General features: G+C 43.5%; 11 protein-coding genes, 1 long non-coding RNA gene and 1 pseudogene across 14 annotated transcripts; 9 read left to right on the top strand and 4 right to left on the bottom strand.

Annotated features, from left to right (window-relative positions):
- Nucleotides 35,960-41,514, top strand: LOC8072713 (boron transporter 4). The gene is made up of 14 exons (XM_021447056.1): nucleotides 35,960-36,123; nucleotides 37,242-37,348; nucleotides 37,437-37,519; nucleotides 37,865-38,057; nucleotides 38,152-38,290; nucleotides 38,367-38,532; nucleotides 38,616-38,782; nucleotides 38,886-39,059; nucleotides 39,316-39,411; nucleotides 39,497-39,613; nucleotides 40,060-40,382; nucleotides 40,532-40,799; nucleotides 40,905-41,036; nucleotides 41,153-41,514. Exons 2-14 carry the CDS (start codon nucleotides 37,242-37,244, stop codon nucleotides 41,249-41,251), a joined length of 2,064 nt encoding a protein of 687 aa, XP_021302731.1. The 5' UTR covers nucleotides 35,960-36,123; the 3' UTR covers nucleotides 41,252-41,514.
- Nucleotides 47,433-48,047, top strand: LOC110430387 (spidroin-1-like). The gene has a single exon (XM_021448047.1). The coding sequence runs from the start codon at nucleotides 47,433-47,435 to the stop codon at nucleotides 48,045-48,047; it is 615 nt and encodes a 204-aa protein (XP_021303722.1).
- LOC8072712 (translation initiation factor IF-2) lies at nucleotides 49,907-50,704 on the top strand. Its single transcript, XM_002440653.2, has one exon. It carries the CDS (start codon nucleotides 50,097-50,099, stop codon nucleotides 50,568-50,570), a length of 474 nt encoding a protein of 157 aa, XP_002440698.2. The 5' UTR covers nucleotides 49,907-50,096; the 3' UTR covers nucleotides 50,571-50,704.
- Nucleotides 53,663-54,528, top strand: LOC8080955. The gene has a single exon (XM_002440652.2). The coding sequence runs from the start codon at nucleotides 53,770-53,772 to the stop codon at nucleotides 54,145-54,147; it is 378 nt and encodes a 125-aa protein (XP_002440697.1). The 5' UTR covers nucleotides 53,663-53,769; the 3' UTR covers nucleotides 54,148-54,528.
- LOC8072711 lies at nucleotides 56,294-62,135 on the bottom strand. Its single transcript, XM_021447970.1, has 4 exons — nucleotides 61,953-62,135; nucleotides 61,752-61,846; nucleotides 61,559-61,649; nucleotides 56,294-56,589 (listed from the first exon to the last, which is right to left on the bottom strand). The coding sequence occupies exons 1-4, from the start codon at nucleotides 61,985-61,987 to the stop codon at nucleotides 56,559-56,561; spliced, it is 252 nt and encodes an 83-aa protein (XP_021303645.1). The 5' UTR covers nucleotides 61,988-62,135; the 3' UTR covers nucleotides 56,294-56,558.
- On the top strand, nucleotides 62,373-65,030 carry LOC8072710. 2 transcript variants are annotated; one of them, XM_002440651.2, is made up of 7 exons: nucleotides 62,373-62,541; nucleotides 62,681-62,733; nucleotides 62,860-62,923; nucleotides 63,021-63,218; nucleotides 63,948-64,019; nucleotides 64,444-64,604; nucleotides 64,698-65,030. In XM_002440651.2, exons 1-7 carry the CDS (start codon nucleotides 62,404-62,406, stop codon nucleotides 64,813-64,815), a joined length of 804 nt encoding a protein of 267 aa, XP_002440696.1. In that variant the 5' UTR covers nucleotides 62,373-62,403; the 3' UTR covers nucleotides 64,816-65,030. The 2 variants fall into 2 exon arrangements, with proteins under 2 accessions (XP_002440696.1, XP_021303644.1); XM_021447969.1 differs by having other exon boundaries at nucleotides 62,382-62,541; nucleotides 62,855-62,923.
- LOC110430386 (uncharacterized mitochondrial protein AtMg00810-like) lies at nucleotides 71,876-72,530 on the top strand. The gene is made up of 2 exons (XM_021448046.1): nucleotides 71,876-72,121; nucleotides 72,201-72,530. Exons 1-2 carry the CDS (start codon nucleotides 71,876-71,878, stop codon nucleotides 72,528-72,530), a joined length of 576 nt encoding a protein of 191 aa, XP_021303721.1.
- On the top strand, nucleotides 75,273-78,212 carry LOC8080954 (zinc finger CCCH domain-containing protein 34). Its single transcript, XM_002440650.2, has 3 exons — nucleotides 75,273-75,440; nucleotides 75,650-75,757; nucleotides 76,536-78,212. The coding sequence occupies exons 1-3, from the start codon at nucleotides 75,342-75,344 to the stop codon at nucleotides 77,850-77,852; spliced, it is 1,524 nt and encodes a 507-aa protein (XP_002440695.1). The 5' UTR covers nucleotides 75,273-75,341; the 3' UTR covers nucleotides 77,853-78,212.
- Nucleotides 84,467-87,913, bottom strand: LOC110430043 (wall-associated receptor kinase 2-like). The gene is made up of 5 exons (XM_021446895.1): nucleotides 87,498-87,913; nucleotides 87,313-87,395; nucleotides 86,122-87,134; nucleotides 85,825-85,977; nucleotides 84,467-85,717 (listed from the first exon to the last, which is right to left on the bottom strand). Exons 3-5 carry the CDS (start codon nucleotides 87,068-87,070, stop codon nucleotides 84,525-84,527), a joined length of 2,295 nt encoding a protein of 764 aa, XP_021302570.1. The 5' UTR covers nucleotides 87,071-87,134; nucleotides 87,313-87,395; nucleotides 87,498-87,913; the 3' UTR covers nucleotides 84,467-84,524.
- On the bottom strand, nucleotides 89,305-90,637 carry LOC8072709 (annotated as a pseudogene).
- LOC110430044 lies at nucleotides 90,692-92,507 on the top strand. 2 transcript variants are annotated; one of them, XR_002447238.1, is made up of 3 exons: nucleotides 90,692-90,963; nucleotides 91,052-91,251; nucleotides 92,194-92,507. It is a non-coding gene; the product is annotated as an uncharacterized LOC110430044 (long non-coding RNA). The 2 variants fall into 2 exon arrangements; XR_002447237.1 differs by having other exon boundaries at nucleotides 90,698-91,251.
- Nucleotides 101,293-107,710, top strand: LOC8080953 (probable cellulose synthase A catalytic subunit 1 [UDP-forming]). Its single transcript, XM_002440649.2, has 14 exons — nucleotides 101,293-101,590; nucleotides 102,281-102,476; nucleotides 102,716-102,888; nucleotides 103,041-103,125; nucleotides 103,215-103,410; nucleotides 103,716-103,982; nucleotides 104,077-104,422; nucleotides 104,511-104,648; nucleotides 104,734-104,859; nucleotides 104,949-105,161; nucleotides 105,241-105,499; nucleotides 105,689-105,885; nucleotides 105,981-106,331; nucleotides 106,688-107,710. The coding sequence occupies exons 1-14, from the start codon at nucleotides 101,504-101,506 to the stop codon at nucleotides 107,273-107,275; spliced, it is 3,222 nt and encodes a 1,073-aa protein (XP_002440694.1). The 5' UTR covers nucleotides 101,293-101,503; the 3' UTR covers nucleotides 107,276-107,710.
- Nucleotides 114,888-119,096, bottom strand: LOC8072708. Its single transcript, XM_002439326.2, has 3 exons — nucleotides 118,576-119,096; nucleotides 118,337-118,442; nucleotides 114,888-115,540 (listed from the first exon to the last, which is right to left on the bottom strand). The coding sequence occupies exons 1-3, from the start codon at nucleotides 118,764-118,766 to the stop codon at nucleotides 115,178-115,180; spliced, it is 660 nt and encodes a 219-aa protein (XP_002439371.1). The 5' UTR covers nucleotides 118,767-119,096; the 3' UTR covers nucleotides 114,888-115,177.

The following is a 134,020-nucleotide window of genomic DNA, read 5'->3' as shown; positions in this document are numbered from 1 at the left end:
ATGCGACACCACAACTCAAAAAGCAATGCGTTGACAAGTGAGACCAATCTCATGATCCATCCCCTATGCGATCGCTCCCCTCCACGATCCCTGTCAATCGTATCCTATTCCTCTCCGCTCGCAATCCCCACGTTGTCACCGCCCTCCATTGCGCCTCGGCTCCGCGCTCGTCGGCGCCGCGACTATCTTCTACATGGACACCACATAGCGACGACCTCCAGGAGCGACAACCCTTCCTCTCCTCCACCGCCTCACCGTCAAGGGTCGCAGCTTGTCGCGCCGGCGGCATGGGGATAGTGGTGTACACTAGATCGGCCGACGTGATCGTTGTCGTTACACTGACAAGGTTTGGTGACTCATAGCATTGTGTTTGCTCATCGTTATAGTTGGCCATGCAGCTCGTGGCCCGTTGGCCCGGCGCGACGGCTACCGGGCCCGTGCCGGCACGGCCCGAGGCACTAGGTCGTGCCTGGGCCACCACTGCCCGTGGCACGGCTCAGGCACGGCCCGACGGCACGATGCTTAATGGGTCAATATAAAATATAGCTTGTTAATTCTAAAAAAAGGAAATGTAGGCCTGCTAGCCCATCCTTTCATCCTGAGTGGCCTGGTAAGAAATGTAGTCTGCTAATTCTAAAAAAGGAAATGTAGGCCTACTAGCCTGCTGTAGCATCAGGCACGACCTTGGTCCGGTGGCCCGCCGTGCCTTCGGGCCAGCCCGACAAACCACGGGCCTTGCCTTGGGCCGTACCCCCGGATGGCATGGCCCGACCGGCACGGCGCGGCACGATGCAGGCACAGCACGGCCCGATGGCCATCCATACTCATCGTGATCTTCTCAGATTTGGGATCCTTAGGTTTGGAGGTGTCATTTGTCTGACGGGCTGCTTGGCTTTTGGGTGTGGGCACAATTTGGGCGGTGAGCAAGCTGAGAGCAGGTGGAAAATGATGTTGCTGGGTGTGGACGGGATGAGGACGTGCATGATGTGCCTGAGAAATCTCTTCGGATCGGGTGATTCTAGCTTGGCTCTGAAGCCGTCTCCCTTCTCTTCTTGAATGTAAGGTCATAAGTTCTCTAATCGTAACTTTTTCTAATATGATTTCATACATAGCATGCATTTCTCTGATCTAAAATAATTTAGCCCATAGTAGGTGTTGCCAGATTGAATTTGAGAGCTCATTACAAAGCATAGGTACAAAAGTGTAGTAGATGATGCAATCTAATACTTATCAATTATCATAACATTTCTCTTATTTCAAACTGAACATTTCTTGCTCAGCAATATGGCATTTGACATATGTATTGCTTACTTTCTCTTTGCAGTAATTATAGAGTTTTCGATCCAAACAACTACAGCTCCTTGTATTCCGTAGGCGATAAGGACACAAAAAAAGGCCGCCTCACACTAATAGTTGACACTTCACATGCGATATGACCACGTCACCAAGCAAGATATCACAAGCTACAAGTCAAGCTACACCCACTCAAGTTTCACCTACACCGACACCAGCCCAAGTCATCGATGGACCGATTACATGTAGTCGTGCAAAGAAGCTACAACAAGAGGTCCAGACGCTACTTTGTGATATTCATTTTAATATTAATGGGAATTATATACTACCTATGTGTTGTACCTTGATTGTACTCAGGTATATAGAAGAAGAGAAGGATGAATCGGACCCTGAAGAACGGACCAGTGCAAGTTCCAGAAGAAGTCAAAAACGGACCAGTGCAAGAAATCTTCATAACTTTTTACTCACAAAAGCTATGAAGGTACATGAGTACTTGTTGGAAAGCTTGACGAGTCTACTTTCCAATGAATCTAGTAGCGACCAGTTTGGATACTCCATATTACCTGCAGACCAGAATTAGTACAGACTACTCAGAAGGTCAACAGTCTGTCGTGACAGAATGTTGGTACAACTTGCCAAGTAAAACTGTACCAATCTACAGAGTTTCGTGGTGCATGGCATACATTGATGGAAAGCTCTTGGAGTCTAGTTTCACACCCAAGAAACGGTTCATCATTTGGACTTCCCAATAAAAAGTTATGGTCAGTTTATTGGAAACTGCTCTGGAGGCCAACAGTCACGCGAAGCCACCTCGGGAATCCATTTCGAGGGGACCTTTCACATTGCCTTCCCTCAGAAACTCTATTTCGTTTTCATACCTATCTAGCTGGGCTGTTGCTAGTATAAATACCCCCTAAGACTCATTGTAATGTCAGACTTTTGATAATTGAAATACAGAACTGTCGACGAAAGCTGGTCGGCAGTCTACCTTGGGGTATACCCACTTTAGTAGTTTATCGGTAGACGGTGCGCAAACTACGAACTCGATGGTGACGCAAGACTCGGGCAAGCTTTTTATCCAGGTTCGGCCGCCGAGTTGGCGTAATACCTACGTCCTACGTCTGGTTGTATTGATTTGTGTTGAGAGAATCGTATGTCCTAAGGGGGTTCCTTGCCTCTCCTTATATAGTCTGAAGGGCAGGGTTACAGATCTGGAAACTAATCCTAGTCGGTTACAATTGTCATAGATAGTTCGATATCAATTCCTATTCTAACCGACTAGAATCCTGCTTGATCTCCACATCTTGCTTCCTTGCGCGAAACTCCAGGCTGTCGGATCAAGTCTTGAACTCGTCTCGTAATGGGCCAAGCCTCCTGGCCCAAGTCTAGCCGTAAGGGTATAGGGGTCTATCCCCCCACAGCTAGTCCCCGAGCACCATGTATTGTGATGTAACACGCCGTCTTGAGCTTCTTCGATCAGTGAGGCTTGACGTCTTCAATAAGCAGAAAAGTCGTCCAAACAGTTGCAACAGTATTTTGACCAACTCAAAAAACAGTTGATCAACATTGACATCGAAGAAGCAGGTTGTTTGAAGAATGCATGGTGCTCTAAATTAAAAAAGATTTCTTTCCTGGTGAAGTGTGCCCACTTTACTTTTCTGAAAAGTATAGTCTTTCAAAAAGCAAGCACATTCACCGCAAGGTCAAGTGTGCCCACTTAGTCCCCGAGCCTGGTAGTAGGTGACGTAGGCACGTGGTGCCAGGGTCAAAAGAAAAGTCCTCAAAGAAATTCTGAAACTGAGATGCATCGTCAGATGCATCGTACCGATGTAGTCCCCGAGCTTGCTGGAAGGCGAAGTATGAGCCTTGTAGCAAGGTCTAAAAAGTTGAATTTACCAGTCCGTCTGCAATTGGATAGACTAATCGACCAGTCCCCGAGCATATAGCGCTCGGCGGTCGGTACAGTCCCCGAATTCTTAAATTGGTGGGCTGGTCGACCAGTCCCCGAGCGTATAGTGCTCGGTGGTCGGTACAGTCCCAAAACTCTCAAATTGGTGAGCTGGTCGAACAGTCCCCGAGCGTATAGTGCTCGGTGGTCGGCACAGTCCCCGAGCACGGCGTAGGGACCGGTGGACAAGTCCCCGAGCGTGGTTGGGAACGTAAACGTGCTCGGTGGTCAGCACAGTCTTCGAGCACAGCATAGAGAGTAGTCGACAAGTCCCCGAGCGTGGTTGGGAACGTAAACGTGCTCGGTGGTCGGAGCAGTCCCCGGGCAAAGCGTAGGGAATAGTCGACGAGTCCTCGAGCGTAGCTTGTTGACTGGGCCAAACCCCTGAAAAATAAATATAAAGAATAGGTAGTACATGATGTATAAATAAACTTTAGATAAAAATCAGTACTGAGATAAGTTTTAAATTTTTTGTTATAAAATTAGCACAAGTAGTTAATTCATCCTAGAGCTTGTACCAGCTCTGGTCTAGCCAACAATCAGCATGAGGTGCGGAACCTAGACACGCGTGGGATTGCCAGCCTCGCCAGAGAGCTACTGCCGACCACCCGGAACGCAGAGGGCGGATCTCGTGCACGTGTAGGGAGGAGTCGGAGACAGTACCGGCTCTGGAAAGCTCGTGTAGGAGAAAAAACTAGTGTGGCTAAACAAAAAGTTGTTTTTGAAGGATAATAAAAAATATTATGCCAAAAATAAATAAGATATTAGAAGTGTACTTATCTTTGGATGAAAGTCTGGTCGGTGACGACAAAATTGTTTGGCCCTCGAGCTTTTGGACTTGTTATCGTGACGGTGGTCGCGGTTGTCGTAGCGCCGTTCTTCGCGGCGATTATTATTGCGACTCGTGGTCAGAGCAAGTAGGCCAAACAACTTGGTTGATAGGCTGAGCAGGTCGGTGTCGTCGATCTGCCTCCCTTTGTAGCAGAGAAGCGGCGATGCGTTGTCGGCGTGGTCGGAGACGCTGCTGGTGTGGTCGAAACCGTAGCCAGCGTGGTTGAAGCCGCCGCCGACGTCGATGAAGAAGTGGTTGGCGCAGATCGGATCAACACCTCCTCCGTGGTCATGGCGGTGAAGTTGTTGAAGCTGACGGTGAACGTGAAGTCGCCCGCCATGGCCGCGAAGTCAGGGATGATGGCCATCTTGTTCGTCGGGTGTCGACGAAAGCTGGTCGGCAGTCTACCTTGGGGTATACCCACGGTAGTAGTTTATCGGTAGACGGTGCGCAAACTACGAACTCGATGGTGACGCAAGACTCGGGCAAGCTTTTTATCCAGGTTCGGCCGCCGAGTTGGCGTAATACCTACGTCCTGCGTCTGGTTGTATTGATTTGTGTTGAGAGAATCGTATGTCCTAGGGGGGTCCCTTGCCTCTCCTTATATAGTCTGAAGGGCAGGGTTACAGATCTGGAAACTAATCCTAGTCGGTTACAATTGTCATAGATAGTTCGATATCAATTCCTATTCTAACCGACTAGAATCCTACTTGATCTCCACATCTTGCTTCCTTGCGCGAAACTCTAGGCTGTCGGATCAAGCCTTGAACTCGTCTCGTAATGGGCCAAGCCTCCTGGCCCAAGTCTAGCCGTAAGGGTATAGGGGTCTATCCCCCCACAAGAACCCCTTTGTTCAGCTGCGTGCTAACAAATTCAGAGAGTGATCTCTACCTCTTTGCTCTTGTGATTTTCTCGCGGGATTACATAGGCGGCGGCTTCATCCGCTCCCAATTGGTGCTGCTAGTCCCTTCAAGGTATTCCTTGATTGATTGTATGTTGTGTTGGTTGGTTCTTTGAGAGTGTGGTTGGGCGAATCCTCGATTCAGGTTGCCGGTTAAAGACGGTGGTTGGCTTCGAGTTTTATTTGCCAGGTTGCACTAGTTATCGCTGCTTGCAGCAAGTTATCCGGCTGTTCTTCAGCTAGTTATCAGTGTTCATCCTACGTCGTGAAGATCGGGACAACGTGTCGCATCATCTGGTATCAAAGCTTTCGTTACCACGGTAGGAATTTTATCCCTAGCTACATATATATTTTTTGCTTCGTTCTATCCACCAAAAATCCAGAAAAATATATTGCTTAGACCTTTCTTTCAATCTGTTATTTTAGTGAGTTCGGTTAAGTCACAGTCCATTAGAGTCTTTGTTTTAGTTGCTGATCATTTATCCTTCGCGTGTTCTTTGTGCCTCTTTTATATCTAAAAATCCCCACAAAAAAAATCTCTATAGCCTATATCATCCTTTGTGTTAACTTTGGTCCTATCTAGCTACTGGTTGTTGTTTTATTTCTGTCTTAGTTGTGCAAATATCATAATCTGATCCCTGTTTTTAGTTCTATATATATATATATAAGTGTGTCAAAAAAAGAAAGAAAAGAAAGTGCAAAAAAAAGTGAAGTGAAAAAAAAAGTTGAGAAAGGTTCAGAGAGAAAGTCTGAAAGATTAGTTGGTTTATGTGCACAAGTGCTGAAAGTTTCATATCAAGTTCTACAACCAGTTTGCTATCTTTGTTTGGTGCAAAACTTTGGTTGAGTCTGATTGCAACACTTGCATTCCAATCATACTCCTTGTTTGCATCAATTCTGAAATTTCTTTGCGTGTGTGTGATCTATTTATACACTTCGAATCTTTTGATCAGCACTAGGCAGAGAACTTCTAGTTTGGATCGTTACTTAACTTTACAACAACTAGAATTCAGATTGCATTCCTTGTGTATTACTCTCCGCCAAGCTCCACATAAAAATCATCGTAATCGGTACTCTATGTTCTTGTATTCGCCTCGCCATCACTTTCAGTTGCCACCAGACATTTGTTTTCCTAGTAATCTGCAGCAGAGGAATTCATAAGAGCCTTGGTGGTTAGAGAGGTGAGTTGTGAGAGTCACCAAATTTTCATATTCCACAAATACAAATTATTTGTATTCAGCTAACCTTACAGGAAGATGGGTCGAGTGGACATCAAAGATCGTGTCACCATAGCACAATTTAATAAACTCTGACAAAGCATGGAAGAAAAATAAGAGAGGTTGACACAAGATCTTCAGAATCTTTTGACTGAAAACAGAAGGCATCGTCCACATGATGGTGCAAGCAACCATAGTGGAGATAGAGAAGATAGTGATGGAAGAGGAGGAGGTCAGAGGAACCAGAGGGCTGCACATGGTAGAGGAAGAAGACATAGTCAAAGAAACGATGATGAATCTGAAGATGAGGCTGATGACAACCGCTTCCAACTCAGTTTTGGTCGCCGATGTCATAGAAGAGGCAACCATGAAGAAAGTTTTGGCAAACTAAAATTTACCATGCCAAAATTTGCTGCTAAACCATCCACGAGGAATTTCTCTAGAGGAAGCAAATCAAAAACAAAGTTTGCTGCTAAATCATCTACGGTGAAAGACTCAAGTGTAGGCTCACGATCTATTTTTCAGGGTACTTTTAGTGGAAAGAACACTGTTGTCTCAAGTTCAAAGCCAGCAGCATCAACCACTACTTCAGTGGGTTCTACTTCCAAAAGTAGTGGAATCAGAGCTTCAAGTGTAGAGGCCATGGGCATATAAGTAAGGAGTGCCCAAATAATCAGGTGACCATTGTGAATGATGATGGAGAATATGAATCAGCTAGTGAAGAGGGAGTTGAGGAGGAAGCCCATGGAGATGAGGACCTTACTAGCTGCAAGTTTGAGCAAGGAGCTGCTCTTGAGGTGACTCAAATATTGAGTGTTCAGTCAAATGAAGCTGAAAATGGGCAGCAACATAAATTATTTCAAACTAGAGCAAAGGTGCATGATAAAGAGGTGAAGGTGATTATTGATGGAGGGAGCTGCCACAATCTTGCTAGTCGTGAGATGGGTGATAAACTTGGCTTGAAGCTGCTACAACACCCTCATCCATCTCATGTACAATGGCTGAATGATTCGGAAGATATCAAGATTGGATATAAAGTGAAAGTTCCATTCAAGATTGGTGAATATGTTGACACAGTGGATAGTGATGTGGCACCTATGTTGGTGTGTCACTTGCTGCTTGGAAGACCATGGCAATATGATCGATATAGCCAACATTGTGGGAGAACAAATCAGTTTACTATCAATCTAACGGGGAGAAAGTTTGTTCTCAAGCCTATGACACCCCAACAAATCATGGCTGAACATTTACAAAAGAAATCTGAAATTGTTGCAGTGAGTAGAGAGGAACGAGAGCAAAAGAAATTAAGTGCCATCCACAATTCGGTGAGTGAGTGCCACAAGCCAAATTTGAGGGAGAAAAAGAAAGGAGAGGGAGAGAATTTAGTCATGCTAGCCACAAAATCTGAAATGAGAGAAGTGAGGAACAACCCCGAACAAGTGCTCTTTGTACTTGTGAACAAAGACATTTTAATTTCAGCTAACGACATGACCTCTCTTCCTAGTGTTGTGTCTCATCTTTTGCAGGACTATGGAGATGTCTTTCCAGAAGAAACACCGGCGGGACTACCTCGAATTCGTGGGATTGAGCATCAAATTGATCTCATTCCAGGGGCTACACTACCTAATCGACCACCATACCGAACCAATCCAGAAGAAACAAAGGAGATACAAAGGCAAGTGCAAGAACTTCTTGATAAAGGTTATGTTCGTGAAAGTTTAAGTCCTTGTGCTGTTCCTCTAATTTTAGTACCTAAGAAAGATGGTTCTTGGAGAATGTGTGTTGATTGTAGAGCTATAAATAACATCACTGTTCGCTATCGCCACCCTATCCCACGTTTAGATGACATGCTTGATAAATTAAGTGGTTCCACCATATTCACTAAAATTGATTTGAGAAGTGGATACCATCAGATAATAATGAAAACAGGGGATGAATGGAAAACTGCATTTAAAACAAAATTTGGGCTGTATGAATGGTTAGTTATGCCTTTTGGTTTGACTAATGCTCATAGTACTTTTATGAGATTAATGAACCATGTCTTGAGAGCTTTCATTGGAAAATTTGTTGTTGTCTACTTCGATGATATCTTAATTTACAACAAGTCTTTTGAGAAATATGTGAATCATATTCGGCAAGTCTTGGAAGAGCTTAGAAAGGAGAAATTATTTGCTAATCTTGAGAAGTGCAGTTTTTGCACAGACCATGTTGTGTTTCTTGGCTTTGTTGTTTCAGGAAAGGGCATAGAAGTGGATGAAAGCAAGGTGAAAGCCATCAAGGATTGGCCAACTCCAACAAATGTAAGTCAAGTAAGAAGTTTTCATGACCTTGCTGGTTTTTATAGGAGGTTTGTGAGAGATTTCAGTACCACCGCTGCTCCTTTGAATGAATTGATAAAGAAAGGTGTTGACTTTAAATGAGAAAAATCACAACAAAATGCATTTCAAGAATTAAAGAAACATTTGACTGAAGCACCTGTACTTGTTCTTCCTGATTTCACTAAAACTTTTGAAATAGAATGTGATGCTAGTGGAATTGGGATAGGAGGAGTTTTAATGCAACAAGGAAAACCTGTAGCATATTTTAGTGAAAAACTAGGAGGTGCTCAACTGAATTATTTTGTGTATGATAAAGAATTATATGCTTTGGTACGTGTGCTTGAAACATGGCAGCACTACTTATGGCCAAAAGAATTTATTATTCACTTTGATCATGAAGCTTTGAAATACTTGAAAGGACAGGCAAAACTGAACCGTCGTCATGCCAAATGGGATGAGTTCATCGAAACATTTTCATACATTGTGAAATCTAAGAAAGTGAATCGCACATTGTCAATGTTGCTACGAACAATGGTGAAAAAGAACCTGAAGGTTTGGGAGGAATGCTTGCCACATGTGGAGTTTGCACATAACAGGGCAGTACACTCTACCACTAATATGTGTCCTTTTGAAATTGTTTATGGGTTCAAACCTATTGCTTCGATAGATTTGTTGCCCCTTCCATTGCAGGAAAGAACCAATATGGAAGCCTCCAAGCGTGCTGCATACATCAAGAAGGTACACGAGAAGACCAAGGAAGCAATTGAACTCAAGGCAGGACGCAAGGCTGCAAGTATGAACAAACATAGGAAGAAGGTGTTATTTGAACCCGGGGACTTGGTGTGGATACACTTGCGCAAGGATCGCTTTCCTCAGCAGCGCAAATCAAAATTGCTGCCACGAGTAGATGGTCCATTTCGTGTTCTTGAGAAGATCAATGACAATGCATACAAGATTGATCTTCCTGCAAGTTATGGCGTGTGCAACTCCTTCAATGTTGCTGATCTCTCACCATTCACAAGTGAAGACACTTTAGAGTCGAGGACGACTCCTTTTCAAGGGGGGGAGGATGATATGACCACGTCACCAAGCAAGATGTCACAAGCTCCAAGTCAAGCTACACCCACTCAAGTTTCACCTACACCGACACCAGCCCAAGTCATCGATGGACCGATTACACGTAGTCGTGCAAAGAAGCTACAACAAGAGGTCCACGCGCTACTTTGTGATATTCATTTTAATATTAATGGGAATTATATACTACCTATGTGTTGTACCTTGATTGTACTCAGGTATATAGAAGAAGAGAAGGATGAATCGGACCCTGAAGAACGGACCAGTGCAAGTTCCAGAAGAAGTCAAAAACGGACCAGTGGAAGTCAAAAACGGACCAGTGCAAGAAATCTTCATAACTTTTTACTCACAAAAGCTATGAAGGTCCATGAGCACTTGTTGGAAAGCTTGACGAGTCTACTTTCCAATGAATCTAGTAGCGACCAGTTTGGATACACCATATTGCCTGCAGACCAGAATTAGTACAGACTGCTCAAAAGGTCAACAGTCTGTCGTGACAAAATGTTGGTACAACTTGCCAAGTAAAACTGTACCAATCTACAGCGTTTCGTGGTGCATGGCATACATTGATGGAAAGCTCTTGGAGTCTAGTTTCACACCCAAGAAACGGTTCATCATTTGGACTTCCCAATAAAAAGTTATGGTCAGTTTATTGGAAACTGCTCTGGAGGCCAACAGTCACGCGAAGCCACCTCGGGAATCCATTTCGAGGGGACCTTTCACATTGCCTTCCCTCAGAAACTCTATTTCGTTTTCATACCTATCTAGCAGAGCTGTTGCTAGTATAAATACCCCCTAAAACTCATTGTAATGTCAGACTTTTGATAATTGAAATACAGAACCCCTTTGTTCAGCTGCGTGCTAACAAATTCAGAGAGTGATCTCTACCCCTTTGCTCTTGTGATTTCCTCGCGGGATTACATAGGCGGCGGCTTCATCCGCTCCCAATTGGTGCTCCTACTCCCTTCAAGGTATTCCTTGATTGATTGTAGGTTGTGTTGGTTGGTTCATTGAGAGTGTGGTTGGGCGAATCCTCCATTCAGGTTGCCGGTTAAAGACGGTGGTTGGCTTCGAGTTTTATTTGCCAGGTTGCACTAGTTATCGCTGCTTGCAACAAGTTATCCGGCTGTTCTTCAGCTAGTTATCAGTGTTCATCCTACGTCGTGAAGATCGGGACAACGTGTCGCATCAACATAGGTTTTTCAGTGATTTGTTGTCAACCACAATCAACAAACCTTCTGCTCCTTTGGGTAGCTTTGGTAAGTACAATCTTTATGCCCAACAATGAAGTGACTTGTCCTGCCCTGGAGCTATTTGATATGATCTTGGCTATTTGTACACATCTTTCAGTTAGTAAGTTGTATGCTATTTATCAGACTAGAATATGCTTTTGTTTCCTTTTCTTTTCCTTTGGGTTCTCTCGCACCTTGCAGTCCACATTACCTTCTAGACATTTGTGCTGCTACAAATCTAGGAATGATTGAGTTTTATTAGCAGCCCTGGAGCAGCACTATATAAATTTATAATGCCTCTAACTTACCCCCATATATTCTTAAAAATATTTTTAATTTGTTTCATTTAAAAGTGTAATGAAGAATTATGTAACAATTATCATATGTCATTGCGATTGCAAGAATACGTTAGAAAGGTGTGCTTCAATATTCTGTTTTGGAAATCAGGAATAACTCCGCATAGAAAAGATCTTGGTTGCCATTTGAATTAATGAATCTGCTAGACTTAACATTACTCTCCCCAGTTGGTTCTGCCTAATGGTCCACTTTGTTTAGTGGATCATTATTAGTAGTTACAATGTCTTAGAACAACTAAAAGAAAAAATTAAAAGGAAAACCTATCCTGTACTTTTACATTCAGGGGAGGGGGGCATAAGCATACTGCCTGCAACAGGTGCTTGGCGTCATAATGTAAAAGTCTATACTCTGCACCCCATCCTTATTGTCATCAAATCCTGATGTGGCAAATGCACGCTTGTGTGTCATAGTGCATGGAGCATCGGCCTACGTGTCCGTCAACCTCGATTTTGGTTGCCACTCCACTTGTGATGATGTGTGGTTGGATATTTTTTTGTTCCCTTTACAATTCACGGGCATGTGTAAGCCAACTATACAGAGATTAAGTTTGCGCTATGATGAATGCTCCAAGTAATTCTTATGAGGTGGCGACCATGGTACTTATCAAGACATGGATAAATCTTTTATACGCCTCACGCAAAAGTATAGAATCTGTTTTTTACAGCAGGAATCTCTTTGACATCTCCAGTAAAAAACGGCCATTTGCATTGTTGGAATGGTTGATTTATCTAACTATCCAAAACTTGCTACAAAAGGTCTAAAAGTTCATAACAACTAGCCTGCAATGAAAATGGTTTCCTTCTCGATTGCTACCTATGGACAAGGACTTCATTGGACACAATCATCTTGTTCTATTCCATTGATGCTTGCAACCTTCTAGCATATAGAAATTTGGGTTCAGGGTTGCAGGGATCAGTCATAGGTTAGGTTTTTGGACGTGGAATACAGCTGAAGGGTCGAGATGACGGACTAGAGGGGGTGAATAGTCCTTTCTAAAACTTATTGCGTCAGCTAACCGAAACAAATGCGGAATTAAAACTATCGGTCTAGCCAAGACTACACCCCTCTATCTAAGTTCTCTAGCACCTTGAAAAGATCCTAAACAAGCAAGCAAGGTGCTACCTTAGCAAGAGCTCACCTAATCAATTCTAGGAGCAAGGTCACACAAACCTATGCAACTAGTACTTTGCAAACCGGAGGAGCTCCTACACAAACTAGTGAGGCAAAGCGCACAAAGCCTAAGCTCACTAGCAAGCTCAATAACAAGGCAACTAATGCCAAATTAGAGAGCGCAACTTACTTAGCTACACAAACTAAGCGGAGTGACTAACAAGGTTACACAAACCAAATTAGTCACGCAAGGGAACTACTTCAAGCTACACAAGCAAGAAGGTAACTAGCAAGCTACACAAGCTAACTAATTACAAGAGCAACTACACAAGCACAAGTATATGAGTGTAAGAACAAGCTTGTGTTAGGGACTTGCAAACCAACGTGAAGAACAATGTTGACACGATGATTTTCTCCCGAGGTTCACTTGGTTGCCACCAAGCTACGTCCCCGTTGAGACAAGCTCCAAGGTTGCCGCCGGTCCTCTTGCTAGTGGTGACCTGCAAGTCACACTCTCCCACGTGGAGTGCTTACCACAAGCTCTAGCACTTGACCCGGCCGGACCACTTGTCGCTCTTCACGTCTCGCTCAACTAGAGTTGCTCTTCGCGATCCCCGCGGGGTGAGCACCGTACCCCTCACAATCTCTTCTCCGGAGCACCGCACAATCTCCATGCGTGCTTCGACGGAGTCACAAGCTACCAAGCCATCTAGGAGGTGGCAACCTCCAAGAGTAACAAGCACCACTGGCTTGCAACACGAACACCTAGTGCCACTCGATGCAATCTCTCAATGCAACGCACTAGAATCACTCACTCGCTATAGATTCGCACTCTTGCAAGCACAAGTGAGTTAGAGGCTTTCCTAGCACTCCCCAAGCATGGACACTAAGTCCCAAGGGTGCACAGCACTAGCCAAGGCCGGCCACCACTTCTACTTATAGCCCCAAGGGCTAAACTAGCCGTTGCCCCTTCACTGGACAGAACACGTGGGCACCGGACGCTCACAGGGAGCCACCGGACGCTCAACACCTAGCGTCCGGTGCTCAGCTGACCGCCACGTGTCACTAGCCATTTGAAGTCGACCGTTGCCGCCAACGGCTACTGCGTACGCGTGCCTGCACAGCACCACCCGACGCTCAACTGCGTCACACCGGACCCGTGCACAGAGGGCTTTGCAAACTCGCACGGTCACCGGACGCGAGCCACCGGACGCACCCTGAGCGTCCGGTGCTCACCGGACTCAAGCGCAGAGAGGGTCGCCAAACCGCCCGCACACCGGACGCTGAGCACCGGACTCACTCCGGTGCGTCCGGTGCACACCTGCGCCACAGACACCACACCGGACACTCTAGACCAGCGTCCGGTGCAGCCAACACCAGCGTTCGGTGAGTGTTTCTCAGCGAGAAACACTTTCGCGACTTCTCCAAATTTCCCACCGGCGCAATAGAAAATATACACTTAATTTTCTCAAAAGCGGCGAATCCCGCTGACACGTATGCAAAGTTAGATCACTCAAGTGGCACTAGATGACCGATATGCAAACAAGTTTGCCCCTCTTGATAGTACGGCCATCTATCCTAAATCTGGTCATAAACTTCTCTACACACCTATGATCGGTGAAATAGAAATGCCCTAGGTTATACCTTTGCCTTGCGCTTTCCATTCCATCTCCCTCCAATGTTGATGCAACACATGCACCAACCAATCACCAAATGATATGATCCACTTCATATGATCACGTGACCGTATTGGTTCATCGATCTTGACCTCACTTGCTCTTCACCGTTGCCTCGGTCCATCGGCGCCAAGTCTTGCTCAAGCTTCACCGTCACATGCGGTCCCTCGCTTCAAAGCCTTCGACTTGCCCTTCACTCTTGCAACCGGTCCTTCAAGCCAAGCCTCATCTTGATCTTCTCCACCTTGGTCACATGACTCCATGTCATGTCTCATATGCAATGAGCTCCTTCATCATCACATCATCACCTGTGGACTAATCTCCTATGTATCTTACATAAACACTATTAGTTCACCTAAGTTGTCAATCAATTACCAAAACCAAACAAGGACCTTTCAATCTCCCCCTTTTTGGTAATTGATGACAACTCTACAAAGATATGGAAATTAAGCTTTTTCAAGCTAGCACTTCACACAAGTGTAAATTGCTAACTTGATTAGGATTTTATGCTACTTATCCAACATTTAAGCTCTATGTAAAGATTTGGATAAGCACCATAAAACCCTACTAAGTGCTAAGGTGTATAGAATAAACCTTTGTAGCTCGATACCAAATTCGATATCATTTGAAGTATTCGATGTACACCATCCTTAGCACCATGTGTAGCTAGACAACAAAAACACTAGAAACCCCGTGAGATCAACATTATAGGCAAGGGTCTAGTCTTTTGAAGAACACAAGTCTAGCTACCAACCTATGCATGCTAGTTATCATATCATCAATCAAGTTCTATAACTAGCATACACCACACAAGCATGCATATTGAATTTAAAACTTATGCAATGCAAGCAAGCACATGAGTATGCACATATCAAATGCAAACAATCAATGAGCTTGCTCCCCCTACTTGTGTGCTTCTCTTTTGTCCAAGAATTTTGATCCATCATCTTTTCTTTTAATGTTGCTCCCTTGTCCATGTCCATCTTTGATCTCTCCCCCTTGACATATATCTTTTGTTGTGCAACTTATCCCATGATCATATTTTTGTTCCAACTTCTCCCCCTATGTCATCAATTTCTATAAAAGGTATGTGATACCAATCACTTCATACCAATTGAAAAAGTGTGAATCTCATTGTGACAAAGGATTGCATTGGGATAGATGGTTGAGGCTTGAATCTTGCATTTTTGATGGACATCACCATATGTGTTGGAATGACATTACTTGAATTGCTCTTGAGATACCACATAGGATCTTCGATCTTGATACCATTTGGTGGGGCACTCCCCCTATGTTATAGCATGCGTCATTCACTAGACAATCTTGTTGGTGAGGGAACTTTCTTTGCTTGAAGATCACTTATAGTTGAGGATCACTTGTGGCACCACCTTCTTGTATGATAGATACCATATGTATAAATGTGATATCATTGAAATATCTTGTCCGATGCCATATGGAAATCTTCTATCAATTAAAGATCTTCTAGTATGGAACCACTTGTTTGCAATCTTGAACATTTGCTATCATGAGTACCAATTGTAGGATATCCAATTGAAGGAACATTTGAGTCTAGATATCCATTTGCATTATTGTCTTGTTCTTGTACTCTAATCATCATGAGCTTCTAAGTGTTGACTTGAACTAAATTGATTTGCCTAAGCTTCCAAGTCCGGTTTGAACCAATGACAAGATTTTTCACACCTCACATTAAGGGTTATCTTACCAATGTTGTACTTGTCACTTGTTAACAATCCAAAATAGAACAAGTACTTGGGTTCACTAGCTCATGAACAAACTCATATACATACCACTAGATCAATTAATCATTCAAGCAATAGTGGTAGGTTATGAATTGAAAACTTTTCATTTGTCATGCATGATCCTATGAAGCATGTACTATATGCACTAACCGCATACTAGTAAAGGATGAAATGATCATGCACATTACAATGATACCTTTGCTATCTTGGAGTAGAGGATAGTCAATAAGATTCCAATTTAGCTCCAAATAGCAATGTGAAGTCCAACTATAAGCTTGGTGAAGACCAATTATAAATGTCAATTGATAGATTAAATCTTCACCCATATGAAATGAAAACCACTTTATGATCAAGTGCACTATCTTGTTGTGGTTGACTTGCTTCTTCTTTTGACCATCGCTTGCATGAGAGAACTACTAAGAATATCACTTGAAATAGCATGACTAGCTCACTTTTGGGTTGTTGCTTGCTTTTTTGATCAATCCTTTTGATTGCTTCAACTAAGCATCTCAAATGTCCTTTAGATCACCACTTCCATGTTAGCCTTCCAAGCACCACACTTGGTTTACCCACTCCTCGGGCGGCACGCCCCTCACATAGGGAGAAGTGACCTCTCTCCAAAGAACTATTTTTGATACTCACTTGAATTAGTTTGATTGATTGATTCAAGTGATGGGCTTAATGTGATGAGTAACCATGAATCCTTCTTTAAGTCCTTTTCTTTCTACTTGTTTAAGTCCTTTTCTTTCTACCAACATCTTGAGTTTGATCTTGATCTTCAATTTGAGTACTAAATGTGTACACAAAGTACATTTCACAATCAAATGACCTTGTACTCATTACTTGTCATGCTTCAAGATCAATTCATAACCAAACTTAGGTGCCTCAAACACTTATGATCATGTTTCCAACTTGAGCACCTTTCAATTGAAGTGACTCTAGATCAATCCAATAATTGTCACTTTTCTGGCAGATTCTGTACTCTCTAAAGAAATATCCATATCTCACAATGTACAGATCCAAATACCACGAAATTTGGTGGAGATATGCTTTACTAAGATATCTAGCAGCTGTAAAAATTTGAGCTTCATTTGACTTATAGATGGCTACCAGATTTCAATTTTTCCACCACTGCTACATGCTGAAATCTGCTGCACTATAGCAGATAAGATCCACTCCAAAACCGAAGTATCCCTTATACAATTCTCATGAAATTTCTACAGCATCTTCTATGATAAGTGTACAACATGCATACCAAATTTCAAGCCATTTCAAATAGATTTGATCACTCAAACTCAGACTTCATCACTGCTAGCTCTGTTTTTCAAAAATGGACAGATTTCAAGCAATTGAGCTATACTTGTTCAAATTGAACCAAACTTGAAATCTGTTGACGGTCCTTAAGTACTAAAATTAATAATCAAATAAACATGAAAAAGGATCAATATGAAACAAACATCTAGAATTAGGGTTTTATCTGACAGAATTCCACGAGCTTTGGTGTTTATCTATTTCTGCAGGGGTTTATCAGAAAATATGGAGAGAAGGCCCACATGTCATGTTTACAATGAGATAATTACGTGCCGCGCAATTTTCCTCAATATAGAAGGATCCAGAAGCCACGGGAACGAACGGGACGCGATTCGGGCTCGGGGGCTGGGCGCCCGCCCACCCCCCTTGGGCGCCCGCCCAGGGTTGGAGGCCAAACAGGACTCTGCTTCGGGACAACGCTCCACCGACCTAAAGGATCAATCTAAACCATACAATGTATGTCGGTTTGATCCAATGGCTCACGTTCACTTGAGGGGACTATAAAACCAGACCCCCTGGCCCCTGGAGGAGGAGAGGAGAAATCATTATTCAGAGGTAGCCATCGGGTTTAGAGCTTCTCTCCCACAGAGAATTAGAATTAGCTACTCCCTAATCCTTCAAGTTTAGAGGTTTGATTAGATAGCAATTAGAGAAGTAGAGCACTACGCTCTAGATTCGGATCTTCGGTAATAAAGATTGGTATTATTCATATCTTTCTCTAATTCTATTGTTCTAATTGCATTATGTCTTTAATTATTATGTTCGTAGTTTGCTCTAGTTCTATATTTGATATAGTTCTAATTGATAATGAGTTTATGTATAAGTTTGCAAAGCGCTTAGCTCTTGACGCGAGGGAGTTAGGTGATAGATCACATGTGAGCGTGGTGCTTAGATGTTATTTATCTGCAAATGTATCCTATTGGCCGAGTCGTGTGGTAGTTCGCGATAGTGACAGCTTCGTTGATTCTTATATAGTCCACCCTCCGTTGATAGGACAGGCAGAACCGGTATTGTGGAGTAAGTCATGCGATGCTCTGATTTACTTTATCAATGTTCCTTATACATGAATGAAGAGTCTTTTATGCTATATATGATCCTGTAGATAACTAGAGTAGATTATGACTTAGTAGTTAGTAGATAACTTAGAATCCATTCTCTAGCTAATCCGACATCACCTACATATATGAGGAGTAGTCTATTTTCTAATTGATGTGTCATCTACCCATGAGCTTATACTTTATTATCATTATCTTTATGGTTTACCCCCTGCTAAAGTATGTGACTGTGTGACGAGTTTCTCATTAGTAATCATGTTCTTGCAAGTTTATCTCTAGTCTATGCCTTGATAGATTTTGTCCCCTTGATTTAATTCCATCTTCTTGAGATCCCTTGAGCAAAATTATAAATAACGATACCTGGAATACTTATCCTGGTGAAATGCTACAATGAGGTGTTTTATCTGTGCGCTTGCGGATAGAATAGATTATTTTCTAGAGAGCCTTTACATTTATAAATACCTTTGTACACTCTGGCGCCATGCTAGGGATGACAACCTAGTATCTAAGTGGTGTTAGCTAGTGTCAACAAAATCAACTTGATTGAATGCATTCACAAGACATATATCAATTCAATACACTTACTAAAAGTCATCTCATGAACTTATCCAACCCAAATCAATCCAAACTTGATTACTAAGCATTTAATCCATTCAAACATCTTATAGCAAGCAACATTGCATATATATCCAATTCAATCAACTCATATTCACCCAAATGAATGTGATCAACAAAGATATACCTTGGTTAGCTCATGATCATCTAATTTGCAAGCTTCAACTCATGTATTTGCAAGCCATCAAATAATCCAATAAATCACCACAACTTGAATATTTGCACTTGTATGTTGTAGCACTTGGACTTCACTAACTTGTCATGGCATTGGATTTGGATGTGCACTAAACTTCAATACTTGACTCAATCATATGATGAACAATATAGACTTAATTGAATCAAGTCTCCAATGCCGATGGTACCTACAAACAATCATCCAATTTTTGATGGTACCCAAACTAGTTTGGGTCCTCTCAAGTTAGGAGCAACATACTTAGGCGATGCCCTAGTATGAATAGCAGGATGTTTTGCAATAGCAACCATAGAGGTACCATTACCATCCTTTCTAAGCATAGTAATATCATCAATTGAAATAGGCTTAGAATTATTACCTAGGGGACATGAATGAGCCATGTGTCCCCTTTCCCGGCACAAGTAGCAACTTCTCTTTGATTGAGCCTTTTCTTCCTTGCTCATGTGTTGCTTCTCATTGCCTTGCCTCTTGAGAGTTGCTTGAGCCTTCTTCTCAAGCTTGGTAGGACACCTCGAGGCAAAGTGTCCATCATCCTTGCACTCAAAGCACTTGATGTGAGCATAAGCTTTCTTCTTGTCTTGATTCTTGCTCATCATCTTGGCATCTTGGATTTGCATTGGATGCCTTGCTCTTCCACCCTTTCTTGTTTTCTTCTTCTTCTTCATCAAGTCACCGTGATGGTTGAACTTGACTTGACCTTGGGGCTTCTTTTCTTGCTCAATTTGTGGCTTAGGTTGAGGCTCTTCTTGTTGCTTCACCAATTGCTTGGTTGGGCACATTGAGGTGAGATGACCCCAAGTGTGGCACTTGAAGCACTTGACATGCTTGACCCCAAGTGTGGGAACTATAGGAATTATACGAGTCTCAGGAATAAGTCATAAAAAGAGAACAAAAGGGTAATATTAAGGAAAGCCAGAAAATCAATCAAGGTTATTCATATAAAATATTAGACTAGACTATAGAGAAATAATTGAATAAAAACAGCTACTAAGTGAGAAATCATAACAAGGCACCTCTGCTTTGGCAGGTTCACCCTGTTGTTTTTCTATGTTTATATTTTTATACAGGGTATAACAGGATTGACTTTGGGCACACTCAACTCTTCATCATCAGAACCAAAGCAATCAAGAGAAGAAGAAGCTAGCTACCAATTGCTGAAGCTATGGCACAAAAGACCTTGCAAGAATTCTCTGCTCCAAGTCTTGACAACATTCCAACTGGTCCAAGATTTGCAGTAGAAGAAGGAATACCCGAGTTTGAGCTCAAGTCAAGCCTCATCAATTTGGTACAAGCTACACAATTCAGTGGAAAGACACATGAAGATGCCAGTGCACACTTGCAGAATTTCTTAGAGATTGGAAGCACAATCCACATCAATGGAGTCGACAAAGACGTCATACTACTTCGCCTTTTTCCATTCTCACTAGAAGGAAAAGCGAGGAAGTGGTTCTACACTCATCAAGATAACATCAACAACTGGACGAACTTGTCAGATGCCTTTCTATCAAAGTTTTTCCCTATAGGCAAAACAACTGCCTTAAGAGGAAATATTGTCAGTTTCCAACAGCAGAAGACAGAAGCCATTTCAGAAGCATGGGAGCATTTTCAAGGATACATATCAGATTGTCCTCACCATGGAATGGCCACATGGTTACTTATGCAGACCTTTTACCATGGATTAACCCAGAAAACTCGTGAGTGCCTAGATGCATCTGCTAAAGAATCATTCTTGGAGCTTACAACTGGAAAAGCAGAGATACTTTTGGATAAGATAGCAGAAAACCAGAGTTGGTTTCAAGATAAAGCTCAACAATGTCATCAAACTGAAGAAATACCAGAAGAAGTAAAAGCATTATCAACTAAGATGGAAAATTTGCTCCATTGGATTGACCAGAGGGCCAAGTTCAAAGAAGATCACAGGGCCATTGAGACAGCATACAAATATCAACCAACTTCGAGTCAACCCAATAGCAAAGGTATGAATTCAGGTAATACTTTCAAGCAACTTTCATTAAAAGAGATAATTGCTCAACAAACCAAAATTAATGATGAAGTTAAACAAAGGCTAGATACAAATGAATCATCTCTAAAAGATATACACAATAAAATGGATTTTCTACTAACTGCCTTTGATGAGCAAAACACTCTTAATAAAAGGGTAGAGCTTACATTAATAAAAATAGCTGCTGCACTGCCTGTTGCTACTAACATTGAGCAGGTAAAGAATATAACTACTAGAGGAGGTAAAGCCACCAGAGATCCACCATACCCAAAAGAGAAACAAAGAACATCAGCACCAGTGCAACCAGCAGTGATAGAAGAAGAAAGCCCAGTTGAAGCAGAAGATCTGCTACAACCACCAAGAACTGGAGAAATGAGGAAAGATTTTTACGACACCAACTATTTGCCATTTCCCAGAAGAAACAGAGGACTGCAGTCGGATGAGCAGTTTGGTAAGTTTGTAGAGGTCATTCAGAAATTATATGTCAACATACCTCTACTTGATGCCATACAGGTACCTACATATGCAAAGTACATCAGAGATATTCTTAACAAGAAGAGACCACTGCCCACCACTGAGGTTATCAAGCTGACAGAAGAATATAGTGCAGCCATCCTCAACAAACCACCAAAGAAGAAGGAAGACCCCGGATGCCCCACTATTGATTGCTCAATTGGAAACCAACACTTCAACAATGCACTTTGTGATCTCGGAGCAAGTGTCAGTGTGATGCCAGCATCAGTCTACAAAAAGCTTGATCATGCAACCTTAGAACCAACATCAATGTGCCTACAACTAGCGGATCAATCGGTTCGACACCCGTTGGGCATCGCCGAAAACATTCCAGTCAAGATCAGAGATTTCCTGGTGCCAGTAGACTTCGTAGTACTGGACATGAGTCCTGACTCGAAAGTGTCCATCATCCTTGGAAGGCCATTTCTGAGCACTGCCAATGCCCACATTGATGTCGGGAAGGGAGAAATCAAGTTCAACATAAACGGTCAAGAAGAACACTTCACATTCAAACCCAGACCAGAGAGAGACTCTATAGTGAAGGAAGTTCATGAAGAACCACTGGAGACACCATCTCCAGAGGAAGGAAACTCAGAAGATTAAAAGATTTGGAGGTCCAGCTTGGGGGACCTAAAAATCTCAAACCCTCACCGGGAGGTAAATCGGTATTTATCCGCGTTATTAATTTTCTTATATTTAAATTCGTGCATAATTAATTCTTGCATTAGTCATACATTCATAGCATAATTATAATAATCAAAAAGCCCCATATAAATAATATTCGTGGTGTGTAACAACCCATACTTATTGTGGAGGCACAAAAATATTTTCCAATATCATTTTCATTAAGTTTCAACTCTCATAGATTTTGCTGCATTATATTTATTTATATTGATCTTCTAGAAGCATGACCCACACTCTTTGGGTCCCACATGTCATACACTTCACCTCACATATATCCCATCACATAATTTCATCCACCAATATGTTTCCACTCACCTGACATCTTTCCACCGTCCAACCACTACCAACACAACATTATTCTGCGTGAGATCAAAGCAAGGAAGCATGTGGAGGAGGCACACCCAGGATGGACACCAGGGGTGGGCACCCGCCCACCTACCTTGGGCGCCCGCCCTGTCCCCTGCTCAGCCTATAAAAGGCCACCTCCAGCTCCCCTTCTCTTCACACAAACACTTCAGAAAACCACACAAATCTCAGTTTCCCGAGAAGGAGCTTTTGTAGTGAAGAGAAGAGAGTAGAGAGAAAGAGGAGAGTGGAAGGGAAGGTTGGAGTTCTTTTGAGAGAGTGATTGTCACCTAGCAAGTAGTGATCCCATTGTCTAAGCGGAAGTAAAAGTTGTTTAGGGGGAGGCTCTACCAAAATAGAAACTTGTCTTGAACGATTAACCCCTGGACTACTGACACTCCGGACAGCTGACCACTAACATTTTATCTCACATTTTCCACCAGTTGTGTTTTTGCCAACTTTTGTTTGCAGGATGTTTAAGAAGGTGAAGAATGCAGGGAAGGCTCTCAAGAACATTGGAACAAGGAGTTCCGCCTGACACTCCTCACAGCCATCAGAGATGAGCGTCGACCCGACACCCACACAAGCTCCATCATCTTCATCAGATCAGCAAGTTAAGGTCCTTCTCAAGATAGGAGACCTAGGACTGAAGACCCGAAGAGAGAAGGACGTCTATCAGCAATTGAAGAACAAAGATTTCATTCACACCCCTACTATCGATCCAATCCTACTACGAGAAACAGGTATGGACACTGAATTTGACTTAATTTTTCAGATGATGGGTTGGACAAATTTTTGGAATATAACTGAGCTGGGTTCTCGTCTTCTCACCCTCGAATTTCTTTGCACCTTACAATACTATGAGGGGAGAATTGTTTTTCGGATGTTCAAACAGGAAATTATGTTGTCTTGGAGAGAGCTGAGCGACCATCTTGGTTTCTCTTCAAGATGCATCCTGAACATTGACTCCGATTTACCCAACTTTGAGAGACACCAGTTTGGGAGAGAAATATCTAGAGATAATTTTTACAGTCAAGCCCGAACCAGTGACATGGAACACCCCACTCTCAGGATGTTCCACAAATGGCTTGGGTACAATCTTTTCTATCGTGACGATATTAGAAAAGTAAGAGTAGGAGATTTACAACTTTTATATGCTGCTATTAGTAAAGTACCCACTTCACCTGTTACACTATTAGTTTCTCATTGGCTTAGTATACCTAGTCTTCAGGGACCAGTAGGATGTACTTCACTTATCACTCGTCTAGCCACTAATCTTCACTTACTAGAAAACTCATCGTTGGACTTCATAGAAGAATTAAGAATTTATCATGGCTATGACACATTTAGACAAGCTCGGATGTTAAAGAAAGAGGGAAATATAATGTGTATGCTATATGATGATAAAGGCAAGATTCGGTTACCTAACCCGAACCTTGGCCTCTACGCTGTGTAAAACTTTTTGATTGAGATTGCAGCAACACCAGTGAACCAGAGAACTCCACAGCGAGTAGCATCTGAAAGGATAACCACTCACCGAGAACGCACTTGGTATGGAGCTGACCCTGGACCAGAAGAAGCAGCGCACCTGCATTATTGCGATTACAACCCTCGAGTCCTTCGAGACCCATGGGCTCGTCATGCGCAACCACAAGAGCCAACAGAGGAGACATGGCCGGAGAGCCAAGATCACCAGTGGACAAACCCGCCTTTTCATACGGGCAGGTACTCCACTGATCCATATGGAGCTTCAGGATCCAGACCTCCGCCCCAATTTGATGCAGGACGATACTGCGACGCCTCCTACGCTTTCACGAATGACTACTATCAAGAGGCCGGTGCTTTCTTCACTCGTACCGACAACACCCTCCTCGACATCCAGAACACGCAAGCAGAACATGGAAGACTCCTGGAAGAACAACAAAAATGGAACCAGGACCATGCCGCTGCAGTAGAAGAGCTAAGACAAGATACAACAACAATGAACGACAACATCACAACCATGATGCGGTTCTGGAACATCGGGTAAGACCAACGTCAACATCCAGCTTGGGGGAGTTCCTCCCTAATTTATCAAGTAAGTTTTTATTTGCTCTTCTTATTTATTCTATTTTGTCTGAGTATTTAATTTATCTTAAAAGGAAAAAACTTAGAAAACCAAATAAATATTTTCTTGCTTTAATTTACTGCACTTTATAAACATGAAAACAAAATAAAAAGAGTGTGTAGATAAGTGTGCTTTATTTATCTGCTAAGTCTTAATCTCTAAAAAAATAAAAGACCAAAAATATGCATGATGGAAATGATGAACAGTTGCTCTGTTTGCTTACTTTCAAGTACCTAGCTTTTATATTAGAGTTCTTCCACGAATTACTAAAACTAAAATTACTATCTTTGGGAAGCATAAAACTAAAGTCTAGGTAAGAGAAAGGCATGATATAAAGTTGAGCTACTGTTTATCTTGTTCCTACTACACTAAGTTCTGGAGATTTATTTTAAAAACTTACAAATCACATGATGAGTTCCTAGCATAACAAAACTACCTACCACAGCCATACTTGCTATAACATCTTTTACTATATTTACATTGAGTTTGATCGAGCTGTGTTGACCCTTAGGAGCTTTTCATGTGGTTAAATTAAGATATTCACTTGCACGCATCTACCACAGCATTCATTATCAATCATTAAAATTGCTAAAAATATTATCACTCACTGTCCTAAGTATTGTTATTCTCTCTCTCTCTAAAAAGATTCAATGCAGAAGAGGCATGGGTTATGCAAAAATATGCGAGGAAATAAAAAGAGGCAAGTGCCCGGAACCTCGGAAAAAGAAAGAAAAAAAAGTGAGATGAGAGGTAAAAATGGACAAGTGTCCGAAGTAGAATTAGGGGTACAAAGATGCCCACTTGAGCGGAAAAAATAGACAAGTGTCCGACAGTAGAATTAGAGGTATCTACTACCTACCTGAAAAAAAGAGAGAGAAAAAGATAGCCCATGTTCTCCCAAAGCAAAGATCAAAGAAGAGGAGAAATAGCAATATAAGGAGCAATGAGAACTAAATTTTATTATTATCACTTATGCATTTTCACCATCACTATCATTTACTCCATCACACATGCACATCTTGATTTAATTATATGCTGAGTTCCTTTGGATCCATGGCTCGATTAGACAACATATGTATGAGCTGTTTTTCACTCCTATGAGCTCCATTTAAATATTCCCTTAGCTATAGGTAAGTGACATTATGGTAAGGATCCACAAATACCACATATAGAGAGACTTGAGAGAATCATCGCTGGGAACTCTGAGTTTTATTTTGAAAACTTATGAAAAACTCTAGAACAAAGGTGAAGTATAGACAGGAGGGATAGTGCTTGACTTAACTATTTTGTCTTTCGATTACTTAAGACTTAAGTGCAGGTACTAAACTTCATAACACTTCACTTTAATCTGGAAGAATTTTTATGTAAAAGCATGTGTGCCTGTCAGGAAAGAAAACATCGAAGTAACTCCTGATCCGTCTGAGTTTAGCTGTTTGCTCAGGGACGAGCAAAGGGTAAGCTTGGGGGAGTTTGTTGACGGTCCTTAAGTACTAAAATTAATAATCAAATAAACATGAAAAAGGATCAATATGAAACAAACATCTAGAATTAGGGTTTTATCTGACAGAATTCCACGAGCTTTGGTGTTTATCTATTTCTGCAGGGGTTTATCAGAAAATATGGAGAGAAGGCCCACATGTCATGTTTACAACGAGATAATTACGTGCCGCGCAATTTTCCTCAATATAGAAGGATCCAGAAGCCACGGGAACGAACGGGACGCGATTCGGGCTCGGGGGCTGGGCGCCCGCCCACCCCCCTTGGGCGCCCGCCCAGGGTTGGAGGCCAAACAGGACTCTGCTTCGGGACAACGCTCCACCGACCTAAAGGATCAATCTAAACCATACAATGTATGTCGGTTTGATCCAATGGCTCACGTTCACTTGAGGGGACTATAAAACCAGACCCCCTGGCCCCTGGAGGAGGAGAGGAGAAATCATTATTCAGAGGTAGCCATCGGGTTTAGAGCTTCTCTCCCACAGAGAATTAGAATTAGCTACTCCCTAATCCTTCAAGTTTAGAGGTTTGATTAGATAGCAATTAGAGAAGTAGAGCACTACGCTCTAGATTCGGATCTTCGGTAATAAAGATTGGTATTATTCATATCTTTCTCTAATTCTATTGTTCTAATTGCATTATGTCTTTAATTATTATGTTCGTAGTTTGCTCTAGTTCTATATTTGATATAGTTCTAATTGATAATGAGTTTATGTATAAGTTTGCAAAGCGCTTAGCTCTTGACGCGAGGGAGTTAGGTGATAGATCACATGTGAGCGTGGTGCTTAGATGTTATTTATCTGCAAATGTATCCTATTGGCCGAGTCGTGTGGTAGTTCGCGATAGTGACAGCTTCGTTGATTCTTATATAGTCCACCCTCCGTTGATAGTGTTATTTATCAGCTTCAACTCATGTATTTGCAAGCCATCAAATAATCCAATAAATCACCACAACTTGAATATTTGCACTTGTATGTTGTAGCACTTGGACTTCACTAACTTGTCATGGCATTGGATTTGGATGTGCACTAAGCTTCAATACTTGACTCAATCATATGATGAACAATATAGACTTAATTGAATCAAGTATCCAATGCCGATGGTACCTACAAACAATCATCCAATTTTTGATGGTACCCAAACTAGTTTGGGTCCTCTCAAGTTAGGAGCAACATACTTAGGCGATGCCCTAGTATGAATAGCGGGATGTTTTGCAATAGCAACCATAGAGGTACCATTACCATCCTTTCTAAACATAGTAATATCATCAATTGAAATAGGCTTAGAATTATTACCTAGGGGACATGAATGAGCCATGTGTCCCCTTTCCCGGCACAAGTAGCAACTTCTCTTTGATTGAGCCTTTTCTTCCTTGCTCATGTGTTGCTTCTCATTGCCTTGCCTCTTGAGAGTTGCTTGAGCCTTCTTCTCAAGCTTGGTAGGACACCTCGAGGCAAAGTGTTCATCATCCTTGCACTCAAAGCACTTGATGTGAGCATAAGCTTTCTTCTTGTCTTGATTCTTGCTCATCATCTTGGCATCTTGGATTTGCATTGGATGCCTTGCTCTTCCACCCCTTCTTGTTTTCTTCTTCTTCTTCATCAAGTCACCGTGATGGTTGAACTTGACTTGACCTTGGGGCTTCTTTTCTTGCTCAATTTGTGGCTTAGGTTGAGGCTCTTCTTGTTGCTTCACCAATTGCTTGGTTGGGCACATTGAGGTGAGATGACCCCAAGTGTGGCACTTGAAGCACTTGACATGCTTGAGCCTCTCTTCTTCTTTCATCTTCTTGAGCTTCTCTTTGTTTGGGCAAGCATTAGCAAGATGTCCCACTTCATGGCACCGATAGCACATAAAATGAGAAAGCTTCCTCTTTTCTTGCTTTCTTTTGCCCTTTGTCATCTTCTTCTTGAAGCCAAGGCCACACTTGTCACCATAGTTTCTTTGAGTTTTCAATATATGCTCAAAGGTGACTTTTGAGTAGTAACACCTCTCTAACTTGTTGCTCAAATTCTTCACTTCATTTTTAAGCTCATTGTTCTCCTTCAAAAGGTTAGTCTCACAAGACATAGAAGTAGAACAAATGTCTAATTGTGAAGAACATGGCATAGATAATAAATCATCACAATAGGTGGATACATGCTTCTTGCCTACATCACAAGGGTTAGTAATATCATATGATTGATCATTTGACCCAAATGATGAGCTATCACTAGTTTTAATTTCTTCATTAGAAATCTTCTTAGTGAGAAAAGCATCATCTTTTACCAAGTTATCATGAGTAACACAAAGTTCCTCATGAACCAATTTTAGCTCCTCATGTGAACAAGTAGTAACATAAAGTAGATGCTTTTGTTGTTCACATGTGGTCTTTAGAAATGAGTTTTCATTTTTCAATTTACTTGTTTTTGCCAACTCATTTCTTAAAGCTTTGGTGAGTCTACATACAAGCTCAAAATTTGGATCATCACAATCAACAATCACACCTCCAATAGATACCTTGCCGTCAGCGTGAGACATGGAGGAATGTGATGAAGTGGATGAGCTTGTAGAAACATCACTCTCATAGCCCTCATCTTCATCCTCACTTGACCATGAGGTGGAGCAATCCTCCACAACCACCTTGTTGTGGTCATGCTCAACATCCTCATGTATCTCCACCTTTGGTTCCTCCTTTTTGAACTTGCCATCATCCCATGTGGAGGAATCACCGAAGGTGTGTTTGATAGACTCCCACATTTCATATGCGGTTCCTTTGGAGTTTATCCTATCAAACAACTCAAAGCTCAAAGATTTCATTAGATAACAATAAGCTTCACAATCAAGTTCAAAGAGAACCTTTTGAGCTTTGGTGAGATTCTTATGGTCCAAGTTGTGTGTGAGACCATTAGTGACAATCCACCAAAATTTAGGTCCCTTTGCACGAAAATGATCAAGCATGTGATTTTTCCAAAGTGCAAAGTTTGTACCATCAAAAATGTGTGTCTCACAATCATCTATCCCACTAGACGCCATCCTCTCGGGTCAGTCAAGACCACAAATGAGAGACCTAGCTCTGATACCACTTGAAGGGTCGAGATGGCGGACTAGAGGGGGGTGAATAGTCCTTTCTAAAACTTATTGCGTCTGCTAACCGAAACAAATGCGGAATTAAAACTATCGGTCTAGCCAAGACTACACCCCTCTATCTAAGTTCTCTAGCACCTTGAAAAGATCCTAAACAAGCAAGCAAGGTGCTACCTTAGCAAGAGCTCACCTAATCAATTCTAGGAGCAAGGTCACACAAACCTATGCAACTAGTACTTTACAAACCGGGGGAGCTCCTACACAAACTAGTGAGGTAAAGCGCACAAAGCCTAAGCTCACTAGCAAGCTCAATAACAAGGCAACTAATGCCAAATTAGAGAGCGCAACTTACTTAGCTACACAAACTAAGCGGAGTGACTAACAAGGTTACACAAACCAAATTAGTCACGTAAGGGAACTACTTCTAGCTACATAAGCAAGAAGGTAACTAGCAAGCTACACAAGCTAACTAATTACAAGAGCAAGTACACAAGCACAAGTATATGAGTGTAAGAACAAGCTTGTGTTAGGGACTTGCAAACCAACGTGAAGAACAATGTTGACACGATGATTTTCTCCCGAGGTTCACTTGGTTGCCACCAAGCTACGTCCCCGTTGAGACAAGCTCCAAGGTTGCCGCCGGTCCTCTTGCTAGTGGTGACCCGCAAGTCACACTCTCCCACGTGGAGTGCTTACCACAAGCTCTAGCACTTGACCTGGCCGGACCAATTGTCGCTCTTCACGTCTCGCTCAACTAGAGTTGCTCTTCGCGATCCCCGTGGGGTGAGCACCGTACCCCTCACAATCTCTTCTCCGGAGCACCGCACAATCTCCTTGCGTGCTTCGATGGAGTCACAAGCCACCAAGCCATCTAGGAGGTGGCAACCTCCAAGAGTAACAAGCACCACTGGCTTGCAACACGAACGCCTAGTGCCACTCGATGCAATCTCTCAATGCAACGCACTAGAATCACTCACTCGCTATAGATTCGCACTCTTGCAAGCACAAGTGAGTTAGAGGCTTTTCTAGCACTCCCCAAGCATGGACACTAAGTCCCAAGGGTGCACAGCACTAGCCAAGGCCGGCCACCACTTCTACTTATAGCCCCAAGGGCTAAACTAGCTGTTGCCCCTTCACTGGGCAGAACACGTGGGCACCGGACGCTCAACACCTAGCGTCCGGTGCTCAGCTTACCGCCACGTGTCACTAGCCATTTGAAGTCGACCGTTGCCGCCAACGGCTACTGCGTACGCGTGCCTGCACAGCACCACCAGACGCTCAACTGCGTCACACCGGACGCGTCCGGTGCACACCGGACCCGTGCGCAGAGGGCTTTGCAAACTCGCACGGTCACCGGACGCGAGCCACCGGATGCACCCTGAGCATCCGGTGTTCACCGGACTCAAGCGCAGAGAGGGTCGCCAAACCGCCCGCACACCGGACGCTGAGCACCGGACTCACTCCGGTGCGTCCGGTGCACACCTGCGCCACAGACACCACACCGGACGCTCTAGACCAGCGTCCGGTGCTGCCAACACCAGCGTCCGGTGAGTGTTTCTCAGCGAGAAACACTTTCGTGACTTCTCCAAATTTCCCACCGGTGCAATAGAAAATATACACTTAATTTTCTCAAAAGCGCCGAATCCCGCCTTGCAAGCTCGGCGGGAGGGAGAGAGAAACCCACACCTCTCTCAACCCTAGGAACTCCACCTCCTTTGTAAATGTGCCAACACCACCAAGTGTACACCACCATGTGCAAGTGTGTTCGCATTTTCACAAACATTTTCCTAAAGGAGTTAGCCTCTCAAACTTGCCACGCCACTCGATCCTAACACGTATGCAAAGTTAGATCACTCATGTGGCACTAGATGACCGATATGCAAACAAGTTTGCCCCTCTTGATAGTACGACCATCTATCCTAAATCCGGTCATAAACTTCTCTACACACCTATGACCAGTGAAATAGAAATGCCCTAGGTTATACCTGTGCCTTGCGCTTTCCATTCCATCTCCCTCCAATGTTGATGCAACACATGCACCAACCAATCACCAAATGATATGATCCACTTCATATCATCACGTGACCGTATTGGTTCATCGATCTTGACCTCACTTGCTCTTCACCGTTGCCTCGGTCCATCGGCGCCAAGTCTTGCTCAAGCTTCACCGTCACATGCGGTCCCTCGCTTCAAAGCCTTCGACTTGCCCTTCACTCTTGCAACCGGTCCATCAAGCCAAGCCTCATCTTGATCTTCTCCACCTTGGTCACATGACTCCATGTCATGTCTCATATGCAATGAGCTCCTTCATCATCACATCATCACCTGTGGACTAATCTTCTGTGTATCTTACATAAACACTATTAGTTCACCTAAGTTGTCAATCAATTACCAAAACCAAACAAGGACCTTCCAACAGCTCTGATCTATTACATGCTTAATGATTCTTGCAGGCCAGATCCTAAGGGTTCTATAGCTGCTTAAAAATCAATGTGTTCTACCATTTGTGGAGTTAGTAAATTTGATTAATATGTACATGCTTTGTTTATGCACTGCAGATTGTAAGAGCTAGAAAACTAATATTGGAGCACTCCAGTACTCAATAAAACAATAAAGGTGAGCAAATCTTCACACATTAATTTATGTGCATTTTGAAAATTCATGGTGAAGCTTTATTTTCAGCTATTTCAGTTAATATTGCATTCAACCTATATTCATGTTTGCAAAAACTGGTTTAATCTAATGATCCATTTAATCTTGAACTCAAATAGCATGGATGACACGTTTATAGCTCACTATAGTTCTGCCATACTACTTAAAATGACTCCCTAGATGATTTGTTTGCTGGAGTAGAGACCCAGTGACCCCCCATTGATAAAGTTGTTTTTTAATAGACAATGACTGAAGTCAAAATTTTCTAAACTTTACTTTCCCTTCAGCTTAATATTAGTAGAGATTTGTCATCGGATGCTTTATTTTGTTTCAAGAGCAAAGTCACATTAGATGGAATATAACTACTCAAGCAAGAAAGGAGCTCAATATCTTTTTCATGTCACTTATGTTACACATCCTGAAGATGTCATTGTGATGGTACTTGTAATAGTCTTTACACACCTATATGTACATATGAGAAAGTAGTAGAAGCATTCTCTACACATGTTTTGCCAAAATCAAGTTTAATGAACATCCTCTTGTAGAGTTGAATGATCATGATCAAAATTTTACTTTGACCACCAAATATTTTGTGAATTTCTTTTGTTGCTCCCGTTGCAACGCATGGATATGTAAATATAGATAGAGACAGACTAGAAAAAAAATATGTTTGTGTTAGAGAATCTGAAACTAAATAGATATGCTTGCAGCCTGCTTCCATTGTGGATTTAAAAAAGCCTGGAGAGAATGGATGTTGGAGCCTGAATCGAAGTGTCATATCCTTGCTGGCCAAGAGAAAAGTTGTGCCAAGATTTTGCGCATGGACTTGCCCAAGCCACGCATACAGTTAAAAATGTATGTATCCTCCATGTCGCTCGCTGATCCACCTTGCTCATTCCCGTCACACCAAGAACATGTGAAAAACCCACTTGACGCAGCTGGACCCAAGAAGCATATGAAGATGAAAGGGATCGATGGAGTCATACAATAGGGTTTGTGAGCCTGCGATGTCGTGCTCTCCGTAACTATTAATTTTACGAACTTTAATTATTGAATTAAATATCCTTTTAACATCATTATTTAATTTCATAGTATTGTTATTTTATCATACGATCTGTGTATTTTTTATTATAAAAATTTAGCTGTCCCGTACAACGCATGGGCATGAACCTAATAAAAAACTAATAAATATGTCTATGTGCGGTGGAATATATAGTTTGTTGCGCCTTTTTTTATATAAAAAATTTATTTGAGTTTATGTCACACGCCTAATACGGGCCGCCACCCCCGACATAGCCAATGGGTCGGCAAGGGTCCGAGGAGGCACGACAGGCAGCCTAGCGCCACGCCCTAATGGGCCGCATGCCAGGGCAGGGAGGCGCGGGCGCTGCAGCGCCGCCATCATCACCGTCGCCAACATCATCAACCGTTATCTAGTTACCTTAATTAAGTCTTAGTAGATTTGAAAAGAGTCGAATCGAGTTTGAGTTTAGAAGGAAAAGAGAATCCAAATTTAAGGATCTTCATTGCTTAGGGACTGTGTAGCAGTTGCAATAAAAATAGAATAGATAAAAGGTCATTATCCCTTCCTCTCTCTTCTTCTTCATGCGCCTATCTCTCTCCTCCCTCCCTAGTGCCACCACCGCCCTCTGCCCTCGCCTGAGCATGCTACCGCCACCACCTCCACCATAGCCGCCGCCCACCTAGGGCACCCCGTGTCCAGTTACAGATTAACTTAACTTTAAATTAAATAAATTTTAAGAGCTACCGTAAATATGCAAAAGCCACCCTGTAGAGTGATGATCGCACCGCATAAGAGCATGCAATCCAAGGCGAAGGATGTTGATTGCTGTTGTACCTAATTACCTATTAATAAATGATTGGATAATTCGAGGACTGCGCAACGGGCTTCAAAGGATTGAGAATCAATTAGTCAGTGTGTTGCATACTCGTACTAGGGAATGTAGCGGATCGACCTTCGTTGTTAGGTTAAACTAGAAACTGATGTATAGAGGATTTGTGAGATCTTTCACTCTTCGACAACAGAAGTCGTGAGGACATCAGTAATGTACAGGGACGTCTCGTGATCTTGCTTTCACTTTGAGGTATCCTTTCGAACTAAAAAAATAACCATATATTCTGCACGGATCATTGGTATATATTTCTATACTTATGGGCTACGTTACACGAGTACGGGTACGAGTATCGGATACAATACGTATCGGATACGCGGATACACACTTTCTAAAAACAAAACCCACTAAAATGGTGTATTCGAGTATCCGTATCCGCGTATCCGACGAGTATCGGATACGGATACGTCACCCCTTTTGGAGTATCCGTGTAACATAGCTTATGGATGGCCATATGGCTCAAGAGCCATGATCACGGTCTATGGCTAGCTATTTTGGCTCAGGGAAGGTCTGGCCGATGACCACTGTGCTTGTATCGTCCCATCCCGATGAGAGCGTGTCTAGGCTGCTTCCACCATCCAACGTGTTGACCCGCGACTTGTCATGATTAGCCTATCCTAAAACTATCGAGATAAAATCTCTTGACCTAATAAGGGCATGTTTGGTACAGCTCACAACAGCTTCATGAGCTGTTGTGAGCTGTTTTTTTTTTGCCAAACACTTATTTTCAAAACAGCTTCATGGGTGAAGCTGTTTTTTCCCTCCTCTCACAGAGACATAAGTTGGATGAAGCTGGAAAAAAGTAGCTTATTGCAGCTTCTCCCTCATTTCTCTCTCTCAACTATGCATGAAGTAGTTGGTAAAGCTATTTTGCCAAACACTTTCTCCAAAACAGCTCAGCTTCATGTAGAAAGTCACTCATGAAGCTATTTTCTAAAAAACGGTTTTACTAGTGAAGTTGAGCTGTGTCAAACAAACCCTAACTAGTCAATACTCCTATCTATCGCCACCCTCACGTGTATGTGGTTTGTGAATTCGCTCCCCTCCTCATGACTTTCTTCTCCTCCTCACAACTTCCCTCCCCAGAGACGGTGCACAAACCTCTGACCTACGCGAGAACAGCTCGTGGGCTAGCACGACATGACATAAAGGGTTGAACATGTCGGGTTGTTTTGTTTGGTTAAAAAGTCATAACTAAAAGTGTTGTTCATTAATTTGTTGTAAGATAAAAATATTGTTAAATGACTAGCAGATTCGACAGATCTATACTATACTCCTATAGCTGGAGATAGCGCCTCCTCTCACATATCACTGTTCATGAACAGTTTCCTCTCACAAAACACTGTTCTGGTAACAGTAAACCCGTTAAAGAACAGTAAAAGTCCGTTAAGAAACATTGAACCTGTTAACAGTAAACCCGTTAAAGAACTGTAAAAGTTCGTTAAGGAACAGTGAACCCGTTAACAGAACCGTACAAATCTATTAAGGAACAATACAACCCGTTAAGGAATAGTACTATCCGATAAAAAACAATAAACCCCGTCTAGAAATAAACAGCTACACCCGTTACTAAATATTTACGGGTTCTGAACATAACAGGTTAAAAAACCCGTTTACTGCTCTGTGCGAAAGCACGGAGGCACCTGCTAGTAAACTTAGGGCCTATATAGATGTCTTCAAAATTCCAAAAATTTACAAGATTTCTAATCGCATCGAATCTTTGGACGCATACATAAAGCATTAAATATAAATAAAAAAATAACTAATTACACAGTTTGCCTGTAAATCGTGAGACGAATCTTTTGAGCCTATTTAGTTTATGATTGAACATTATTTGTCAAATAAAAACGAAAGTGTTATAATATCCAAAATTAAAAATATTTTGGATCTAAACACGTCCTTAATGCCTTCAGCGCACATGGACAATATCAAATATAAACGAAACTACTACATTGTCTATTTTGTAAAAAAAAAAATTGCAACTAAACAAGGCCATAGCCGAAAAGACATGTGCGTCATACCACTGTGCTATATCCTTGGGCACGTTTGAAGGATCAGGATTCTTTGATTTATGTACATACCAAAAAAAAACTTTAAAAAGGCTAAAACCGAATTTTAGCCGGCAGTTGCGCACGTGTGCCCCGCCTTGCCTTTCCTCTTTGCTCGCCTGTCTGTCTGTCCGTCTCTCCCCTCCCGCTCCCGCTCTCTGCCGCCGGCCGATCCCACCAATTTGGACACCACGCCCATCTTTAAATAGCATGAAAATGGAGCGGGGGGGAGCCCTCCCCCGATTCGCCACCCCGGCCGGTGCCCTCCTCGGCTCCGGTCCCCCGCGCCTCCGCCCACCGACGCCTAGGGCTAGCTCCCCGCCTCGCGTGGCGGTGCGCCCGGCCGCTAGGCTTCGGCGCCCCCCTCCACGACGACCAAGGGGGCTCCATTAGGGTGAGAGCAGGTGATTGGTTGTTCACGCGCCCTGCACTTTGCTTTGCTTTGCTGTTGCTGTCTGAGTGCTCAATTGGCCGCCGGCCTATCGATCGGGAGATTTCGATTCTGGGTCGTCTGGATACGTGTTTAGGATCAATTTGCCATCATCGCATTCCTTCTGCTAAAATGGAGGCTTATTCGTTTCCAGGCAGTTATTCCAATTCGGAAGCTCCTGCATAACATTTGGGGGTCGCTTCGCATGTAGATTTCAATTGTATCGTACGGCTAGACCTGAATGAATGAACTTTTATTTAGAAGAATGCGGCAATTTCATGGGTTGATTTTGGCGTGGTGTTGCAACTTAAATTTCCCGTGCTTAATACCTAACGGTGGCACGCATGCATTTGCGTGTAGTTTACTTGGGTTTGCTAGTTTTTTAGCAGAAAGGAGCCATTAGCGCTAGCTGTTCTTGTCTGTGTGTGTATAGCTAACAATGCCTTTTGAATTTCCTTTGACTGGTTGCATACTTCTGTGTAGAGGAGCCCACAGCCACACCTGAATTTTTGTTGGTTGTTCTAATTAAATGATGAAATTCGTTCATTTAGATCGTCTATCAAATTTATATGCGGGTCCTGTTTTGTTTGCGTGAATCCTATATTTTTTTGCGTGAATCCTATATTGGGTCAGTATGCTCATGAAAAATGTGACGATACCAAGCTAAAGATAGCATAAGGTAAAAACTAGAAACTGTTTTGGGGTTTTGTTGTTTTAGTGGTTGTCGGTTGTTCAACCTTCTAAGATCCCGTTGTTCTGTTGTAATATGTTTTTTTCAATATAATCGGTAGCTGTTTTGCCTATGTTATCTCGTTTAAAAATGATAATAACAAAAACTCGATCCTGTGATGATGGTTTCAAGACGAGTCAGTGTGTGATATACACCCAACTTACTAGCCTTCTAATGCTACTTGTTTTTTTTCCCAGAGACAACATCTCATTATAAGCTGTGTATTACGCTGTAATGTTGTGGAACCCCAAACATTTTTCTGTGAATACTGTTTGTGACGCACTTTGACTTATGGCTGGTTTGTAAAACCCATCCATGGCTTTGCAAGCACATTATTTGATTATTTCTTACCTCATGTTCAGATGTCGGGACCTAATAAAGCTCCATTTAGTGGAGTGGCTGAGGATTTGAAAGGAAGAGCAGCTTGCTACAAACAAGACTGGAACCATGGATTTCGTTCTGGTTTAAGGTTTGCGCATCACCATGTTGTAATTGCTTGACATATCATCATAACCTAGCCTGTTGTGTTCACTGTGCTACATGAATTCTGTTGTCAGGATATTGGCACCTACGCTCTACATATTCTTTGCATCCGCAGTTCCTGTTATAGCCTTTGGGGAGCAATTGAGCAAAGATACAGGTTGGTTGTCCTGCTCTCACCATCAGGATGAATATTTGATCTGAGGTTACTGTCATGGCACACTGCACTTTCCTTCTATCCCTCTTTCTCTCTCCTTCTCAATAATAAAAAAGAATAAGGGGGAAATTACCCCTCAAAAAAGAACAAAAAAGGGAAAGGAAAGATCATAGCCATTTTAACATGTCAATTATTGTTTGAAACATGGGAATAAGAAAAAACAGTAATAGTTTGCTCCCTTGGTTGTAATTCACATTGTAGAATAGAAATAGTAGAATGATAAAAAAAGTTAATCCTAAATCTTTTTTCTTAGGCATAGTTGCTGACGATTAAACTGACATGTTTCAGATGGTACACTAACCACAGTTGAGACATTAGCATCAACTGCTATTTGTGGAATCATACAATCAATAATAGGCGGACAGCCACTATTGATCGTGGGAGTTGCAGAACCGACTATTATCATGTACACCTATATCTACAATTTTGCCAAAAACCAACCAAACCTGGGAGAAAAAATGTTTCTTCCATGGGCTGCATGGTAAGGGCTGAAAATTATGATATATCCTGCATTAGTTCACTGGTTACTCAACTAAATGTTATTTGTTTTTTCCTTTTCGTTTGGCCTTTGACAGGGTTTGCATCTGGACGGCTGTGATGCTGTTCCTCATGGCAATGTTTAACGTTGCAGCTATTCTAAACAGATTTACAAGGTTTTCTGGAGAACTTTTTGGAATGTTAATCACAGTTTTGTTCATGCAAGAGGCAATCAAGGCATGAAATTTACATCCATTGAATCTGAATTGTTTACAGATTTAGTTTTACTTGCTGATCACGTAATATGCCGTAGGGGATGTTGGGTGAATTCAGTGCCCCTGAGGGGAATGACCAAAGTCAACCAATATTCCAGTTCCAGTGGCTATATATTAATGGTCTGCTTGGACTAATCTTTTCAATGGGTGTACTATATACTTCATTATCTAGCGGGAGCGCAAGATCATCGCTCTACGGCACTGGTTTGTCATATGGCACATATGCACTTTTGATTCCATGACGATTTCAGCACAATAATTACAAATGCACCAGATAATACCTGCAGGATGGCAAAGGAGCTTAATTGCTGACTATGGTGTTCCACTGATTGTCATACTGTGGACAGCATTGTCATATTCATTGCCAAGCAAGATCCCTTCAGGGGTCCCTAGGAGGCTCTTCACCCCACTTCCTTGGGAACCCAAGTCGCTCCAGCATTGGACAGTGGCAAAAGTAATTAGACAGTTTGTTACAATGATTTCAGGATCGAATTGCAGTTCTGAGAGCATTGAATATTTTTATGGCTATTCCACATTTTTCATTGATGAACTTGCAGGATCTGTTTTCAGTCCCTCCAGCACATATATTCCTGGCTATTGTGCCTGCTGCGATGGTTGCAGGGCTCTATTTCTTTGACCACAGTGTAGCTTCACAGATGGCTCAGCAGAAGGAATTTAATTTGAAGAACCCATCAGCCTACCATTATGACATTTTGGTCCTGAGCTTGACAGTATGTCGTGCTATTTTGTAGTTACTTCTTTAACATAGCAGTATTTTAAATTAGGGATGTCACTTGATAAAAAAAAAGTTCTGGATAGTTTACCAATGAATTCCCACTGCTTGATGGAACTGGAAAAACATAAGAAATTAATGGTGGGACAAGTAGTTAAAAATTGCATATGTGATAGCGTTTTTTATAGACAAACATGATATCAGACGCTTTATTAATATGTTTCTTCTTCTCATATGATGGAAATGTGGTGTAGACCTTGATCTGTGGTCTTCTTGGCATTCCTCCATCTAATGGAGTACTTCCCCAGTCTCCCATGCATACAAGAAGCCTAGCTGTCCTCAAGAGGCAGGTTAGTGTTGACATGCATACCTGTGGTCTCTTATACAGTTAAATTTGCTCATCTGCCCTCTCTGGCTCTCTTTCATTTCAAATAGTTGCTTCGCAAAAAGATGGTCCAAACTGCCAAGGAGGGCATGATGAATAATGCTACCAGTTCTGAAGTTTATGGCAAAATGCAAGATGTTTTCATAAAAATGGACCATGGAGGCGACGTGAGTATTATCCACCAAACATTTTAGACTATCACATGCCATGTTCTTCTCACTGAATTGCTAAGGCTCTGTTAGTTGTCGGGGTGGCTTTTCAAATACACCCAATTATTTCAGATGGTAGATATTAGAGTTAGTTGAAGAATGTTTGTAAACCTATAATGGCGACATCATTCTAGAGTTTGTAAAGGCTAACTGCGTACTGACCCCTAAATTACAATGATGTTCCATTTTGTTTGATGCCTCTATTTCGTTTTGCTTTCTCTTTCAGAGTTTTTTTCACCTTTGTTGCAAATGTTGGAATATTACTGTCTAGATCATTCCCCTACTCATTGTTTCAGAAAATTGCTCCAGAAATAATCTTGATAATACTTTTGTAAGAAACAAAAAAAAGGAAAGTATCATCAACTACCTGAAGACACTAAGAATTCCTCTGTAAAATTGTGCAGACTGTTTCTGCGCACAAAGAACTGAAGGACTTGAAGGATGCAATTATTCCGGAGGGGAACGGAGCAGGGACAGTGCCTGAAGTATTTGATCCTGAAAAGCATGTAGATGCCTACTTGCCTGTCCGGGTGAACGAGCAGAGAGTGAGCAATCTGTTGCAGTCCCTGTTGATTGCTGGTTGTATCGGAATTACGCCTCTCATTCAGAGGATACCGACATCAGTCCTCTGGGGTTACTTCGCCTATATGTCCATCGACAGCCTTCCTGGGAACCAGTTCTGGGAGAGGATAAAACTTCTTTTCATCACGCCTCAAAGGCGCTACAAGTAAGCTCTGTTAGCTGCAGTAAAGTTTTCATTTCTGAAGCCACCAGGACTATGTGTGCTTCAGTTGGGCTCAACTAAACCCAGTTTTGATCTAGGAAGCCACCAGACCTTGCAGTGATTATTTGTTTGTTTTGTTATAACTCTGGCAGGGTTCTTGAAGGAGCACACGCATCCTTCATGGAGTCAGTGCCTTTCAACACAATATGTGCCTTCACAGCCTTCCAGCTAATCTATCTGTTGATCGTCTTTGGGATGACATGGATACCAGTAGCAGGAATCCTCTTCCCGCTGCTCTTCTTCTTCCTCATTGTCATCAGGCAACATTTGATTCCGAAATATTTCGATCCGAGCCACCTGAGGGAATTAGATGCAGCCGAGTACGAAGAACTCGAAGGTTTTACGCCTGATCCGTCAGTGGTACGAAGTCCTGACCTACCTGGTTTTACCAATTGCCCATTCACTTTCCTAGCATTTATAGTATTATGCAACAAAGGCTACTTCATCTCTGCCCTTCTCACGCAGTGTGAGGACGAGTCTGTTCGAAGCCGAGATGCTCAGCCTGGATATGCTTCTGAAATACTGGAGGAATTCACGACTCACCGTGGAGAGCTGAAACGCAGGAACTCTAGCTTCCGTGATGGGAGACTACTCCAGGTAACATTTCACGCAAACAATTTGTAGTTAGTACCACTGGTTTTCGTAAGATTAAAGGTCCGGCCTTGAACCTTGGAGTTGGAACTTGATGTTGCTTTATCATTTTCGTTTGGCAGCTTAACTCTGTCAGGATGACAAGAGAGCTTTCTCGGGCTCCTTCTCGGATAGAGCTTTCTCGGGCTCCTTCTCGGGTTCCAAGAGTCATGGAACAATAAGGGGAGCAACCATTGTTTTCTGAATCGCAACTCCAATTAAGCATGGGGGTGTGAAGTGTCATGGCCTGATTGCTCACGAGATTGCAAGTAACTCATTTTAGGTACTGACTTTGGGGCAAATACACGGGGGTGGGCAGAGGAGTGTAGCGGAACTGGACATGCTCAAGAGCTGGAAATTGTTTGTAAAAAAATGTAAAGGCAAAAAGAAATGCATGTTGAACACATCTAAGCCTCAATTTCAGATTTGAGATTTTGGTGGAGGATACAGTACAAGTGCTTGTAGTTAACGTGTGTTTTGCAGGGGTTATATGTATTGAGTTAGTCACACAGTGGCTACATAGTTTTCTTGCACCTGAGGATATATCGTGAAGACTAAGAGCAGCTCCAGTGTACAGAAAACCGAACCGGGGGACCAGAAAAACAAACACAACACATTATAGCATTTGAAGTTTTGAACCTTGTGTGCTAGAGCTAAAATCTCATTTTGCATAGAAGTCGAACTGAGATGAATAAACAAAGCAACTACCAGCAGGTTCGCACTTTGGTTACAAATGGCTGTTGACTACTGAAGTGTGATATGTGAGATTAGATACCGAAAAGTCTACTTCGTGACACATCGTGTGATGCCGTGACCGCGTGACTCCAACGCCCGCGCTCGACCTTGCGCTCCCTAGCGACCCCTCACCCGCGGCGAGCTCCTCCTTCCCTCCCTCCCCTCCGAGGGTAGCGACGCTAGCAAGGTAGGCCTCCTCCTCCTCCTCCTGAATCTGTGAGTACCGAAGAGGAAGATGACGGCGGCGGTGGCTAGGGTTTTAGCGAGAAAGGAGGTTGCTAGAGAGATAGAAGAAGCCAACTCCAGCGGGCTATAGAAGAGCCTAGCCGGGGGAGGTAGGCCAGCCAGGCTGTAGGGAACGAGGCCGAGCGGTTCAGGGCCCTGGCGACAGTGGAGGCGAGCAGGCTAGGGAAGAGCGTGGGCGCCATGCCCGAAGCTCGGAGCTCCGGCGAGATGTGAGGAGGGGAAGAAGGCAGCCGCTATGGGCATGCTAGAGGGTTCGTCGAAGCTCTGGTGAGCTAGGGCAGCCCTAGCTCATCAGAGCTCCGATGAACCCTAGTGCGCCGCAACGGGGGCGGAGGTGAGTACGGTGAGGAGGGCAGGGTCAAGGTTGATGGCGAGGGAGAAAGAGACGGGGGAGGAGACAGACGCGAGGTAGATGGTGGGGTTGCGCACTACCCATCCTTTGCCTTGCATACCATTTCCCAAGTCTCCAGTTATGACTGAAAGTGCTTCTTAAGTGTACAAGTGCATGTGTGATGAGCGGTACATAGAGGGTGTGTTTGGTTCATTTCCTATATAAGACTGGCTAGTAAAACTAAGTCAGGCTAACACAAGCTTGCCTCTAGCAAACCAAGACCCGTTTGTTTGGTTGTGTGTGTTGCTAAGCCTGACTAGGATAAATTTGTGTTTGGTTGGTTGGTTTGGTTTGTATACAGTCACCTCTTCTTTAAGGTGGTGAGTTTACTCTCTCTGAGGCATTTTGTAGAACAGTTGGTGAGCATGTTCATCTGCTCCCCTTCTTGAGCTCCATGTAGCTGCCATCGTTCCTCCCCTCGCTCCCCCATCCATCGCTGCTGCTTCTGCCTCCCTCTCCACCCTCTGCTGCCGGTGCCACCAACTGCAAACCAGCCGCACGCCCACTACAGACGGTCCGCATCCACCTCTTCTTCCCCACCTCCAAGCTCCTCCTGTACGCCAAGCTCGCAACGCCATGCACCTCTCCGTCCATGACGCCTTCCTCTACGGCTCTGCCTCTGCGTGGAGGAGGACCGGCATGGAGGAGGAGGAGCACCGACGTAGAGGACCACAAGTGGGGAGGAGAATAAGCACCAGTGGGAGAGGAGGAGCACCGCTGGGGGAAAGCACACGCGGTGTGGTGCGGTACATGGATGTCGGAAGGTGTGGAGAACGACACCGAGAGCTAGCTCAAGCCTGACTCGAAGAGTTCAATCGTGGCTAGACCCTAGGAGTAAAGATGGCCACCCCTAGCCAAGACTCATCCCACTACTTGTATACAACCAAACAAGCTAAAATTGATTTCAGAAAGCTAAGGCCAGGATTAATCATCCAACTAAAACACACCCAAAGTGTTTGCGTTGTGCTTCATGCGAGAGCCTCTTTGGGGATACACATACGCTTCAACCCGTGCTTATGTAAAAGGCTAGCATGCATGTCACTGTATGAGCTTGTCGTCTAGGAGTAGGATTTGTTCCTTTTTTTTTAACACCGTGTTTGGATCCAAGGGCAAACGGGTCGCTCCATGTGGCCTTTTAATTTGGGCCTGACATGGATTGCGCCTTTACTTGGGCATCATTTCCTGCATGCCGTTCCTTTTTGTCCAATTTTTTTATTTGAGCACTGTAGTATTTTTATGTATATTTAACAATTATTATTCAATCATAGACTGTCTATGGCTAAAAGATTCGTCTCATAAATTATAGATGAATTATACAATTGATTATTTTTTTTATCTGTATTTAATATTTTATTTATGTACCGCAAGATTTAATATAACAAATAAATCTTAAAAAAATGTTAAATTTTGGGTGGAACTAAAACCAGGCCTTTAGATTCCCTAGCTGACAAAAATAAAACCTGGCTAGGACTAGGAGCAGCTATCATCGGAAGGCAGTTGAGCTTCCCCGTGCAGAATGCAGATGTGTACCGAGGTTGGAGTATCTATCCGGTTGGAGTATCTATTCATTAGAGTCTTGTTTAGTTCACCCAACAACTAAATTTTTTTCAAGATTCTCCGTAAAATCAAATCTTGTGATACATACATAAAGCATTAAGACTTTAGGCCTTGTTTAGTTTTCTAAATTTTTCAAGATTTTCCGTCACATCAAATCTTGCGACATATGTATAAGATATTAAATATAGATAAAAAAATAGCTAATTACACAGTTTACCTGTAATTTACGAGACGAATCTCTTAAGCCTAATTAGTTTACAATTGAATAATAATTGTCAAATAAAGCCGAAAGTGCTACAGTAGCGAAACCCAAAAATTTTCACGAACTAAATAAGGCCTTAGTTCCAAAAAAAAAAACTCAAGATTCATCATCACATAAAATCTTTAGATACATACATGGAGCACTAAATATAGATAAAAATAAAAACTAATTGCACAGCTTATCTGTAATTTGCGAGACCATTTGAGCCTAGTTAGTCAATGATTGGATAATATTTGTCAAATACAAACGAAAGTGCTACAGTAGCCAAAACGAAAAATTTTCACCAACTAAACAAGACCTAAATGTAGATGAAAACAAAAACTAATTGCACAGTTTACCTGTAAATCGCGAGACGAATGTTTTAAACCTAGTTACTATATGATTGGATAATGTTTGTTAAATAAAAACGAAACTGCTATAATGTTAAAATCTAAAAAAATTTTGCATCTAAAATAAAGCCTAGGATTCAGGATAAGAAGACAGGAAATCCAAAAGGCAGCAGATCTACTGGCTGGGCTCCTCGGTGACCCCGTGGTGGTTGGTGCAATGCCATGGACAGACGCGGCCGCGGTGGCCGTGAGTCAGCGTGTCGCGGCAGCTACGCAGAAGCAGCCAGGCCGCACCACGTCGTAAGTAACCTGTCTAGCTGTACGCTCTGGCACACAAAACAGCAGACAGAATCCATCCCCTTCTCCCGCGCCCACGGCAGCTCATGCTCATCCGCACAGCACAGCCACAGACGGACACGACAGACCAGCTGACGAGGAGCAGTGTCGTCGAATCCGATCCGTCCGGCAAGATCAAATATCTTTTTCCTCTGTGAATGCTTTCGGAAGACCGTTTATGCATGTTTGATTTATTTAGGCCTTGTTTAGATCTAAAAATTTTTGGATTCTGAGCACTTTCGTTTTTATTTGACAAATATTGTTCAATCGTAACTAGGCTTAAAAGATTCGTCTAGTGATTTACAGATAAACTGTACAATTATTTTTTGTTTTCATCTATATTTAATGCTCTATACATGTGCCGTAAGATTCGATGTGACGATGAATTTTAAAAAGTTTTTGGTTTTTGGGTGAAGTAAACAAGACCTTATTCATATGATGTCATACTAGTAAAGTAAAATATCGTAGTTAAGAGTGGCTCTTCACTGTCCCTGGAGGCCTGGACTACTTGGTGGCCCTCTCATCCTCACCAAAAGTGCTGCTACTCACGATGTGCAAGTGCAAGTGACCCTTAGTTTGAGTATAAACAACAATGACGCAAACCGAGTCATCCAAGAGAATCTTTAAGATTTTTAAAAACAATTGGTAGATCGATTATTTTTTAAGTGACTAAAAGAATTAAGAGCATTTTTATTAGTTTCCTTCAACTCTTTTCAATAATTGCAGACTATTTTTTAAAACCACCTCGACTATTTTTACATTTTCTTTACATCTTGTAAACTTTGTATTGGGAACCCTGCCCTTGCTATATATTCTTTCTCCATATGCTTCTACCTGCGGATTGACCGATCAATATGTGCACGTATACTTCTGTGTGATTGGATTGGTTTTCTTAAGTACGGAAGGACTAATAGTTGAGATAAGGAGTTGTTAGAGAGCGTTTTCTTTCAATCTTGCCATAAAATCAAGAATGGGAATGGGTTTTGAAAACTCTTGAACATGCTCTAAGTAGAAAATAACAATTAGAGGCATTACAATAGATAACATATAGGTGCTTCACGTTTGTTATGCTATCTTCTCTATCTGGCTTATTAGACTTCACTAGTATATTGCCTGTGCTAACGCTACAGTGACGTTTAGAAAAAAATTACAAAACTAAAATAAATCATAAAACTAAAAAACAAACCTACACCACTAACAAAAAAAGTCTATATAATTTTTTTTTGCGAACGAAAGTCTATATAAAAATTACGGTACTTCATTTGGGAACATATATTTGGTTTTAACAAATGCTACGTAGAAAAGTTGAGAAACACAATTGATCTACAAATGTCCATTATTTGTCTTGTAACCTTGGTAACAAGTCCATAAAAAATGAGATACTTGATTGTAGTTAGTGTAGGCGTATACTTGCCTTACTGGACAAACAAGCAAGAAAAACAAAATTGTAGAGATTGATTAAAGGAATAATAAAACAAAAAATGCCAAACAAAATCAGGCACCTATTTTCAGTCTATCACGCAATGCCAAGAAGACAAGCAAACACTAAATTATACACAAGGCTAAATGGAAATTAAAATACTCCTGTTCAGAAGTTTCAGATGGTCTAGATCATTGTACAAAACTACTCCAGATAGAATTTATTTATTCTCTCATCATGAATTAAGGGTGCATATAAAGTTGGTATTCTAGTATGTAACATTATATTCTCTTCATTTTTGGCTGGTGCTCACGTTGGTAGGACTATCTGCCAAGATCATCAAAGTTCCAAGAAATTTTAAGTCTTGAATACTGAACCAGGAGCAAAACCACAAATTAAGACCTAAATATTGAAGACTAAATTAGCACCAACTTTTGTAATTCAGGAACATATTTATCATGGCAAAACTTAGCAATCACTAGATAGAATATTTTACTATAAGCAATTTGTATAATTGTATTGCACAAATACTCAAACTGAGACCATTCCAAGTCTTGATAAATTGATGTGACAATGTGGTGAATTAGACTGAAAAAAGCTAATGAGCCTCATCTACTCTCTCATCAAGCTGGTTCTGTTATTCAAGTGAAATAACATCTACATGAACAAACTCATGCAAATACTAAAGCTATTGACGGGATATTACTTCTTTACTAATCTGAAGCAGAAACTATGAAAGATAAAATAGATGAAACAATCAAATGTAGCATGAAAAAAAAACAGAAATCTTCTCAAGTTGCCATCATGGTAAAAAAAGCAGCAGCCACCCCCTTTACTGCTATGATATAAAGATTTATTTGACAATCTTTAGTTTTAGCAAGTCGCTATTTTATTTAGCAAGTAAAAAAAAATCTCTCTCCAACAATTTAGTACTCTAACTTGGTAAAATCACCATAAGCGTGGTATTTTTTTTCTGGGGCTATTTGCAAAGTGAACACAAAAATTTATCGTAATTAATCAAACCCAAATCAGAAAATTCTTCTCTTACAGTTTTACAAAGTGAACACGATAAAAAGTTTATATTTGCATGGATGCCTTTCTCTTCGTCTACGGCGACGGACGGACGGAGCACGGCGATGGTCTCGCGGCTCTGGCACCAGCGTCGGGCCTCGCGCCAGGCGGTGGGCGGTGGCCGAGCAGCGGCGGCCGGGTGAGCTGCGGCCGCGCTCGCGGCGGGAGTCACGCTCACGGCGGGAAGCGCGCCGGGGCGGCGGGTGGCGGGCTATGGTCGGGCAGCGCGCTGCGAGGACGGGCGGGCGAGCGGACTGGCGCAGCTTCGGCGGACGCGGTGGGCGGCGCAGCACCGGGGCGGGCAGCGGCGGCCGAGCAGCGGCACCCGGGTGAGCTGTGGCCACGCTCACGGCGGGCGACGAAGCTGCACGCGCGTCGGGCGTCGCGCTCGTGGCCGGCGGTGCGCCGGGCGGCGGGCGGCGGCCGGATGAGCTGCGGCCGCGCCCGCGGCGGGAGGCGCGCCGAGCAGCGGGTGGCGGACGATGGTCGTGCAGCGCGCGGCAAGGACGGGCGGGCGAGCGGACTGACGCAGCTCCGACGGACGCGGCGGGCGACGCAGCACCGGGGCGGGCAGCGGCGGTCGGGTGAGCTGCGGCCACGCTCGCGGCGGACGACGGAGCCGCATGCATAGTGAATTTATGTGATGTGTGATTGACGCGATGCTGAGGACGTGTAAGGTCGTGATCATACTTCTAATCTGGGCCGTTAAATCTGTATAATATGTGTTGTGAGTCGTTGATCTTGCAGGTAAGATTTGTCTGAAGAAGATTTCAATTATAGTAAAGATTCAGATTTTTACTATCATCTCTCACCCCTTCTCTCTTTCGTAACTTCTCGGTTTGACTTTACTGCTTTCAATAAATTTCAGTAGGGGCTTGCCCCCTCCTGTTTCCTTAAAAAAATCAGATGTTTACTCTTACACTGGATTGATTATTTACACTGAGTTTTACCTATTAGCAGACTCGTATGCTGGATTGGAGCAGTATTTAGTTTAACTTCTTCCTTCAACCAATGTGACTTTTGTAGTTCTGGCAACTTCTAGTATTATTCGTTCCAAGTGAAGGTGTAAACATTGTTGCTGTCTTTTTCTGAGAGAGAGAGCATTCGCTTTGTGGCCTCAGTTTTAATTTCTTTGTTGATTCGCTATGAATCTCTACAAATTGCAGATTACTTGCTTCGTTTCAAAGTACATGTCATTTTAGCACTGTTCGCCTAAACGGCCGTTTAGACCGTTTAAACACCGTGTAAACGCTACACAATGATACACCGTTTCCGTTTAATCATCTGTTTAGTCCGTTTAATTGACCGTTTAGCCCGTTTAATGGACTGTAGCCCGAATAATGGCTAAACGGCAGGTGACCGACTGTTTACCGTTTAGCGTTTAGGAAAACATTGCATTTTAGTTTTATTTTAAGTTAAACTTCTCTAGCTCGATCAAGTCTACCGAGAAGTAATATGGAACTAATTTCATTAAACTCTGTCTCTCTAAAATATATATGTTGTGTATGTTAAACACTTTTTAAACAAAACTAATAGAGGACTGACCAATAATAACAAACTAAAATATGTAGTCAATGTTTGATCAAGTCTATAGAGGAATAATATGGAATTCATCTCATTAAACTCTGCCTCTCTAAAATAATAAATGTTATTTATGTTAACATATACTCCTATTTAACAAAACTAAGAGAGGGTTGACCTTTAATAACGAACTACAATATGTAGTCAATATTTGATCAAGTCTATAGAGAAATAATACAGAATTGATTTTATTAAACTCTGCCTCTCTAAAATACATACGTCGTTTGCGTTAGCATATTTTTTGTAACAAAATCAAAGGAGATGATTGACCAATAATAAAGAACTGAAATATGTACTGTAGTCAATGTTTTAAAAACCAGCAGGAGTAGTGGAGGAGTACCAGCAAATACCCAGTAAAAAAAAGGTTCCACGAGCGACGATAGCAAATTAAACTGAACGAGTCACTCAATTCTCTAATTGAAAAGCAAGAGTACGTGTACAACACGTTGTACTGTACACATGCTCACCTTGCTCATTCTAGAACGCCTAAAACCGAGATGCATGGTTACACACTCCCATCGCGTGGGGGCGACACAGCCGTTTAAATTTTATGAAAAATGGACGGCCACACCACGTGAGGCCTGGGCCCACCTGTCTGTCGCCCAGAAAAGTAATAATGAAGCAACGGTAAGCAAGAGGCGCAGTTAGTCCATAATTGGACAATATTTGTCAAATACAAACGAAAGAGCTACAGTGTCAATTTTGCAAAATATTTTGGAACTAAACAAGGCCCAAGGTTTTTAATTTCGTTATCGCAAAAAGTTCGGCAACCACAGAAATTACCGAATTTCACGAAATTCGGCCGAAATTTCACCGAAATTTTTTTAGAGACTAGCACATGAAGTATGCTTTTATTTTTAAAAAAATTAGATCTAAACAAATATCAATATGATTTATGATTACACATCTATTGAATAGAACAATATGCAATATAAACAATAAAAAATATGAGTCTAAAGTTATATAGCACATGTATTAGTATATAATAAAATTTCGGATTTTTCTTTCGGCCACCACCGAAATTACCGAAATTTCGGCAAAATTTCGCCGAAATTTTGAACCCTGTCGTACATATCGGATATTCCGGATCCGCATCCGGATGCGTGCTCCGATCGCTATAAATTCCCCAGCGGCCGCCCACCCGCAAGCGCAAGGCAAACCGCAACGCAATTCAATCAACAAAGCAATCGAAGCAGCAACCCCCGCCGGCGAGGCAAAGTCGAGTGCAATGGCGATGGCACCGTCCGCAGCATGCAGCGCCGTCTCGTTCCCGGCCTCCCCGGCGGCATCGGCGTCCTCGGCCCGGCCCCGCGCCGCCGGGGCGGCGAAGGGCGGCGGCAACGGCAAGTGGTGGGCGCCGCTGCTGGGTTGGTCGGGAAAGGCCGACTACCTGGAGGCCCCGGCACCGGCGCCGGTACCGGTGGCGCAGGACGAGGCGGCGCGGAGGCAGTTCGTGGGGGTGATGACGGAGGAGAAGGCCCGGGAGCTGCGGGTGCGGATGGCGCAGACGGAGTCGTTCCACGACGCCATGTACCACTCCGCCATCGCGTCCCGCCTCGCACGCTCCGCCTAGCGGGTGGTGTGCGCGCAGCGGCGGCGCCGCCGCAGCTCTGTGTGTACATATATAGTTTGTCATTAGCTGCTCTCACTGTTGGTGGAGGAGGGGAGATTGAACGGAAGAGCAAGTGGATCTGGGTTTTTTTTTTAGCGTGTGATCCTTGCTTGTTCTCCTTCCGCCGCATTGCTTGTTCTCCGGCCGGATTATTGTGATTCAACATTGAACTGGCATTGTTATGCTTTGCCCCCAAGAACATGTACTTCGTAATCCATTGTTGTGATCTCGATAAAAAAAGAAAAAGAAAAAAAAAAATCCTTCTTCACTTTAACTGTGGTCTCCAACTGTATGCTCCACTGGTGGTCGATGGAGGCTGTTTAATCGAGATGAGCGTTCTTGTCATTTTGCATCGTCTGATTGCTCATCATGCCATTGCCATGCCAGGCTGAAGCAGAGGCACCAGCTATGGCCTTGTTTACTTTAAAACAAAATTGCAACTATTTTTTATTGTATTTGATAAATATTGTCCAATTATAGATTAACTAGGTTTAAAAGATTCGTCTCGTAAATTATAGGTAAAATGTATAATTACCTTTTTTTTATCTATATTTAATGTTTTATGATGTGCTGCAAGATTTGATGTGCAAAATATTTTAAGAACAAACAAGGCCTAGATCCAAAAAGTTTTTTGACTTTAACACTTTTATCTTTATTTGATAAACATTGTCCACTAGAGTTAAAAGATTCGTCTCGCGGTTTTTATTTTTATCTATATTTAATACTTTATACATGTGTATTCGATGTGACGAAAAATCTTGAAAAAGTTTTTATTGGGTAAAGCCTACGGCGAGACGCATGCTGGTTTGTTCGTCTTTGGATAACCCACGGCCGTCTCTGAGTCTGAGCCCGGAGTTGAGAGATGCAGGGGGTGCAGTGCAACGGACGCGGTCGGTGGCCCGTGACCTTGCCGGCGCGTGGCGTTGGCGGTGACTCATCAGCCTTGTCGCCGCGCGAGCAACCGCACTTGCAGGCGCAGCATGATCCCGTGTTTTAATCAGTACTGATACTAACACGTACCAGTTTGTTATGATTAGCCACACCAAGTCACCAACCACTCCTCAGGTCTAGAGCACCACGCACGCGTGCGCTGACGAGGATCCGAGACGGCTCAACTCTACCCATCGAGACTGCGCGCGAGACCAGCGAGCAGACTATCAGCATGAAAAGATCAACATCAGCATCAGGCGTAAAAAGAAAGATCTACACTGCCACTTTGTGATTTGTGAATCTACACTTTTCCTCTTCCCCACGTAAAATATTGGCAGCTAATAAAACCCAAATGTACTTCCTGAAAGTCATATAGAATCATCCACGACATTTTTGTGAAAAGTACTAAAATATCAGCTTTGTTCTCTACATCATTCTTATTTGAAGTTATATAATTTAGACTAGTCTATTTACCCTCCCATCTAAAATCGTATCCACATTAATTTACGAACTAATCATAGATCAGTTGGTTGGATAGCTTGTGATAGAACCTGTCTATCCAGATTCAAGTCCGTGACTTAACATATGTACTCGTACGTATTTTCTTGGATTTATTTTAGGATTTAACGACACTATACTTTTAGTGGTAGCCGTTGTATCCCTCAATAGTAAAACGTTTGTGGTCACTTCGTCAATCTCAGATTTGTCGATTCAACTCGGTTCTTCGGAGTGCTCATAGGGATAGAATATGTGTGTCTGCGTTCATAGGTGAGATGCACTCATATATATTAGCATATACATCTATAGCTGGTCTTGGAAAAAAAAAACCTAAAATCATATCCACATCTCCTCTTAGCCGCCTAGAAATTCGTGTCAAAATCTTTAACGTTAGCACATGCTTGCTCCAATTTTAAACAGTATATATATACTCCCTCTACTCATATTTATAAAACATTTTAGTTTATCTCAAAATATTATTTTTATTATGCATCTAAACACAATATGGTTTATATCAAAATTTATGTATCTAGAAAAATTTAAAAAAGGTTTTTTTTTTAAATTTAGAATGAAGATAGTAAGTTTTTTTTTTATAATCTTTCTGTGAATTCTTTCTGCCCCATCGTTATCCAAACAACTTTTAGAATAGAGAGGGGCTTGTGAACCCTTTCATCTCATGGGCAAAGGTTGTTCTCGCGGCTAGCGTGAATTTTAGTATGAACATTTTAGTATGCAGAAAATATATAAAAAAAGGTCTAAACGAAAGAGCTGCCGAATATGTAAAAACAAAGAAAGCAACACACTACAACGACAAAGATAAATAGTAAAGGTATATCAGAAGCAACAACAAGCCTAAGATTTCTTTCTTTCTTTTTTTTTTACGATGGCAACTAATAAACGAAGAAAGATATACTTAATCGACAACCGTCAGTTGAATACACATCACACAACATCTAGCTTGTCACGCTCGCCAACTCAACACGATCGTTTGTACCTCTGTATGTACGAGCTCAGCTCCACGGCACCACCCGAATCCAAAATATCTATATAATATACCACGTGACGTTTTACCAACGGTATAAAAAGTTCGGATCAAATTATTCTTTATTCAAAAATAAAAAAAAATAAATTAATCACTAATCTCATGACTGAATATACTATTCACTGATTTTTTTATATAATAAAAAATATTATTAAATAGCTGATAAATTCAATAGCTAAAGACCAAGACTTATATATATATTTACTTGTTTTTGGTGAAAAAGACAAAAAAAAAATCAGATAGGAAGGCCTCTATTCTATTCTAGAAGACCTAATTCGAGAAGGTCATCCCGCGTGCTCCCCCAGCATTAACCGGCATCACCGTCATCACGGCACAAGAGGCAGCGAGAGGGAGCACCGCACGAAGGCCACGGCCCCACAGCCTGGACCCACGCATCAGTGGCCTTCCCAGGGGGGATGGGGCCCGCCAGAAATAAAAGCAACCGTTACGCACCGCGTTTTCACGATGCGGACCACCAACGTGTCCACGCGACGCGGTGGTCTTTCTTATCCATAATCCACCCGTACCCGCACCCGCACCCGCACCCGCTCCGTTCCCGGCTGCTATAAATGCCAGGCCGACCCCGCGGGGAGCCTCCATCAGCAATCACCAATCTCGCCTCTCGCATCGCAATCGCAACACCCAAGCAAAGCAAAGCCTCGCGGAGAAGGAAGCAACCGGCCGATCGGAATGGCGATGGCACCGTGCGCACCGGTCTCCTCCGTTCCCTTGGCCGCCCGCCCGGCGGCGACGGGGTCTCCTTCGTCTGTCCGTCCGCGCGCCGCCGCCGCCGCCGCTGGGGTGGTCCGCGCGGCTGGGGCGACGGAGGGCGGCAGGTGGTGGGCGCCGCTGCTGGGGTGGTCGGGGAAGGCCGACTACCTCGAGGCCCCGGCGCCGGCGCCGGCGGTGGCGCAGGACGACGAGGCGGGCGCGCGCGGCAGGCAGTTCGTGGGTGGCCTGACGGAGGAGAAGGCCCGGCAGCTGCGTGCGCGGATGGCGCAGACCGAGTCCTTCCACGACGCCATGTACCACTCCGCCATCGCCTCCCGCCTCGCCCGCTCCGCCTAAACCGGAAGCCCGCCCGGCCGGGAAGCAAGTCGCCGACGTCGCCGTAGATCTAGAGCTCCACCCATTGTCGTCGTGTGTTGTATATACCTACCAGTCGTTTCCTTTCCGTTTCGGGGGTCGGGGATGTGTTTGTTTCCCCTCCTCTCCCCCCATTATCGTCGTCGTCGTGGAGCAGGAGGGTGAGGGATCTGCCGGTTTTACGAGGCGCCCCCCTCCCCTGCTCTGCTCTGCTCTGCTCCGTGCTCCGATAGGATCCGGAGCCCGCCGTCCTGAAACCATTTCCGATCTGCGCTGGAATGGCGCAGATCCGCGAAGCGTTTATGCATTGTACTACTGCTACTTGATGATGAAATTGGATAATCTATTATTGCTGTTGCTAAATTTTCAATGCTCCCCTGCCAGATCTGGTGGCGTGCATTCCATTTTTGATTCCACCCTTGGCGAAATGGTTGACCCTTTGTTTGATGATGTTGGGATTTTGGCTGATCTTCTTTCAATTATTGGGTTTAGGCGCACGACCTTCCGCCACTCTGCCTAATCCGTGTCTCGCTCAATGATTTCTTCTTCATAAGCTCAGGCCTTCTTTAGTTCTTAAAAAATTTTGTAAATTTTTTCAGATTTTTCTATTACATCGAATCTTGCGGTACATATGTTATTTTATGATGGGATAATATTTATAAAATATAAACAAAAATAATACGGTGTTTATTTTGCTAAAAATTTTGGAACTCAACGAGACCCGAATGCCCTGTTTATAGAACCAATTAAAATCGGATTCTTCGCCGTCCCACCGGGAGTCAAACAGGTAGTTAAACCAAAACCAGATGCAATGCAGCGTCCTCAGAATATCTAATTTTAGGTCGCAAAGCTGCCGAGCGAATCCACTTGCCGGCCGAAACGCGCAACGGCACAAAGCTGCCGAGGGAAATTGGAGCAAAGTGGCCGGCCCGTGCAGGCAGAGCAGATTATTCTAGCCTCGAGCGGGGGTGCCCCAACGTGACGTGCTTAAAGCTGAGGGGAACACGGAATCTTTTCCCGTACAACGATTAACTTGTGTACTATGAGTATTTGCTAACAAATGAACTACTGTATCATTATCAGTTAGCTTATTTCTCATAGAGAAGTTTTTTCTTTTTGCAATTGTTTTTAACCGCAGGAGAAAAGGAATATGGAACACGCAAATTTTTTTGTGTCCCTATATTTTTTTAAAAAAAATGAAATTGAATTGATTCATGTAAAATTCATATGTGCTTAACTTCGTTTTCTGAGAAATAACTTTAACTTAATATTTAAAAAATATTAATATTTTTATATAAAATTAATATCACTAGATATAAATGTTGCACATATTTTTTATAAATCTAGTTAAATTTAGTGTATAAAAAAACCAACAATTATTATAAATCTAGTTAAATTTAGTGTATAAAAAACCGAAAATTATTTAGAGACGGATAGATATATCTAGTATCTAGGTCATGAAACGACCATGTTTCAACGTTGTTCAATCCGTACTAGCGAGGAGAGAAGCTGCCAAAGACAAGACGGGTACGGCAACCATTGACGTTTTCATCCGTCAATAACCAAGTCCATACCAGTTTTTCACAGTTGGAGGCCGTATCCATCGCTAATTCGCTATCAGATCAGCTGTACAATGGACAAAACTCGCCGAACCAGCTAGAGTCTTCGCATTCGCTGTCTCACTGATGCCATGAGTCCATCTGCCCATGACGGTGGTAACGAGACCAGAACAAAAACACTAGTTGCATCATACACAGAGGGGCACACTTTACAATCTCTCTTTGTTTCATATTATTACGCTGTGCATTGATGCCTTAAGAAATGGGGCACATAATCATCGTCCATTTGTCCGGTTCATAGAACAAACTCCAGAAGTCCCCAGGAAACTGATAGGCAGCCTCGTTACCTAGTGGGTTCCGCTCTCTTTTTTTTTGGGGGGCCATCTATAAAAATTTTAAGATTCCCCACCTTAAAGAAACAACAGCTCAAGGCCCCTTTGGAACTTAAGAAACTTTCCTGTTTCTTGTGTTTTTCCTTTGAAATTTATATACGATTCCTTCGTTCCAAAGATCCCCAATCATTCAGCTCTACTACTGATATCTAATATCATCGATATATACAATCCAAATTTGAAAATCAAAATCTCAGTAGCCAACGGGAGCCTGCAAATGGAATACCATCGCTGGAAATATTTCTCGCAGTCTGGAATTATTTTCTGTGCTCAAACATTCCATCCTTTTGGCAATATAATAGCACGAACCAAACAAAATTTAGGTACATAGCACACTAGTAATGTGAATAGCCAAGTCAGTTCTCATCCAATCTGGAATCCCGATGGAATCAAAATTTTTTGCTGCCTGAACTTATCTCTTCATCCTCCGAAGGATGCCCCATCATTTGCTCTCCACGTCATACAATTCCGATCTGAAAGGGCAAGGATAAACCACATTAGTACGTCCAGATCATATCTCTTTGCAAATTACACTAGCACAGATCTTCACTGCCAAATGATAAGTGTTATCCACATGAAGAAAGCACGCCTGTCGTTCTCTAAAAAAAGAAAGCACGCCAGTAACTTTGTGCATGTGGACAAACCATTTGCAGAAAACCGTGGAAGCTGCAAGAATATTTTTAATAGGGAACGGTAGCGTCGCCATCTGGCATGGCAGGTCCATTGAAGATCACAGAAAAATCAAGCAGCGACAGTGATAGACAAAGATTTGGAAACCAGTTTCCACAACAAGAGCAGCATGAAAATATGGGTGCCCTTTTCAGATAGGGACTACATAGTACAAGAATGTCCAGGACCTATCCTTTGTGGGTTACCCTTACATAGCTTTCACAACTAAAATATCAAGGTGTTTAAAGAAACAGCTAAAATAACAAGAATTATCTTCATGAAGCAGGTTTATCTGTAATTTTGGGCATATGGACAAACTAAACAGAGACAACGTGGAAGTTGCAGGAAATGGGTCCAATATGAAAAATGTTTTGCCGAGTCATCAGGCATGACAGGGCAACTGAAAGATACATCCTTATCATTAGCAGACAGGAAGGTGTGTATTCATGCACAATCAGAATTAACTGGTACAGCAAATATATTCACAAACAATGGCAATGCAAACCAGTTTGCACAAGCAAGAACAAGAAAGAAGGGGTGCCTTTCAGACAGGGACTGAACACAGTCTACTTATTTAGGTCGACACTCCCTACTTTCCTACATAATGCATAACCAGGATCCAAGTACCAACATTTACATGTAACAGGAGAACTTCATCGTAGGTGAAACTAAAAGAGCAGTTCCTGTCCCTTGTTCAGCATTCACATTTCACCCATAGGTTTGCATATGTCATATAAGCTATTCATCACATCTACAGTAACAGAAACAGGTAACTCAGTATGAGGAAAATTAGAGTCTGGTTTGGCTACTGTCTTCACATCCTAAGGTTTCCTATTATACAATGCGAAACAAGTTCTTTGCTGACATATATGATTTTTATGACATACAGGATTTGATGTGATATGCCCATACTACAAGTAGTTCAATACTAAAACATGGGTACCGGATATACTCCAGGTTAAATAAGCCTGAAGCATTAAATCTCCACTGAATATATCTGATCTTTATATAGGCAACAGATCTAGTGCAAACTCATCTCCCGTGCAAACTATGAAACTCTAATCTGGACCGCAGGATGTTGATCCAAGGGAGCACATGAGAGAGGTGGAAGGAGGGATTTGTAAAAGTGTGATTAAGAGCAGGCGGTTAAGTGCAAAATTACCCAATCTCTCCACGCCCCTTGGATCAACATCATGTGGTTCAAATTAGAGTTTGCACAGTTTGCACGGGAGATGAGTTTACACTAGATCCGTTGCCCTTTATATAAGCTAGACATTAGCACGACAGTTTATTTCACTTCAAGTGCCATAAGAGTTCAATGTTAAATCAACATAAGATTGTAGGAAAACCAAGCTAATACCTAGATGGATATACTCACAACATAGATTAGTATTGATATCAGGATGGCAAACTTGCACAGAAAATTAGTGTGTTTTCTGTAAGTTTTAGAAAGATGGAATACAATCTGCTGAGCAGTAATCAAGAAAAACTGGCCTGAGGGTATATACCCTGCAAGATGTGTGGTACAAAGGAATCCATATGTTTAGATGTTCTTTGGCGGATCTTTGTGTGGAGTATTTGCTGAGACGTGCTAGATTGGCAGCACATCCTGTAACCTATGAACTAGGAGTTTTCAGGATTTCTTGAATTTAATTTGTAAAAACAAATAAAAACTCTGTTTACTCTTCATATTGGGCTATGTTTGATGGACACTTTGGCTCAGCAGGAATGATTTGTTTTAAGCGATTTAGCAAGAAGGAGAACCAACGATGGCTCACATCTACAGCTGAAGACATGAGGAACCAGCTTGTGACACTTTACACTATTACTGATTTTGTTTGGTAGAGCTTTACTCCTAGTTTCTTCGAGCGGATTCTGTGGTGTCCTACCAAACAGTTGAAATGTAACTGAACTCTGATAGGGAGCTGACAAAAATGACTTCCCCATTTACACTACGAGCTGGGAGCTATAAAAACCCACTCCCCGTTCCATCACCATCAAAATCATTTCTCACCTGCTCCCCACCCTGCTCCCCCACCAGAATCATTCCATCAGAGAATCGAGGAGTAAAGCTCAAAAATCAAGTGGAGCTCTACCAAAGTGGACCTAGGTGCTTTTGCGACTTCGTTAGTTGTGTTCTTTGGTTAGAATTTCCTGCTTTTGCTGTTGGAAGCCTAATCTGAGAGTCATCCTTATCTTAGTGCTTTCCATTGTAAAAGTAGGTTAAAGCTCGTGAATCTGTGACTTGTCATGTAAAGCTAGTAACCCCAGAGGATCTATTTTGCTTTCTATAAAACAGGGAAAGCCTTTGGTTTAGAAAGACAACACAGATTGGTACATAACCTATTCTTCCATAGTTTCTATGTCCCTATAAAATGCATCCGGATATGCACAAAGAAGAGTAACTTTTAGATAAGAACTGAACATAATCTACTTATTTAGGTCCCCTACTTTTCTATGTACGGAGTAATGCATAACCAGGATGCTAACATTTACATGTAAAAAGAGCACTTCATAGTAAGCATGAAAGAACAGAAGTTCCTGTTCCTCGTTCAGCACTCACATTTCACCCATAGGTGCACACATGTTATATAAGCTATTAATCACATCTACAGTAACAGAAACATGTAACTCGGTAAGAGAGGACAATTACACTCTGGTTTGACTACTGTCTTCACATCCTAAGATTTTAAGGAATCCTAAATTATACAATGTGAATGAAGTTCTTTGCTGACACATATGACCTTTTGTCATACAGGATTTGATGTGATATGCCCATACTACAAGCAGTTCAATAAGCCGAAAGCATTAAGTCTCCACTGAATATATCCGAAGGTAGACATTGGCACGAGAGTTCATTTCACTTCAAGTGCCATAAGAGTTTGATGTTAAATCAACATAAGATTGTAGGCATAGTTCTTACGGCGTAAAGGCGAGACACGGCGATGGGGGGGCGCCTGGACGCCTAGGCGCCCGCCTTGCCCGCCTAGGCGCCCATTCTGCAAGGCGATGGGGGGCGCCTGGACGCCTAGGCGACGCCTTGAGAACTATGATTGTAGGAAAACAAACTAATACCTAGATGGATATACTCACAAGTCACAACATGGATCAGTATTGATACCAAGGCGGCGGACTTGTGGAAAGAAAAACCTCCACAGAAAATTGGAGTGTTTTCTGTAAGGTCTAGAATGATACAATACAATCTGCTGAGCAATTAATCAAGAAAAACAGGCCTGATGATATAGCATGCAAGATGTGTGGTAGAGAGGAATCCATATGTTTATAGTTCCCTCTCCATATAAGAGCATCTTTGTAATGTCATTCATGCAGTGATGGAAAGCTTTGAGCAAGTAGGAGGACCAATGATGGGTCACATCTACAGCTGAAGACATGAACCAGCTCATGGCACTTTGCACTAGTACTGATTTTGTTCTGTCGACAGATATGGGATAGGCTTAAGTGCTTTTGCAACTTTGTTAGTTCTTTGGTTAGAGTTTCCTGCTTTTGCTGTTGGAAGCCTAATCTTGGCGGCATTCTTATCTTAGTGCCTTCCTTGTAAAAGTATATCAAAGCTTGTTAAACTGTGACTTGTCATGTAAATCAGGTAGCGTCTGCGGATCTATTTTACTTTCAGGGCCTGTTTGGTACAGCTTATAAGCTGCTTATGGCCAAAATAAGTTGAAATCAACAGCCCAACACTACGCTTTTCCGCATCTTATTCCCAGAGCTCTCATTTGTACTAAAAAGCAGAAGCTGGGTTAAGACCAGCTTATTTTGACCGCCGCTTTTACTCTATCTGTGCAGCTTATCTGGGAAGCGCTTCCCAGATAAGCTGTACCAAACATAAAACAGGGAAAGCCTTTGGTCTAAGAAACAACATAGCTTGGTACATAACCTAGACGTGCTTCTCTTCCATAGTTTCTTTCTTCCTATAAAATGCATCCGGATATGCACAGAACGTTGTGTAAAGTAGACCAACAATATGTACGGGTCAACTTTCAAATTAAGATACATGGATAATTCCTCCTGCTTGTTCCAATTTACCCTGAAATCTTAACTATCGACTATAGATATTGAAAAAATAATGATATCTAGTACCTTATTAATACTGCTCATCACAGCATGCCAAGTCACTAATATTCCTCATGAAGAGAACATAAAAAAATATAATTATAATCACCGTGATGATACTACAAAAAGGTGTCCAGTTCATTAGATCATATTCTGGTAGTGTCTTTTTTCTTTCATTTTCTAAAAGATCTCCTTAATGTGATTGATTGATCTCCTCGCTTGAACGTGATCGTGCAGCATCACGTTTTTTTATTGTACTATCCGGAATCTCACAATGACGAATAATGCTCTTATCACTGCATGCATGTCATACATATGTCATATGATATGACTACTTTTATTGTGGTACAAGAAATGAAACCATTTATGTGCAGTGAACAGAATGTTAGTTTCTTAGTGAGCACCGTCGAGATCATACTAGCTTCGGCTATTTCCTTACTGATGATTTATTGGGCACAACAATATGTAGCAAACTATTCAGCGCATTTATTCGATCTACAATTGCACAACAAATGTTTGAGCATTCCAACACACACCATATCGCAATGTCACGAAATTACAGCCGTTCCAATCAGCATCAACATTACCAGGCAAGCACCACAATTCGTTTTTGGCAATCGACATCTAATAATAACAGGGGGCACATGGAGAAGCAGGGGAGCACGTGGGCGCGCACGCGAGAGAGAGTGTAGGAAAACGTACATGAGGTAGGCGCCGTGGGCGAATGCGCCGGCGAGGACGCCGTAGAAGAGGCGGTCCCTCACCACGGGGTTGTGCCGCAGCCCGATCCTGACTGCCCCGTCGAACCACGCGGTGAAACAACCGAAACACAAGTCAGCAAACGCAGAAACGGAAGGGGGGTAGAATTGGGGGGCGAAGGGCACGGAGAGCGTACTGAGAGGGAGCACGGGGGCGTAGACGAGCGGGAGCAGCAACATATACGGCGGCTTCCGCTCGCGCTGCGGGGGCCGCCTCACCGCCGCCGGATCGCTGACACGAGAGCACGATGCGGGTGGGGGTGAGATCGCTGGGAGCGGAGCAAAATCGGGCGAAAGCGAAGGCGAATTGATTTAATAACTGGAAGTAGATAGCTTACTCGAACCGCGAGGAGGAGGAGGAGGAGGACGCCATGGCCCCGCTGGAGACGGAGGCGAGGAGATCGAAACCAACGGAGGAATCTGAACCAGGAAGAGGAAAGCGGTAGAGGGGCTTGGCTTTGGCGGCTTGGCCGCGTTCCGTCGCGTGCTTCGGTTTTGGTCAGTTCGGGGGCGCTGCTGGTTTTGGAATTCGTATATACAGTGGGTGGGCACCGTGGGGGTTTTTTTTTTTCTACTTGAAATACGCCTCTACTTCGTGGTTACGTAATGTGTAGTGGGCCAAAATGTGGCTTACTGGATCGGGTAGCCAGCCCAACTAACGAGGGACAACTACTGGCCCGGCCCATATTGTCACTACCGCAGCTCCCACAGCCCGCTGAGAGCTCTCGCCGTCTCGCGGCTTCCGAATCCTGACGCGAGTGGATCGGCGGCGGCGGGCGGCGGGCAGCGATGATGCTGAGGGCCCGGGGAGCGGCGGGGGCGCTGCTCCGCCTCGCCGGCGCTGGAGCTGGAACTGGCGTACAGAGGGGCGGGGTCACTCCGCTAGCGCGCGCGGCGTTAGCTCGCGGCTTCCTGGATTTCCGCAAGGTAAGCGGCTGCTTCGTCTCGGTTCCTCCTCCTCGTTTCCTCCGCAACTGCAGTTGCTATTAGTTAGAGTCAAAATGAAGATGGTTGAGAGTGAAAGAGTGACTTTTTGTGTGTGTGTGTGTGTTGCTGGAGTGATTAGACGGGGAACAAGGAGGCCATGGAGCAGGAGAAGGAGAAGAAGAAGGCCAGGCTGTAAGGCTTCCTCCCCTCCCACCTCGTTTACTAGCCATTAGCAGTTACTGATGCTGCACTGCAGCATTGTATTGATGTAACAACATGCTAACATATGATGCTTTGGTTCTGATTGGTCTAGTGCAGTACCGATGAAATGAGTAGAGGCTACTTCGCAGACATTGCTGAGATCCGCAAGAATGCCGGCAAGGTATGTATATCACCTACATATATGTACTAGTATGTACCACATTGTTGTTGATGGGTTTGAGCAACCAGTAACCACACTATGATAAAAAATGGTTCAGATTGCGATGGCGAGTAAGGTCATCATCCCGGAGGCAGATGCTGTGAAGTTTCCTGATCTTGCTGTGGATTCCCCTGCTGGAGGGGCGCTGCATCTGCCTCTTGTTGTGCCTGCTCTGCAAGGCGATGATGGTGAGGCTGGAGACCATGTGATTCCCGGTGCTTCTTTGGTGTGCCTTTCCTTCCGTGCAAGCTCGCTGGTATGAGGAACTGCCCAGCTGCTCTTTGTTAGATATTAGCTGTAGTTTGCAGCCTTGGCAATGTGAATTACAACTGTTTGGTTTTGCATTATGTCCACAAAAAACTAGCGCCACACCTTTTAAGTTACTGTGTACAGATGCATATTTCTAGGATTATATAGACATTGACCAGATGGTCTTCATGGTACTTGTGTCTGATAAAATCAATTTCCACCAACTACCCTGGCAATAGACTAAATGCAGACAATCATTTTCTTTTTCCTAGCCAATTTTCTAGGCAGGACTTGACATCCGGCTGCAACTTCTCTCACCATAACAGAAAACAATTCAGTGTAGGATATTGTGCCCACCAGTGCATATTGTTTGTGGATTGACTGGCCAAATTTCGGCAGTGTAGTATCAAATGCATCCACACTTGTTAGATGCCCCTAAAGGGCTGTTAACTAGGAAGTCTAGGACTGAAGGTGCACATATTCCCTTTTTTGGATTTGATTTTTGGGTTTCATTTTTTCTTCATGGCCTTTTTTTGAGTGTACCAATCTCTATATTTGGGTTCCCCTTGCATATGTCATTTTTTTTGCCTCTTAATGATTTTGTTCCAAAAAATATATTAGTATGAAATTTCATATTTCTTTTACATCTGTCACTTTACATTGCATTGATTGTATGCAGTGAAACTAATGTGCTATATTAATCTTAATAAGTCAATGGTTAACTGGTCCTCAACAGAAAATGGCAGAGTCATGGAGTTTACCTTTCCTGGATGCATTCGGTGCTGCCAAGAATGTGCATGTTTATGAGGTATTGGTGTTATACTACTCTTAATGATTACTGGTTTGGTGTTGGCAATTTTGAGTGTAAATGAAAGAAAATAATGGATGGCACTGAGATCTTGTAACTGTACAATTCATTATCTAATTCTTTTTTACTTCTGCACATCGTTGATAATGGCTAAGAGCCTAAGATGCTTTACCATTAATAGTTCATACGATTGTCCTTTATGTGATTCAATCTGAATTTTTGTTACGTATGTTTATTGCATATCAGAATTAGGAAAATTATTTAGCTGTTATTTTATTGCATGTGATGGAAAAAGGAAAAGGGCCTGTGGTTAAACTTTAGCTAGCGAGGTACATTTAACGGTTGGGATTATGGGCAGTGCTGAGAGGGGGAAATGTGACATTATTCCAAGCAGCAACGTGAAAGAAAATATGTTATGTTCCAGGTCTCATTTATAGATTCTTGGCTATTATCATTGAGTCCTGTGAGACGAGCATTTCTCAAGGTGATGAGGAAATCTAACAATCCACAGAGACATGTTGTCTATGGTTTCGGGGACCATTATGACTTCCGGAAGAAGCTTCAAATTATAAACCTTCTCACTGGGTAACCATAATTCCTTTCTCTGTGGTCATTTGATATAAATGCTAAAAGTAGTTTTTCTTGTCAATATAAGGTAGTTCTACTCTTGAACTGCAGATACATATACCTGGTTGATAGCCTGGGAAGAATAAGATGGCAAGGCTTTGGATCCGCAACACAAGAAGAGCTGTTGTCACTTACAGCGTGTACCTCCATTTTGTTAGATGAAAAATGAGATGAGGTGGCTACCTTTTCTGTTTTTTTAACTTCTGGTAGAAGATATTTTGCTTTTCACTCATCAAATTGAGGCATTTTTTTTTGGTGTGGCTAATAAGTATTGGATGGCTGGTTTTCTGATCTCCAATCACATTGTAGCAACATTGATTGCTTGAGGTACAGCCTCGATTTTCTGGTTGCAAATGATATCCATACGTTACAGTAGCATCATTACATTTTAACTGTTATCTTAATAAGGTCGCTGACCTGATTACGTACGTGCTTAAGGTCGGAGGGGAATTTTATGTCATGGAACGTGCGTAGTTGATGAAGATAATATAACTGTTTGGTATAGTATTTCTTTTCGAGTCCAAGCTTGGCTAAGTTTCCGAGATTAAGTTTAAAGCACGTCTCATAGAATCCAAAGCAAATTTCAGCCAAACCAAATTTCTTCTCTCCTAGAATGATGAACGTGTGATGTTGATGTTGATTTATTACGAGAGAAAAAATATTATTCTATGGCTGAAAAGTAGTGTTGATTATTATGAGAGAAAAAATACTATTCCATGGCTGAAAAGTAGCGTTGATAAGTTCAAGCCAACAAGATCTCGGATGATTGTGGGGTTCAATTATCTAGGAGCATGAGTCCTAACTTCAAAGTCCAAAGGCATTTACTCTGTGCAGTTTTTATACTTGATGGTTTCTAATAAGTATAATAGTAGGATGTAAGAAGACTCAATGCTGATGTGGAGAGAAGAGAAAAGAGAGAAGAAGTGGACTGTAAGCTTACAAAAAGTTTAGACATAAAAAAGAGAAACTCTGTGAGTCATGTATTAATGTTGAATAGTTAACTAGTATAAGGGTGGGTTGGAAGGTGGGCTACAAGGCAGCCAGTAGCCGGTTGTATTATTAGTCTTGCTCTAAAAGATAATTGTCGATTTATAGCTTGGCCATTTAGAAAATCCTTGTCCTTTGGAGGACAAATTTTCTCATGGCTTCTTAGTAACATTAAACATCTCACTAGAGACAATTTAGCTAAAAGAAGACCGGTTGATCATAGATCAATTAGTTGGATTTTTTTTTGTTGGATTTTTTGTGGTGAAATCTACTCACCTAGGTTCAAGTTCCCGACTTGACACAATTGCTCATATTTTCCTAGATTGTGCTATGCTTTTAGTGGTAAGCGACGTGTTCGTCGACTGCGAGGCGCCTGTGGTAACTTCGTCAGGTTATTCGGAGGTGGTCATAGGGATAGAGTGTGCGTGCGTGTGTTCATAGGGGTGAGTGTGTGTAGATTTATTCTAGGATTTAATGGCGCTATTCTTTCAGCGGTAGGCGACGTGCGCGTCGACAGCATCTGTGGTGACTTCGTCAATCTCAAGTTTTGTCGATCCAACTCAGATCTTCGGAGGCACTCATAGGGATAGGGTGTGCGCATATGCGTTTATAGGGTGAGTGTGTGCTCATGTATGTGAGTGTCTGCATGCATCTGTAACTGGTTCTCGCAAAAAAAAAAAGAGTATCTAGAAACTGTGAAATGCTCATTTGTTTTCTAGGTGATATCTAGTAAGAGCATTTCCAACCGTTTCACAAATTCGTTTTCCAAATCTTGTTGTTTGTCAACTCCCAAAATAATATGGGGAGGAAAAAAGATCTCATCTTCAACAGCTTGGTAAATTTCATTTCAAAAAACTAAAAATTCACTAACGAAATGAAGAGCCCCGCTAAGCGAACAAAGAGCCTTACTAAGCATGAGGAGAAAGAACGATGCTAAGTACGGAGCCCGCGCGTATATTTATGCGCTAGGCAGAAAGATATGCCAAGTTAGAAAAGATAGGGAATTGATATGCTAAACTGTTAGAGCATCTCCTACCGTTTGGTAAAATTCGGTTGTCAAATCTTGTTGTTTGCCAACCCCTAAAATAACATGGGAAAAAAGATCTCATCTCTATGAGTTTGGCAAATTTTGTTTCTAAAGATCGAAAACCCGCTAACAAAATAAAGAGTCTCGTTAAGCGAACGAAGAACCCCACTAAGCGAACACGCAGACCCACTAAACATGAGAAAAAAGACCGATACTAAGCATGCAGCCCACGCACATATTTGCACTCTAGACAGGAAGATATACCAAATCAGAGCATCTCCAATAATTTTGTAAATAGCTTTCCCATCTTTGATTTTTTTAGAAAAATCTCAAAAACTCGTCTCCAATAGTTTGGCATACGACTTTCCCAACTTTTGCCGATTCGTAAAACATCGATGAATCCGCGCATATATGCGCGCGTCGGGAGAGCCGCGCATCTGTCGTTTCCTGTGACTTCTTCTCCCGCGTCGTCGTGTTCCTCGTTTTTGTCATGGCGGTCGGGGTCCTCGAGCATGAGGAACCATGGGCCCCGTGCCGTTACGCGCGAGTAAGCGGCGCAGGAGATACGGGACTCCGTGGCGGTGCGCCGCCACGGAGACGGAAGTAGCTGGCCGGCGGGAGGCACGCGAGCACGCGCTCCAGCATATCGTCGTGGACGAGGCCGGGCGCCGCGCGCTTGCGTTTCTTGTCTCCGGCAACTCCGTCCAGCATGGCCGCCATCCTCGACACAGGCATCGGCGCCGACTGCAGCGGCATCATCAGCACGGTTCGGTTCTGTATACGTTTCGGACTCCCTCTCCGATGATGAGTCTGGAGCAGTGTCTGCTAAAGATATCAGGCACGACAAGTGCACTCAACAAAGCAATCATGCAGCGATTCGTCCTCGGCCAGGTGCCGACTAAGTTGCACCGGATACGGATACGGCGTGATACGGCATTTTCCAAAAACAGAGATACGCCGATAAGTATATAAATATGCCAAAAAATCAGAATACACTCTAGAAGAACAATCAGCAAATAAAAATGGCAATACAAAGATATTACTAGTGCCATACGGCCATGAATCATCTAAAGACATTGTGGCACTTGGTTTTAAGATTCTTACAACACAATAATAAATACTGGCTCTTAGATTCTTACACCACAATAATAAATATTAGGATACGGGAGACATGGCTAAATTTAAGGCTCAGTGGCATCTTCAAATATCATCCCTTCAAATTCTGCCATAAAATTTGCACTCTATTACAGCATTTTCTCCATCAGAACCATTTTTCTCGACCTTATTAACATGCTTCCAGAGAGGATATCTATCATCACAGATCTGATTCACTTCAGCAACACTATCCCATCACTTGATACATTAACACCGCTAGGTTCAGAGACATACAATGGAGAACTTCCACTACCACTTGCCATCTCTAAACATGAACGATATGGAATGTGTAAGACATAATTTACTGTCCCTCTTCTCTCTTTGCCCTGCGTTGGCAGGAGCAGGTGGTCAACTTCAGTTGCCACTGTAGAAGTATGACAATAAGCCATTTAGTCTTCCATAGTTGGTAGAAATACACCAGCTAGAGTAGTGGGCTGGTATAAGCAGGTACAAGAGTAGATAATGGCTGATATAAGCCATGAAGAGTAGTAGTATGGTGTGGTGTAGTCACCATCCAAGTAATGTACCAGCCGGTACATGTTTTGTGTATATATACTCTACCTATGCAATGGAAAAGGGCAGCTCAATTTGCCACAACATTCAGTGTTTAAGAGCTCAAAGCTCTTCTTCCACCTTGGTGCAGGGGAGAAGGGGAGGAGAGGAGAGTAGGAGTTGCTCACCTCTGGCAGGCCTTGGGCCAACACGTGGTATCAGAGCCGTACAAGCCGTAGCTAGGTCCACCGACCGACAATGGCAGAGAATGCGCCCTGGAACAGTGGCGAGGAGGGTGGTGAACACCAGCTCCAACCGGTGCCGCCGCAGGTCGAGGTGCGCGTGGTTAAGGAGTATGGCGGCAGCATCTCTTGGCCCATGCTCACCCACACCAACTACGGTGAGTGGGCGGTGCAGATGAAGTGGAAGCTGCGGGGGCGGAAGTGGTGGCGGACGGTGGAGGAAGATGACCAGAGCGAAGATGCCCAGGTGGGGGTTATGGAGGCGCTCATGGCATCGACGCCGGCAGAGTACCATGAGGCGCTGGGCGCCAAGGAGACCGCGAAGCAAGCCTGGGAGATGTTGGAGTCCATGTGCGTCGGCTCGGACCGAGCCAAGCGGGTGAGGATTCAGCAGCTGCGTCGGGAGCTCAACGACATCCGGTTCAAGTCCGGTGAGTCGGTGGAGGACTTCACCCTCCGTCTCTATTCTCTGGCCACTCAGCTGGCCACCTACGACAAGAAGGTGGAGGACGAGGACCTCGTCACCAAGTTGCTGTGTGTCGTGCCGGCGAAGTACTCGCAGCTCGCCATGTCCATCGAGACGATGCTGGACATCTCCACATTGTCTCTGGAGGACGTGGCCGGGCGGCTGCGGTGGCGAAGAGCCGCAGCATGGCGCCGCCGGAGAAGGAAAAGCCCAAGCTCCTGCTGGCCGAGGAGGAATGGTCAGCGCGCATGAAGGAGAAGCGGCGGTCCAGGGAAGGCTCCAGCCACGGTGGCGGCGAACGCGGCGGCGGCAAACAGCTGGAAAAAGGCTCGGGGAACAAGAAGAAGGGGAAGAAGAAGTTTACCGACCCGAACGCTTCCCGCAAGTGCGGCAAGGTCGGGCACTAGGCACGCGAGTGCGCGGAGCGCAAGGAGAAGAAGGAAGAGACACATCTTGCGGAGGCCGACAGCGACAGTGATCACGCACTCCTAATGGGAGTGTAGTGCGCGGAGCAGAGTGGCAAGGAAGAGGGGCTGGAGGTGGAGCAGAGTCCTACGCCACCGGCCGTCCATCACCTTGACGAGCCACGGGCGCAGGTCCATCTTGGGGTCGTCGAAGATGAGTCAGAGTAGAGGTGGTACCTGGACTCCGGCGCGAGCAACCACATGATCAGGTGTTGCGTCGCCTTCTCTGAGCTGGACGAGAAACACGCTGAGAGCGTCAGGTTTAGCGACGGCTCTCGGATAGAGATCCGTGGGCGAGGCACGATGTTGTTCAGGTGCAAGAAGGGTGAGCACCGTGCGCTCTTGGAGGTCTACTACATCCCCGAGCTTCAGTGGAGCATCCTCAGCTTGGGACAGCTGGATGAGCACGACGCGGAGGTGCTCATCCACGACGACGTGCTTCGGATTAGAGACCAGGACGGTCGTCTCCTGGCGAAGGTACAACGCTCACGTAACTGGCTTTATCTCCTTGACTTGAAGATCGAGCAGCCGGTGTGTCTGGCAGCAGCGTGCACAGAGAGGCCATGGTTATGGCACGGCCGGTTCAGCCATATCAACTTCGATGCACTAGGTCGGCTTGGCAAGATGGTGGTCAGCTTACTGGAGATCAAGCACGCTGGCGAGCTCTACAATAGTTGCCTGGCAGGGAAGCAGAGGCGGCTGCCATTCCCCAAGGCGGCGAAGTATCATGCAGAGGACCTACTCGAGCTGGTCCATGGAGACCTCTGTGGGCCGATTACGCCGACGACTCACGGCGGGCGGAGGTATTTCCTCCTGCTCGTGGACGATTGCGGTCGCTACATGTGGCTGCAGCCCCTACATGCGGACGCCATCAGGCGCTTCAAGGCGCGGGTGGAGGTGGAGTCCAGGAAGAAACTGAAGGTGTTGCGGACAGATTGTGGCGGCGAGTTCACGGTGGTCGAATTCACCACCTACTGTGTCGAGGAGGGGATGGGGCGTCATCTCACTTCGCCCTATTCTCCTCAGCAGAACGACGTGGTGGAACGCTAGAACCAGACCATTGTTGGGATGGTGTGTTCGATGTTGAAGGCAAAGGGGATGCCGGCGATGTTCTGGGGCAAGGCGGTGAGCACGACTGTCTTCATCCTCAACTAAGCCCCCACCAAGGCACTGAAGGGGCAGACACCGTTCGAGGCATGGCATGGGCAAGCCCAATGTCTCGTTCATGCGCACATTCAGCTACATTAGGCATGTGCGCACCACTAAGCCAGGCCTCAGCAAGCTAGAGGACAGGTGCACCAAGGCGGTGGTCCTCGCCTACGAGGGGGGTCCAAGGCCTATAGGCTCTACGATCCGGTTGGCGGGAAGGTGGTAGTGTCCCGGGACGTCGTCTTCGATGAGGCGGCGGCCTGGAAGTTGGAGGAAACCAAAACCGGGGAAGCACCAGTGGGCGGTGGCATCGACGACACCTTTGTCGTTGAGCACGTGGTGATTCCTAGCCACGGCACGGCGGCGGAGCAGCCGCCAGAGCCAGCAGTTGCGGCGGACGTCGAGTCACCTGCTGCAGCCGAAGCAGGGGAGCCACCCAGTCCAGGCAGGGCTAGGCACCTAGATGCGCCCCGGCTGACCAGAAGGATCTCTTGGTTCGCCCAAATAGAGGACGCCGACGACGGCCACAATTGAGTACGCCTCGCCACCGTCCAGCGTCTCCGACTTCGTGGATGCTTTCCATGAAGGGGAGGAGTGCGATTTCGACGGGTGGACAACATGGTCGGAGAGGTGGCTATACCAGGTTTAGCGAAGCGGCTGCTCGATGACAGCAGCCACACTCTGCTCTTGATGAGCGCAGAGGAGCTAGCAACCTTCGCCATCGCGGAGCGAGATGCGGCGTGGCGAGCGGCCATGCTCGAAGAGATGTGGGCGATTGAAGACAACGAGACTTGGGACTTAGTCGATCTGCCGGCAAGATGCCGACCGATTGGACTCAAGTGGGTCTACAAGGTCAAGCGCGACGAGCGGGGAGCCATGGTAAAGTACAAGGCGTGGCTCGTCGCCCGTGGTTTCATGCATCGTGAAGGAGTGGATTTCGAAGAGGTGTTTGCGTCGGTGGCACGCATGGAGTCGGTGCGGCTTCTGCTAGCGCTCGGGGTGGCCAAGGACTGGCCGGTCCACCACCTCGACGTGAAGTCTACCTTTTGAACGGCGACCTGGCGGAGACCGTCTTCGTCAAGCAGCCGCCGGGCTCGTCGTCAAAGGCGCAGAGCGCAAGGTCTCACGCCTACACAAGGTGTGATACGGGTTACGGCAAGCGCCACGGGCCTGGAACCCAAGCTCGACGCCACCATGGCGGAGCTTGGGTTCTCGCGGTGCGCCACGAAGCATGCCCTGTACATCTGATGACGGGGAAGGAGCACCTCATCGTCGGGGTGTACGTGGACGATCTTATCGTCACCGGCGCGCAGGCGGTTGATATCGCGCGGTTCAAGGAGGAGATGGCGGCGTGTTTTCGGATGAGCGACCTGGGGGTGTTGTCCTACTACCTCGGCATTGAGGTGAGGCAGGGCGAGGACGCTATTAAGCTTAGACAGCGAGCCTACGCGCTGAAGCTACTTGAGCGGGCATGCATGGCTGGTTGCAAGCCGGTTGCCACGCCGATGGAGAGCACATCAAGCTCTCCACGTAAAGCACTGCAGAGAAGGTGGACGCCACTCTCTACCGCAGCATTATCGGCGGGCTGCGCTGGCTCACACACGGCGCCCGGACATCGCCTTCACGGTGTGGTTCGTGAGCCGTTTCATGGAGGACCCAAGGGAGGACCATTGGGTAGCGGTCAAGCGGCTGCTGCGGTATGTCCAGGGCTCAGCGGAGTTGGGCATCGTCTTCCCCAAGCGTGGCGGCGTCCAGCTTTTGGTGTTCAGTGAGGTGCCGCCAGAGGCGGTGGAAGGAGCAGCGCTGACGGCGTTCAGTGATGCAGACATGGCCGGCGATATTGATGGACCGCGAAGCACCTCCGGCGTGCTCGTCTTCCTTGGCTCATCACTGGTGGCTTAGCAGTCCCTAAAGTAGAAGATGGTGGCGCTGTCGACATGTGAGGCTGAGTACGTCGCAGCGGCCACAATAGCGTGCCAAGTGGTCTGGTTGTGGCGGTTGCTGGGAGAGCTCACTGGAGCCAAGGTTCAGCCACCGACACTTAAGGTGGACAATCGGCCGGCGATTGCACTGGCAAAGAACCCAGTTCTCCATGATAGGAGCAAGCACATTGATGTGAAGTTCCATTTGCTTTGGGATTGTGTCGATGGAGGGCAGCTGGTCATCGAGTTCGTCGAATCTGGGCAGCAACTCACTGACATCCTCACTAAGTCACTCGGGAAGCTTCGGTTTTAGGAACTGATGAAAATGATTGGCATGGTGGAGGTCAAGTGAGGACAACAGGATTAGGGGAAGATTGTAAGACATAATTTGTTGTCCCTCTTCTCTCTTTGCGCTGCGTTGGCAGGAGCAAGTGGTCAGCTTCAACTGCCACTGTAGAAGTATGGCAATAAACCATTTAGTCTTCCATAGTTGATAGAAGTACATCAGCTAGAGTAGTGGGCTGGTATAGGCAGGTACAAGAGTAGATAATGGCTGATATAAGCCATGAAGAGTAGTTGTATGGTGTGGTGTAGTCACCATCCAAGTAATGTACCAACTGGTACATGTTTTGTGTATATATACTCTACCTATGCAATGGAAAAGGGCAGCTCGATTTGCCACAACATTCAGTGTGCAGGTTCAGTTCAAGTCTGAACCATGTGGTGTGTGTTCTGTGTGCTGAAGAGCTCAAAGCTCTTCTTCCACCTTGGTATAGGGGAGAATGGGAGGAGAGGAGAGTAGGAGCTGCTCACCTCGGGTAGGCCTTGGGCCAACATAATGCAGATTAAGAACTAACTGAAGTGGAGGAGATCGAGAAGTTGTATGAATCAGTGAATCACTGACCTGAGCACCAACCTGTGGCCTACGGGCGGCGGCGGCAGCAACTGGGGCAGGCGGGCAGCAGCGGTGCATCGTTGGCGGTGGAAGGAGCAGTCGGCCTCGCTGTCGTGGGTGGCCGAGCACCGTCACGAGCGCAAGACCAGGCAGCGTCGGCAGGAGGCCAGGAGCAGCCACGGTCTATATGGAGTCTGAGTTCTGGACTAGGGTTTGAGGTTGTGTACATGGGCCACTAAAATGGACTGCTGAGATGATGTATGGGCTCCTAAGTATCGGAAAAGTATCGGCAAGTATCGCTGAAGTATCAGTATTTAATTTAATTATTTTTATTTCACTATTTCCTCGATACTTCACCGATACCGTATCGGCGGCGTATCAGCGTATCAGATACGTATCGCGATACCGGTACGGCAATTCACTAACGTATCGCCGTAACGTAGGTTGCCGATACTGGTCGTGCTCCATCCAACATCCGTGCCCCCTCCAGCCGAGGCCAATAAAGTAGGAGGAGGCACAAGAAGAGCTTGGCAGCACCTTGCAGGTCGTTTGTTCCTGGTCCCTGTCCGCCGTTGAGGCCAGCACCGTGGAGGCACAAGCAAGCCTAAGAAAGCCGTGTCGGGGAGTGGTGGCGTCGATGAAGGGGAAGACGAAGGGAAGGGAGCGGCAGCGACATTCTAGTGCATGTTCGCGAAGGGTTTGGCGTGGAAAAAAGAATTTCTACGCAAAAACACGCTTGTGGGACCAAACTTTTGATTTGGGAAGTGAATTATACCAAACTCTTGGAAATGGTCTCTTTTTATCCTCCCTATATTATTTTAGGAGTTGGCAAACAACGTGATTTGGAAAATGAAAAATACCAAACTGTTGGAGGTGCTCTTAGAAAAGATAGAAAATTGAGATGACAAACTGTTGGAGGGGATTTTTCCTCGTTTTGTTAAAGAAATTATAGATGGGAAGTCGTTTGCCAAACCGTTGGAGATGCCTTTTTAGAGAGTTTTTTTTTATTTTGCTAAAAAAATTATGGATAGAAAATCATTTGCTAAACCGTTGAAGATGCTCACATGAAAAGGGTGATGAGGTTGGTGATAAAGTTGGAACAGGCGGTAAGATAAAATGCAGTAAAAGATAAAGTCAAATGGGATTGGGATGCTGCTGAACTAACTACAGCGTCTGATAGTCAGTAGTCTTTATACTCGGACACACCTCAAATACGTTGTGCTAACTTTGTGTATTTTGTTTTCCTATAAAATAAAGTGGAGGACTCTAAAAAAAAACAAATCCTCCCTCCTAAAATTGATTCTTATTTTTTTTTCTCATAGTAAGGTTCCGTTTGGTTACATGGACTTGATGTGACAGCATATTTAGCATATTTATTGAAGAAAGGGGTAGAAAAAAATAAGACTCCAAGTCTTATTTAGACTCTAAATCCACATTGTTTGAGGTAATTAATAAATAACTTTAGACTCTATGATAGAGTCTGTATTGTGAGTGCTCTAAGGGCCTATTTAAAATGCAGGAATACCACAAGATAAACGTAAGAATAGAAAAAAAAAATCTGCATTCCAAACATACCCTAACACAAACTACTGATTTGTGAAACTAATTCATAAAAGTAGTTTATTATATCGTCTCGCTGAAATTTAGTATGCTAATGTTTATGCTGAAATGTTACGAGAGAAAAATACTGTTGGTTCTCCTAATCTTAACATGGAGTAAATCATAACCTCTTTGAGGGACCTAAATGCAATTGATGAAGAAATCACCAATTAGCTAGTTGATGGCGGTTCGTTGATCCCACCACAGTCCACAGGGTACGCGGTCCGCTCATCTCCCAAAAAAAAGGTTCAAAACCCCAAGCCGTCGGTACCGTCGCCGCCGCCGCCGAGGGGAGCAATGGAGCCCGTGGCGGCGGAGGAAGGAGAGGACCCACGGTGGAGGCGGAGTAACACCGATTGCGTCTCCTTCCTCGCTTCCCGCTTCGCCTGCACCAAGGTAGCCCTACTCCCTTTCTACCACCACCCTTCCGCGAAAACCCCAATTCCGGCGCCGCCTCCATTTCTAGTGTCTCCGTGCATCTCCACCGGCGAGCTGCAGTTGGAGCCGCCGGTTGGTTGGTTGGTTTGCTGCCTTGGTGGCTGATCGGATTCTCGCTTGCTCTCTGTGCGTGATGCGTGTATGGGGTTTTGCACTTTTGCTTGCAGGGGGCTAATTGCGAGTTCCGGCACTGCGAGGGCGCGCGGTTCAACCAGAGCTGCTGGTACTGGTTCCGAGGCAACTGCGTCAACCCGAGCTGCACTTTCCGCCACCCCGTGAGTGATCGGAGCCTGTCCACGCTGAGTTCAATTTCTTGGATACTGTGATGATACGCTGTGTTGTTGTGGACTTGTGGTTGCTGTGTACCATGAGTAGAGAATGTGGGCTTCAGTTTGGTATTTTATAATTGATACTGGTGGATGCAATTGCCAAGCTTGTGCTGTTATAGCTTGGTTAACTTATTTGTGGAGCCACATACTTTGTGGAGATGTGTTGTTTGTAAGAAAGATTAGATGGCAGTGCTCTGGGCTAATGGGCCTACTGTGAGCTAATCTTTAAAACACTTGCAGTGTCGGTGAGTCGGTTATTCGATTGCATACAGCCAGCCCAGACTATCTCCAATTGATTCTCTAAGAACACAGAACATTGGTTCTACCCTGGCGCATGCTGGTTGAAGTTAATAATTCTCTGTGGCAAACTGGCAACATTGACTGATTCCGTGTTGTGCTGCTGATGTGTAGACGGGGTCAGGGAAGCAAATGAGGTTCAGTTGACCCAGTGGTTAATTTAGTTTTGTTTGTTTTGTGTTCATTAATTCATTTCCTATTTTAGAAATAGGAGGTCGTGGTATCTTGTATTTCTAATCTAATAACCTCGATATTGTCTTTCTAATTGTTAATTTTCGCTCGTAATACATTGATTGAATTAACTTTGTGGTTTACATTATTGACTCTAGATCTAATTTTTGCCTTGGTGGACCTTAGCTTCTCATTAGCTTTCTGGTTATGTAATTTTGTATGGTGCTTGTTATCTCACTACGCCCTTATGTTGCAGCCATTGGAAAGCTTAAACCGAACCAAACCCTTGGCAGATCCACTTGTTTCATATGCTTCTGCTTCTATCAAGGCAGCTAATCCTTGTTATTTCTACTACAACTCGTATTGTAAGAAAGGTGACAGTTGTTCCTTCCTACATGATCCTATTACTCGTAACAATGTCGGAATTTCTTCTGAAGCTCTCACTTCTAATCTTGCTAAAAATAGCACTCCTGCTGGCAATGAGATGATTGAATCATCGAAAGATGCTCTTGTTAATCCTTGCCAAGGCAGCCCTGACCGCACAAAGGATCACCAGTCAGGACTTCCAGCCTCAAGCAGTCCCAAACATAATGGACTTATTCTCAATGCACCTCAAACATCAATTGATACAGTGGGATACATGAAAAGCTTCACACTGTCTGATCAGAGTTCAGGAGATTCAGGGATTGAACATGCTGAATATGATATATCGCGTGATTCCTCCCCTGGGTTTGATGTTCTTGTTGATGACGGACTTTCTAACATGATTGATCTTGAGCATCAATCCACACAAGAAAGGGACACAGAGGTGCTTCATGTGAAACATCATGTTGGAGACTCCATTGTTTATGGTCTGGATTATTATGATGCAGAGTACAATGAACAAGGACTTCGTGGCTTTGAGCATGGCAGTTGTCTTGATTATTTTGAAGGAGTTCAAGGGCATGACCGTGTGACCACTTCAGGACATATGTTGCATAATAGAATAAATCTTGTAAATCCCTCTTGTGAAGAGCATGTACCAAGATTCTTCAATCCAAGAAGCTTAATGGACTCACATGTTGGCTCTAATCATCAGAACTCTCAGATTGGACACATTTCAAAGCGACCACCTGAGAGAAGAGGTGCTAAGGGCAACAATGGCCGCAATAAGAGATGTCGTATTCATGAAGCCAGGAATGGTTCCGAAGAGATCGACACTAGACCAACTCATGACATGCAAAATTCATTGATAGGAGATTGTTCTCGGCCTCTTGCCTGTGCAACCTTCAGAGGACAGAAGAAGAAGAGTAGAAAAAAACAACGTCATGCTCGTTCTGCTGGACCATCTAAATATTCTACTGCAAATGTGAAGCACCTGGATCCTGAAGATTTTATGGGTCCAAAGACACTTGCTCAGATAAAAGAAGAGAAGTGTAGATCCAAGTCAAGTGCTAGTCATCCCACTGTTCACATGCCTCATGGGAGTGGGAGATCGTCCTCAAATGATTTTGAGGGGCCTAAATCTCTGAGTGAGCTTCTCAAGGTCAAGGGGAGGACTTCTGTTGATAGGGAATCATGCTGTAGCAAGTAATTACAACATAATGAACTTGGTCAGAACTCAGAATGATGTCATTGACAGCCACTTTTGTTATCATAACAAACAACATGGAAATACTTCTGTTGAAGAGCATGGAAAGTGTTGACAATTCTGTGATCTGCAGACAAAATTGTTAACATGAGTTTGACTGTGTGAAGAGGAGGAAGGTTCTATTCTGAAATTACATTTACTTATTTCCACGTTTAGCAGATGACGTTAAACCTCCTGTTGTTTTGTGTTACTAAATGCTAACTGTAAGTTATGGCTTGCTGGAGATGAATCACGCTCTTGGATTCCGTCCTTTCACTCCGTGAAACAGTGATGAACCTTCTATGTAGGTTTTCTTACTTATGTCATATCAGCTTATTTATAAGCAAGAAAAAAACGATGTCTTCCTTAGTGCCTGGTCAAACGTTCCTAGGACGATGATTAATGGATTTTGCATGCATGGAACTATTAACAAAAACATGTGTGTTTTATTTAGTGATGAAAATGATTTATTGGTGGTAAATAGTATCCTCGGTTCATTGGAATAACCGTTTTTTTACTATGTCTTCCTTTCTGTTTTTATAATGATTTAATACCCTTTCTTTTTTGGTGTGTGTCATTTTCACCACCATTACAGATGTTTTAAAACGAATTTGTGTGCGAAGAGACAGATAATTTGCTCCTTCTGCTGCCTCACATGTTAATTTACTCAGGCTAATAACTATTACTCCCTCCAGTTCATTTTATCTGGCGCACACGCATATCATGATTCAAACTTTAAAAACTTTGACTAGTAATTAGGCTAATATTTTTTAACTATTATAATATAAATTTTATATGATTAGATTTTTAAGGAATTACACTATCCAATGATTATAAGTTTATAAGCATAAATGATATAATATAAAGCAAATTAATAGTCAAAGTATAATTTAGGAGATCGTGTCATTCTAACTCGCGTCAGATAAAATGGTCTGGAGGGAGTATTTGGTTAGCTCTTATATACATAAGTACAAAACAAACAGAAAGCACGAGTAGATTGAGGGCCCTATTTCTTTTATCTTGATGTCAACGTTTTGCACAGACATACTTTACAGTCTTCCCTAAACCCTACCTAAGACCCCCGCACTTGTCACCGCCATCTGACTCTTGCTATGATTACTTTCCTTTATATGCATGTCTATTATTGATTTATTGGTTTGGGCAATACACCATTTCCTCCATGCAGCAGTCCTCCTTGTACCCCATAGGACTCCATCTCCATAGCTGTATACCCTATTTAGAAAAGAGGGGTGAAAGATGGAAAAGTGAGGTGGAGATGCAGAGCTGCAGAGATCTTCTCAAACATTTAGGAGGTGGTTCAACAGGTTTGGTCTGGGACAAGAACCAGAGAGGTCATGGGGTAGCGCTGCTGATGCTGTTCTACCTGCTTTGGACCGGCCTTCACCTAAGGTTTCATGGTGCATGTTCTGTGGGATTTTTAAGAAGATCACAGCCATCCAAATCCGAGGAGGTTTCATTTGACTGATAAGTCATGACAGAAAGTACTGTTAGCTGATTTGTTTGTTGTGAGAGAAAAACACTGTTGAATGACCGGTAGATTTGGCTGATAAGCTGAAGCGAACAAGTTATTATATGAGTGTTTTTGTTTTGTGACTTGGGAGTTGTTTGAATTGGTATGTGTTTTTGTTTTTGTTCCTGTATACTAATCATGGTCCATGCCAATGGCCTTGTGGCCTAAAAATTAAATTGCATATAAATTCGCTGCGCCCTGAGTTCACTTTTTTTTAAAAAAAAGATATGGTAGGAGCTCTGCCTTTCGGTTAAGGTAGGAAATAGAGTTTATTTTATAAGGCCATTATGCACGTGTCTTCCAGATGATTGTTGAGTATAAAGCTTTTATTTTGAGAATGGGCTGCTACTGCTATGCCGAGTACGAATTTTAAAAAAGTCAAAAAGCAAGTAATACTTGTTAGATACTCTCAGTGACGGACTGCACCCCAGGCTAACTAATAGCAGCCACCGTGTAACCGTTTGCTTTATCCAATAAACACAACCCATATACTGGTTAATATATAGTTCACGGCTTGTGCTTGGCGCATGCATTGTTACTGCATAGTGGCACAGTGCCCAGCAGACGTGGACAACAACGAAACTCGCGAGCGGGGTTGGCTGACTACAGCGGAGACGAGGAAGTGAGATGGCGCCGAAGTTGGGACTTCAGATTTTAGAGAGCTGTGGAGGGCTTTAATTGCCTGACCGAATGGGGTTGGGCTTTCAAGACCACGCATGATTTTCATTTCAACAGGCTGCCGAGGGAAAAACTCTACATATGTGTATTTATGTTTCTTTAGTCTCACCTCGGGCTGCAGCCCCCTAGCCTGGGGTGTAGATCCGCCCCTACCTATAAAGCAAGTCGTTTTGGACAAGGTTTGAGTCAAACATTAGGAATATAAATCATGAATAACTTTTAAGTTGTTGAATTTGAAAATGTGAAAACCATATGAATAGATTTGCCTTGAAAAATACTTTCATAAAAAGTATATATATACCACTTGTAATAAATATTTTTATAAAAGTAAGGAGTCAAAGTTAGACTTTGGAGACCGTGTCGTTGTCCTAAACGACTTGCTTTTTTATGTATGGAGGGAGTATACTAGAAAATAAACTTCTGGTATATCCCTTCAATATTTGAGGCAAGTTGTAATACATCAATCCATGGTCAACCTGTTTTGTGTATAGCAACTAGTAGCAAGAAAAAAGCAGCAAGGTTGGGAACATCTGAACAGGTAGACAGCCTTTTTGTTATGTTGAAATGACACAAACATAGCACGGTGAAGTAAGGAAATAACATGCGCCCCATCTGTTCTTTTCTATTTGACCTACTCCTTGAGTCTCCTAAACATCATATATTTGAAAAATGTAGGGAGTCCCTATGTTTGGAAAATGTAAAACTGCTGGAAAGATAGTCTTATTACTTTCTGCATATTTAAGTCCAGCTTCTATCTAGTTGCATACCAAAATCAAGAATATCATTATTAGTTCTGGTTGTACACGTGTCACGAGCTCATTAGTGGACCTATTCCCCTATCAAGACTATTGCTGGAAGTCTGAAACTCCTATTTGTACATATTTATAGAGGGTCCGGAGTTCAGTGTGACCCCCACCCAACAACACATAAAAACATATTCTGACTGTCAATGGTCGTCCAGGAGCTCTAGCCGATGGAATCATTCGTCTCACGCACCACACTTTGACAACATAAAACTAACTCTGACCCTCACTCGGCTTGAATCAAAATCAACGAACTCCATCATATAAACCTCCGTGATTCTTTATTATTGGAAGAAAATGTTTATGCAACTTTCTATTTTTAGAAAGTTATAAAATTATACTCATAAATGTCACTAGGATAGAACTGATTGTTATTGACGCTATGATTTTTCTCATTGACGGTTAAAAAAATATTTTTTGTTGACGATTATCGTAAGGTTACCACAAGTACAAATCCTCACATTTACACTAGTTGTTAACTTAATCTACTGTCATTATAAATGTTATTTATGAGTGAATGTTAAATGAACCACCGGTAGAAAAGTTTTCACAAAAACCATACTTTCTGCTCACTCTGGGTACAAAATACCAAAAACCGAGAACCGAACCGAATGAACCAAGAACCGAACCGAACTTATCGAAACCGAAAAATTCGGTTCGTGGTTCGATACTTAGTTCTCAGAAACCGAATTTACCGAGGTATATTTGGTTGTCTACCTCAGTAAACCAAAATACCGAACTAGTACTAAATATGTCTAGTAGCAATATGTAATATTATTTATGGGTCTATCATAGATAATTATGTTACGTATTTATGTTAATCTACTCCTACTATATTGTGACTTTTATATGTATGATTTTAGCACTGTAATTCTATATGAAATCATGTTGAAATTTTATTAAAACTAGCTATTGAACCTGATGTTACATACTTGCTCTAATATGTTCGTTCTTTCGGTAAATACTAGAACTGAACCGAAAAAATCGATACCAAATTAGCTTGGTACCGAATTTTCTTAGAAATAGATCGGTACAGTTTTCTTACGAACCGAATTTATTTGAGTATCTAGGACCCGAACCGAACATTCAGACGGGGTTGCATACATTCCCGTGTTGAACGGTTCCAGGTGCCATGCGCTTCTACTTGCACGGTGTTTCAGCGAGGCCCATGTGCAGCCCACGTGCATGAGCGATGGAGCGAGCACAAGCACAGGATTTCTGTCCAGGAAGCTTCCAGGTATGTCTTGGTACGCATGTTCTCTTTTATATATATATACTAGTTGAATGATCTGCTCCAGGAATAATAGATCTTGTAAAATAGTCATATAGAACTGTCAATTTATTTTCTAAACAGCTAAGTATCAGCTTGCAGGTGGTGGAACTTGGATAATAAATCCTCTACCAGAGAAGAATTTGGGAGGCCAAGATCTCCAAACAACACAAAGGGCGGCGCAAGAAATCATGACAATTCAACAAAAAAAAAATCAGAAAATGAGATAAACACAACCAACAAAGACTTGCATATATATCCACTATATTCTCGTGCTAAAGTAAAGTTGTACAGGGTTATATGCCAAATAAAAAAACACTACTATATAGCTATATGCCTAAAGGCAGAAGCTCCCCAAAACGCCACACACCTCGCTCCATATAACCTCACCATAATAAGCAAAGGTACAGCAGAACCACTGCCCGCCGCCCATGCTGCTAGGGGTCAGGTATTGTGAACACCTGCAGAATAACCAGTATGGTCATGAAGTTCTCTTACGCATTGGTCTGAAACAAGCACAGTATCTGATAATATTCATTGCTGAAATTAACAGCAGACAAGATGAACTGGATCAAGTGCGCAGTTGTTTGCATTAATGGATGCTTGAAATACTGAACACGAAAAAAATGGATGTAAACATAAATAAAACAAATTCAACGCTTAAGCTGTCATATAGTCTCTGCAAAAGCTAAATATTGTCCAGTGTGTTAATTTGTCAGGCACGATTATTACCACCACTAAAACTGAAGAAACACCAGCGCTGGAAACAGACGATAATGTTGAATCCAGAGGATCAAGACCCACGCCCAGTCCACGCCGGAGCTCAAGGTCTAGGTCTAGGAATGTGTGCATTGCCATCTAGAATGGGTTCAACCCTTGTATAAGCTGTCATAAACTGTATTAGTTAACTACATATAGGAGAAGAAAACAAGAAAAGTAGGCGAATTGTAATAGAATATTCGATTCTAAGCATTCATAACTCCTATGCCTCCTCTTGCTTCCATATCTTCAACTCTTCTCTAGATATTTGGTATCCTAACAGCGCACTAAAGACATCTATTAGCATACAGACATAATCCCTCCATATTCTAATTTTAGTTTGGCAAGTATTTCAAACAATCATGAATTAATGGCCCACAAGTAAAAAAGGTTTACTGATCATGTGACTAAAGCCAACAAATCTGCAGTCACTGAACAAAGAAGACACATGCTACCAGATTAGCTACTTACATGTGTCACCTGCTGATGCTGTCATGCTGAATGGAACTGAGGTCCTACACCCTGGTTGGTTTGTTGCGCCTGAAAAATGGAACCAAGCTATTGCACATTGCTGAACCTACTACACTGCTAAAGATACAAGGAGTGCAGACAAGTGAGCCAGCGGGTGAAATCTCATTCAGATCGAACAAGCAGATGAGTTAGTCATGGGTCTCGGCAGCATACCCTAAAATTTCATTTTTATCGACCACAGAAAATGACAGTTCTGATAAAATTTGTGAGCTATACAAATTGGTTGACAAAGATATAAATTTTCATTATCCTTTGATCACTGCAACTCGACAAGGCTAATAGCACCTGTATCTACTAACAGAAAATGGAAGTTTTGAATTTCTTCTGTCTGAATCTCTTACTTACGCTATTGTGTCAAGCTAGCTTCTTACTTTTTATCTGTTCCTTCAGCATACCCTAACTTTCTCTTTGCGAGGGAGCATGGCGAGGAAGAAACTGGCATTTCTTCCCAATGGTGAAATTCCGGTTTCTTCCTGCCTCGTTGCGAGAGAAGACACGATTTCTCTAAGGAGAAACGATTTCTTCAGTCTTCTTTCTCTTTATTCGTTGATTTGATTGCCACATCAGCATTTTGCTTAGTTAGTAAGTTATTTAATGAGGATAGAAACTACCATTAATATTCTATTTTTTTGGGAGTGCCATTAGAAGCTCTCATTTGCTGAAGGGATGAATTACAATCGTTCCTGTATAGATGCAGCATCAGCTATCTTGTGTTCACCCTCACGCAGACCACACAAACCTATTCTACACATGCTTGGTCCCCTCTTGGAAGAAACCGCTGACAACCACTGCGCTACAAGCGCGTTCGCTGAAAGGACCAAACTAGAGCATCACATTTGGAATAAGGAGGCAAATATTGTATTCCTATGCTTCTGGCCTCCAAAAATTGGTTCAACAAAAAAATAGCTGACATATATCTCTGACTTAGAAGAAGCTTAAATGGAAGGCATGGAGAGCTTAGTGTTAACATGAAAACGGGCATGTAACTATCTAAGATGATAGAACGCTAATAATTACATCTATAAATAAATAAACATTATAAAGCGAGTACAAAGTGACCCAAGTTAACGTGGGAAATCCATGGACATCAAGATCTCCCTTTCCATACTAAACCGCCTGCTGATGTCATTCCCACCAGTACAACTCAGTCGCCCGGCTAAAGGAATGTTCACTACGTGCTCCTCAGTTCTTGGAGTGTTTTTAATGTTGGTTGCTGCACTTTGCAGTACCTCAAGTCTTATCTCGACTTGCTTCATCGTGGGCCTATCTTCCCCGCTTGAGCTTACACACATTGCTGCGATCTCTGCCACTACTCTGGCTTCTTCCTCCCCTTCTTTGGCAACTTGTGGGTCTAGTATCTCAGAGAGCTTGTCCTGCCTATGTAGTATCAGAAACTGCTCCACTAGACTGTAACCTGCCGCTGACATGTAAATATGTGGTTTCTCCCTTGTTAAAAGCTCCACAAGCATGACACCAAAGCTGTACACATCGCTCTTCTCAGTGAGCTGTCTCGTGTTATAGCATTCTGGATCTAGATATCCAAATGTTCCTTGAATGGCTGTGGTTATTCTAGTCTCATCAATAGGGATACCTCGAGAAGCTCCGAAGTCTGACACCTTCGCTGTTAGATTATCATCAAGCAGAATATTGGTAGCCTTGATATCTCTGTGAACTATTGATATCGAAGCAGCAGAGTGTAGATAGGCAAGAGATCTCGCAACTTCAAGGGCAATTCTCAGTCGTTCCCTCCATGCCAATGATTGTGGAGAATTGACATGAAGATGATCATAAAGGGTTCCATTTGAAATAAACTCATACACTAACAATGGAACCTCTGTCTCCAGACAGCATCCGAAGAGTTTTACGACATTTCTGTGATTTACTTGAGAAAGAATGGCAACCTCATTTATGAAATTGTCAGTTTCACTCTGTATTGCCCGTCTTGACATTTTAATGGCTACAACACGTTGGTCAGACAAAATGCCTTTGTAGACAGTACCGTGGCCTCCTTTGCCGATCTTCCGATCCTCATGGAATGTATTTGTTGCCTTTTCTAGCTCTTCCAAGCTGAAGATCATCCTTTCTGCAATATCCTTGTCTACTAATTGTTGCAACAACAACCCACGGTTTTTCCTGAAATAAAAATTTCTCAACTTCTTGGCTTTTCGGGCTCTTAGCTTTTGCCTCAAGAGAATAGCAGCGAAAATGAGAAGAACAAGGCCTCCGCCACACCAAATTCCTGTAGCAACAGCTAATCCTGGAAAATATATGGACTCAATCATTCAAATATGTTTCAAGTATTGCTTCTGTCAAAATATAACACTGTAGCAGTAGAAGCTACATGTTATTGGAAGATCTTGTTACCTGAAAATTTCTCTGTATCTTTGATGCAACCACGTGGTTTCTTGGGGTTCCCAGAGGTGCCATATGGACAGATGCAATTATAGGATCCATCCATCATAATGCAATCGCCAAAGCATGGGTACTTATCTCGGATTGTACACTCATGAGTATCAGCTGCAATGCAAACCACAGATGTGAAGCATGATGCTGTGAGAAGAATTGGCACAGCAAAATTGGAACACTTTTTTTATTTTCTTCTCTTATTTTTCAGTGATGAAGTGAAACTAGAACTTAACCTGTGAATGACAAGTTGCATACCATGGCATCCATTTGTTATGTAAGGGTTGCCCTCATAGCCATGTTTGCAGCGGCATATGTACCCTGATGATTCACCATTCCAGTGATCATGGCAGTAACTATTGGAGCTAAGGCACCCATAATCACTTGATCTCTTCGCATCTGCACAAGACAAGTTTCTAAAATTCCACTTGCCACCAGCCTTGATCTGCAGCGGAGGAGCAGAGCCAGGTATGCCCCATTGTGTGACTAGGCCATCTGAGACTGCCTTCTGCAACAACATACCATGGTTGTTTGTGTTCCACCATTCCTTATCTGCAATTACAAAGGTAGCGTTGAATGGCTGCTCCATCGTGCCATTTTCTGTACCCAAAGGGTCAAGCTTGATTGAATACATGTTGCTTGATCCCGGCAAGGATGCCTCGCAGCAGCCAACACCAGAGCATGTGCCATCAGTGGCTACCGCAGGATGCCCATTCAGGCATGACGAATCACACATAACGATCATGCTTTCTGAATCTGGGAGCTTGACTTGAAACTTGAACCCACACCCCATGACGAAGAAGTTGTTCCAGAAAGAGGACAGTGTGTAGATGCTGTTGTCAAGGGGGGCCCCCCAGTTCATACTGTACAGATTTCTCCCTGTCAAACTGGTGATACCATTATCAATGTCCAGCCTCCCATCATGCAGAAAAATGTCGAGCACCACAGTGCTAGTATTGCCCAAGAAGAGCTTAGGGGGACTGTGGGTCTCATCACAGGTGAGCATAAATCCCTCGTAGTAGCAACCGGTACCAACACCAAATGGGTAAGGAACACTGACCTCGCCACACTTGCTAAGGCAACCAGGCAATGCTACGTTGGCGGCTACGTGGAGCACTGGTGTGACTGCCAGGAGATGTAGCAGGTGCAGCGCTGCTATGGCTGCCACAGGCATCATATGATTTTGAGGGGTGAAGCAGAGGGTCATGGTTGAACTTGTAAAACTGGAGATATCTCCTAATCCTAAATATGAAGGACATGTTCGTGCAATCCTGTGGATGCAGTAAAATAAGGTAGTACTTTGACCCCAGAACTTAGGCAATTCTGGACTAGGCTGAAAGGATGAATAATCTAGTCAAATGGTGAGTGCAGAGTTTCAGCCTTGTTCTGCCATTGTCAAATGACCGCACCTCGTAACACACGACGGTATGTCAATGTCAGAGAAGTTACCTTCGGACTGAAAATTGATGAAATGTAAGGCGGCAAGGTTGAAGAGTAAATAATAGCAACGTAGTTGACCGCCACGAGCTACCCTGTCAAAGACAAAATCGGACTTATTAGAGAACCCTAGGAGGCATAACGACAAACGGGTAGCGGGCATCATCATCATCAATCAAATATTTGAAAGAGAGTACCCAACAGGCCAACACGACAACGGCGACTCAGCGAGATGCACTGCAGCGGAAAAATTGCTGAACTTCACTTCTGAGGTGTTGCAGCTAAGTCGGTGGCTCCGCGCGCGCGCCTTCCACCTGGACGTTGGCGGAGCCTCGCCGGCAGCATCGACCATTTCGGGACTCGGACAGCAGGACGCCCATCAAGGAAGTTCTTGGCCAGCCGAACGGCCGGCAGACCCAGAACATTTCTGTCCTCCGCTCCAAGGGGGAGGCGGAGGGTGCCCCGTGCTTTCCGACCTGGCCGTGGCATGGCATCGCCGGTACGCAGCCAGCGGGGGGCAGCCACGCCGGCACCTCCGGCCGCCGTTAGCCCGTTGCGGCGCCACGAGCAAAAGGAATCCTCTGCTCCGCCCCTTTCAGGCCGTGATAGATTTCAGGTGGGTGGACTGGGCCGTTTTCTTTTTTTTTTTTGAATGCACTGGGCTGTTTTCTTTCTTCTGCTTATCTTTTTTCTTCATCTATATACAATAAGAAAAAGTCCCTACAACATAAACTAATTACAAAACTAATTACATAGATGGAGACTAATTTACAATATGAATCTAGTAAACCTAATTAGTCCATGATTTAATAATATGGTGTTACAGTAAACATATACTAATGATATACTAATTACTAATTAGACTTAATAAATTTGTCTTGCAAATTAGTCTTCATATGTGGAATTAGTTTTATAATTATATTATGTTTAGTTCTTCTAATTAGCACCTGAATGTCCGATGTGATATGGACTAAACTTTAGTCTCTGAGTTTGCACCCACATTACATACCATATACAGAATTTTTTTGCTGTTGATGGAAGCTATGTTTGCAATTTGATTCGAGACAACGAACGCAAAGGTATGTGTTGGACAAAGGGAAACCGTGCCAATCTATGTGATCCAAGCCCATTCCAAAGCGCTTAGAAATTACTAACTAATTAACCAACCTCGGTGGAAGGGATCAAGAGACCTAGTCCACTCAATGCTTTGATTCTCCATTGGTTTCTCCTCTTGCCAAACGAAGCCTAAATGAGTTTGTTGACAAATGGTGCACCATCCTTGATATGGCTAGACAAGGCCAGGGCTACCGCTTGGGGCTTAGTCTGCTTAGTCGGCTTAGTCTGTAACATTGGTTTTATGATGTTGTGACTCAGGGGTACAACCTAGGAATCATCTTGTAACCTCCTTGTACCCATCTATAGTTTTGAGCCATTATGGGCTAATAAAGCATTGAGGTGGGGATCGCCCCCCCCCCCCCCCCCCCCCCCCGTGTGACCATAAAAAAAAAGAGTTTGTTGCTCGTGAAATTATCCTTAGAAGCTTTCAAAAATTGGATGTATCACTACAAAAATGGAAAAATAATATTTAAAAAATAAAAAATATTTCATGTCATTCTAATGTATTTTGAAATCTTTTAGCAACAAAAACATGAGATGTAAACATCATAAATGTAACAAAATGTAATTCTAGTTGTATTTGTGTTGGTTACATCAAGCAGAACACATCTCATATTTTTGTTGGGAAAAGTTTCCAAAATATGTTTAGACATCAATTATAGTGTTTAGAGGATTTTCTACATTCTTTTGGATATTTTCTGATTTTACTATAGCTCAATCCAATTTTTGGAAGCCTTCATAGATAATTTCACGAGCTCCAATATTTTATTTTGATATCTCTTGTCCTCATATATCTATTAGAATTCTTTGGATGTTGATATTTTCTATGGTTTAAATTCCTATGTAGTATATGACCAGATTTGTTTTTAACTAGTAAAAACAATGATGTGCTTGAAAACCGCTTCCAACTGTTGTAGGGGGGATTTGTCCGATTTTGAAATTTAGGGGGGACATACAACTTCTATACTTAAAGGAAGCTCTACTGAAGACATTGAAAGCATGGTAAAAATGTCATCCATACTAAATGGACAAGTTACCGTGGGAGATCCATGGACAGCAGCATCTCACTTTCCATACTAAACCTCCTGCTGATGTTGTTCCCGTCATTACTGCAACTTCTTTGCTCAGATGAAGGAATGCTCGCTACGTGTCCCACAGTTCTTGGAGTGCTTTCAATGTTGGTTGCCGCGCATTGCAGCACCTCAAGTTTCATCTCGACTCGCTTCATTGTGGGCCTATCTTCTCCGCTTGAGCTTACGCACATAGCTGCGACCTCTGCTACTTCTCTGGCTTCTTCCTCCCCTTCCTGTGGGTCTAGAATCTCAGAGAGCTTGTCTTGCTTCCATAGCAATAAAAACTGTTCCACTAGACTGTCACCTGCCGCTGACACATAAACATGAGGTTTCTTCCTTGTTAAAAGCTCCACAAGTATGACACCAAAACTGTACAGATCGCTCTTTTTAGTGAGCTGTTTGGTTTTATAGCCCTCTGGATCCATATATCCGAAAGTTCCTTGAATGGCGGTGGTTATTCTAGTCTTATCAATCGGGATGCCTCAAGAAGCTTCAAAATCTGACACCTTCGCTATTAGATATCATCAATGTTGGATGCCTTGATATCTCTATGAAATATGAATTATTGATACCGAAGCAACAGAGTGCAGATAGGCAAGAGATCTTGCAACTTCAATGCAATTCTTACTCGCTCCCTCCACGGTAATGATTGTGAAGAATTGACATGAAGATGCTCATAAGGCGTTCCATTTGAGATGAACTCGTAGACTAACACTAACAATGGAACTTCTGCCTCCAGGCAGCATCCAAAGAGCTTTACCACATTCCTGTGGTTTACTTGAGAAAGAATGGCGACCTCATTTTTGAAATTGTCAGTTTCACTCTGGATTGCTTGTCTTGACTTCTTAATGGCAACAACGGTTTGGTCAGACAAAATGCCTTTATATACAGTATCATGGCCTCCTTTGCCAATCTTCCGATCCTCGTCGAATGTATTTATTGCCTTTTTTCAAGGTCTTTCAAGCTGAAGATCATTCTTTCACCAATGTCCTTGTCTACTAATTGTTGCAACAACAATCCACGGTTTTTCCTGAAGAAAAAAGTTCTCAAATGCTTGCTTTTCAGGCTCTTATCTTTCGCCTCAAGAGAATTGCAGACAAAATAAGAAGCACAAGGCCTCCACAACTGAGAACTCCTGCAGCAACAGCTCATCCTGGAAAATATATGTGTTTTCATATATATATACTTTGAGCAATGTTTCGATCAAAAGGTGACATTACAACAGTTGAAGCGACAGTTTATTGGAAGATCTTGTTACCTGAAAATTTTTCTGTCTTGGATGCATCCATGTGGCTTCTGGAAAATATATGGTGTTGTGAAGAGGGATCCCTCATGTCATACTGTACCTATTGCTCCCTGTCACACTGACGACACCATTATTAATGTACAGCTTCCCATCTGCAGAGGTATGTTAAGCACCTCAGCTTTGGTATTGCCCACAAAGAGCTTAGGGACATTGTAGGTCTCGTTGCAGGTGAGCTGAAACCCCTCACGTTAGCAACCAGCGCCAATACCAAACAGGTAAGGTACACTGACCTCACCGCACTTGCTAATGCAACCAGGCAATGCTATGTTGGTGGCTGCGGGGAGCACTGGTGTGACAGCCAGGAGCTCTAGGAGGTGCAGCATTGCTATGGCTACCACATGCATCATATGATTTTGAGGAGTGAAGCAGAGAGCCATGGTTCAACTTGTAACACTGGAATCTTCTCCTAAATATGAAGGGTGTGATCGTGCAATTCTGTGGATGCAATAAAATAAGGTAATTCTTGACTTGGTAGAAGGGGTGAAGAATCTAGTCAAATGGTGTGTGCACATATTTTCAGCCTTGTTCTGCCATTGCTAAATGCACATACACGCCTGGTAAGATACGACCGAATGTCTATGTCAGAGAAGTCACTTTCGGACTGAAAATTGATGAAAATGTAAGGCGGCAAGTTTCAAGAGCAAATAAAGAACGGTGGTGGTCTGAAATCTCGTGATCACTCACTCTGACACCCTCCTTCAACTTCAAGTATTTATATAGCTGCATCTTAGTTGACCACCTCGGAATACCCTATCAAAGACAAGCTCAGATTCCTCGGAGGCATAACGACAAACAGGTGAGAGGCCGGCGGCGTCAAAGATTCAGGAGAGTACCCAAGGTCAGCAGCGCGATACAGTGCAGCGAGCAAATTGATGAACTGAACTCCTGAGATGCGGCAGCCGGCAGCCCACTCGGTGGTGGATCTGGCACCCACGACTTGACCTGGACATCGGCGGGGCCTCGCCGCCGGCATCAAGCATGTCGGGACTGGACGCCTGTCAAAGGAGTGACCGGCCTGCGATGGCCAGGAAACCCGACGACGTCGCAGGCTCGGTGCTAGCCATGGCATGGCTGCCCAGCCCCAGCGCCCACGACGGCCTCTGACTCCGACACGACACGAGCAAACTCGTCTGCGCCGCCTTGTGTCAGCACTCAGCAGAGATGGAAGAAGAACCAGTGGCCTGCGTCGTCAATATTTCAGGACCATGTCAAGCTATACAAAATGCCTATCTAACCTCTCTCTCAACTTTTAAGTAAATTCGATTTGATAGGAAATTCAACTTTCAGCTATTAAAACCGTACGATTTACTTTCCTCAGAGGTTTTAAAAGTGATTTTGACTGCCAGCGCAACATCAGGCATCTTATGTAACGCTCTAACCTTTTTTTTTTTTTTGCAGAGAAAAGAGGGATCTTTATTTAGTTAGGATGAAAATTACAATCTTACTTCAAGAGGTCAACAACATACGAAGACGCTTGCTTCAACCATATTGCACTATGGATATTCCGTCTAGCTGAATGAGCAAGTTTATAGGCAACTATTACAATTTCTTTTGACCTTTTTTAATCTCCCACTCGAGCAATAGCTACAGATATTTTTGGCCCTCAAGGATGGTCCATCGGAGCTCCCACTTATCCTCGTCTCCTAAAGTAACGACTAGTCTGATTTTAAACTCCAAAATAGTTGGGCAGGACACCACTATGAAGCTAGTCATAGACCCTCCACGCGCGCCTGTCCTTCGACTTTATCCGTTGAGGCACATCGAAACAAGACACGACATACCGTTAGAAGGACCTCGTCCTTGTGATTCCTGATCACAACCCCAACACCAGCATCACCACACAAAGAAGGCATCAACATTAACTTTAATCCAACCGCATGGAGGAACTAACACCCTAACCTTTGGTTCCTTGTTTAAGATTATTTAAATTATATATGGTCTCCTAAAATTTGAAATTAGGCTAAATATGAAACAGAGGTCGCAAATCAATACCGATTCTTGTAGACCACCGCCCACGGTGTGAATCACCGTGCAACCCGTTGTGCAAACTGCAAAAAAAAAAGTTTTCTCAACAGCAATCTCTTGCTTAACTATCAAAACATGCATTAGAAATTCAAAACAACAATATAATTCAAGCTCTGGTTGCACATTAACAATATGTATTATGTAGTTTAACTTTGTAACAGCACTGCCTTACTCAGAGGAAATTAGGGTACTCACAATGCAAGACTCTATTAGGGCACTCCCAATGCAAGACTCTATCATAGAGTCCAAGACAATTAATTACATATTATTTATGGTATTTTGCTGATGTGGCACTGTATTTATTGAAGAAAGAGGTAGAAAAAATAAGGCTCCAAGTCTTATTTAGACTCTAAGTCCATATTGTTCGAGGTAATAAATAACTTTAGACTCTATGATAGAGTCTGCATTGTGAGTGCCCTTATAGAGTCCAAGACAATTAATTACATATTACTTATGGTATTTTGCTGATGTGGCAGCATATTTATTGAAGAAAGAGGTAGAAAAAATAAGACTCCAAGTCTTATTTAGACTCTAAGTCCACATTATTCGAGGTAATAAATAACTTTAGACTCCATGATAGAGCCTGCATTGTGAATGCCCTTACGATGGTAATGTATGCAGACATCAGCACTAACCAACATGTGATTTCCTAGACACCCGAATCGATGTCTGGGACTTGGGTTACAAGTTACAACATCCAGATGGACGTGAGTGCTTCGTTGATTGTTGTTGTTGTCAACTTGTCATAGGTCTGTGCACACACTGAAAGTACATGATCGAGCATGAAGGCAATTTAGATGGGTACATGATACCATCATACTGGATTTCATGTGTTTTATAAAATAATGCTCTATATGTTGCCTAGATAAAAAAAACCAATTTTTAGAAAAAAATATGAATCTAGTTTATTTTTTAAGTTAAAACAAATTTTCTATGAATTTTATAATACTAAATCAGACTTTACTATCTTCAAATACATATTTATTCCATAAAATGTTTGATATTTTTTTAAAAAATATTTCTACAGAATTATCTCCATATTGTTGACATGATGTCATGTTAGCTATTTAAAAACGCTCAAGAAGTTAAATTGGATGGTTTCAAGAGTTAAGCGAGTTTAAAATTCTGGTTTTTCATGGAGGAAAATCGGACCAACTTAATATGTACCTTTTTCTAGAAATTACCCATAGCAACTACAAGAGTTCTCGTATTCATCTCCTATAGCAAAAATCACCATCCAACGGTCTTCAACATCCTATATTTAGGCCTTGTTTAGTTTCTCAAAAAAATTGCAAAATTTTTTAATTCTCCATCACATCGAACTTGCGGCACATGTATGGAGCATTAACTAAATATAGATAAAAAGAAATAACTAATTGCACAATTTATATGTAATTTACGAGACGAACCTTTTGAACCTAGTTAGTCCGTAATTAAACAATATTTGTTAAATACAAACGAAAGTACTACGGTGTCTATTTTGTAAATTTTTTTGGAACTAAACAAGGCCTTAACATCTATTCATTCAGTTCTTGGCCTCTTGTTTTTGGGTCACTGCCTTGGCTGTCTGCTCTTGTGAATATTCCTGCGTTCCATTTTCCAACAAAAATCTGGCAGGGGCACATGTGACCAGCAAAGCGAAGGCACGTTAAATAATGTTGGTTGATGCTGCTCCAAATCCAGCGAAGCATCCACGGGAGTTGACACTGTCACACTCTAACCTCGTGCTTAAACTTAATTATGCTGGGCCTGGGCAAGAAAGGGTAGAGCTGTTTTTTATGCCAGCTACAGCAGTGGCGAAGCTAGAGCAAATTAGAGAGGGGTGCACTTAGCTTGTGGATACATAGATATCTTCCATAGAGGGTGCATATATGGTAAAATTTTAGGCCTAATCACTGTTTTTAAAATTTTTGGGGGCTGCATTTGCACCCCCTAATAACCACATAGCTTCGCCCCTGAGCTACAGTATCACTTATATGACTACCGCTTTGGGCTGGAATTATGACATTCCGACCTGTGGGGTTGCCTGCAGTTTTTGGTTCCTAAACGTTGGGTGTTGGATTTTAAGTTACTGTTTTCCTAAATACGTTGTTGAGTGTTAAACATAAGAGTAGATCAGACCCACGGATTAGCGTCATGCCAGTCGGATTAACCCTCTGATTGATCCTCCAATCAGCCATGAGCTCATGGGCTTGCGAACCCATGACACACGTATCTTGCTAGAAATTTGTATGGTTACCATCATTTAATTTGAATGTTCCCAAACTTAGAAAAAAAACTTTTTACACTCATGAGACTCATCCAAAAATCCATGGCGTCTTTCCTAGCCAGTCCCACCATTACCACCCCCTGACTAACACCACAAATGAACCTCCTCACTGCCCATCTAGTGGTCATTAGCCATGCCTCTGCCCTGCGTTTGTCTCCTCTGCTCGGTTTCCTTGTTGCCATCATATCATATTTTCAAAGTTCTCATATCCCAAAATCCCTGCTCCTGTAACCATGACTTTTTTTTTGAAACTTGTAACCTTGATCTTAAAGAAGTTCAAGATAGCTAGCACATTTGTGTCGTTTTAAATTTAGTCCCTCTTTTTTTTTAAAAAAATGCTCGTCACATTAAACTTTACATGGTCCTTGATTCATACCTTCAACCACTTGTTTCTTTTAGAATATTAAAGCATCTTCAAAATCACTTTAAAACAATTGGTAATTCGTTTTTGTTTTGGCATAAAGGGATTCGAACAGGTTTTTTTAAACAACTCTCTTAAAATAAGAATCTGATAACACCCTCTCCCTGTTTTTCAAATTTTAGGAAGCTGACTATTGGAATTCGGAAAGTATAGATGAAAGAGAAAAATAGAGCTTCCTATTTATTTGTTTACTTGGTATAATTATTGGTTTAATTTAGACCCCGTTTGACACGGCTCCACTTCATCAGTGAAGCTGTTTGTTTAGGCTTTAACTCTATGAACAACTTTATCGGTGGAGCTGGAGCCGTTTTGGTAAATCATGGAAATACAACTCCATATGTAGACTTTCTTAAAATATGCTCTTACAAAAAGACATGTAGGGCAAGGTGAAGCCGGGAGAAACCACTATTTTGGCTTTTTTCTATCTTAAAGCTATGTGAGAACACGTTTTTAGGGGCTTCATCGGTGGAGTCGTTTTATTTTACCCAGTTTGGCAGAAAACGGCTCCAAACAACTCTTGAAGCGGTTGGGAAAGTTTTGCCAAACGGGGCCTTAGTAGGTATTGGAGAGCCCCAATAGAGCTTATATGTAACTTTTCATAAGATATGCTAGAAAAAAGATAAATTCTAAAAATGCTCAAGAAAATGGCAAAACTATATATGTTGCCTTCTATTGGATAAAGTCTACTCATCATTAACAATAATAGTCATAAGAGAATTTTTTCTATTTTCTAACTAGAAGAGGAAACAGATTAGAAAATGATATAATCAAACTTTAAAGACAAAATCATTTGGCCATCTATTCAGTAGACTCTGTTGTAGATATAATCTATGTTCTATTTTCTAAAACATTAGCCACACCTCTACCATAGTAAAGTACTAATCTCACCCCTCAAAAAAGAGTACTAATCTCCAAAAATTTGGATCCAAAGTAGCCACCATTGCCATTGCATAAAAAAAATAACCCCCTAATATTCATCTAAATTATCTACATACACCATTATGAAGGACCTCGAGTTATGTATCAAAGCTATTCAGATCTATTTTTATCAAAGTAATCTAAAAGAGCCTCTAAATCCAAATTACTTATTTATTTCATTATAGAAAAGTATTCCAAAATATTCTACAAAATACTCTAAGCTACTCACTTATACCATTATTAATATATATAAAAAAAACTCATGGTATACATGCATGCCATGTATCACTATGCATACCATATATGTATATGCATGAAAAAATACGCATATGGATTTCCAAGCCAAATATATAGTTGAAGCTAAGGTTTCAACTAAACATATGTCGAACACACATAAAGATGGCATTGTGCTTTAAGTGGTAGATGACGTTTCTATTGACAGCAAGGCGTCTTTATCAATCTCAAGGATTTAGGCCTTGCTTAGTTCCAAAAATTGCAAAATTTTTCAGATTCCCCGTCACATCGAATCTTGGGGCACATGCATGGAGCATTAAATATAAATAAAAGAAATAACTAATTACACAGTTTATCTATAATTTGCGAGACAAATATTTTGAGCCTAGTTAGTCCATGATTGGATAATATTTGTCAAATACAAATGAAAGTGCTACAGTACCCATTTTGCAAAAAATTTTGAAACTAAACAAGGCTTTAGCGGTCTAGTCTTCGAAGGTAGTCATAAGGGCAAGTTTTGCGCGGTGTGTTCATAGAAGTGAGTGTGCATGTGTTATGAGTGTTTGAGTTGTATAATGGATTAATCGCAAAAAAATATGAATGAGGATGAAGAAGTATAAAAAAGTAATTGAAAACTTCTATCACAACCGGGTAAAGATAAGAAAACATCTATATGGAGGTTATATTAGACAAGAACATCTATGACTCTATAAGAGAATCAAATGAACACAGTTGAAATAGACATGGAGGTGCAACACAAGTGGAAAGAAATGTGAACAAGGATGGAAAAGGAGATAATTAATCAGAGCCTATTAGGATAAAGCAAAGTAAACATGCAAAATATTTTTGTGCATCATGAACACATTTAGGCCTTATTTGGATGTAGTCGTATTCACATCAATCCACATGTGTTGAGGTGGATTAGATTGGAACTTGAACTAAATTCCACCTCAATCCATACCAACACACATGAATTGAAGTGAATACGACAACATCCAAACAAAGCCTTAGAGAGATTGAACTAAACACAAGTCTATCACACTTGGGTTGCAATACAAAGTGAACAGTAGTGAATGGGATGAAAAAGTATTTTGGGCAATTTAACTAAAGCATATCAGAATCGGATGTAGATAGGAAAGTTTCTACATGGGTATTTTATTAGAATCTCAATAAATCGGACAAAACCAAGACAATCAATTTTAATTAGTCGTGATGCTTAAAAATCTCTTAAAGTTACTTGCTTGTGCGGCAGCATGTGTCTTCTTAAAATATTTCAGATTTATAAGATTTTGAGAGTACTTTTTCAATACAATTCTACTCATATAACTTGTATGCTTTGAAACTAAATAATTTGAAAGCTATTGGTCTTTGTAGTTTTTCAGTATTTGACCAAATTTTGTCCTAAACCTAAATGCATGGTGGGAGTAGTATATTTGCTTGTAAGCATATGGCCGTGGACTCTTGGCATGACACATTTTCCACCTCCACCATCCAAATTGCAGCAGGATACCATGACACGTTACGCAAATTTGGTGAGGGGTGACTTTCACAGGAAGAGAGGAGTCTCGGAGGTACTACTGCTACACGCGTGGAGTCGTCAGTGACAACATACACCTTCGGTGCCAGTGCACACCACAGTCCACACACACACACACACACGGAGAAACCTTACCAACGGTGATTCGGTGAACGTCCGTCAGATCATCCATAGCATCAACCTGTTTTAATTTCTTTTTCACATGGCTTCTGCCATAACGAACAAGTAACAATCACACAGACAAGACTATCACACAACAAACAAACACACAGCACACTGTTGTCAAAAACCCCAATCAGACAGAAGAGGGAGAGAGAGAGAAGCTGGAGGCGGAGGGCAACAATAAAAAAGGAGGTCACCGACGGCCAGGAAAGCGGCACCCCAACCGCCATTATTGGGACAAGAACGGATTACCGGACAAAGTTTAATGCAAAGCACGAGCCAGCAATTTTTATATGAGTGACAGCACTGCACCCCGCTGCTCTCTGCACACGGAAGGGAGGACAGAGCCCATTTGTTTTGACACAAATTAAGCAGCATATGCTATTGTTTAGTTCACCCTAAAAACCAAAAACTTTTCAAGATTCTCCGTCACATCGAATCTTGCGGCACATGCATTGAGCACTAAATATAGAAAACAAAAACTAATTGCACAATTTGTCTGTAAATCGTGAGACAAATCTTTTAAGTCTAGTTACTTCATGATTGGACAATGTTTGTCAAATAAAAACGAAAATGCTACGGTGTTGAAATCCCAAAAATTTTTGGAACTAAGACTAAGGTAAGCTTGCTTGTTTGAAGTAAAACATGTTTATTTACTATACTAAATTTTGTTGCCCCCTTTGTTTTGACACATAAATGCTAAGTAGGCTTGCCGGTTTGCAGTAAAAACATGTTTATTTACCACTGAAATTTATAAGGATTTGCAGAACCAAAACAGATTCTCAAATCCATCGCAGTTGATCCTCCAATTCGTCCACGCAAGCAGTTCACTTTAAGCAAGGACGACATTATATATACCCAAATAAAACGTCCTGTTTATCATGAATATTTTGCGGTGCTAGACGAAGATGCAGATACTGAAAGTGAGAGTTTTCGTTGCATGGAGTGCGAAGCGTACATATATATTTATTTGTTCATAACACGAAATCTCCTGCCTTTTGTTTTTAAAAAGGAGGTAGCTGATTATGAAATGTTAATGTTAACAAGACAGGACCTGCAACCACTGCCGAAGGAATAAAGAAAAATTCGTGCATGCACATAAAAAAAAAAAGACATCGTATGGATTGTCTCTCTCTCTTTTTAAATCTTTATTTTGGTGTCGGTGGATGAAATCAAAAGGTTGAAGATAGTGTTGTCTATGGCCTTGTTAAGTTTCCAAAATATTTTGCAATTTTTTTCACATTCCCCGTCATATCGAATCTTAAAAGAAATAACTAATTACACAGTTTACCTGTAATTTGCGAGACGAATCTTTTGAGCCTAGTTAGTCTGTGATTGGACAATATTTGTCAAATACAAACAAAATTGTTACTATTCATATTTTATAAAAAAAAATAAAAGTAAACAAGGCCCATGACTCCAGGAGCGTTTAGTAGTCCGAGCTAGCATTTCCAATTTGGCTAAGAACAAGTATTATAGTGGACTGTAACCTGACTAAATACAGAAGTGGAGGAAAGAATGGAGGAGAGAGAAGAAGCAGGTTGTAAGCTTACAGCTGGCTTAAGCATATGAACCAAGAAACTTTGTAAGAGAGATAAATAGATCATGTATTAATAGTGAATAACCAACTATTGTATGAGTGGACTAGAAAAAGGTTGCAAAGAACCTTACAACCAACAAATAGGTTGTATTATTAAACTTGCTCTAAGAGATGTAACCAGTCGAGGAAGGGAACAAAAACTTGTGAAGCCTAGCTTAGATCTAAAAAGTTTTTTAAATTTTAATATTGTAGTATTTTCGTTTGTATTTGGTAATTATTGTCTAATTATAGACTAACTAGGCTTAAAATACTCGTCTCGCAAATTACAGATAAACTGTGCAAATAGTTTTTTATCTATATTTAATGCTCAATGTATGTGCCGCAAGATTCGATACGATGAAAAACCTTGAAAAGTTTTTGGATTTTAGAATAAATTAAACAAGGCCTGATGCTCTTCAACCTAGAAAGAAGGATACGTTATTTCCAAGAAAGTTTGTTGGCTTGAGTTTATCAGCTGAATCTGCCAGCCATTCATCAGTGTTTTTCTGTCACAACAAATCAGCTAACAGTACTTTCTACCATAGCTTATCAGTCAAATGAACTAGTCTGAGTCCTATGTAGAAATGCACTTGGCATCAATGATGAGTGACAAAAACATATACTAGGGTCTGTTTAGATAAGCTAGAGCTAGTTATTAGTTAGACTAAAAATTAACTCAAATTAGTTAAAACTAGAGCTAGTAACTAGTTAAAGATTTATCTAAAAAATTAGACCACCTATAGATTCGTCTGTTTAGATGTACTAAAGCTTAATTTAGATTATTTTTTAGCTAGCTAATAACTAGCCCCTGTATCAAACAGGCTCTTACTGTAATCCTGGGATTTCAACCGTGATCTCTGCATCTACCAATCACAAGCCCATGATCAGGGGCCGATGCCAACTCACACGGAACACGCATGGTGCACATGGCATTTCCTCTCCCTTTTGCCACCACTACTAAATAATTAAAAGAAAAAAATTATCAACAATCAGCGGCAGGTAGGAGGGCAATTCGGTCCGCCGACGAAGGCGCCGACAGATCGACCCGCTGCAGCCGGTCACCCGGGCGCCCACTCGCAGCGGGGCGCGGCGGGGGACAGCCTGTGGACAGCGACGCCCCGAGCGACGCGACGTGGACGTGCACGCTCCCGCCCCCTCCGCATCCGACGGCCCAGCACCCCCTCCTTCTCGCCACCCGACGGCCCGGATCGCCCCCGTGCTCCCTCCCCGCCGTTACGTGTACCCGCTCCGCGCGCCACCGGCGGTAGCCGGTGGAAGGCGACTCCCACCAACTCAACTAAACTAACAACCTAGTGAGAAGAGCGGAGGAGTATGTAATAGAAGAGGAAGGTGTGGAGCGGAAGCAGCAGCAGCAGCAGCGCCACCACCACTGCGCGGCATTGCAGCGAGGGAGAGGGAGGGATCCGGGGCATGGTGGTGGTCGCCGCCGCTCGGATCTAGAGGCCCGCACGGGCCGATCGGTCTCCGCCGGTGTCGGTGGAGTGTGAAGCGGTGTCGGTGGGAGGAGGAGGAGGAGGAGCGTGAAGGGGGGGAGCGGAGGAGATGGCGGCCAACAAGGGGATGGTGGCGGGCTCGCACAACCGCAACGAGTTCGTCATGATCCGACACGACGGCGACGCGCCCGCCCCGGTACGTTCCAGATGCCCTGCTTCAGATTCTGGTCCTAGCTAGCGGGCTCAGGCCGGACGCGCGCCTGTGTCGGTGGATCTGGCCCGAGGTTTCAGTCCTATAGTGTAAACGCTCGGGGTTGTTCGCCCCCTCAATTGTTCCTGTCTCTGCTCGTAAGATTTCGGCCTGCCCATTTCAGCGATGCGTCCGTCGCGCCGTGTAAGTCACCAGATCAGACATGTCGTCCTGGCGTTTTTTTTCTGAATTGTTCGTGCTCGGTCCAATTCTTCCAACAGTCGGGCGTGATGCGCCAAATCGCCAGTTGGTTGTGCCGTAGTGGACAGTTTTTAGTGTTTCTGAGATCCAGTGAAATGCAGCCTCGGATTGTTTAGATCCCTGTGTTTACCCATGTCTCAACAGATCCTTACCATGGCACCGACAGTGAATTAGATCCTTATTTGCCCTGCTGCAGCCTGCCTTTGTTTGTGACTACTACACCATTGATGAATTAGTTCATCTTATGTAAATTCTCAATTACCTTTCTGGCATTTTGATCTTAGCATCGACTTGCAGACTAGTAGACACTTGATCGCAGACTGATTTTTTTCAGTCTGTTGCTTACCAGTGAAATGCATGGGTGGCTGATGTGTCCTCTAATTGTGTAATTGTGTTTGCACGTGTGCTGATTTTGTTGTTGTCTCGCTGATGCAGGCTAAGCCCGCGAAGAGCGCGAGTGGGCAGGTCTGCCAGATTTGTGGCGACACTGTTGGCGTTTCAGCCACTGGTGATGTCTTTGTTGCCTGCAATGAGTGTGCCTTCCCTGTCTGCCGCCCTTGCTACGAGTACGAGCGCAAGGAGGGGAACCAATGCTGCCCTCAGTGCAAGACTAGATACAAGAGACAGAAAGGTTGGTTTCCTGGCAACTTCTTTCAGTGTGTATGTAACTTGTATGATGTATTGATGTTAGCATGAGGGAGTCCACATCACGTGCTTACTTTACGTGAATAAAATGTTGCAAGCTTTCAGCGTAGTGGATATGCCTTATGATAATGACATTTGACAGCCTAGATTAAGCCTTCTAATCCATTTTTTCCTCTATAACAGTAATTAATGAATTCTTCTTACTTCCTCTTTGATGAAATTCAGGTAGCCCTCGAGTTCATGGTGATGAGGAGGAGGAAGATGTTGATGACCTGGACAATGAATTCAACAATGGGAAAGGCCCAGAGTGGCAACTGCAAGGAGATGATGCTGATCTGTCTTCATCTGCTCGCCATGAGCCACATCATCGGATTCCACGCCTGACAACTGGCCAACAGGTACAATATATGTCATTCATGTTTGTTTATTGATCTGAGTGATACTGTGGTGCATTGTTTGCTACTGCCCACTGCTGCACTTTTGTTATTATACTTATTTCTATATGAATTTGTGCTCTTACTAACTAACATACTGATACTTATATCTTCAGATGTCTGGAGAGATCCCTGATGCTTCTCCTGACCGTCATTCTATCCGCAGTCCAACATCAAGCTATGTTGATCCAAGCGTCCCAGGTATTTTATCAAACATCATAAATTGCTAGTTTAGAGAATTTTCTGCATATTAGCTGGGGATCATTAATATTTCTTTACTATGATTTCAGTTCCTGTGCGGATTGTGGACCCCTCAAAGGACTTGAATTCTTATGGGCTTAATAGTGTTGACTGGAAGGAAAGAGTTGAGAGCTGGAGAGTTAAACAGGACAAAAATATGATGCAAGTGACTAATAAATATCCAGAGGCTAGAGGAGGAGGAGGAGACATGGAGGGGACTGGCTCAAATGGAGAAGATATGCAAATGTATAACACCTCCCCTTGCCTGTGATATTACATGCATTAGATTTGGGTTTGCATGTTATATGTTCACGTTGTATCTGGGAACTTGTGTTGCTTTAGGATGACCTAGTGGGGAGCATACACTGAAGAGGACTGACATTAAACTGCCCATTCACGTTAATCAATGACTAAGATGATTTTGCATTTCCGAGTAGATGAAGATCTTTTATTCCTTCCTTAGCTAACCCTTACTAATAGTGCACACATTTCAGTTATTGTAGATTTTGCTTCAAAGAAACTGAGTTCTCTGCAATTTTTTTCTGTCGCAGGGTTGATGATGCACGGCTACCTTTGAGCCGTATTGTGCCAATTCCCTCAAACCAGCTCAACCTTTACCGGATAGTGATCATTCTCCGTCTTATCATCCTGTGCTTCTTCTTCCAATATCGTGTCAGTCATCCAGTGAATAATGCTTATGGATTGTGGCTAGTATCTGTTATCTGTGAGGTCTGGTTTGCCTTGTCTTGGCTTCTTGATCAGTTCCCAAAATGGTATCCAATCAACCGTGAGACATATCTTGACAGGCTTGCATTGAGGTAAGCTACAACGTTGCACATGGTTTTTTTTGGTTGCTGAAATGCTCTTTGTGTTGACATTTTGTGTGTTGATATACCTATTCTAATGTTTCAGGTATGATAGAGAGGGAGAGCCGTCACAGCTGGCTCCCATTGATGTCTTCGTCAGTACAGTGGATCCATTGAAGGAACCTCCACTGATCACGGCCAACACTGTTTTGTCCATTCTTGCTGTGGATTACCCTGTCGACAAAGTGTCATGCTATGTTTCTGATGATGGTTCAGCTATGCTGACATTTGAGTCTCTCTCAGAAACCGCAGAATTTGCTAGAAAGTGGGTTCCCTTTTGTAAGAAGCACAATATTGAACCAAGAGCTCCAGAATTTTACTTTGCTCAAAAAATAGATTACCTGAAGGACAAAATTCAACCTTCATTTGTTAAGGAAAGACGAGCAATGAAGGTAAACTGCTATCTCATATTCTCATGGTTACATCACCGTTGCTCTACCTTCTTCTCTTATTTTAACTCTGGATATGCCTTTTTTTCAGAGAGAGTATGAAGAATTCAAAGTAAGAATCAATGCCCTTGTTGCCAAAGCACAGAAAGTGCCTGAAGAGGGGTGGACCATGGCTGATGGAACTGCTTGGCCTGGGAATAATCCTAGGGACCATCCTGGCATGATTCAGGTGCTTAACTGCCCATTGCTTCAACTGAAGCTTCTTTAGAAACATGGATGATCTGGTTCTTATGCCTTTTTTTATGTGAAATCAGGTGTTCTTGGGGCACAGTGGTGGTCTTGACACTGATGGAAATGAATTACCGCGTCTTGTCTATGTCTCTCGTGAAAAGAGACCAGGCTTCCAGCATCACAAGAAGGCTGGTGCAATGAATGCACTGGTATGCTTTTCTCTCCACGAATTCACTTCTACCCCAGGCACTTCATTCATCTATTCCATGCTAATCATACCCCTTTCACTTGTGGGCAGATTCGTGTATCTGCTGTGCTGACAAATGGTGCCTATCTTCTCAATGTGGATTGTGACCATTACTTCAACAGCAGCAAAGCTCTTAGAGAAGCAATGTGCTTCATGATGGATCCGGCTCTAGGAAGGAAAACTTGTTATGTACAATTTCCACAAAGATTCGATGGCATTGACATGCACGATCGATATGCTAATCGGAACATAGTTTTCTTTGATGTAAGTATTGTGGACTGATGGTACCTTTTGTAATCATTACAACAAAACATTCATGGATCACATGTTATTTGTTTTGCAGATCAACATGAAAGGTCTAGATGGCATTCAGGGTCCAGTCTATGTGGGAACAGGATGCTGTTTCAATAGGCAGGCTTTGTATGGATATGATCCTGTTTTGACTGAAGCTGATCTGGAACCTAACATTGTTGTTAAGAGCTGCTGTGGTAGAAGGAAGAAAAAGAACAAAAGTTATATGGATAGTCAAAGCCGTATTATGAAGAGAACAGAATCTTCAGCTCCCATCTTCAACATGGAAGACATCGAAGAGGGTATTGAAGGTGTGTTCTTGCTGTTATGCATTTTTTTTATCTTACATTTATTCTTAAAGATCTGAGAAAATCATTGCTTATATTGCATTATCAAACATGATTCTTTTAGTCTGATTTCTGGACATAAAATAGCAAAACAATCCTTAGCTTCTCAAGGTTGGCTGGCTCCTGCTTATCTTACTTTTGGAATCCCATTAGGTTATGAGGATGAAAGGTCAGTGCTTATGTCCCAGAGGAAATTGGAGAAACGCTTTGGTCAGTCTCCAATTTTCATTGCATCCACCTTTATGACTCAAGGTGGCATACCACCTTCAACAAACCCAGCTTCTCTACTAAAGGAAGCTATCCATGTAATCAGCTGTGGGTATGAGGACAAAACTGAATGGGGAAAAGAGGTTAGTGTGGCAAGCATATTTTCCCTCTTTGATTCATATCATAGAGTTATTTAGCTTAACATTGTGGCATGGGATCTCTTTTTGTGTTGTTTCAGATTGGCTGGATCTATGGTTCAGTTACAGAGGATATTCTGACTGGGTTTAAAATGCATGCAAGAGGATGGCAATCAATCTACTGCATGCCACCACGACCTTGTTTCAAGGGTTCTGCACCAATCAATCTCTCTGATCGTCTTAATCAGGTGCTCCGTTGGGCTCTTGGGTCAGTGGAAATTTTGCTCAGCAGACATTGTCCTATCTGGTATGGTTACAATGGCCGACTGAAGCTTTTGGAGAGGCTGGCTTACATCAACACCATTGTTTATCCAATCACATCCATTCCGCTTATTGCCTATTGTGTTCTTCCTGCTATCTGTCTCCTTACCAATAAATTTATCATTCCTGAGGTTAGTGACAAGATATCCTCCCTTCCTTCTGTTGTTCAAATGTTTTTAGGTAGAATCCTGTTCTCATAATTTCTCATTTGTCAGACCACTGCTCTACCCTGTATACAAATATTACCAGTGCACAAGTAGCCATAACTAGTATTTGTTTTCCCTTGGCTTTTTTTTTACTCTATGTAGTCTATTATTTTGAATTATTTCACTTGTAATGTTAATGGATGCAAAGCAAATAGTCATTTTGTGCTGTCATATTTTCTAGATCAGCAGGGCTGTGTGTTTTTTCCCTAGATTCCGCCGACCTTTCAATTGATTGTCGTATGGCCATCTTTCTAATGTTCATATCATTTTGTGATCTGCAGATTAGTAACTATGCTGGGATGTTCTTCATTCTTCTTTTCGCCTCCATTTTTGCCACTGGTATATTGGAACTCAGATGGAGTGGTGTTGGCATTGAAGATTGGTGGAGAAATGAGCAGTTTTGGGTTATTGGTGGCACCTCTGCCCATCTCTTCGCGGTGTTCCAGGGTCTGCTGAAAGTGTTGGCTGGGATTGATACCAACTTCACAGTTACCTCAAAGGCATCTGATGAGGATGGCGACTTTGCTGAGCTATATGTGTTCAAGTGGACCAGTTTGCTCATTCCTCCGACCACTGTTCTTGTCATTAACCTGGTCGGAATGGTGGCAGGAATTTCGTATGCCATCAACAGCGGTTACCAATCCTGGGGTCCGCTCTTTGGAAAGCTGTTCTTCTCGATCTGGGTGATCCTCCATCTGTACCCCTTCCTGAAGGGTCTCATGGGCAGGCAGAACCGCACACCAACAATCGTCATTGTCTGGTCCATCCTCCTCGCGTCCATCTTCTCCTTGCTGTGGGTGAAGATCGATCCTTTCATCTCCCCGACACAGAAAGCTGCCGCCTTGGGGCAATGCGGTGTGAACTGCTGATCGAGACCGTGACTCTTATTTGAAGAGGCTCAATCAAGATCGTCTGCCCCCTCGTGTAAATACCTGAGGAGGCTAGATGGGAAATTTTTTGTTGTAGATGAGGATGGATTTGCATCTAAGTTATGCCTCTGTTTATTAGCTTCTTTGGTGCCGGTGACGGTGCTGCTGCTGCGGACTAAAAATCATGGAGCCTTTTCTACCTTGCCTGTAGCACCGGCCAGCAGCGTAAATTGTGAATTTTGCATTTTTTTTATACGTGGTGTTTATTGTTTTAGAGTAAATTATCATTTGTTTGAGGGAACTGTTCACACGAACTATATGGCAATGCTGTTATTTATACGCAGACTGATACATTCTTTGTATTGTGAGCAAACAGTCAGAACACTGTAATTTCTTAGCACAACTATATAAAAAGGCAGCTGTTGTACTGTATCATCACTATTGTTTCTGATGGCCCTGGGATATGTAATTGTGAATCACTTGCAACATTATATTGTTGGCTGATCGTCAGCCAACAATATAATGTAAAGGGATTGATGCGCCTTGGTCTCATGAATTGGGGAACCAGATGGCAGTCCAGTTATTGGAACTGCTGCTAGCGTATTTTCTGATGGCACTACTGTTCCAGCTCCACTAACTGTTGGTGTTGCAATCAATTCTCAAACTGTTCGTTTTTGTTGTTGATAATCACGATGGTAAAGGCACATACCATCTGGTTAGTTCACTTAGTTTCATCACATCTGCAGATCTTTGAAGCTTCCAAGGCTCAGCTACAGTTGCCGTTTTATATGAAAATCATAGTAACTATGTGCTGGTCTATCTGGACTGTAAAAAATGATGTTATCTTCAAATGCATTCCAGCTTCAATTCAGCGCTGTAAATCAATTTTCAGAACAGAATTTGATTTAGTTATCCTAAGAGCAAAAGTAGCATCCTTCCAGCTATTGATTTATGGCTAGAAGCTGTTGTGTATTTCTTTTAATTTTCTTGTTGTGTAATTCTTTTAATTTTCTTTGTATCTTGATCCTTATTCCCAGACTGTAAATTTAAACAAATTAATAAAAAATCCTAGTAGGGGGCTTTACCCCTCCTGTTTACCTTAAAAAAATTTATGCCTCTAGCTACGAGGACTTAGATATTATTTGTTGGCCAGAGTTTGTAGCGGATTCTTTTTGGTAAAGGGTCGTCGTATGGGCTAGCAAAGATGCTCAGAATCTATATATGTAGCGGATTACCCGGTGTTTGTTCAACAGAATCTATATATGTGCGTGTGATGCAAGTCATCTGACATGTCGGAATGGTTTGTGGCCGCAGACCGAGATGAGGAAACCTCTTTTTTCCTTTATAAATTTAACTGAAAGCCACACTCGATGAGGAATTGAAACCTCATTTTTCCCTTCAAAAATCTAACTAAAAGCCGCACTCAATGTTCTACGTACAGGATTTTTTTTTTCTTTAAAAAAGGAAAAAAATGCACGAGATATTTTTAAAACAGAAATGCTAACCATCATCTAGTTGATTTGCCGGTTGTCCTCAACCGATTTTTGGGCCTTGCGATGCAGAATCGACGGACGCGCGCAGTTGCTGCACGGCAAGGCCCATCGACGGACGCGCGCAGCTAAAACAACTAGTTAGTGGCTAAACATCTCCTTTTAAAATCCCCATCCATTGGGAGAACCATCTCTTGAATCTGTTGATGTGATGGAAGTAAGAGAAACAAGAGAGTTATATATTCTACTATTAATCTACAGTCAGGTCAAGATGCAATGGTTGAACACCTATTACCTACTAGTTTTTTTTTTCTTAAGAAAGGACGAAAAATACTTTGCCACGATTTCTATTATATGAAAAAAGGAAAAAAAAACAAGTGATAGTCCAGTTTTTTTTAATAAAAACTTAACCAGAAAAACCATACAACTAAACCAGAAATATCGTCTCTGGTCTTATTCTAGGAGCACACAATATGTTGTTTAGCCTACGCAGTGAGCAGTCATCTCGATCGGCTGGATATATTTAGATCCTTGCCTGCTAATTTTTCATTTTGCCTTTTTCCTCCCCCTTCATATATACAGTACCCTGGTCGTCTGGTCCTGCTGTTTTCTTGCTGCTAACCGGCCGCCGGACAGGCGTATCTTGTTGTTGCAATGCGACTTGCGACGGAAACTTGAACCTTCAGGCCTTGTTTGGATGTTGTCGGATTCGCATCGATCCACATGTGTTGGGGTGGATTGAGGTGGAATTTAATTTAAGTTTCACTCTAATCCACCCCAACACATGTGGATCGATGTGAATCCGACTACAAGACCTCAGGTGATGTCTGTGTCGCTGTCCCCGGGCCGGCCCGTTGCATTGCATTGCATTGGGGGTTGGATGGAAGCATCCATCCAATACACACACACACCGTCCGTCTACCTACGACAGAGACACGGATGAAAAAAAACGGACGGATGGTGTCACTTGCCTGCACGCCTCTACGAAGAGGTAAATGCTGAATCGAGTGGTCTCCTCTGGTTCTGGATGGATTAGGGCGCCCACGGAACGCCGCGTCGGCGAACGGGAAGACAGCGACTACTACTAGCGGTAATATACCTGATTAATGCGCGCAAGCTAGTCACAGACACATCTGTCACACGTCTCACGTGATTTCGTGTGGCTGGCAGATCTTCTCCACGTAGTAAATATCTCTGCATCCTCGCAGTGTAATTGGTAAATACGTACATACTTTGGAGATAAAAAAAAAATAAATAAATTTGATGATCGCTGCTACGATTCATTGTTTCAGCAGTTTGCTGTCTGTCATGTTACTTATGATGATGATGAAGAAGAGAGCAACAGAGGAAAGAATCTCTGGGATGCTCACATCATGTGCCAGAAACTCACATGCAGGCAGAGGGAGCAAGCTGATCAGGGCTTCATCAACTTTTGCCGTACGTGCGTACTATACTTATGTCCTTGTTGACGACAAATTATTTACACTATGGACTTTCTGAAAAGCGCGCCTGTTCGTTTTTAATATATATTTCAGTAGGGATCAGTAAGCCTCTGACCCCTCCTGTTAATTTGCTCAATGTTCTGAAAAGCTGAAACAATGCCAAATTAATGGGAGCAAGCAGGTCAGAGCAACGCAACAGCTGATGCATGATGAATTGATGGTGGTATAATAAGAACATCATCGAAATTCGAAACGCAAGGATTATTTGCATGCGTTGTCTTTGTCACCCCATCATGCATCAATTCATCGTTACATCGATCTGCAAACAGATATCTATCACATCAGCAGAGAGTCGTCCTAGGTTGGTCATCTGATGACTCATCTCCTCCTCAATCACTCTTGTGGATGGATTTTCAATTCGCATCTCCCCTGGCTGACTTCGACCTCTCCGACGTTGCATGCACAGCTTGACCAGGCACGCTTGTTGCTTGTCAAGCATGACCCCCGATGCCCTACGGCGCCATTGACGTACGTGGTGCCCCCACCAACTTGTTGCATTGCCGTCGTACGTCGTCAGTCATGTGCTGGATTACCCTACTACCGTCCCCAAAATCAGCAGCATGCGGATCCGCACCAATGAATAGTCACATCATCATCATCATCATCATTACTAAGTGGCGATCGACGGCGCTCATGGTCATTTCAAAAAAGCCACGCATGCCTGTATAGGTAATTAGGTATTGGCTCCAGGGCATATATCTATCGATTTGCAATGGGTGGGCACCATGATATAACGATCGATAATAAGCACCGACTTTCCTGGACTAATTAACCTATGCGAGGTCGTGGCTACTGGATTCGGCTTCTTTGCCGAGAGCCAAGAGCCATCGGCAAAGGCCCAAAAGCCCTCGGCAAAGTCTTTGCCGAGGGCCAGAAACGCCCTCGGCAAAGCCCACGGCGCCGTCGAAGAACGTCAATGTTGACGTCGTCTTTGCCGAGAGCCAGCCAGTCAGGCTCTCGGCAAAGACTTTTTATTTTTTTTAGAACCAGTCTTTGTCGAGAGCCTAGATGGCAGGCTCTCGGCAAAGGGGGTCTTTGCCGAGAGCCTGGCTGGCTGGCTCTCGGCAAAGACTTTTTATTATTTTTTTAAAAAGATCTTTGCCGAGAGCCTGCTAGACTGGCTCTCGGCAAAGGAGGGCTTTGTCGAGAGCCGTCCACACAGGCTCTCGGCAAAGACTTTTTATTTTTTTTTAAAAAAAAACCTTTGCCGAGAGCCTCTCTCGACGGCTCTCGGCAAAGGTGGGAATTTTTTTTGTTTTTTATTTTTTTCTCTGATTTTTACATGCACAGCCACATATGTATATATATCACAATCCACATGTCTATATCACAATCCACATATATATCACATGAAACATATCGAAGTTCATAGATATCACAAATCCACATAGATATTACAAATCTAACATAAAGTCCAACATAAACACAAGTTCATAACATAAACCACAAGTCCACGTGAATATCACTGCTCGAAGTCGCTAGCGCCTTACCCCTAGTGCTGTGACTCTGACCCGTCGTCGCCGTGGCCTCCGTCGTGTCCCAAGCCCCCATCTGGCCACGCCGACCAGGGTGAGTGCCCCCCAAGGTGTGGAGAGCTCCCACCTGCCCACGGCGCCCAAATGGCCTACCCTGGCGCCGACTGATACGGGTACGAGTACCCGGAGCGCGGAGAAGGGCTGCCGGACAACCCAGGGTGGCCGTGCTGCTGATGGGCACCAGGCCACGTGTGCTGCGTACTCGGGTGGCCATAAGGACTAACCTACTACCCGCTGCCTGGAGAAGGGGTCGGGTTCGAACCCCACGACTGATGCTGTATAATATAAAACCGATCTCGTTAGTATCTGCAGGACGACCGCGCAAGCCAAAGCAACAGACAAATATATATATACTCACCGGACTCCCTGTAGGGGCAGAAACAGGGGGTGGAGCGAAGAGCGAGGCAAGCAACGGAGGCGCTCCCGAGCTCTGAATGGACTAGAAGTAGCTGACTAGGTCCGAGATCTGTCGCTGTGTGTGCTGCTGCTGTGCCTCCATGTGGCGCCGATGGGCCTCGTCTCTGGCCGCCAGCTCTCACCGATGAGCCTCCTGCAGCTCGTCCTGCCTAGCCCGCAACTCCTCTAGCTGCGACTGCAATATTACACCCTTGATGGTAAAACAATACAAAAGGAGATGTACATATGTAAAACCAATGGACGACAGATAAAGGTGTAGTTACCTGAAACGTCGTCTGCATCGTAGCCATCTGCTGCACGGAGCTCGGCCGACGAGGCCGTATGGGGATGTCGGAGGTCGAGCTGCTCCTCTGACGAACCTCGCGGAGCGTGGGTACACTGGCCGGGTCGATTGCGCTGTGGGCAATCATGTACCGGCCGTGCTGCTTCCCTCCTCCCGTCCTCATGAGCAGGTCTGTGTCCAGTGGCTCGGTGGTAAGGTCGAAGTCATCCCCAGGGCGCGTGCGAGCTGCAGTGGCGTACGCGGACATCTTCTCGTAGGCGGCAGTGTTGGTGTATGCGTCGGGCCCGTCCTGCGGGTTGTAGACGTTGTTCGGATCCGACGCTCGCCCCTTGTTAGCCAGGGCGTACCCAACATACTCGCTGATGGGCACGTTGCCATGGGTCTTGCGCTGCGAGGAAAACACAAGGTTGATTAAACGTAATGAGAACAAAGCATTAGCAAAAATAAATAAACAAACAATAGAAAGAAACGTACATATGTGTCCATGTACCGTGGGAGGGACACGCTCCCCTGGTGGTGTGACGCCCCTCTCATCGCGGCCAGGCGGTTCTCCCGTCTTTTTCTGCGCTCCACGTACGCCTCCGGCCTTTGCCACGAGTCCACAATCTGGGCCAGCAGTCCATGTGTGATTTGCACCAATCAGCAGGCAACTGCATGACAACGTGCATTTGACATGTCAGAAGATGAATGAGAATTCATGTTTCATACTTATATTTCAAGGAAGAAAATAGAATAAATGTTTGCTACTTACTTGCATGTACTGCTCCCTGGTGATGTAACATGTCAAGGAATGCAACATGTCAACCCTCTCGCTAATGTAACATGTCAAGGAATGCAAGGGAAAAGTGATTTTAAATTATATAAATTCAAAATAAAGTCCAAAAATCATGAAACTTGGCGACATGTCGTGTTATCGCATGTTGAGGATGTGGTAAAAAATTCATAAGGTTTCAAACAAGTTGGGATACCAAATGTCTAAAACCCATACATCTCCACATGTGATCAAATTTGATCACATGTGGAGAAATTTTGGTTTTAGACATCCAAAGTTGCAACTTGCTCGAAACCTTATGAATTTTTTACCACAGCGTCCACATGCGATAACACGGCTCGTCGCCAAGTTTTGTGATTTTTGGAGTTAATTTGGATTTTTTAGAATTAAAAATCATATCTACGACACATGGATAGTCATGTTTCGTATAGAAGATATTCAAACTTTTGGGTGAGTTTATGGATACGGCGTCAAAATGCACTCTCAAACATGAATATCATTTTTCGAATGGCTATATTTTACTATTTCATGCACCTCTAGTTCAAATTTACTTTTTCGAGAAAAATGCAAAGAAAATAAATTAATTGATGAAATATAGCAAAATGTTATAAAAATATCTAAACTTTGAACATGTGCTTGTATACAATATGCAAGGGCTACAAAAAAAGTCTAGGTCCAAAATTCAAAAAAAAATCTTCCATCTTTGCCGAGGGCCAATTCTAGCCCTCGGCAGAGGAGCTCTTTGCCGAGAGCCAGGATGGCCTGCCCTCGGCAAAGGTTGTTGGTCTGGACCTAAGTTTCAGACAACGAGGCCTTTGCCGAGTGCCTGCCGTTGCCCTCGGCAAAGGCCACCTCTTTGCCGAGAGCCTAACGACGTGGCTCTCGGCAAAGGTGACGATTTCAGCAGCTGTTCACGGCGCGATGTCTTTGCCGAGGGCTAGCCTCTCGGCAAAGCTGACCTGTGCCTAGAGCCCCTCTTTGCCGAGAGTCTGGCCGTCGGCAAAGGCTCTTTGCCGAGAGGATGTCTTGGCTCTCGGCAAAGACCGTCTTTGCCAAGCGCCTGGCTCTCGGTAAAGCCAGGCCCTAGGCAAAGCTTGCGTTTCGACCACTAGTTTCAGTGTTCGGAGTTCTGTCGGGTTGAGCTGCTTTTTGTTTAGGAGTGCATGTAGTTGCGTTAGGTAGAGTTCCCAACCTGATGATGAAACCAAAACCACATGTAATTTCCATATAGATGAGCAGCATGCATGTGTGCGTTGTCGATCTTGTTGCATGCCTAACTTTGAGAGTCCAATAAATTCGATACGCGCGGCATGTTTTTGCAATCTCCATCATCGTCGGGTCCATCTCCATGTGAGTTGGTCGTGTCGTCCGTGTGTTCCTTTAATTTGCGTTCCCAAAGAATGCCGGAAGGGATTTCAGTGCCGTCTCTTCCAGCCGAACCACATCTACACTGATGTAAGAGCTCTTGTAGTCCCGCTTTCTAGATCAGAGATTATATACGTTCATTATCCACGGATGTGTACTTTCTGAATTTCCTTTTTATATAGATAATGGTGTACTTCCTGAAAAAAAGACGTATGTACTTTACTTCTGAAAAAAAACTGAAAGAAATATAGAGAAACCAGAAGACACCACTTAGTAGCTATTAGTATAGATCGATGGAGCCACCTTAATTGGTTCGTTTATTCTTTACTAAAAACGGGCAGTTTGCTTGCACATCCAGCTACACACGAACGCACGCACGCGCATGTACAGAGAGACTACGCTTGGCCGTGACGACTCCATCGATAAATCCATCGTGCCATGATCCAATGCGTCACCGTCTCGCTGTGACGACGACGGCATGCATCATCGACGATCCGGCACGACACTGACCGATGGATCCTCTCGTGTAGTCATCAAATCACGCGCACGAAATGTGCGACGACGACGACTCCTCGGCGACGCGGATAGCCTGATGATGCGCGGCCGCCGTCGCGGTGACCGGAGGGGAAGGAGGAGGCACGACGACGACGACGCTGCTTTGCTGCTGCTGCTGCTTGCCGACGACGACCGCCGCCGCGGCGCGCTTGCATGACCCGAGCTGGACGGCGCCGGCGAGCGGGATGACGGGGAGGTTGTCGCAGTTGCAGATCTCGATCATGAAGCCGTCGGGGTCGTGGAAGAAGATCTGGTCCACGTTGATGCCGCCTTCCTCCACGCAGCGCTGCACGTACGGGATGCCCATCTCCTTCAGACGACGCTCCACCGCCACCATGCTCTCGCACTGCATATATATGCATATGCAAACATCCATATTAATTATATTTCACATGGAACATATAGATTTATTATTATTATTACCTCATCAGTTGGATATATATCATCATCATCATGAACTACTAACATATATATATACGGAACTACTGTAATTAACACCAGATTTTTTTTACTGTCGTCTAGTAATTAAGAAATTTTTACTACTCCGACCGAGTATAGCTAGCTAGGGGATCGATCTGTGACTTGTGAGAATAGATATGAGTCAGCTAGGTGCGTGCATCCTTATCATTGACCATCGGTGCATGCTGACTCAGATACACTACACTACACAAATTAAGCACGAGCGACGATCTTTTATCTTTTACCGACAAGGACGGAGATGATGATGACGATTACTCCAAGCGACACATCACCAGATCGGCTACACTAGCTAGCTGCTGTCGTCTGATCGAGCTGAAAAATATCTTGTTGACAGGCACCCGATCCGTGTGCCACAACCACAAATCCGCCGGCCCCGTACGATCGACGCAACAACGTGATAAACACTAATCCGACACATCCAAACTAAGCCAGCCGTGATATGCATGGCCACATCGAAAATGACGTGTCACTTGCTTCTCTCATATCTTTTTTCCGTGGTACGTACTATATGTACAAACAAATACATGCAATTATATAAAACGTTGAGATTTTTGGATCCTAGCTATAGTACAGTGCAGGCAGGTGTCTCTTTCTTGATTGCCTGCAGGAGTGATACTTATTTGCTACAGCAGCATGGTCTGTTTGTCAGCGCTATTAGGACTTCTTTTAAAAAATAAAAGTTACTCTTGTTCAGCCAAACAACAAAAAAAATCATACCAGAATATATATCGATCGCTCTTATAATCACACTCCCCACATGCTTCCCGTGCTGCCCCCCCTCTAGAGAATCACATACTACACTCTTCTATCAAAGAATTAGGAAGCTGTAGCTAATTATAAGAATCAAAGAGTATGAATGAAGGTGCCTGTACCAAACAGGCCTAAAAAGATGTCTTTAATTGTGCATGTTGGTTTGTGAAAGGGAGATGACCGAAAATAACCATCAATCAACGTTTGGGCCGCGCGCATCGACAGGACATGGTGACCTAATTAACAGAAGATTGGCTACCTACCTAGAGGAAGGACCAAGGACGTCGTGCATGCATGCATGTGAAGCTAGCTCGATCTAGACACTTCTAAAAGGTGGTCCAACCAAAATCTCCCAACACGAATTAAATTAAACAACAGAGAGAGCTTCCATAGATTCAATGCCTGCCATGCACTTGGAAAGAGTTGGGGACTATGGCCAACCAAATGAAAATTGATATTACACACAGTACTGTATTAGGACTAGGACTATATCATACTCGGTCTGTATTTCAATTCCGGACCCTACTGCTGTGATTTCTAATTAACATAGTTGAGAGCTGTATATACATTTAATTCCAGACTCTGTTTGGCAGCTCTTTTTCTGCGAGCACCTCAAACAAGTTACTGTGCAAACAGCAGTCCCTACTGTAGTAGCAGCGAGCGCAACTCGGTATAGTTTGGAAGGCGTTCACTGTCAGCATGATTTTACATTACAATTGTGGAAAGATATTTGCACTGTGTTGTAAAATTGTCGCTACCATGCATATATTAATTTGTTAGAGTGCATGCACGTCACAGTCGACTATAAAAGCGTGCTGTACGTACAAGCCGCCAATGTAAACCAATGATGTTTGTTCTTGTTTCCAGCTTGATTAGATTGCCTAGCTAGCTCATCACATCCAAAGATCGATTATTAATTGATGCAGCAAGCTACTGACAGTGCCAGCTAGACTCGACTGATTCATTGTCGTATAGTGATACGGAACCATGATGATCCTTAACCTAATTATTAACCAGGGAGCGCAGCAGGTAGCTAGTACGTGTGGCGTACTACTAGCTAGTAAGGAAATAAACATCTACGACTTCAACTTCTCCTTTTCCTTGCAGATGTATTGGAAAGACGTAGTACACGCTTCTTCACTACTCATACCTATCTAAACACAGTATCCATACCATCTCTTAGCTCTCGATCCCTCGATCGCCAATATAATGTCACTTGTTGCGTACCGTATGCTCTAGGTGCGTTTGGAAAACACATATATATGCAGTAACAAATTAGCCTTGCTTTCCTTCACGCGACGGTATTAATGATCCGTGGGAACGACGACAGACTATATATAATCAAGTTGGCGGAACAGGCGGGCAAAGCCTTTGGCTGAAAACTCATGACAGAAAATACTGCTCGCTAATTTAAAATTAGCCGCTGACTTAAAATTAGCAGGAGCGATTCATTTAATTATACCCGCGAACGCACGGTGTCCTAGTGCGAAGCTTAGCGTGCACCGCGTGCATCTCATCGGGCGACTCCGTCCGTGACGACGACAGAGATATGGATGGGATGGGGACACCGACGTGGCTTAGCTAGCTTCTGGCTAGGGTGAAAGCAACCCTAGCTTGGCCCGCCCATGTGCATGCAAGCAGGAATGGCTACCTAGCTAGTTCCTTTGCAAGTTGCAAGCAGCTGCTTGTCACTCCCATCCCATGTAAGTACTACTATAGTTAATAAGATTAGAAACTTGTCAGCTTCAGAGCAACTTATTAATCATATAACTAATTGGTTGATGTTTGTGATCTTTTTGATCGATTATTATTAGGATAGTGAGTTTTGTGTGTGTGTGTGTGTGTGTGTGTGTGTGAGAGAGAGAGAGAGAGAGAGAGAGAGAGAGAGAGAGAGTAGCTAGTGAGTAGTGACCTGGAAGGAGATATGGTTGTCCTTGGGGTTGATCTCGCCCTTCTCCGGGAGGCTGCCGGGGTCCTCCGACTGCAGCAGGTGGATGCCGATCCCGTAGTTGAACAGCCTGATGACATCAAATTATATATACAAATCCATAAGCATAGACCGTGCGTATATATACTAATACTGTACTCTGCGTTGCAAGATTATTAATTAATTGAAGGTGTATTACAGTACAGATTACTCAACGTACATACCAGGCGCCGTCGAAGTCGAAGGAGCCGGGGCGGCGGATGGGGACGAATCCGAGCACGTCGGTGTAGAAGCGCAGCGACGCCTCCACGTTGCGACACACGATGCTGATGTGGTTCAGCGACGCCAGCGGCAGCACGCCCGCCGCCCTCACGCCGCCGCAGCTCGCCGCCGCCATCGTCGTGCTGCTCACCATCCTCTCTCTCTGCTCTCTCCCTCTGGTGGATCGATGGAGATGGCAAGCTACTAGCTATAGCTGCTTCTACTACAAACTACCAGAGGCCAGCAGCTAGCAGGGAGGAGATGGCAAGCAGCTAGCTAACAGAGCGAGGAGTGCTCTGCTTTTTCCAGCTCCTTCTACAAACTGCCGATCGAGTGCTATCACTTGAGGTCGATGGCCGATGATGGGGGCTATATATGCTTTTTGTGTACGATTTGTACGTACGCTGCAACAGGAACCTGCTGCTACGATACGATACGAGTTGTGCCTGCCTGCCGATGCCGATCGAGTGATGGATGTGGGGAGGAGTTGGGCGGATTTTATAGATGCAGAGCCTCGCTGTGGGTGCGGGCGTCGCAGCAAGACACGTGGATCCACGTCATCCTCATCGGGATCTTTCTACTTCTACGGAGATGAAGCTCGCCCATCCCTATGGGTCGTATAGTATAGTAGACTAGTAGTAGTAAAGCTACCGCCGTTCACTTGCACCCCGTTTCATTTCACTCCGATCCCTAGTTCACATGCATTCCCAGTGTACGAATTGTTTCTTTTTCGGATATCGTCCTCTAATAGTATTGATTATTATTACACTCTTGAATCCTAGATAAATAGTTTTTTTTTTCTAGAGTTATCTAAAAGGCATCTATTTTAGAAGTTGACTCAATATTTAAAGAATACATCCAGATCTATAATACCATGCCTAAAAATATTGTTCGCTAATTTATTGTGAAAGAAAAACACTGTTAGCTAACTCATAAGAAACAAATGGGCTCCGATCTAAATTAGTACATTATTGAATATATATTTATAATGTGCTCATCTTTATTTTTCTCTATAAAATTAGTCATATTTAAAATAGTTTAACTTACACAGATTCTTAGAATTCATTTATTTAGAGACTGAAGCACTAAGTACCACAAAGGTAAGTCTCCTAGACTCCTAGTATTACTACCATTTGAGACAGTTGTAAGTACTACTATGCACCAGCAAGGCACATCATCATGTTCTGGCCACTCTTAATACAAATGAATAAATGACCTCAAATCAGACACTGTGAATTCTTTATCCATCATCTGTGCCAAAATATATAGATGTTTAATTACCATTGGAGACCGATAAAAGCAAAAGTCATAAAATCATTGAAATTTTCAGTCAAAATTTGTAATTTTTTTTGGCTAAAGTTCAAAAAATTAAATAAACAAGAACCAAAATTACCGATACGTGTATTTGATGTATTACTAAAGGTCACCTATACATAGAACTAAAAATTATGAAAATAAACGAAAATTCCAGACTTTCAGGTGTATATGACCTATGCCTTATTTAGTTTGCGAAATTTTTGGCTTTGGCTACAGTAGAACTTTTGTTTATATTTGATAATTATTATCTAATTATGAATTAACTAGGCTTAAAAGATTTATCTTGTAAATTACGGACAAATTATACAATTAATTTTTATTTTAATTTTGTCTATATTTAATACTTAATGGATATATCAAAGATTTGATGTGATAAAAAAATTTTTTTAAAAAAATAAAAACTAAACCAGGCCTATATATTGGCGGCCAAATTCGAGCGTCACTCGTCAGACGCTGCGCGACGAGTGAACAATATTTGTACCTTGGCAGTTTGCACCATGCTCAGCCAGCTACTCGCATCTGCACCATGCATCTTAATTCTGTCTAATACTACCTGCTGCTACGCGGTAGAGTTCGAGAGGCTTCCATGGAGGCTGGAGGCTGGAGCGGTCGGCCGGCGTTCCAAGAGAAGGTTGGCCACGGCTGCCGCGGCCACAGGATCCATCGGATGACATCTGTCCTTGATGGATCATGGATTCATGGTTGAGGGCGGATTGAAAAGGAGGAGCAGTGTCCACGCCCGCTTTCCTGTCCCTGAGCCCTCATCACGATGCATGCGCACATGGAAAGAAATACTAGGTAGTCTTCCAAGCTGTCTGAGGCTTTGTTTAGTTCCGAAAAATTTTTGAATTTCAGTACTATCGTTTTTATTTGATAAATATTATATCATAGATCAAATAGGTTCAATGCAATTAGTTTTTATTTTTGTCTATATTTAATACTTTATGCATGTACCGCAAGATTCGATGTGACAGAAAATTTTAAAAAATTTTTGGTTTTTGGGGCGAACTAAACGAGGCCTCAATTGAAAGCCTCAAGACGACGCGTCGCCTTCTTTTCAATTGCATTAGTTATTCTATTAAATTTTCCAGGTGAAATCATTAATTTATGGTTTTCAAAATGTTGTTTGAAGATGTTATTTTTGGAAATTTTAAATGTTGAGTTGATAAAACAAAATCGTATGAAAAGATGACTAAACGAATAGATGTAAGAGCATAATAAATCAATAGAGCATGATTTTAGAAAAATTTTGAGAAAAAATTCGTCAAATTTGAAGTTAGTATGAGAACAAAAGACTAGATACAAATTTTAGAGAGAGATTAAAAAGAAAAATCGCTTGTTCATATCACAGGGGCCTGTTCTTCTTTTCTAAGTGTGTTTATTTTTTCTATGCATTTTGTAGAAACCCATAGAATAATTGTAACTTTTCCGTGCGTGCATAGTATTTTTCCATGTGTGTGTTGTCATGAACAGAAAAATTGTGTAATTTTTCTGTACGTTTTTTGTATTTTTCTGTTAGCATATTATGAAACCCAAAAAAAATTAGTAATTTTCTGTGCGTGTAACACACAGGAAAATTCATCACTTATAGAAGTATTTGAGATTTCAGTAGTGAATAGAATTACTTGTTGAATTTGTTGCACAATGTATAATATGGAGGAAGATCCCTTCCGTTCTTCTCTCTCTCACTTCACCGTTCTTTTTCCTCGTCTAGGTAGCTCTGCCATGCTAGTACACATCCAGCATTTTAGAGGAAGCTATAGATGGTTCGTAGAAGTGGCTGCTTAAGGCGCCTCTAACTTTGATCAATTTCTAGAGGTAGGCTAAATACCAACCACTTCCCCTCCATTCCAAATTATAAGTTATTCCATAAATCTTGGAGAGTCAAAGTATTTTTAAGTTTGACCAAAATTATAGAGAAAAATACTAAAATTTATAATATAAAGTGAATATACTATGAAAATATAATTAAGAAAGAATCTAATGATACTTAGTTGGTATCATAATAATTATCATATTATCATATAAATTTGGTCAAACTTAGGATAATTTGACTCTCTAAGATTCCTGGAATAACTTACAATTTGGAATGGAAGGAGTGCATGTCAATTCCTAGAGATGATCTGAAATCCAACCACCTCTATAAAATTGTTTTCTAGAATCTCAAAATTGAAACAGATAAGACAGTTATAAAAGATATTTTAATCTAGGAGAGGCCACTAGCAAAAAAAAAAAACTATTCTAGAGTCACAAGTCATGCGGCTTTTCACACTTTGTGGCCTCGCATGTTACTTGCTTAACCAATGTGCCTCAAAATCACTTACATCTAGTAGCAAATATTCTTTTTTTATTCACTTTAGAGAATATTATAATACATATTTAAGACTCTAAATGAATTCAAATTAAAGACTTTGAATTGAAAAGGTTTTAGATATCCTCAAGTAGTAAACTTTGATTTAGATCATATCTTCATCTAAGGTCATTTGATTTTTAAAAAAAAAGAGATATAAATTTTAAAATCAGTAATCTTAAAACATAATTTTTAAGCATTAAATGATTCCAAATAAAATGTCAACTATAAAGTTTCACATTTTCTCAAATAAGAAAACTCATTTCTCCGAGATACTTTGAAAATTTTAAAAAAATAAAAGGTCTGCAAACTTAAAACTGAATTTCTAGGCGCTAAATGATTTGGAATTAAAAAGTAGTCAACAAAGATGCAAATCAATTGTAGTACTGCAGCTTTATTTAATTGAGATCTCTTCCATCCTAGATCATTTGAAAGATAAAAAAATTAAATTTAAAACTCTGAAATTTTAAATAGATTTTTTGCGCACTAAATGAATTCAAACAAAAACACCGTCAACTACAAAGTTGTAGATCTCTTAGTTCAAGAACTATAACTTCATTACAAAGTCTGTTTTGTGTGAACTCGGTCTACTCTACTCCCTCCGCAGATTTGTATCGTGTGAAGTCGGTCTGGAAAGGAGTAAACTGGATTCTATAAACATTGAGGCAGGAATGCATATATTCATATTGACCGGGACAAGATGAGAAATGAATCGATCTCAATCGTCTGGCATGCAGATCTAGAGAGGTTGGTAGTGGACGTACTACGTCGCGGATCCGATCCACACAGCTAGCTGACCACAGACGCCGGGATTACTGGACCGGCCGACGGCGTACGTCATCATCCAGCGCCCAATCTAGCGTTCCTTGATTACCATACCATACAATACATGATGCATCATGCATCATATGCATGCATGTCTGTCCATGATGCATACATAGCTTAGTACAGTACATGTACTACTTGTGGGCCGTTGGTGAGAAGCTGTCATTTTCTGACCACTAGCACTAGCTGATAGTCTTTTTTTAAAAAAAAATATTTTGGAAAAGCTGATGATAGTTGGTATCGCTGTTTCGACACATACAGCCGTGGTATTACACCTACTTTTTCAAGTGTTCTGAAAGTATTTACATCCGATATAAAGTAACCACGACAAATAAACTATAGTCATGTCCGTGACCTAGCTCGCCACCTCCACCATATCTTTACCGACCATCTTTACCCCAGTATATACTAATGTGATATGCCGTGACACTTTAGGGACGTGGAGAATATGTCTTGCACAAAATGAGACCCCTAGACCTAACACTAACAGCATCCTATAGTCATTCACCTGTCCAAAAAAGCATCAACTGTCCAAAAAAGCATCAACTTTATTATAAACAGTATGTTGTCCACTTCAATTTGTCGACACAGGATCGAACAGCCAAAACAAAAAAAAACTGAGAATCTATCTGTTGAGTTGTAGAACACAATACACTAGCTAACAATGCATGGACCTGTAGTAAAAGTAATCCTTAGCTGCCAGGTTGCTCCCCGCAATAAGAAACAAAGGACAAATCATATCAACATGCCTGTCATGTTCAATCTGATTACTCGTGTCATTTGGAACCAACTTTTTTTATACGTATACTCCACAACCAGCCGTTTTTGTTTTATATATGTTTCGGAAGGCAACTTTATATTAACAAGTTACTGCTAGAGACAAACTGAGTCGGAGATATGTTAATATAAATAGTCAACATCTTTGCTTAGCTACGTCTTTAGTTGATGCCAATGAGAAAACATAACCAACACGTTGCCATGACATGTCGCTTTAACCTAACCAACACTTTTGCATGAGCTTGGTTTCGGAGCTGGGTGGAATGGGATGGTTTCACCCCTGACTCCATGTTTCTCATTCAAGCATGGGTGTGAACCGTTGCATTCTCTTCCATCCTTTGAAACCAAACACATGGTATAAAAATATTGTGCTTTGTCATTTTGTAGACACTACTACTTTCCTATCGAACATCCTAAGCAACTCTAGCAATGGTCATCAAATCAGGACCCCTACATTTAATATGTAAGGACTCTCTTACTCTTGAGAGCTCAGTTTTGTATGCTGAACTCTACTAAGGGTGCTCAAACAGCCCCCCTACTTTCGTATGGCATGCAAGACCCCTGCATCATTAAAACAGATTTTTCATTAACATAGATCTTATGGCATGCAAGACCTGTGGATGGTGTAGAAGGCATGTTATGGAGGTAGGGTTAGGTGTAAGGGCGGGCAAGCACAACTGGCATGTGGGGGAGTCTGGGGTAGGTTGAGGCAATCAAGCATAGAAGGGGTATGGTGGATGCGGTCAAGCTCAATGATGGCCAATACTCGAGGTTGGGGAAGAATGCAAGACAGGGTTGGCTAAAGGTCAAGGTCCCGGTTGGCGATGGTGGAGACTGGGCGGAACTAGTGTTCTAGTTAGGTGCCCAAATCCATCTAGGAAACTTGATAAATGGGCTTGGGGTTTAGAGGATGTGATTCCAAGCGACGGGGAGGACAGATCTAGTGGCAGGATTTGGAGGTGACGATAAGAGGAGTGGACTACTAGGAGGGAGCATGGCGAGATATGAACAAGTGTAAGGATGCAATGGCCCAAAGAGTGGGTGAATTGGGGTTACAAAAATAAATTTGCATCAACCATAGCCTTTGCAATTCTATCACACCCCATATGTGGTTCTTGCCTAAGGACTAAAAGATTCACACTAACATGAAGTCCTTATTAGGGCTATCACACTGAGCATGTCTTTAGCAAAGGGCATATTAATTAATATATTGTCTTAAATGTTGAATTGAGCCCTATATAGCTAATTAAGCACGCTATAGTGTGCAATCCTCATTGTCGCACATAACGTTCTTGCACAAACTAGCGCTAACACATAAGTTAGAAAATTTAAATAATCCAAGACATAGGGCAAGACAAAGAGACAAACCAAGTTTATCACGTGATATTGCTTGCAAAAATGCAACCTCTAGTCTACATTGGAGCTCCACTGAGGGACATGCTCCCCAACACCAAGCTCTCTTTCAGTCTTGGTGTTTACTCAACCAACCAAAGGCATTGGAGGAAGAAGTCACCGCCACCCCCACATCCTTGCCTCTAACTTAGGCCCCTTCTAAGTTGGCGTGCACAGAAGAAACTACTTGCCATCTCCTATGTGTCGTAGCAAGATCATATGAGCATCACTTAGGGATGCTGATATGTACAATGTTGCTGCTTTTGCTGGTTTTTTCTCCTAGGAGCACGTACACGTCTGAAAGGATCAAGATGCCCAAGAGGGGGGGGGGGGTGAATTGGGCTTCTCTAAAAATTTAAGCAACCTATAAGCTCCAATTCAACCCCTTGTGCCTAGTGTGACCTAGAGAGCTACCGGATAAAAGTTTTGCAACCTAGTTCCAATCCTATTCTAGCATGGCAATTCTAAGAATATAAAAGCACAAAGTAAATGCTAGAATGTAAAGGAGTAGTGGAAGAAAGTGCTCGGCGATGTTTTGTCGAGGTATCGGAGAGTCGCCACTCTCCACTAGTCCTCGTTGGAGCACCCGCGCAAGGGTCTTGCTCCCCCTTGATCCGCGCAAGGACCAAGTGCTCTCTACGGGCTGATTCTTCGACACTCCGTCGCGGTGAATCGCCCAAAACCGCTCACAAGCTTGACACGAGCCACCCACAAGAACTCCGGGCGGTCTTCGTGCCTCCAATCACCACCGAACCGTCTAGGTGATGGCGATCACCAAGAGTAACAAGCAAAGAACTCTCACTTGACCCAAACAAGGCTCTAGAGAGTGGTGGATGCACACTTGACTCTTGGAACTCACTAGAGAAGGATTCTCTCAAGAAATCACTCTAATCTCAATCCTCTCTAGGCTCTTGCAACTCTCTTGCTCCACAACAAGTTTCTCTGATGTTCAAATGGGCAAGAGACCTTTCATGGACGAGGTGGAGGAGTATAAATACTATACACGAAGTCCAAAGGTCGGCCAACCGTTTTCCACTGAAAACGGGGTCACCGGACGCACATTATGTTGCACCGGACGCACTGCACTGAGCGTCCGGTGCACCATAACGGCTAACTGTACTTGCTTCTGACACGACACCGAACGCTAACTCCCAGCGTCAGGTGCACCGTCCGGTGCTCGGGGGATCTTTACAAGCTCCCTGCGCATGGGACCGGACGCTACCCGGCGCGTCCGGTGCTAGCGTCCGGTGCTCGCGGAAAGCTTGCAACCTCCCTGGGTAAGGGACCGGACGCTACCCGGTGCGTCCGGTGCTAGCGTCCGGTGCCTAACCTTAAGTACGACACTGTTCTAACTGCTAAGGACCTCACCGAACGCACTCACAGAGCGTCCGGTGCAGCGTCCGGTGCCCCTTGCACCCAAACTTCGTCGAAACGCGATCGCTCCAAAACGAAGTTGGTTTCTCTCGATCTAAGGACTACCTCTGAGCTGCCTAGTGCTAGGTTTACCAAGTGTGCACCACACCTAAACCTAAAGCCTTGCCTAAGTCAAGCTACTAGATCAAAGCCCCTCTTAATAGTACGGTCAAAGAAAAACAAAGTCCTAAACTACTCTAAGTGCCCTTCTTCACCATATGGCACTTAGACCTAGTCTAGTCTTGACGATGTCCATCCATCCTTTGAAAACCGAAATGATTTCCACTATTAAGTAGGCATGTACGTCCCTGTCCATCGAGTACCTATTTACCATGACCTTACCTATGACTTTGCTTCTGCAAAACACACGTTAGTCATAGTAATCAATAATGTCATTAATCACCGAAATCACTAGGGGCCTAGATGCTCTTTCAATCTCCCCCTTTTTGGTGATTGATGACAACCTCCAGTATGGAAAGAGTTGAGGATTTTGAAGTGACTTGGTTTCAATAAGCATGTTACAATAAGAACAAAAAAGATTAGTCATGCTTATATCAACCAAGTCCAATACCCTGCATCCAAATATGTGAGTGGTATACGACAGGATATAAACATAAGGCTCATAAGTATATCGGAGTGAAACGCGGAAGCAAAGGTAATATGAGCCAAAACACATGACATTAAGATAACACATTAAGCACAAGTCATGTCTCATAACCATAGTATCTCACACAAGTGCAATGCATAAAAATAAACGTGATGCATGGTAAAGAGTAGCACACAAAAGAGTATCTCAAAAGAATAAACACCTAAACACCCTCTCTAGCTCAGCTCCCCCAAACTCCTAACTCTCTCATACGCACTCTCTCTCCCTTTGGCATCAAGCGCCAAAAACCTAAGAAGTCGGTGGAGGAGGCGAAGCAGTGGAGTCCCTCGGCACGGCCTCGAAGCGAGCTGCATCGTCTGAACTGTCGGTCGTCGAGGCAGAAGAGGTGGAGTGACCCTCTGAAGCTGCAGGTGCTGGCGAAGCTGTCCGGGTCTGCTGTGAGGGTGCTGGAGCTATCACGGGCTGTGCTGGCTGCTCGAGAGGCACGGACTCGGTCGCTGTAGCTGTTGTCTCTGGCACGGTAGAAGACGGTGCAAGCTGCTCGGACGACGCTACAGACGACGACAGAAGCTCTGTGGTGGTGACTGGCACCGTAAAGACTGCAGGGGCCTGCAGAGGAGGAGGCGTAGGGTCACCAGTCAGAGCACTGTAGGTGAAGCTGAGGTGCGGATCTGTCGACGAGTCCCACACAAGCTGTGATGCTGACGCTAACTGAGGAGTGAAGCCGGAGCGGATAGGAGTAAACTGAGGTACCTGCTCAAAGCCTGAAGAGATAGCACCCTAGGAGACCTGGTGCTGTGGCGTCGAGAACCGCTGACTCTGAGCTGGTAGCTGGAGAGGCTGCTGTGACTGGCTCTGCGTCTGAGGCGCTCGAGTGGGTGGCCTGACAGTCGACGTGCCTGGAAGCTGAATCTGCGGTAGCTGAATCCCTGAGGCGGCCATGATAGCGGCCATCATCGCTGTCTGCTGGGCCTGGAACGCAAGCTGCTGCTCCTGAAAGGTGAGAAACTGACGCTGGAGCTCATCCTGCCTAGCCTGCACGGCTGCATTGATGGCAGCCTGGTCCCTGTCATGCCTCGCCTGCTCCTCAGCTACACGGCGCTGATCTGCCCTCATACCCTCTAGAATAGCAAGAAGAGCGGGGTCTGAAGCACTAGAAGAGCCCCCTGCCTCGTGGTCATGTGCTCTGGGGGGAGATGTGACACTAGCAGCTGATAGTCATCATCAGAGCTGTCTGAGGCGAAGTCAAACTCTCCCTCTGCCTCGGCATCTGCGAAAGCCCCAATGGCTATGTTCTGCTGCTCCTCTGTCTCAAGTACTGCTGCCGTACTGCGAGTGCCCCTGGGAGAAGGTGGGGGCACAGGTCCACGTGGTGCACGAGGAGGAGGTGTAGCTCGGAGGTCGTGATGCGCTCTCAACATCTGCCTGGGGTCGTAGTGGGGGAAGACGGTGTCTGACTCTGTCAACTCCCTCTGCAAGTGAGCTGGCAGGGGTAGCGGCCTGGCACGAAGAATAAGCAGGGTAATCCAATGTGCATACGGCAACTGACGCCGTCCCCTAAAACTCTCTGAGATGGTGTCCTCGATCTCTGAGACGATCAGATCCCACAAGTCAAACTGCGTCTGAGTGATGAGATGAGCAATGAGCCACTGCTGGATATGAGTGAATCCATCTCTGTAGCCTGTCCTGGGGAGAAGAGTCTTCCTCAACACAAAGTCAAGGATCCTAGCTGGTCGTGTCAAGTCTCCCACTGTCCTGCTGGAGCCCTCTCCAAACGGTGGACGGAAACAAGGGGCCACGAAGTCAACTGGTGGTATCTCACCACCGTGAGGACGTCGGGGAGGGTCAACGTTCCCGTAGCAGAGCTGGTGAATCCTGGTGGAGTAGGCTCTCAACCCCAGCACCTCTCTGGCCCTCTGAGCTGTCACTCTGTAGTCTGTCCCGGCCAGTGCGTAGTGGAGATAACTATGATCTGGAGAAACCCACACTGACGCGTAGAACTCTCTCACCCACTGCTCGCAATAAGTGCCAGGGAGAGCGAGCAACTCTAGAAGTCCGTGGAGATAGGTGAAATACTGACGGATGTCTGCTCCAACCACGTTCTCCAGTATCTCAAGGTCAATAACTCTATGCTCCCTGAACTGTGACTGGGAGCGAACCAGTGCCTCGTAGATGTCCTTCTGGACGACTGTGTAGAACCTAGCACCGGCTCTGGGATCCCTGGCAGCTGGAAACCAGGTGGGAAACCGAACGAACCGCAGCTGCTAGATCTCTCTGGCTGACACGAGAGTGAGATCCCTGTGGATCCTGACTGGCCTCTGTCGAGAAGCTGGAGTGCCTCTAGGTGGTGTGGCACGAGTAGTGGAGGTGGACTGACCCTGCGTACCAGTCCGAGGAGTGGCCTGGGTACGAGCACGAGTCGACCTCCTGAGGGTCTGCTCCTGCTCCTGCTCCTGTGCTGGAGCCTCTGCCTGGGTCTCTATCTCAGTGTTTGGATCCTCCTGAGCTGGATCCCTAACCACGAGCCTAATCCTCTGTCCTCCAATCGTCACGGTGCCTGGGGAGATCCGTGTAGGGCCTCTGCCTGAAGAACTGCACACCGCTGCTGTGGCGTGAGATCATCCCCAATCCTCAGTCCACCAGCCCGACCACCTCTCTCTGCTGCCACTGCCTCTGCGACCTCTGCATCTCTGTCACTGCCCTTGCGCTTCTTGGTGGCTAGCTTCTTGCCCTTGCCTTTCTCTGCCGCTGATAGGCGACGGGGAGGATCACCTCCACCATCACCACCTGAGGAACCTCCAGTGCCGGCTGCCGGACCGCTGACATTCTTGCATCAAGCCATAGCAAAGACTACCGACCGATCAGGCATCCGACAAACCGACCGACAACGGAGAACAACGCACTGCAGAGAATAGACAAGATAGGGTATATATAAGAAATCATAACGACTAGAGGTGAGAAAACCCTAATGGATCGCAAGATAAGATAACGAACGGGCGCGAACAGCTTACGATCCGAAGACGGGACGCGTTCCGGAAGAGATGTCGCGATCAAAGGCCGCCGGAGAACACGAACCAACTTCTCAAGGTGCTACAAGGGAAGAACGAATCGAATCGATGTCAAAAACACCAATCAGATTCATTCACACAAAGAATTGAACACCTTAAGGGAAAAAACCTAGGGCTCACCCAAAATCCAAGTCTCAACGGATTCCTTCGCGAGGGGAGAGCGGATCTGAGCGCGGGGAAGAAGGCAAGGATCGCCGAGGACGCCGAACTCGACGGCGGCGCGGTCCCGGCGGCTTAGGGCACGGGGCGGCGAGCTAGGGCTTGGGCGCGGCCGCAGATTGGAAGAGGAAGAAAAAGAAAACGACCACGGAAAGCGCTAGGGCGCGGGCTATATCCGCCCGCCGCGGGGTCACCGGACGCTCTTTATGTGGCACCGGACGCGTCCGGCGACCACCGGACTCATGCGCAGAGAAGGTTGCAAATCGGCATTGCACCGGACGATGGGCACCGGACGCTGGCTTTAGCGTCCGGTGCTTCAGGTCATGCCAGGGGAGCACCGGACGCTCCTCACCGGACGCAGCAGGGACACTGTTCCTGCGTCCGGTGAGTGCAGTCTGGCACTCACTGAAAGGCCTAGTTTGGTTTTGGATAATTGATGAAACCCTAGTACTAACCTCTATGCTAAGTGTGTGTAGACTTAATGAGGTTGGTACATGCCAAGTGATGAAGCAAGTAATGATCATAGTGATGATGGTAATGACCACAAGATGATCAAGTGCTCAACTTGGAAAAGAAGAAAGAGAAAAACAAAACCCTATGGAGATCAAGGCAATGGTATTGCTTAGGGTTTTGGTTTTGGTGATCAAGACACCATAGAGGGTGTGATCACATTTAGGATAGATAGCCGTACTATAAAGAGGGGAATTCTTTGGCTAAGCGGTTATCAAGTGCCACTAGGTGTCTTTGTTCATGTGCATGCATTTAGAACCTAGTGAGCTAACTTAACTCCTTCGAAGAAAATGATTGTGAAAATGCTAACACACGTGCACGTGTTGGTACACACTTTGTGGTGTTGGCACTCTTTGAGAAGGGAGTTGAAGTTTGAAGGGTAGAGAGAGGATGGATTCCTCTCTCCCTCCCGCCGAGCTTGCGAGAAAATGAAGTGCATATTTTCTATTGCGCCGGTGGGAAATTTGGAGAAGTCACGGGAGTGTTTCTCGTTGAGGAACACTCACCGGACGCTGACTCAGAAGCATCGGACGCTGTTCCTGTGCGTCCGGTGAGTAGGCAGCCTGACTCGGTTAGGGTTAGGCACCGGACGATAGGCACCGAACGCTGGCTTGAGCGTCCGGTGGTGCACGTCCGGTGTGGGGGCGTTTTGGCGACCCTCTCTGCGCATGAGTCCGGTGAGCACCGGATGCTCACGGTGCGTCTGGTGGCTTGCGTCCGGTGACCCTGCGAGTTTGCGGAGCTCTCTGCGCATGAGTCCGGTGTGACCTGCTCAGCGTCCGGTGCTCTACAGGTTACCGTTAGATTCTGACATGCGGCTGATGTTGGAGCACCGGACGCTAGTGTTGAGCGTCCGGTGCCCCTTTAAGAGCGTCCGGTGACCCCGAGTTTTGCCCAGTGAAAGAGCCAATGGCTCTATTTGCTTGAAGGGGTCTATAAATACGTGTTTGGCCGGCTTGGGGCTCACTCTCTTGGCATTCTAACATACTTGACATCCTTGTGAGCCTAAGCAAACACCTCCCACTCATCTCCTTCATAGATTACACATCTTTGTGAGATTGGGAGTGATTCCAAGTGCATTTGCTTGAGTGATTGCATCTAGTGGCACTTGGGGATCGTTCTAGCTGCGGTTTTCTTGTTACTCTTGGTGGTTGCCACCACCAAGACGGCTTGGAGCAGCGGAGGAGTTTTGGCACGAGTTCGTGATTGTTCGTGGCCATCTCTCGGTGATTGTGAGGGGTCTTGTACCTTCCCCGGCGGTGAGCCGAAAGGTAACTCTAGTAAAGTGCTCGTGTCATTGAGCTACCTCACTTGTGGGTAGGTTCTTGTGGTGTCCTAGTGAGGACGAGGTTTGTGCAACACCTCTTAGCCACCGAACCACCAAGTGTTGGTCGAAACAATGGGGACGTAGCGTGCCGGCAAGCACGTGAACCTCGGGAGAAAAATCGGTGTCTCAATTGTGTTTGATTGGCATTCTCCCGGTGCTTGATTGTTTATATTGGTGATTGGTTCATCCCCTACATGGCGGTATAAATATCTCATCCTATCCTTACCGCAAACTAGTGTAATTAGTTTAGTTGCTTTCTTTGCCTTGTGTAGCTTAGTTCTTGTGTGGTTAGTGATCTTAGCAACTAGAATTGTTGGGTAGGTGGCTTGCAAACCCCCTTTAGAGCTAGAGCAAAAAGCTTCGCTTTGTTATTTACTAACCTCTTGCTCTAGTGAGTTTGTAGAATTTTTAAATAGGCTATTCACCCCCCCTCTAGCCATATTAGGACCTTTCACTCACAGAGCACCGGACGCACAGAGGCAGCGTCTGGTGCATCGTCCGGTGCTTCTCTGAGCACTTTTTCAACGAAGCACTACGCCCGACTTTGACCCAACCAAGTTCCATCTTCAAAAGCACACAAATAAACACCAAATGGAACTGGTATGAGTGACTTCTCTCAAACCCTCAAATTTTCACAAATATTTAGCCATAAGCTTAGTAGTTTTTATGAAAATAATTCGAGAAAATCACCAAGGAGCATCATATGGCCATAAAGCTAGGGGTTAGAGTCACAATGAGCTTTGAATGCTCCCCCTATCTATGGACGAACACAGCGGATACTCAACGAATAACCGAAAAGAAATGGTTAACTAACAAGCATGCACATGATATGAGTTGTGATGCAATACTTTGAAAGTAAACTAATGCTTGTCAAGTTTGATCCAAGGTTAAGCTTTTTCACACACACGAGGGGGTTATCTTAACCATGTTAGACAAGCCCTACATGCAAGTTTTGTATTTTAGATTTAGTATGCATGATATGCAAAGCAAAGGTTATTTACAAGTTTCAACACACAACCTTTTACTTTTTAGTGAAGTTAGAGAGGTCAAGCACATTAAGTTCATTTCTTAACATACAAAACCTAGCTTCATCTAGGGGTTTTGTGAAGATATCTGCCAATTGATTTTCCGTTCCCACATTCTCTAGTGATATGTCACCTTTAGCAACATGATCCCTAAGGAAGTGGTGGCGGATGTCAATATGTTTTGTGCGGGTGTGTTGAACCGGGTTGTTTGTAAGTTTTACGGCACTTTCGTTGTCACACAACAAAGGTACTTTGTCTAGTACTACTTCATAGTCTAGCAAAGTTTGTTTCATGTAGAGTATTTGTGCACAACAAGCACCGGCGGCAATGTATTCCGCCTCGGCCGTTGACAAGGCAACACTATTTTGTTTCTTAGACATCCAAGAGACAAGTGATCTACCTAGGAAGTGGCACCCTCCGGATGTGCTTTTTCTATCAATCCGGCACCCGGCATAATCCGAATCAGAATAGCCTACAAGTTGGAATCTTGCACCTTTGGGATACCACAAGCCTAGGCAAGGTGTGTATTTTAGATACCTAAGAATTCTCTTGACCGCAATCAAGTGAGATTCCATAGGCATTGCTTGATATCTAGCACACATACACACACTAAACATGATATCGGGCCTAGATGCGGT

The sequence above is a fragment of the Sorghum bicolor genome, chromosome 9 (genome assembly GCF_000003195.3).
Source record: "Sorghum bicolor cultivar BTx623 chromosome 9, Sorghum_bicolor_NCBIv3, whole genome shotgun sequence".
NCBI classification, from domain to species: Eukaryota; Viridiplantae; Streptophyta; class Magnoliopsida; order Poales; family Poaceae; genus Sorghum; species Sorghum bicolor.
This window is presented reverse-complemented; position numbering and strand designations above follow the sequence as displayed.

What these genes read in the sequence shown, in the direction of transcription:
- LOC8072713 (XM_021447056.1), top strand. Translation starts at nt 37,242, where the DNA reads ATGTCGGGACCTAATAAAGCTCCATTTAGTGGAGTGGCTGAGGATTTG. An exon ending in AAATGGACCATGGAGGCGAC is followed by an intron (nt 39,614 to 40,059) that starts GTGAGTATTATC and finishes AAAATTGTGCAG; the next exon opens with ACTGTTTCTGCGCACAAAGA. An exon ending in TTACGCCTGATCCGTCAGTG is followed by an intron (nt 40,800 to 40,904) that starts GTACGAAGTCCT and finishes CTTCTCACGCAG; the next exon opens with TGTGAGGACGAGTCTGTTCG.
- LOC110430387 (XM_021448047.1), top strand. Translation starts at nt 47,433, where the DNA reads ATGGATGCCTTTCTCTTCGTCTACGGCGACGGACGGACGGAGCACGGC.
- LOC8072712 (XM_002440653.2), top strand. Translation starts at nt 50,097, where the DNA reads ATGCGTGCTCCGATCGCTATAAATTCCCCAGCGGCCGCCCACCCGCAA.
- LOC8080955 (XM_002440652.2), top strand. Translation starts at nt 53,770, where the DNA reads ATGGCGATGGCACCGTGCGCACCGGTCTCCTCCGTTCCCTTGGCCGCC.
- LOC8072711 (XM_021447970.1), bottom strand. Translation starts at nt 61,987, where the DNA reads ATGGCGTCCTCCTCCTCCTCCTCCTCGCGGTTCGA. An exon ending in CGCCCCCGTGCTCCCTCTCA is followed by an intron (nt 61,650 to 61,751) that starts GTACGCTCTCCG and finishes TCGACGGGGCAG; the next exon opens with TCAGGATCGGGCTGCGGCAC. An exon ending in GCCCACGGCGCCTACCTCAT is followed by an intron (nt 56,590 to 61,558) that starts GTACGTTTTCCT and finishes TTGCCCTTTCAG; the next exon opens with ATCGGAATTGTATGACGTGG.
- LOC8072710 (XM_002440651.2), top strand. Translation starts at nt 62,404, where the DNA reads ATGATGCTGAGGGCCCGGGGAGCGGCGGGGGCGCTGCTCCGCCTCGCC. An exon ending in GCTTCCTGGATTTCCGCAAG is followed by an intron (nt 62,542 to 62,680) that starts GTAAGCGGCTGC and finishes TGGAGTGATTAG; the next exon opens with ACGGGGAACAAGGAGGCCAT. An exon ending in TCCGCAAGAATGCCGGCAAG is followed by an intron (nt 62,924 to 63,020) that starts GTATGTATATCA and finishes AAAATGGTTCAG; the next exon opens with ATTGCGATGGCGAGTAAGGT.
- LOC110430386 (XM_021448046.1), top strand. Translation starts at nt 71,876, where the DNA reads ATGACGGGGAAGGAGCACCTCATCGTCGGGGTGTACGTGGACGATCTT. An exon ending in GCATGGCTGGTTGCAAGCCG is followed by an intron (nt 72,122 to 72,200) that starts GTTGCCACGCCG and finishes TCTCTACCGCAG; the next exon opens with CATTATCGGCGGGCTGCGCT.
- LOC8080954 (XM_002440650.2), top strand. Translation starts at nt 75,342, where the DNA reads ATGGAGCCCGTGGCGGCGGAGGAAGGAGAGGACCCACGGTGGAGGCGG. An exon ending in CCCGCTTCGCCTGCACCAAG is followed by an intron (nt 75,441 to 75,649) that starts GTAGCCCTACTC and finishes TTTTGCTTGCAG; the next exon opens with GGGGCTAATTGCGAGTTCCG. An exon ending in GCTGCACTTTCCGCCACCCC is followed by an intron (nt 75,758 to 76,535) that starts GTGAGTGATCGG and finishes CTTATGTTGCAG; the next exon opens with CCATTGGAAAGCTTAAACCG.
- LOC110430043 (XM_021446895.1), bottom strand. Translation starts at nt 87,070, where the DNA reads ATGACCCTCTGCTTCACCCCTCAAAATCATATGATGCCTGTGGCAGCC. An exon ending in CATAACAAATGGATGCCATG is followed by an intron (nt 85,978 to 86,121) that starts GTATGCAACTTG and finishes TTTGCATTGCAG; the next exon opens with CTGATACTCATGAGTGTACA. An exon ending in AGATACAGAGAAATTTTCAG is followed by an intron (nt 85,718 to 85,824) that starts GTAACAAGATCT and finishes TATATTTTCCAG; the next exon opens with GATTAGCTGTTGCTACAGGA.
- LOC8080953 (XM_002440649.2), top strand. Translation starts at nt 101,504, where the DNA reads ATGGCGGCCAACAAGGGGATGGTGGCGGGCTCGCACAACCGCAACGAG. An exon ending in AATGGAGAAGATATGCAAAT is followed by an intron (nt 103,411 to 103,715) that starts GTATAACACCTC and finishes TTTCTGTCGCAG; the next exon opens with GGTTGATGATGCACGGCTAC. An exon ending in GGAACATAGTTTTCTTTGAT is followed by an intron (nt 105,162 to 105,240) that starts GTAAGTATTGTG and finishes TTTGTTTTGCAG; the next exon opens with ATCAACATGAAAGGTCTAGA.
- LOC8072708 (XM_002439326.2), bottom strand. Translation starts at nt 118,766, where the DNA reads ATGGTGAGCAGCACGACGATGGCGGCGGCGAGCTGCGGCGGCGTGAGG. An exon ending in TTCGACTTCGACGGCGCCTG is followed by an intron (nt 118,443 to 118,575) that starts GTATGTACGTTG and finishes TGATGTCATCAG; the next exon opens with GCTGTTCAACTACGGGATCG. An exon ending in ACAACCATATCTCCTTCCAG is followed by an intron (nt 115,541 to 118,336) that starts GTCACTACTCAC and finishes ATATATATGCAG; the next exon opens with TGCGAGAGCATGGTGGCGGT.